General features: G+C 46.6%; 6 protein-coding genes across 10 annotated transcripts; 1 reads left to right on the forward strand and 5 right to left on the reverse strand.

Annotated features, from left to right (window-relative positions):
- Positions 1–8,587: 8,587 nt before the first annotated feature.
- LOC133477978 (neuronal membrane glycoprotein M6-b-like) lies at positions 8,588–27,181 on the forward strand. Its single transcript, XM_061773465.1, has 7 exons — positions 8,588–9,140; positions 20,361–20,547; positions 20,630–20,789; positions 21,711–21,879; positions 22,756–22,829; positions 22,904–22,969; positions 24,464–27,181. The coding sequence occupies exons 1-7, from the start codon at positions 9,071–9,073 to the stop codon at positions 24,614–24,616; spliced, it is 879 nt and encodes a 292-aa protein (XP_061629449.1). The 5' UTR covers positions 8,588–9,070; the 3' UTR covers positions 24,617–27,181.
- An 841-nt stretch (positions 27,182–28,022) lies between these two features.
- On the reverse strand, positions 28,023–33,065 carry LOC133478034 (ras-related protein Rab-9A-like). 2 transcript variants are annotated; one of them, XR_009788563.1, is made up of 3 exons: positions 32,561–33,065; positions 30,142–30,912; positions 28,023–30,065 (listed from the first exon to the last, which is right to left on the reverse strand). XR_009788563.1 is itself a non-coding variant. In XM_061773591.1 (2 exons), the coding sequence occupies exons 1-2, from the start codon at positions 32,658–32,660 to the stop codon at positions 30,269–30,271; spliced, it is 744 nt and encodes a 247-aa protein (XP_061629575.1). In that variant the 5' UTR covers positions 32,661–33,065; the 3' UTR covers positions 30,078–30,268. The 2 variants fall into 2 exon arrangements, 1 of the variants encoding a protein (XP_061629575.1); XM_061773591.1 differs by lacking the exon at positions 28,023–30,065 and having other exon boundaries at positions 30,078–30,912.
- A 1,557-nt stretch (positions 33,066–34,622) lies between these two features.
- LOC133478108 (transcription elongation factor A N-terminal and central domain-containing protein) lies at positions 34,623–42,647 on the reverse strand. 4 transcript variants are annotated; one of them, XM_061773762.1, is made up of 3 exons: positions 42,439–42,647; positions 39,982–40,151; positions 34,623–35,635 (listed from the first exon to the last, which is right to left on the reverse strand). In XM_061773762.1, exons 1-3 carry the CDS (start codon positions 42,440–42,442, stop codon positions 34,979–34,981), a joined length of 831 nt encoding a protein of 276 aa, XP_061629746.1. In that variant the 5' UTR covers positions 42,443–42,647; the 3' UTR covers positions 34,623–34,978. The 4 variants fall into 4 exon arrangements, with proteins under 4 accessions (XP_061629746.1, XP_061630004.1, XP_061629917.1 ...); XM_061774020.1 differs by lacking the exon at positions 42,439–42,647 and adding an exon at positions 42,338–42,354; XM_061773933.1 differs by lacking the exon at positions 42,439–42,647 and adding an exon at positions 40,366–40,705.
- A 16,035-nt stretch (positions 42,648–58,682) lies between these two features.
- On the reverse strand, positions 58,683–60,707 carry LOC133478368 (thymosin beta-12-like). The gene is made up of 3 exons (XM_061774405.1): positions 60,550–60,707; positions 59,612–59,721; positions 58,683–59,538 (listed from the first exon to the last, which is right to left on the reverse strand). Exons 1-3 carry the CDS (start codon positions 60,627–60,629, stop codon positions 59,504–59,506), a joined length of 225 nt encoding a protein of 74 aa, XP_061630389.1. The 5' UTR covers positions 60,630–60,707; the 3' UTR covers positions 58,683–59,503.
- A 704-nt stretch (positions 60,708–61,411) lies between these two features.
- Positions 61,412–74,142, reverse strand: LOC133478309 (ribose-phosphate pyrophosphokinase 2). Its single transcript, XM_061774274.1, has 7 exons — positions 73,868–74,142; positions 70,967–71,150; positions 70,288–70,386; positions 69,953–70,077; positions 67,072–67,245; positions 66,836–66,995; positions 61,412–62,031 (listed from the first exon to the last, which is right to left on the reverse strand). The coding sequence occupies exons 1-7, from the start codon at positions 73,987–73,989 to the stop codon at positions 61,939–61,941; spliced, it is 957 nt and encodes a 318-aa protein (XP_061630258.1). The 5' UTR covers positions 73,990–74,142; the 3' UTR covers positions 61,412–61,938.
- Positions 74,143–75,708: 1,566 nt separating this feature from the next.
- LOC133478258 (histone deacetylase 4-like) lies at positions 75,709–105,074 on the reverse strand. The gene is made up of 26 exons (XM_061774136.1): positions 104,745–105,074; positions 103,901–103,969; positions 95,301–95,557; positions 94,118–94,268; positions 93,193–93,316; positions 91,867–91,985; positions 90,702–90,830; positions 90,505–90,614; positions 88,151–88,279; positions 87,899–88,085; positions 87,008–87,237; positions 84,581–84,799; positions 83,626–83,827; positions 82,882–83,015; positions 82,707–82,809; positions 82,585–82,631; positions 82,385–82,492; positions 81,117–81,172; positions 80,836–80,923; positions 80,653–80,772; positions 80,447–80,544; positions 80,263–80,381; positions 79,595–79,728; positions 79,200–79,284; positions 78,491–78,635; positions 75,709–78,423 (listed from the first exon to the last, which is right to left on the reverse strand). The coding sequence occupies exons 1-26, from the start codon at positions 104,896–104,898 to the stop codon at positions 78,384–78,386; spliced, it is 3,357 nt and encodes a 1,118-aa protein (XP_061630120.1). The 5' UTR covers positions 104,899–105,074; the 3' UTR covers positions 75,709–78,383.
- Between the last annotated feature and the right edge of the window lie 7,264 nt (positions 105,075–112,338).

Raw genomic sequence — 112,338 nt, forward strand, 5'->3', positions numbered from 1 at the left:
AGTCGGAAAAGGGTGGCATGCCCTCTCCAGGTCGGGGATGAGATCCTGCCCCAAGTGGAGGAGTTCAAGTATCTTGGGGTCTTGTTCACGAGTGAGGGAAGAATGGAACGGGAGATCGACAGGCGGATCGGTGCAGCGTCTGCAGTGATGCGGACTTTGTATCGGTCCGTTGTGGTAAAGAAGGAGCTAAGCCGAAAGGCGAAGCTCTCAATTTCGATCTTCGTTCATACCCTCACCTATGGTCACGAGCTGTGGGTCGTGACCGAAAGAACAAGATCCCGGATACAAGCGGCCGAAATGAGTTTCCTCTGGAGGGTGTCCGGGCTCTCCCTTAGAGAAAGGGTGAGAAGCTCGGTCATCCGGGAGGAGCTCAGAGTAGAGCCGCTGCTCCTCCGCATTGAGAGGAGCCAGATGAGGTGGCTGGGGCATCTGATTAGGATGCCTCCCGGACGCCTCCCCGGTGAGGTGTTCCGGGCACGTCCCACCGGGAGGAGACCCCGGGGACGACCCAGGACACGCTGGAGAGACTACGTCCTTCGGCTGGCCTGGGAACGCCTCGGGATCCCCCTGGAAGAGCTGGATGAAGTGGCTGGGGAGAGGGAAGTCTGGGCGTCCCTGCTAAAGCTACTGCCCCCGCGACCCGACCCGGATAAGCGGTAGAAAATGGATGGATGGATGGACATTAAGATATAAAATAAGACATACAAAGCTTGAAATAGCAGGCTTTTTAGATCCAGTAGGTGTCAGTAATGAGCGACATCGGCCTCATTGAACTAATAAGTGCGATGGAGACACAAACCACGTGGGCCACAGGAACCTTTTGCTACCAGGAACTCAAAGTTCCCGGGCCGGTTGGTGGAAAACTGTCTATGCTACGAGAATGAGGCGCTCTAAAGCGGCCACGGCAGCAGAGCATCCATTTTGGGTGCAAGCATAGTTTTAGCTACGCCAGTTTTGACGGTCTATCTTTTCAACCGTTTTCAGCAATTATCTTCAAATGTATAATGTGTTTGTTAAACAAATCTGTGGATTCACTTCAGCAGCGTCTTCAACAACAAAGCCAATCAGAGCCATACGTTCCGTTTGTTGAATATTTGCGGTGTTCTTTACTTTTTTTTTTTTTTAAGCCACAAAGCACATCTCCGCTTTCCGCCGCGCAACCTGAAAACTCGCCGCGTTGCGTAGGCTGCTTGTCTTTTTCTGGTCTCGTGCGTGAGCAAATTTAAGCTCAGCCCGACGGCTAACTCTGACATGTCGGAATAGTGGTCGTCGAGAGGACTTGTTGCCATGGCGACTCAGCAACGCACTCATCTCAGATGGAGGCGGGCGTCATACCACACGCGGTCACATGCGAGGAGTTGTGGCTCGGAGTGCCCACGCAGGCAAAGAAATATGAATATGCATAACGCACATGCAGCAAGGCCGACCTTTGGCCAAGAGGAGGATGAGGATGATGAAGATGTTGCACCCGTCCTGTGCCACATTTCGCCTCATTGCGAGTGAGTGCCCGCTGATTATCAAGAATATCATAATCAGGATTACTTTGTTTGACATTGAAATCACGATGAATAAACACGATTATGCATGTTTCAAAACATTTATCCAATGACAACAACTCAACTTTAAATATAACTCTAAAGAACGACCGCGACATAAATTATTCACAAGGAAATTAATGTATGAAAATAATAGCAATGAAAACAATAAATAAAAAGGATTACCTGCTCTTCCAGCTACTGCGCGCCTTGGCCTCTGAGGGGCAGTGTGATGCATGCATGTAGATACACTTACACGAAGCTAAAAAGAGTAGATGAAGAAAGTTGGGATTGAACATTATTAATACAACTGGCTTTTCACAAATTAGCAAGAATATATACCTGTGAGTATTGTTATATCACCTGTCTGCATGCGCTAATACAACGTTTGCGTGTGAATGTTCGTTATTTGAAGGAAAATCTCTCCCGTAACTTCTAATGCTAATTTTTGTTTGCTGGTCAATAGGATTTTCCATTGCGTGCTAGCATTAAGCTGGCAATGTTTCCAAAACCAACTACGTGTGTAATTTAAATATACAGTGTGTGTGTTTTTGATGATTGTGTGTTGAGTTTTACCTGCAACTGCAACTGTGGCAGAATAACGAACGTCTCACGCTTGCTGCCAGCAATTTAGGTGCGTTCAGGGTGCTTTTATGATGCAGGAAATTGCATACACGCGCCGTGCCGTTCGCGGACGAACATTTTTCTTCCATTCTAATGTTTTAATGATCGCGACGAGCCAAAATCGGAATCACCGTCAACTTTCGATTCGTCGCCGGGCCCCTTTTTGCGAGTCCAACTTGCATGCACGGAAAAGCATGAGCACGTTTGTGCGGGAGGCGTAGCGGGTCACACTGGCGCAGATCCTGCGTCACACGCATCACATGACATAAAGAAGGGTACAAGCCTACTCTACGTGAACGCGTGAGTGTGTGCGGCATGGACGGATTGTGGGTGCGATGACGGTGGAACAACATGTGGAGCAGACTGAAGAGCAAATCTGGGCCAGCGGGATTAATGGCTCGTCAGATAAATTGCGAGATGGAGAGATTGGTCGGGCGAGGGGGGATGTGCGTGCGTGTGCGTGTGTGGTGCGCGTGTGTGTACGGGCGTGGGGGGAGTGAGTTTAACACATTCACTGCCATTGACGGCTTTAGAAGTCAAATCTCAATGTTAACTGGGAAGGCTGGCAGTGAATGAGTTAAGCCAGGAGTCAGGTATCGTAAATAAGGCAAGCGAGACGTTGTCATGGCTATTTACTCTGCCGACTTCACCGTCATGCAGCCGAGAGCGCAAATGATGACAATTCGTGACGAGGTGATGGACGAGTTTGCAAAAAGTGACGTGGCGCTCTTCGGCTGACCCGCTTCAATTGCGGGCCTCCATCTCAACGCCACCTTTGCAAATAAAAGATGACATCTTTCCAGTGTGTGTGTGTCTGTGTGTGCGTGTGTGAGTGTGAGTGTGTCAGGGATGGATTATCCTATTCAGGGATGCGAGCGAAACGTCTCCTTGGCGACTGAAAGCTGAGTGTGTGAGTGGGAGGGGGCGAAAGTGGGTCATCGGCACCACGGCGGATTAAAAGGCCTGACCGCCATGTACACGCGTACATACGCCGCTGAACACTCACACATACGCACACGTACTGTTAAGCCCAACATTATTGGCAACCGGGACGAATCTCGAGATGAAGTTAATTTTACGGCTGCAACTAACAATTCAATTTGATTCGTCGATTAATCGGAATAATCAAACGTTTTCAAGTGTCCATCCCTCGACTGATTGATTCGGATATTGTTTTGGTTCGTAACACGTCCGAAAAGAGGCAAAAGTCTCGATAATTGTTTTCCAAAGTAAAAGATGTTTGAAAATGTCTTATTTTGATGAGGCGCAAAGATAATCAGTCTGCTTCTGATTATAGTAAATATAATTATGAATATTTACTGCATCATTATAATTATGCAAATTTACGGTCGAAAGCACCATTTTACGTTAAAAAAAAAGGTCTGTCAACAATTATTCGACTATCAAAAATCATTATTGTTTAATTTGATCATCAATGCAGCCCTATGGGGGGCACAAGTCAGTGCAAACTGTAGGCCGGTCCCAAGCCCGGATAAATGCAGAGGGTTGCGTCAGGAAGGGCATCCGGCTTAAAACCTTGCCAAACAAATATGAGCGTTCATCCAAAGAATTCCATACCGGATCGGTCGTGGCCCGGGTTAACAACGTCCGCCACCGGCGCCGTCAACCTGCAGGGCGCTGTTGGAAATTCAGCTACTGTGGGTCGAAGTCGAAGTCAAAGAAGAAGAAGAAGAAGAAGAGGTGGAAAGCGGGTTCTTCGGCAGAAAGAGAAGAGGAAAACACAGAGCCTAGAACTGAATGTGGGGACTTTGAATGTTGGGACTATGACAGGAAAATCTCGGGAGTTGGTTGACATGATGATTAGGAGAAAGGTTGATATATTGTGTGTCCAGGAGACCAGGTGGAAAGGCAGTAAGGCTAGAAGTTTAGGGGCAGGGTTTAAATTATTTTACCATGGTGTAGATGGGAAGAGAAATGGAGTCGGGGTTATTTTAAAAGAAGAGTTGGCTAAGAATGTCTTGGAGGTGAAAAGAGTATCAGATCGAGTGATGAGGCTGAAATTTGAAATTGAAGGTGTTATGTGTAATGTGATTAGTGGCTATGCCCCACAGGTAGGATGTGACCTAGAGGTGAAAGAGAAATTCTGGAAGGAGCTAGATGATGTAGTTCTGAGCATCCCAGACAGAGAGAGAGTCGTAATTGGTGCAGATTGTAATGGACATGTTGGTGAAGGTAATAAGGGTGATGAAGAAGTGATGGGTAAGTACGGTATCCAGGAAAGGAACTTGGAGGGACAGATGGTGGTAGACTTTGCAACAAGGATGTAAATGGCTGTAGTGAACACTTTTTTCCAGAAGAGGCACGAACATAGGGTGACCTACAAGAGCGGAGGTAGAAGCACACAGGTGGATTACATCTTGTGCAGACGATGTAATCTGAAGGAGGTTACCAACTGTAAGGTAGTGGTAGGGGAGAGTGTGGCTAGACAGCATAGGATGGTGGTGTGTAAGATGACTCTGGTGGTGGGGAGGAAAATTAGGAAGACAAAGGCAGAGAAGAGAACCATGTGGTGGAAGCTGAGACAGGACGAGTGTTGTGCAGCTTTTCGGGAAGAGGTGAGACAGGCTCTCGGTGGACGGGAAGAGCTTCCAGAAGACTGGACCACTGTAGCCAAGGTGATCAGAGAAGCAGGCAGGAGAGTACTTGGTGTATCTTCTGGCAGGAAAGGAGAGAAGGAGACTTGGTGGTGGAACCTCACAGTACAGGAAATCATACAAGGAAAACGGTTAGCTAAGAAGAAGTGGGACACTGAGAGGACCGAGGAGAGGCGAAAGGAATACATTGAGATGCGACACAGGGCAACGGTAGAGGTGGCAAAGGCAAAACAAGAGGCATATGATGACATGTATGGCAGGTTGGACACTAAAGAAGGAGAAAAGGATCTATACAGGCTGGCCAGACAGAGGGATAGAGATGGGAAGGATGTACAGCAGGTTAGGGTGATTAAGGATAGAGATGGAAATATGTTGACTGGTGCCAGCAGTGTGCTAGGTAGATGGAAAGAATACTTCGAGGAGTTGATGAATGAGGAAAATGATAGAGAAGGGAGAGTAAAAGAGGCAAGTGTGGTGGACCAGGAAGTGGCAATGATTAGTAAGGGGGAAGTTAGAAAGGCATTAAAGAGAATGAAAAATGGAAAGGCAGTTGGTCCTGATGACATACCTGTGGAGGTATGGAAGCATCTAGGAGAGGTGGCTGTGGAGTTTTTGACCAGCTTGTTCAATAGAATTCTAGTGCGTGAGAAGATGCCTGAGGAATGGAGGAAAAGTGTACTGGTGCCCATTTTTAAGAACAAAGGTGATGTGCAGAGCTGTGGCAACTATAGAGGAATAAAGTTGATGAGCCACACAATGAAGTTATGGGAAAGAGTAGTGGAGGCTAGACTCAGGACAGAAGTGAGTATTTGCGAGCAACAGTATGGTTTCATGCCTAGAAAGAGTACCACAGATGCATTATTTGCCTTGAGGATGTTGATGGAAAAGAAGGTCAGAAGGAGCTACATTGTGTCTTTGTAGATCTAGAGAAAGCCTATGACAGAGTACCCAGAGAGGAACTGTGGTACTGCATGCGGAAGTCTGGAGTGGCAGAGAAGTATGTTAGAATAATACAGGACATGTACGAGGGCAGCAGAACAGCGGTGAGGTGTGCTGTCGGTGTAACAGAAGAATTTAAGGTGGACGTGGGACTGCATCAGGGATCAGCCCTGAGCCCCTTCCTTTTTGCAGTGGTGATGGATAGGCTGACAGATGAGGTTAGACTGGAATCCCCGTGGACCATGATGTTTGCAGATGACATTGTGATCTGCAGTGAAAGCAGGGAGCAGCTGGAGGAACAGTTAGAAAGATGGAGGCATGCACTGGAAAGAAGAGGAATGAAGATTAGCCGAAGTAAAACAGAATATATGTGCATGAATGAGAGGGGTGGTGGGGGAAGAGTGAGGCTACAGGGAGAAGAGATGGCAAGGGTAGAGGACTTTAAATACTTGGGGTCAACCGTCCAGAGCAATGGTGAGTGTGGTCAGGAAGTGAAGAAACGGGTCCAAGCAGGTTGGAACGGGTGGAGGAAGGTGTCAGGTGTGTTATGTGACAGAAGAGTCTCTGCTAGGATGAAGGGCAAAGTTTATAAAACAGTGGTGAGGCCAGCCATGATGTATGGATTAGAGACAGTGGCACTGAAGAGAAAACAGGAAGCAGAACTGGAGGTGGCGGAAATGAAGATGTTGAGGTTCGCTCTCGGAGTGACCAGGTTGGATAAAATTAGAAATGAGCTCATCAGAGGGACAGCCAAGGTTCGATGTTTTGGAGACAAAGTTAGAGAGAGCAGACTTCAATGGTTTGGACACGTCCAGAGGAGAGAGAGTGAGTATATTGGTAGAAGGATGATGAGGATGGAGCTGCCAGGCAAGAGAGCTAGAGGAAGACCAAAGAGAAGGTTGATGGATGTCGTGAGGGAAGACATGATGGCAGTTGGTGTTCGAGAGGAGGATGCAGGAGATAGGCTCTCATGGAAAAGGATGACGCGCTGTGGCGACCCCTAACGGGACAAGCCGAAAGGAAAAGAAGAAGAAGAAGTTTAATTTGATCATCAATTGCTTGTCGATGAATGGCTGCACCGCTAGCTAATTTGTATAATTGTATGTATTGTTTAGCCGGAAATTACAAAGGCCCACACATGAGATAGTGATGGGGTTCCCCCCCCCACCCTTCTCGAAGAGATGCAAAATGGCCTTCGCTGCAGTGTCAGGACAACAATTCCAAGGTCAACGCGACGCTTGAGGTGCTGGACACTACCGAGGGCGACGCCCACGACGTCTCCATTTCACGGTGGCCGACGTTCACATTGAGAGGAGACAAGACGACTGTCCCTGCGCAAAGCTCGTCAACGCACTCCGGCGGCCTCCCCGCCATGGTCTCCATCACGACGTCGAGGCAGAAGAAAGCGCCTCGCCGATAAGATTTCTTTCACTCGGAAAAGGCCCACGAACCGCAGCTTCGCCCCACCACCGGGTTGCCACGGCCTTCCGTTTGACTGTCTCTGGAGCAAGAGCTCACGGCGCTTCCGTCGTTTTGATGGTCCTTTGGAGTCGGCCGGAAGTGATGAGCCCGAGCCTCGCCCGTGGTTCCAAATCGCCAAGATTTGTCTTCGTCACGTGGCACCACAGCTGCTTCAGATCAGGTCCAAGGAGTTTTGGAAGCCATCAAGTTGACATCTTCGTCATTTCAAGACGGTTTGGATGATAGCGTGCAGTCGTAGCGTTCGGTCAAATGGAGTTTGTCGCTATTTCCTTGAGTGGCGACGGCGGCGAGGGTCATCTTGCAGGCTGCTCTCGCCCCGTTTGAAATCAGCTGCCCATTTTTGGAACCGTGCTGTATGAAGGAACATTCTCTTGTACAGTCGCCACCACGGCCCCCTCGTGAATTTCCTTTCCAGTTAAGCCCTTGACGTGGACGTACTAAATGAGCGAAAATATGCAGTATACGGTCTGCACTATTCCATCATATCGTGTAGGTCTTCATAAGCGCAGTGGTCTGACGCCTCGCCCAAGATTTGAGCGTCGCCGGGCGAGGCGAACCAAAGCCAGGGAGCGCCGTTTCTGATCTTCTGGGCACCTTCTTCATCTGAGCGTCCCGCTCGAGGAATATGGAGCTTCTGCGAGAAAAATAGGAAACGGAACGTATCGCTCCAGCTCAGGAGCCGGCAGCCACCGTATCATCTCACCTTGTTCTTGACCATATATTTTCATCTCGCGACCGTGCCATCGTTCCAAACGTGTTTGGATGAAATGGAATGAGTTCAGGCTAACGTCTGCTTGGAAGACCCTCGGCGAGGATGGGTAAACGCCGTTGTTCGTTTGCGCTCGCGGATCGGGTTTCGGGGCGGCTCGCTCGCCAGACGCTCCTTGTGAGCGATGACCCTCTTTGGCTGGGCCGCATATGGAGCACAGCGGGTGTTTTTCTGCAGCCCTGCGGCTAAATGCACCCGCGAAATGTCACGTTCAATGTGAGCTATTATAGTGTGGCTGATCCTTGTCAATGTTTGGAGGTATGGACAATTACTGGGGGGAGGTGTGTGTGTGTGTGTGTGGGGGGGCTAAGGGGGGCCCCCTGGACTTGTTTGCCTGAAACGGGGCCACCTGGGGGCCCAAACTAAAACTGTAAGCGGATTCGGGACAGATGGCGTCCCATTGTTTCAGGATATCTTCACGATCGGTGGAAAACGGGGCGAATTACGGATCGGGAGCATCCTCGCATCAGCATCCTTTGAGGTAAACAAAGTTGCTCCTCTTAAGTCAAGCGTTTACCGCCCCGCCATCTGATTGGTCAATCGTGACATCAGTTCACCACATCGCTTCAGCTCGAGCTGCAGTTTCTATGCCCCAATTTAGATTCTGAAGGCGCAAGATTTGCTCGTCTGTCTTCCCTCCCTCGTTTTCTGTCTCAACTCACCAGATGGAGAGGGGGAAGCGATGCGCACACGCGCACATGGCTGCGTTCACGCATGGCTACACGTCGCTTTGCATATTTACAGCTCTTGCACTTTTTGGCCGTCGCGCCGCGCGGAAACAAACCCAACAACAACAACAACAAAGGGGTCTGCATTGAATGAAAGGTGAGGAAACAGAACGGGGTCACAGTTTGACGTGATCAATCCTACCCGACAAGAGCATTTGGACGTGCAGACGACAGAGAAACAGAGAGAGAGAGAGAGAGAGAGAGAGAGAGAGAGAGAGAGAGAGGTTGTGCACAAGCGTTAAGGGGGGAGGGGAGAGAGAGAGAGAGAGAGAGAAAGAGAGAAGCATCAAGTCCCCGCGCTCCGATCCAGGCTGCAGGCTCGTCCGTCCTTCCGCCCAGCCGTGCACAGGCCCCCAGCCCCGCTGCCGCCGCATCGTCATGGATGGAACAAAGCCCGCCATGGACTCCAACGCGGAGGAGACGCAAGAGGAAGGACAGGAGAGCAAAGGTCGGGCTCCTCTTTCCTTTGTGCGTTTGTCTTTGCGCCGACCCGAGTCCCGTTAAACCGGCCACGCGGTGGCGAACAATAGCGGCGCTGTTATTCTGATGGACGGAAGCAACCGCGAGGACTTTTTTATTTTTTTTTAACCTCCAGCAGCTCGCGGTGCAGATTTGATGTCATGTGCGCCAGATTTCCAGACAATTCGATGCACGCGTTCTCGCTGTATTGGTGGCACCCGTGCGCGTGCATGCCAGCCTTTGATTGATTGTTTTTTTTGTTTTTGTACGAGACTTCTCCTCATCCTCCTCCTCCACTCGGGAAGTCTTCTTTTGGTGTGTGTTTTGCGCGCGTGCGTGCAAAGGAGGCTGCAGAAAGATGCGCGCACTTGACGCAGAGGCACGCACGCGCGCGTCACTACACGCTCCACGTAAAAGCTTCCGAAAAACGACGCAAGCCGAATCCCACTGCGTGCATTTATTTTTTTCGGTGTGTGCTTGTGTCTGAAGATTATTTGAACGTAGATGACGTCAAACTGTTGCTGCTTCTGGTGGCGCGTGTGCGTGCGTGCGCGCGCGGGCGCGTGTCTGCGGGCGAAGGTGTGTCATGCAGTGTGCGCGCTGATTGTTTTTTTGCTTGTTTCGAATTGGTGTTTGGCGAGGTTGGGAATGAAAATTCGCTTGGTTGCAAAGTCAAGACACATTTCGCATTGGAGCAATCTCAGCGCACCACCAAGCAAAAATGCTTCGACTTACACATTTAATTCGTTCCATGAGCAAGCTCGTAACTCAATATTCCCTTATATTAAATCCATTTCCATTCATTCATTACAGGCCCCCGGCAAAAATAAAATACCATCTTTTGTTGTTGTTGTTACATACGTTTTAATAAAGGAAAAATGAACTGTATTGTAAAACATAAATGAAAAAAAAACTTTAGATATGTAACGTAATAAATGAATAATAATACTACGAATTTTTTTATTCATAAAGTGCTTTACTAGACACGCAAAGACGCTTACCAGTACAGGGTCAAAACATAAAAACACACACACAGGGATACTGTGTTGATGATGTGATGTTGTGTTAACAAAATAGATACATACTGTAAATTAAATCCATCCATCCATCCATTTTCTGAGCCGCTTCTCCTCACTAGGGTCGCGGGCGTGCTGGAGCCTATCCCAGCTGTCATCGGGCAGGAGGCGGGGTACACCCTGAACTGGTTGCCAGCCAATCCCAGGGCACATAGAAACAAACAACCATTCGCACTCACAGTCATGCCTACGGGCAATTTAGAGTCTCCAATTAATGCATGTTTTTGGGATGTGGGAGGAAACCGGAGTGCCCGGAGAAAAGCCACGCAGGCACGGGGAGAACATGCAAACTCCACACAGGCGGGGCCGGGGATTGAACCCGGGTCCTCAGAACTGTGAGGCTGACGCTCTAACCAGTCAGCCACCGTGCCGCCTAAGTTAAATCCATACTACTGTTTTTCTTTTTTTTTGGGGGGGGCTAGAGCACCTGCCCCCCAATACGTCCGTGCGCGTGCCTGTCGCTGCAGCCTGCGTTCCGGTTTTCTCTTTCGTTCTGTTATCTTCAAAAGCGTCCATTGTAGTCGGAGGGCCCGGTCGAGCCAATCATAAGCCAGTGACTCCCCCAATTTGTGAACCGCGTGTCCCCTCACTTCGCTCCGATGCTTTCAAAAGCGATGACATCATTCCCTCCCGAGGCGCACGGGAGCCCATTGCGCAACGTCAGCTGGGCGAGCACTTTCAGAACGAGTAGCTAACCCCCTGAATTCTCAAATCGCCCGTTTACGCGCACCGTCCGCAGCTTCAGGTGTGCCGTTGCGCAACTGAGTCCACCCTCATAGATTGGAGGCCGGCTTATTTGCGTGCGCGCCCTTTGACATCTGGAATGTGACCATCAGCTTACAGCGTCCAATAAGACGCTGAAGATTTGCAGCGGGAGCCAAAAGACGAGAGTGCTCGCGTAAGAAGCTTGTGTTGCCGCTTTGGCTCCGAATCAGCGTTTAAGTTGCACGCCGTGACGTTGGGTTTCCACCTCGGGTCCAAATATTTATCCAACTAATATTACCGCATTTACCAAAGCCTGCTCACCTTTATTGAGTAACCACAACAATTGTACTTCATTGGTGCAAAAGTTCACATTTTGTAACTTTCAAGAATGTATCTTTGTTCATTTAGCTATAGCCGGCTTGACAATGGAGCGTTGTATTCCGATTCGAATCGGTTTAGAAGCCCAAACCAAACGAAAATGCTCAATCGGAATAAACAGGCCAAATCCGAATGGAATTTCATTTGATTTCACAGAGGCGAAATATTCCTTTTGCCCAACTCATCACAAGTCCATTTTCGTCATGCAAACGGTGAATCGGATTCGGGCTGCGCTCTGTCTGCGCACGCTCCTTCTTAGCGCAAATGCGCATCGTTTACACGCTCGACAACATGGCGGCTTGCTAGCGGAGCCGGTCTGCGACGGAGATCCTATTTTTAACTACTTGTAGCTTGTTCTTGCTTTAATAAAAATGTCAAAACGCTACTGTGCTCAATCGACAACTGACCTCCAGCTCGATAAAAGCCGCGATGTTTGCATCGATCTGCGCGTGTCACACGACACCTGTTCAGATTAAACGCGTGTGTGACACGTATACACCAGATCTGAACAGATCACCCCACGTGAACGGTTGACGGAGATCTTCCGTCGGAATGATTTCCATCGGAATGGCACGCGAGTCTGCGTGTAAATGTTAGTGATGAATCGTGACAGGCAGAACAATGAAATGCTCTTCCGCTAGATGGCAGGAGATTCAATTAACCTGTTGCCGTTCATACGACGCAATAAAAGCTTGATGCGCAGCTAAACAGGCCCCATTTCACAACGAGGACGTCCATTCATCAGTACGTTGAGACGAGATCGTCATTATTTCAGTTCGCGCCGCTACCTCGACTTACGATTGTTTCGGCGGTTGCTCGTTTTTTTTTGTTGTTTTTTTGCTTCGCGACCTTCAGATATGCCCAGCGCTCGAGTGGATGGGAAAAAAAAAGAACACAGACAGTTGCTGATGCACTCTCAGCCGTTTATTGAATCAAAAACAAATGCAAAATGAATCCACTCGCAAGGAGCATGGAGAAGATGCGCACACTCAACTAACCGTGTGGTAGAGCCACCAACGAATTGACTCACGAGTCAACTTAAGAAAAAACAAATCCCAAATTAGAATTGCTGTATTCGAATGAAAATAAATCAAGGAACAACATGCTACTTACTTTATTCTACAAAGAGCTGCAATGCTGCCACCCTGCATTTACTTCCGTTGTTTATTGCGCATGCGCGCAGTTGTACAGTTAGCTACTGTCGTCTGATCCTATGGATCACAGAGCCGTAGTTTCCCTCGAGACCAAAATCATCGCGCAACGAGACGCCCGATGGCCGCGCCCGAGAATCTGCACGGACATTTGTGGCAGACTTCGAGCGCCGAAGACGAATTGGAGAAAGTTACGCGAGATGCATCCAACACATCGTGGCCGACGATTGACGAGAGCAAGCCAGCTACTGCTAACTAGCAGCTAAAATACAGTAACTAGCTGGCTTAGTAGAAGCAGATGTCGCCATCCAGCCAGCATGGAATTACGGCCACGATATTACATATACACATATACATATATATACACCATCCAAAATGCGTCGGTGTACTCTCGTTCTGGTCTTGTGACAAAATCTGCGACCCCCCAAAAACTGCAACCAGGACGTAACCGGGGGCTGTAGATAGTTTGCAAATGTTCGAATGGGATTTGTCATTTGTCGGACAATGACATGTCTTTGCAGTCTTTTTTTTCGGAAGAGTACAAGGTGGAACGATTCGATTAACGACGAATAACGAATCGGCGCTTTAGAGGGCCAGTCCGAGCTCTACCGTGTGGTACACGGCCAACCGGAGCTGGAGTCTGAGCTCCACATGTCACTCGCAAGGCCACGCCCTTCAAAGGCCATCTTATTTCTTTGCATTCTCTTTTGTTATGTTTGATCAAGCTTCTATATTTATAATTTACAACGCAGTGCTATTTTTCTCTTATTAAAAATGGATCCCAAAAAATTGTCGGGGAGTTGGAACGGGCGAAGTGGCTGGGGAGAGGGAAGTCTGGGCTTCTCTGCTTAAGCTGCTGACCCCTGCAGAAGCCGAAAACAAATTGACTTGACATATGAGTGAATTGAGTTACGAGCTTGGTCACGGAACAGATTCGACTCGTACGTCAGTGTGGCACGGTATGTACAGTAATTCCTCGTTTATGACGGCGGTTAGGTTCCGGAATAGGCGAAATGGATTATTTTCAATATTATTATTGATTATTTGAAAGCAGTACAAACCTCCCCAGACTCATTCGTCTTACAAACATTTACTATACTCTGAAACACCTTTGAAACTCTTAAACATGCAGTAATGCACAGTAGTACTGCACACTATGTACATTTTGTTCCTTGTCATATGCATTTTATGAAGTTTTCTTTTGATTGTTTTGTTATTACAGGCTAGGAAGCGTTTATTTTACCACAAAAAAAACAACAAAAAAACAGCATACATTCAAAATCCCGTGATATGGCCAATTATGTGCAATATGAATATGAAAAAATATTCCCCCGTGCGGTACGTAAGCGGCGCAGTTTCGATGCGCCGATCCGAGATGACGTCATTGTCCGGAGGCCGTTGTTGTTGTTGTTGTTTTAACAGAGCTTCTGTAAAGAAAATGATCAGCAATCAGAGGCGAATGCAAGCAAATCACAAAGAAGATGAGATGAACTTTGTGATTGCCACAAGGGGCAAAAGGTCGGTGACAGAAAAGGTCAAGTTAGTTTGCCGTTTGTCCGTCAGGCGCCGGTGCTGACATTTGGTTTGTTTGCCGACAAGCACGTAAATACGGGAGCGTCTTCGTCCTTCGCGGATCATCGCCGTCGCGCTGACCTCCCAGAAATCCGACACGCATGCGCAGACGATGCATTTTTATTTCTCGCACTTACTTTGTGTCTAATAGCACCAAGTACAAATATGTCATTCCTGCACTCGGGTTGATTTTTCAGGATTGTGATGGATGGATCCATTGAGATGTTGGCGACTCGCAAGGCGCAGAAACACCGACACAGCGGCGACACGGAATGAACGGCCTTTCTCTGAGAGCTCGGCGCACGTTGTGATTCGTGGCGAATGTGTTATCTTGCGCAAGATCAAAAAAAAAACCGCCAGCTTCAAAAACTCTCCATCTAATCTAAACAAAAAACATGCAGTACAGGTATAAAATGCATGTTTTCAGTTGTTATCAGCTTTTTTTTTTGTTTGTTTTTTGTTTTTTTGTTAGTCGGCTGTGGGAACATCTTTGATTGCATAAAAACCCAAGATAATAAAAGAGGGAAACTATTTGGTGTGCACATATTTTCTTATTTAAACTGATGGTGAATATACTTGACAGTAAAAAAAAAAAAATATATATATATTTTTACCTTTGACTTTTGTCTTAAGTGCATGTCAGAATCTGTGCTTTTTACTTTTACTTAAGTAATTTTTTTTTTTTACAGCAGTATCTGAACCTTTTCTAGTTGATTCCTTTATTTGAGATGGACATGACAAAAACATTGTCCAAACCAGATGCATTGCTTTCAAGTGTTTGAATTCTCAACAATTCCGTTGTTTGGCTGCTAACTCCTGCTTAAAGCAAACACTGACGATTTTTTTTTCGAAAAGGCCTGATTCTTCCAGAGAATAAAATGCAAAATTGACAACGAATGAAAATAGATGCCGTGCGGCCCACGTGAAAAATGGCGAGCGTCCAAATCATCCGCAGCGTGGTTGAAAAAATGTTCGATTTCTCCACAGTTTCATCTGGATGGCTCGCACAAGCTTCGCCTCCTGTAGCCTCGCTGAGCCCGCAGCGCCGCGTGAGGTCACGGAAGCACGTGAAAGCCGTCGCACACGAGGGAGAGGCTCGCGGAGTCCTCATTTCAAGTCATTTGCCCAAAGCGTGCTGTCAGCCTCCATCTGGACGTGCGTGTGCGTGCGTGTGTTGCGCTTCCATTTGTTTACGTGCCAATGAGCAGGCGTGGGTGAAAAGCTCTATTTTTACATGCGTACAGTGCATTGTGTTCACGTTCGGCTTTCAACGAACATCGCTCGCTCAGGGTCCCTTTGTGGCCACAGAACGCGCGGCGGTAATGTTGGGCGCTGTTCGGTGCCAGTCTGCAGCGAGATATGAATAGCAGCGTGACAGGTTGGCACAGCACGCCTCGTCCTCGAATGACGCCAGCCCGCTCTCGGCCCTCCTCCATCACCCGCCGATTCTGAATCGGCGACCGATGGCGATTACTGCCACCTCCTAGGAAAATCCAATATTTGCCAAGATGTTCGGCAAAGTCAAATTCCCTGACGACTTCTTCAACATCTCGGGGAGAGCGACATTAGCCAAGTCGGTGGCGTAATTGCTGAGGCGCTCGCTCGCTGGGCACGACGCAATTTGTGGCCCGGGGGGCCATTTTGAATTCGGGCGGAAGAAAACTCAAGTGAATATCGTCCGTCCACTCTGCTCGAGCCTACCCGGCGGCGTGATTTCTAAATAAGAGATGCAGCGCTGCGCCCTATGAAGCCACATCAAAAAGCTCCTCGAATGCCTCATCGTAGACGACGTCACGAGCGTCGAGCTCATTTGGGTCACGGGTGACGTTGTAGTCAAGGTTTGCCCGTGTGACTGTGAAATCGTATCAATGGTTCATCGCCTCGTCGTACTCGTACATGCAGGCGTGCGCAACAAATTGACCTTTTGAAATCACAAGTCAACAATCATATCATATCATCACTATTGTTCAGTTTCCTCCCGCATCCCAAAAATATGCGGTAGTAGGTTGATTGAAGACTCTAAATTGCCCGTAGGTGTGAATGTGAGCGCGAATGGTTGTTCATTTCGTGTGCCCTGCGATTGGCTGCCGACCGGTTCGGTCCCGATACTCTAACGGTTTCAATGCAACTATTTTCACATTTTCATTTTGCTCAATTCAATTCCGTGATATTTTCTCGGGAGGGAGCTGAAAGTTCTTCGCCACGCCATCGCTTCAGTTACCTTCTTCCTTTGTTCTTATTGGCTCAAATCTTTGTGTTTGGATTTCGATCACTCATCGCATCGAGAAAAAGCAACAGCGGCTGCTCAGCTCAACGCTCGAAGTGGGTCGTGGGTGACAAGTTGCCATGGCAACTGATACTCGCCGGCCTGAGGCAAAGAACACGAAGAACACGTCGAATCTTTCGACTCGTCTGCGTGATCGCCACCCAAAATGGTGCCAAGGCACGTTTGCTGTTGGCTTGGCATCTCGTCACCTGACTAATTCCTTCGTCACCGTTAATGTTACTTTTAGGAGCTTGTCCTAAATCGCGTTGCTCATGTTTCTGTGCAAATAAAAGTCCAGTGTCGGGATTTTCGATGCCACTTTTTCTTCACTCTGATGCAGGGACGAGTATTCACTCTGGAGTACTCACCGATACCGAGTACCGATCCCACTACTTGATGTCAGATTTTTTTTTTTTGCGTTATCGGCAGTCTTCACGCGTACCCGATACCTTGAAATAAGGCCGATACCTGGTATCGGTACTGGCTCATCCCCGCTCGTGTGTCTGTCTGTGTTTTTTATTTGTATTTGAGCAAATACTGAGACGACACTGACAAACCAAAGAGAATCACTTGGGTCACTCACCATAACCGAAAACGACTTTTTGAATTTTCACGTTTGACATATTCCGTTGTCTTCCTTCGGCTTTCATTCCCTTTCCATGAACGGATCGTTCGCACCTCTCGCTCGCTTGCTCCTTTGCCCGCGGCCTCGTCGGTATGGCATCCCTCGCCATCCGTCCCGCTCGCTATCGTAGCATCTGGATTGTAATCTGGCGAAGCCTCTCCTGGCTGATTGCCGGCGCTCCCTCTCGCCGATGTTGCGACGGGTTATTATAAGAGCGCCGAGATGATACACGATGCGGCGGGAACAGATTGCGCCGGCCGGCGAGTGCGGCGCGGGCCGGCGGTCGTATTTCAGGCAGAGGCGGAATGCGTAGCGAGGTGGCAGGACGCAGCCGGCCGCGACACGGGAGCGACGGGCTGACCTCGGAGTGTCGCCTCGATTCACTTCTAATGAATAGCCCATTGATTTCCATTAGGCCCGAGCACTCCGGCCTGTCTGTTTCCGATTAGCGGCCTTTTAAAACCACTCCCACAGGGCGACCAGAGAGCGCCAGTGTGTTTAAAAGAAGCCTGCGAGGGACTCTATGCTTTCAAGCAGTGATTCTCTACTCGTGGGTGGGATTTATTTTTTTTTTGTTCCAAGTTCCTACACGGAACGCCCTGGGTAAGCGACAAGAAATGTGACTCACTTTACTCTGTAAACAAACACAGTGCAGCTCAGCCTCTGGCTAGCGCGGAACATGGCTAGCCGTATACTTTGGGCATTTCAAATGGCATTTGAAAATGGAGCGTGTTTTCAGAGGCTATTTTTAAACAAATAATGCTTCATTGTTCTTATCGTCTATAAAGTGGGTCGAGACTGTGCAACAATAAGAAAATGCGTGTCGCCGGGTGACGACAGTTGAGGACCGCTAGTTTAAAGCCTGATCAGCTCTCTGCACAACTCCAAAGTCGGGATTTCTTTTCAAGTCGTTTCTCCTATAAAGTCGTCTCTAATTGGTCTTGGAGATTAGCCCACCTCCAAGAAGGATTATCCCGGTGCGCTGTTCTATTTTCTTAATATTCTGTGGTATGGTATTAAACAAGCAGTTGAGGTTGGACCTTAAGAGCAGGATGGCGTGTCAGTGCGCAACCCCCGGTCGTGACCGCGTGGACCACCGAGGACCCGGCCTGTTTTCGGGCCAGCGTTTTTTAACCCGCCTCTTCATCAACATCGATGAGATTTGGATGCATTATGCAACGAAGCTCTCCCCCCGTTATGCAACGGGAGTCTTCATCGTGAGCAGCAAGCATACTTTGGAGGGGAGCGTCTTAACGCTATGACTTAATCTAGCGCCGAATCACACGATTTTTACCATGTGCTGGCCACAACCCCGAAATCCTGAGCGGCACGGCATCAGAGCGTGAACGCTCCTGGTAAAGTCAGAAAGACGAGCAGACGCCGGCCAATCACGGGCTACACACACGGAGGCTCATTAATTAATTACGCAATTAACATGCAACAAAAACGGCTTTTTTTCCCACTTTGACACCAGTGAGGAACAATAAAGAACATTTGCTCCGTAATGACACGCGCTTGCATGTTCGGAGCACCTTGCGGAGAAACTGAGGATGAAAATGATCAAGTTGGCTGTAACAATCGCACAAAATACGGCCCAAAAATTTCACTCCTCTTGACATTGTTCTCTTCTTTTTCAAAATAGTGTTATTTTGACTGAGTTCGGCCTTCCACTGCAAGGAAACCAATGTGAACTGATGGTGGCCGGATGTTGTGACGTTCGCCGACGGGGGGCCGAAAGCTCACTCGTATCTCGGATTTCAAAAAAGGGACCGGGCAAGGCTCGTTTAGCACTATATAAACCATACACTTGATTGTGTATCTGTATTATCCCTGTATATTATCTGCATGTAGTTATTGGGTCAAATGATTTTTTTATTGTTCAAGGTGGTTTAAAAAGATGAGATTCTTTTATCGGACTGCACTCAGACGATCTATTCCCACACGAAGCAAATATTAATTCATAAGGGTTGTTCTGTCGTCATTTGTACTACTCGGCTGTCTGGAACGCAGCGGAGGAAACACTCGCGAGGTGTGGCTTCAGGCCTTTCTGTCCCTGTGAATAATACATCCATCTTGTGCGTATGGCCAGAAAAGCTCCGGATGAACTTCCCGCCCCTCAGTGGAGGCAAAAATCAATTTGCTCTTTTAAAGTCATCGATAACGAGCGCGGTCCCGCGGGAAAAGTCAAATGGCTGTTCCGAGGGCTCGATAGAAAACTCTCACTTGGAAAGCAAACGGTGGCCTTCCAGCTGCGGTTTGGCCGGACGTCCGTTCATTTGGGCTGCACCGCAAACGATGCGGATTACCGATGACGTGGAAGAGCCGTCGTCGGCTGTCTGCATCCATTGACGGCGTTCGCCGTACAAGCTGACGAGGCGGGCTTGTAGCTCCGGCTCGTGCCGCGTGTGAAAGTGAGAACATGTCGTCGGTGCGAAGGTGCACGTGTTCGAAGACACCTAATGCCGCTTTCATAGGACGCTTCAATTCAACAAACTCTTTGACGTGCAAAACGCTAACGAGCCTTCGGGGTTGCCAAATAGAGCCGGTCGCCATGGAAACGCAGCACAAAAGACATTTCATTTCATCCTTTTTTTTTTTTTCCGCCTCCCTGACAAACTTCCTGCTTTGCTGGAGGATCTATTTTTAACAAGCCGTTATATAAGAGTCCCCTCCTCCTTGTTGCTCTTCATTTTCTTGACTGTTGATGTTCATCCGCAGAAGAAAGTGCGCGAGCGCATCCCAGAATTCAGACGGAAAAACACTCAAAGCGCTGCCCTAGAAAACATCTCCTCTGCTTTACGATCATTTATTTAGCGCCGCCGCATGACTTATTCATGTCATCTGGTCATATAAGCCGGGGGGGGGGGGGGGGGGGGGGGGAATTCTTTGGCGATGTTTCTTGCAAGACAAAAGGGAGGAGGCGAGTGTGGGCGCGCTCGCGTCGAACACAGACGGACGTTGCCTTCAGGTGCCACTTGAATTTCTCGGAATAGAAAACGCAAACATTCGCATCTCATATCATATCTCCCCGCTGAAATAAATTTGAAACACCCCCCCCCCAGATTTGGCTAGAAACGCCCATGTCAGCTATTCAGTCGCACCTTGGCTTGAATAGGATCACATGTACGTGACACAACTAACTTCTCTTTGCGCCAATTCAACCAGAGGACAGCGGGAATCGTTTCCTATAGCTAGAAAAAAAAAAAAACAAGTCGGCTAACTCCTACCTAGCAACATAAACGCTGACCTACGATGGAGCAAAGCGTTTTTTTTGTTTCAACCAAGCAGTGTAAGGTTTGAAGCTTTTCAAAGTTGTTTAGAAAGGAAATACTTTCTGAAATTGTACAGTTGCTGTGGTTGATTGTTAGAAATGGGCGAGAATCGGCCGCCCCCGTCGCGCGATGACGTTTGAAGTCTCGGCTGTGGCCTCCCGCAGGATGCTTCGAGTGCTGCATCAAGTGTCTGGGCGGGGTGCCCTACGCCTCCCTGGTGGCCACCATCCTCTGCTTCTCCGGTGTGGCCCTGTTCTGCGGCTGCGGCCACGTGGCGCTCACTGGCACCCTCACCCTGCTGGAGAACCACTTCTCCAGGATCTCCGGCGACCACGCCGCCCTCACCCTGGTGTAAGTTCTGGAAGCTTCGCCGGCGCAAAGGCCACGCGACCTTTGGCCGCTTTAACCCTTCCCGATGTTTCCGTGTGCTCAGCGTTCAGATCTTTCAGTACATCATCTACGGCATCGCGTCCTTCTTCTTCGTCTACGCCGTGGTCCTGCTGGCTGAGGGCTTCTACACCACCGGCGCCATCAAGAAGGAGCTGCAGAGTGACTTCAAGACCACCGTGTGCGGACGTTGCATCACCGCCTTCGTATGTCACGCCCGCACGCAAAGTGCAGATACGCTTGTGCGCACTTGAGCCCTTGGGGTGGTAACCCCGGCATGGTTTGTCCTTTCTGGCCCGATTCCTCCGATTGGCGCAGATGTTCAATTTGCGCTCGCGCCGTGGGCGTTTAACAGCGGCGAGCCGTCAAGGCCGGCGAGGACTGAACAAGTTGCGCTGACCTTCATTTACAACCCAATTGTATTCATTCATTCTAGCGCTGGGAAAATTCATGAAATAGCTAAGTCGACTTCAAAATAAAAACCGACATTTATTACGGAAGAACGCAGTGATGAGCCGATCATAACCTTTGGCAAAAACGGCACACAAGTGTCTTTAAGTGACTTTAGAAGTGTAATATTATGTATATTGCATTTGATATTTTGCTGTCACAAATTCTGTACACTAAATTTATCAAATACGCTCAATACCAAAATATGCAGTTTAAAGTTTGAAGTCCATCGCTCATAAATGAGAATGAAATGCACGTTCGTAGTTAAAAAGAAAACAAAAAAGCACACCATTTAAAAAACATTGCAATGAGGCAAGTATTATTCGATTATTTGATCAATAATCAATGGGAGAATGGATTCAAAAAAGATTCGATAGTGACAGCCCTAAAACAGCTGCCCTACAATAACGGTCGCAGTTTACGTCCTCTGATTGGTTGGTCAGTGCAAGCCAAATTCGACTGGCGCAATACCTTTATTAATCGGCATTTCTGATGATAAACGATGTATTTTGCAAGTGTTAAATATCGATTGTGAACGGACACGGCGCAGTCGTGTGCTGCTACATTTTATTGTGATTTTGGACAGCTAGTATTGATGGTTTCTATAACTGTGACGTCATAGCAGTGGTTGTAAACATGAGGGGCGTCATGAAGACGAATTTCTTTGCCCTTTTCAGTTCATGTTCCTGACTTACATCCTCGCCCTCGCCTTCCTCGCCGTCTTCGGCTTCACGGCCATCCCGGTCTTCCTCTTTTTCAACATGTGGAACACTTGCGCTGCCATGAGGTCCCCGGACTCCAACATCACCTCGCCCGACTCCATCTGCGTGGATGTCAGGCAGTATGGTAGGTGGCGCCGACACATTTGCGCGGGTGCCACGCACAGCTTTGGTCATTTAAGTACAACTGTGAAGCCAGAAATGATTGAAGTGAAGAAGAATGACATGTTTACAAGATGACGTAATTGAATTACAGAATGTACGTCATTGTAATCCATTACATTACAGGGTGAAAATGGAAATTCCCACGATTGTGATTTTAGTTAGATTTGAAAAATGCCGCTAAAGAGCAGATTTGTTTTCATGTCACTTGCTGCTTCTAAATCCAACTTGAGCTTGTGATTGGCTCTCTCTTGTCATGTGCCATTCTGCCGTAGTCTCAAACATGACTTTTTTTCTTTTTTTTTAAATATGACCTCGTAACACCACCTTTTGAGGCAATCTATCAGTTTGTCTCAGATTTTGAAGTCATAGTTAATTTAGGACTTTTTATGGAACATTCACTTATCCGGTTTTTCATATGAAGTGATTGTCGAAATTGTGCACATTTGTCAGTAGGTCACCATGGTATGGTATGATGTTGTAAACGCATAATGCAACAAGCTACATTTTTATTATGTACGATGCTTCATCAAGTTTTCATGTCAGTTTATTATTTGTGTGAGAAGAACAAATATGTGGATAATTCCAAAATAATGACGTATGCTTTTAATCCACTTTTTAGACGAGACATCCCTGGATCATTCCATCAAATATAATGATATTCCTTTGAGAAAGTAATTGAAATCGTTACACTACTGTGCCACTTTGAACAGGGTAACTTCATTGTAACCATTTCCAAAGTCATCTTCGCAATCAGTTTCATTCCTTCATTCGATCTCGATTTGACCGAGCACAAACTCCCTCTCTTATTTCTCCGTGACTCAAGGCTTTGATCCCACAGGTATCATTCCCTGGAACGCGACGCCGGGAAAAGCTTGCGGTGCCGCTCTGGGAGACATTTGCAACACCAGTGAAGTAAGACGCTGCTGAGCAGGACTTTTTCTACGTTTACTTTCCTCCACTAAGCCGAAATCCGTTTTGGATTGCAGTTCTACCTGTCCTACCACCTCTACATCGTGGCGTTAGCCGGCGCTGGAGCGACCGTCATAGCACTGGTGAGCCCGTCTCGGTCTCTTAATATGCACGTTGCCATGGCGCGATTATCTGTTTCCATAGCAACTCTGGCTCTCTCTCGCTCAGCGCAAAATTCTCCCCAGTTGCTCACCTCTGCGTCCGTCGATGCGCAGAGGGTCACTGTTTGTTTTTTGTGGCCCACCGTCCACAAAAATCCGATTTGACGTGGCCCTCCGAGGCTATTGGGTGTAGGTGTTGATAACGCGGGGGGGTTGTGACACCCGCATCTGCCGACATGACGACTACTACGAGGACCATTACTACGAATAACAAGTTGGTTTTATACCGAGCTTTTTTTTTTTTTTTACTTGCGCAAAGAAACTATTTACAACCATCCATCCATCCATTTTCTGAGCCGCTTCTCCTCACTAGGGTCGCGGGCATGCTATCCCAGCTATCATCGGGCAGGAGGCGGGCTACACCCTGAACTGGTTGCCAGCCAATCGCAGGGCACATACAAACAAACAACCATTCACACTCACATTCACACCAACGGGCAATTTAGAGTCTTCAATTAACATGCATGTTTTTGGGATGTGGGAGGAAACCGGAGTGCCCGGAGAAAACCCACGCAGGCACGGGGAGAACATGCAAACTCCACACAGGCGGGGCCGGGGATTGAACCCCGCTCCTCAGAACTGTGAGGCTGACGGTCTAACCAGTCGGCCACCGTGCCGCCTCTATTTACAACCAAAGAGCAAAAAACGTTTTCCTCCACTTTCGCCTCTGTGTCAAAGATGAATAATTCACTAAGATCCTCAAGCAAACGCTGCTTTGAAGATTGTCGGTTATTACAGGTTGTTTTTTGTTGTTGTTGTGAATATGGAGATTTGCTGTGGGCAGGGGTGGATCTACTCTGGAGGGAAACAGGGCTGCGGGCCACCCCAAAAATCATGGCAAACCCAAAACTATTTGCCTTCTCATCCTTGAGAAAGCTGTGATGTAGCAGTTTCGCAAAATAACTGAAATATATAATTGCCTGGCCGGCACGGTGGGCGACTGGTTAGCGCATCCGCCTCACAGTTCTGGGGACCTGGGTTCAAATCCCGGCCCCGCCTGTGTGGAGTTTGCATGTTCCCCCGGTGCCTGCGTGGCTTTTCTCCGGGCACTCCGGTTTCCTCCCACATCCCAAAAACTATGCACGGTCGGTTCATTGAACACTCTAAATTGCCCGTAGGTGTGAATGTGAGTGCGGATGGTTGTTTGTTTCTATGTGCCCTGCGATTGGCTGGCGACCGATTCAGGGCGTACCCCGCCTCCCGCCCGAAGTTAGCTGGGATAGGCTCCAGCGCGCCCGCGACCCGCGGGAGGAGAAGCGGTAAAGAAATATTAATAATTGCCTGATGGATTGCTGTTAGCATGTTTGATGAAGTCAAACAATGTCAAAGTTGCTTTTGCATCCTTCAATGTTGCCTTCGGAGGAGAAAGTTTGGACACAAAGAGTCCTCGACAAGAATTTTGTGGTCTTTCTCCAGATTCACTATCTGATGATCTTGTCAGCCAACTGGGCCTACCTGAAGAGCGTCGTCTCCACGCACGACTACCACGACATCAAGACGAAGGACGACCAGGACCTGGAGGCGGAGGCGCGCTCCAAGGAGGGCCAGAACTCGTCCTCCTACTCATAAGGACGCCCGTCCCCCCCGCACACCTTCAGCCGTCACCCGCCACACCTTAGCACCCACCGGCTTCCTTCATGAAAACGACGCCCCCGGTTATATTCAGTAGTCCCGCCAGCTCCTGAGTCTCTCTGCTCTTCCCTTCCGCCATGTTGGGTGGAGTGGGCGTGGTCTCCCACCAGAAGGGAGCAGGATTGAGGGTCAGGAGGAACAGCGACACCCCCCCACCCCAAAGAGGCTCGCGAACGGGAGCGCTCACACGCGCTCCGCCGGTTTACCGAGCGTCTCCTGGCTGTCGGGGTTCGGGGTGCGGCCGGTCCGAGCGGGCCGGCCCAAGTCCTCGCCCCCCTCACCCCCCACCGGCCACCGCGGCCAAAATCAACTTTGTTTACTGTCAGCGCCCGCCACGGGGAAGCCAGACGGTGACCGACTTCCTCTCTTTTTTTGATGTTTTATATGCATATATACAGTATATATGAATATGAATATATTGTGTGAATGTGTGCGAATGTTGTTGTTTTTTTAATACTCTCTGAAACTACCAGGTACTCTTAAGATGTTTCTTCTTATGTTTTTGGCGTTCATTTTTTCCCCCCCACTTCTTTACACTTTTGACTGATTTATTGTTGATGCTTAAAACATTGTTACTGTACAAACGGACAAAAAAACTAAACAAGTTGAGCAATTGCAAGGCTGTATAGCATACAGTACATCATTTGGCATTTTGGTAAACGCTTACCTGCACTTCAATCTACTAAGTAAGGATTTCTTTTTTTTTTTTAGCAAAAAAAGCCAAACGTTGAAGTCTCTAAAAAAGTTGATTTTGTAGCTTGTGCATTCAAAATCCAAACAATCAAATCAATCAACCATTTACATACTGTACCTGCTCATTAATCAAGCCATCATTTAAGATAATCAATGAAACAACGACGGGTAGTTTGAATAGTAATTACAAGTACAATTCCGAGCACTGGGAAAACGCGCGTCTCCAAAATGATCTCAAAATGGTGTCGTGACTTAAGAATGAGTCTTGTGCTTGCAGGTGAACTTGATTTTGTCTAATGTAAAATGTCTCGCGCAACGAACTAACCTCTCGATAGGTCATTGCTGCGAGGGAACGTTTCCCAAAATTGATGAGACCTTGACCCCTCAGCTTGGAAAATCATTTGGATTCCTTTCTTGGAAAAAAACAACAACTCTATTGAGCCGACATTAGAAAAAAATCTCACAGCACACCACTAAAGAAAGAGTTTGCAAAAAGTAATTAGTAATTAATTTTGTACCTTCTTTCATCCTGTGGAAGAGCGTTTAGTTGTTCTGCCTGTCACTATACATCACCTGCATAGATAGATGAACAAAGATACATGACTTGATCTCTTACGCCAATTTGGTTGGGAATCACTTATCCGAAGCGCTTACCCAAACGACAACCATTAAATCTCATTTGAAAATGACCCAACTGTAAATAGTTTCATCACTCCTTAAAAAATGGAATCGACTCAGAGAGAGCAGTCCGTGTTTGTCCATGATATTTAATGTATTCTTTCTTTCCGAACATGTTCATGTTCCCCTCGTGTGTTTAGCCGTCAGATGCTAGCTCTGCATTTGATGTCACAATTGTAACGTGACATCGTCACTGAAATGTCGCGAGATGGACGCAGTGCGGCCGTGACACGATGGATCGACGTTCTTGTGATATAAATAGTTCAAATGCGAAAGAATTGATTTCATCAGTTTTGAGTTTTAGGCAGCTGAGTTCTTCTTGTGATTCTATATTGATTATATATATATATATATATATATATATATATATATATATAATGGAGATATATATATATCCATTTTTTGAATGGCCAGCCAAAAGAGTGACTTGTTCGTGCAATTTCTTTTTTTTCTTTAAGCCTCCCAGATGAGCCACAGACTGTTTTTGGATGTTTACACTCGAACTAAACAAGTCAGGAATTTTCATACATTCATTTTATAATCCGATATTGTTTCATAATCATAAACTATACTATATAATTGATGACCACTGCTAAGTCAACCTTAAAAAAAAAATGTAAAAAAATTTGCTGAGATGAAGCATGTCAGTATCGTCCATGTGTGCAGCTGTCTATTCTGTATTTCAAAAAAAGGATTTTATTGCCAGGGGCGCTATGTTTGCTAATTCTCCGTCCTCTGCCGCCAGGTAGATGTTAAGGCAAACTTCAATTTCCTACCCGACGATTCATGTCAGGGTGTTGTTGTTTCCTTGTTCTTTGCATGAAGGAGACATGACCGTGTCTTTGCAGTTTTTCAGGTGATGTGTAGTCAATTGTATGACAACTTTGGTAGGCGGTGTTTTCCCCCACTTCTTCTGCACCCCTACCCCATTCCCCTTTTCTAAAAAAAAAATTATATATATATATATATATATATATATATATATATATATCCATTGTACTTTGATGGCAATGTAGTCTATGTAGGTGTTTCCTTATGCTGTTTATTTTAAGTTGGAACTAGTTTTATGACTGCTATATAGTGATGATTTTTGTAACCTTCTCTAGTAAAACCGGTATTTTTATTATCGTGTCACTGTTGTCTCCTGCCTCTTTCTTGACTTGGCTCGCCATCGATGTTCTTGCAAGATGGCGGGAATGAACTGATGTGTTTTCAGTTAACAGTGTCGTGTGAATCGGAAATTTACACGCGTGCGTTAAATCAATTCATGGCTTTTACACAAAACGGTACTCCAAATGGCAGGACTTCTTTGTTAGGTTTTCAAGAACAACGGGTAACAAAGCATCCTATAATTTGAAAATGGCACTTTACTTGTCATCATATACTTTGCTGTGTTTGGCGCAAGCTTTTTCCAAATACTTGGGCACCTGAAAAACATTGTTCAAAAATATTGCAGAATAAATCATTTACAATTAAATAAAGTTACATTTTATTTGAAAATTACAGAAATTGAAAATTTTAGTATCAATTTAATTTCAGTAACAGAACTCAATGCTAATGTTTTTGCTTAAGAGTAGCTGCTAGCTGTGTTAGCTGGTATGCTAATTGCTCAGTAACAAACTCAGCTATATAATAGAAAATAAAAACTTTTGATATTGTCTTTTTATGATAAGTAACAGGATTGCGTTTATTTGAATTTTTTTTTTAATATATAAAATAATAGAAGTAAGGACTTGCCTAGGGTCTATCCATATATAGACTAATTAGCTTGATGTTGTCATTTCTGCTGAGTCATGTAGCTCACCTTTTTTCTCCTCCTCTAGATAGCTAAAAAGGTTTTAGTAACAGAGTTGCGTTGAAAGACAACTTAAAAGCATAAATACTCCTGTGTGTGTCCATGCTACAACAAAATGTTTCAACATGGAAACAGAAACAAAATGACACCCAAAAAGTTGATTTAAAACATTTTTTATCTGTTACATTTGATGTGTAAGTTGGTCGGTCAAGAGGGAGCGAAAAGCTACTTTGGGGTGCTCAAGCGCTATTGAGTATATTAAAACAATATTTAGGTATCACTTTTGCTGTATAATTTACACAACAACTATATGTTGTTGTTTTTTTATTTTGTACATAGTTGACATGTCATGAGTGGGGGATGGAAACTGTCCTCGAATACTGAAATGAGACATATAGTCATACACAAACATAAAAAATAAACATAACATACAGTTATAGGGGAGTCCGGACAGAGTGAATGAAGCAGCTGAGCGCAACCGAGCCCAATTAGCCCACATCACGTTCAGCAGTTCCACAGGCGCCACTTGTCACTCGAGCGCCCACTGGTGGACAATTCCAAGTATTACTCTTTACTTTTTCCGATGCAAAAATCGAAACACAGTGCAGGAGCTTCGCCATTTATTGAACTCATTGTGGCCGAGAGGTGGCAAAAGTATATCACACTTCAAAAGAGCCGATCTAATCCTCCGAATCACGGAACTTATTCCATCCATCAAAAAAATCCCCCCTAAATAGAATAAGTAGTCATTTTAGGCTGGTTTTCGGATGAAATAAATGATTTAGTCCCGCCCACATTCCGGGCACGTCAGCCTGTGACAGCCTGACACGTCACGAGCAGAAGCCGATGACTTTTCCTCACTGAACCTCTGAGCTTTCATTTTATGGATTTTTTTTAATTTTTATTTTTATTTTTTTTAGACAAGTTGAAATGCTGCCTTGAGGAAAGAAGTCATCCTAGGAGGTAACTCTTGCACATTCATTTCTGCACCTGCAAACGGTTTTCGTCAGTTCAATTTTGCATTGCTCAAAGATGTTTCAAAAGACGCTCACGCTTTACGTCCATCAAATCCAAAATATCGGGGCGATCCCTCTGATATTTTCCGAGGGTGAAGTGGGCATTCGCAGTCGAGTCAAGTTGATTTGTTTTTGCCCTTCGTCACAAAAGAGTCTCAAAGGGCTTCACAGGCCCACAGCTGACAAAGATCGACGACATCCCCTGAGAAACGTAAAGATGTCCGCATCCGTTTTGGTGACAAGCGCGGGCCTGGAAAGAAAAAGAACTGAGAAAGAAGGGGAACCAGCCGGCGTCTTTGGAGAGTAGGGAGCGCGCAACCGTATATGACAGCAAAATAAGATTGGACAAAGTGCGATTTGGAAACTCGAGCAAGCTGTCTGCTTTTTGTTTTTGGTTTCTGAAAAGTTCAGAGGTGACGTCACAACGAGATGAGGGGGGCGTGTCCATTTAGGCGTTCCAAAGCCAATCAATTGCTCCAAAATGGATTGATATGATCGGAAATGACTGCCAGTTTCTTTTTTTCAGCAAAAATAAAACAAACTTGTGAGGGAAATATGGACCATTAAGACCCATACCTCCTTTAAGTAAAAAAAAAAAAAAAAAAAAAAAAAGTACTTATATTTGACTACCAAGTAGTGATATTTAATAAAGTCTTGCAACTGTGACAAAAATGTGTTTTAGTTGAATCCAATTTTGTTCGGAAACACAAAACACAAACTTGTCTTGAACGTGGCAAACGTTTTCTAACAGTCTTGCCACACAGCTCACTCAAATATTATGTGCTCTCTTAGTCTCAACACAAAGGGGCACTATACACGAAGAGTACATAGAAACAAAAAGAAATAAGAGACGAAGAAGAACGTACAGTCAGACATTACAAGTCGTAATGCAGATGCCAGTTACCTCAGAGTCTTAACGACACTATGAAGTGTGCAAACACAAGTCGTAAAAGAAAAGCGCGACAGGGCGAGTGAAGTGATGCGTTATCACACCGTCGCTTGCGTGACGTGAGGGGGCGGAGAACATCGGCGCTCGCCGTTGGGCCCGTGCCGCCGCAACTCGCGAGGAGCCGAGCGGACTTGGTGGTCGGTTTTGCAGAGCGTGAATTACAAGTCGCCTAACCGAGTGTTGCATACGTGTTTACCTTTAGCGTAAGACTCTCCACACGCCCGAGCTGGAAGTATCCGGAAGGTATATGTCAGGCTGGAAAAGTGGTATCGGTGTCTGAGTATCGGAGTTTATTATGGAGTACAGACGTACGATATTGGTGCGTTTCTACCTCAAATTAAAATGTGCTTCAGGCCCTAAGGAGCCGTGGGCCAGTTCTGACCGTACCGACGTCTGATAGTTCATAGCTCGCCGCAGCCACGATGGGCACTTCTGGAGAGGCGCGTTCCAACTCGACTTCAGCAGCAGCCGGAATCCGAGCCGCTCTTCCTGCTCAGGTCCACCGTGTCGGCGTGGACCAGGTGGTCGTCGCGCTCGTCCAGCGCGAGCATCCGACGAGCCGCCTCCTCGAAGGCCGACGCCACGTTGGTAGCCTCCTTGGCGCTGGTCTCAAAGTAGGCGAGTCCGCCGTTGTCGCGGCACCACCGCCGCGCGTCCTCCGCCGACACCTGCCGTTCGTCCACGTCCACTTTGTTGCCCAGCACCACGAAGGGGAACGCGTGGGGCTCCTTGAGGTCGGCGTAGTAGGCGAACTCTTTCTTCCAGTTGGCCAGGTTGCGGAAGCTCTGCGCGTCGTCCACGCCGAAGGTGAGCAAGCAGCCGTCGGAGCCGCGGTAGAAGGGCGTGCGCAGGCTGCGGAAGCGCTCCTGGCCCGCCGTGTCCCAGATCTGCAGCGTGACACTTTGGTCGTCCACCTCCAGCTCCTTGTTGAGGAACTCCACGCCGATGGTGTGGAAGAGCTTGCAGTCAAACTTCTCGCTAACGTAGCGGTTCATGAGGGACGACTTGCCGACGCCGCCGTCGCCCAAGAGAATGACCTTGAGCAGAGGTGACTTGGAGGTCATGGCTTCAGGCGGGCGACAGCGGCACGGGCTTACAGCCGCTGTGGATGCAAAAGATCACAAAGTTAAGTGCCGTTAAGTATTACGAGTGACCTAAGCCAAAGGTCAACACAGCGCCACCTTACGAGTTTAGATCCGTCCCTCAACAAGTTTCTAACTCAATTCTTTCGTAAATCTTACTCAATGACTCAAATTGATTTCCCCCACTGAAATGAATTGAAATGCCATTAATCTAATCCAGCCCCCCCCCCAAAAAAAACATTTCTTTCATCACGTGTTGTTAATAATGAGAGGCAATGTAAAGAAATAAAGCGTTTTTATGAAATGTAGTACTCATAATCAGAATTGGGATGAACTTTATTGTCCCAGAGGAAAATTTGTTTTGACCGCTACAACATCGCTGCATAATATCTTTATTATTAACAATGACTTTATTTGTTTAGCACCTTTAAAAAAACAGTACACCGCAATATCAGCATCGTATAACATAAAAAAAAAAAACACACACAAAACAAAACAAGGAAGCCCAAGTTAGGAACCCAACTGAGACCAAAGGGATTGCGATAAATACATCTAAAAACACGTCAAAACAACAAGAGCATATTGAATCCATTCATAAATCAATACAAATAAATAGACACAATAAAAATACATTTTAAGATATGGACAAATTTAAACACTCGTCCCACTGCCGCATCATCGTCGCAGCTTACAGCTGATCAAAATGCACTCAAGTTTTCGCTAAAGCTGAAAATACATTTCCTGGTTTGAAGCGAGAAAGACAGAACGGCCGCTGCGCTGCCCCAAGCCAAATAATTGGAGTATATAAAGCGTAAAATATGGTTTTATATCAATACTTAACTATATTTACAATGTCTAATGTGCCTGTGGATGAAAAAGCCAAATGTACGTGAACGGCACGCACCCAGCGAGGCACCTTTCAAATAGCCTCACTTTGGCTTTTATTCTCACGTGTCCTGCTTCTTCCTTAACTACAAATGTATTTTTCACGCTTTCATAAATGTGATGAAGTACAATATGCTGTATATACGTACAGCATCAAACGTGGATACTATGGGTGCAGGGTATCCATGTGTCCGATCGCGCCACGTGCGGGGGGGGGGGGAGTCGGCAACTCTGATTTTTATGCACTGGCGGGGCCCGATCGGGTTCGAGCGTATTGCGCAATGTGGGGCACGCTAATAGTGTTTTGGGGCCTCATAAAATCTCGTTTAGGGCCACCAAAATCCTGAATTACGTCAACTTTTTATGGTGCCTTTCCACATTGTACCAACAAACACATTTGTATTATCGATTTACATTACATCCTGTTTTGTTATCAGTTTATTATTTGTAGACAGAAAATTTTCTGCCACTCCTCCATGTCAACGTGGATATTTGAATTCAACAGCCGTCAATGGCAGTGAGTGAGTTTTAATCCGCTACAGGAATCATTCGTTCCAAATTAAGAAAAGTCCTCAAATGTAATCAGTTACATTACTTTGAGAGAGTGAAAAACTATTTCACACTACTTTTAGATTTTCAACAGGGTAAGATTGCCAACACAGGTGACGTACTTCCCATCAACGCACATTCAAATATTCAAATTGCATTCATCTTTTGCCAGTCAAATGTAAGGGAGAAAATGCATATACATGATGCGGTTTGACCGTAACATTGGAAAGCTACCTTGCACGTTGACTTGCTGCGCCGTGTCCTGCCTGGAAGTGCACTCCGCTCGAGTGTGCCGCCGCTGACCGGACCCGGGACGCTCATAAGAGCCCTGCATGTGGATTCAAAAGGACGGCAACAAAAAAAGAGCCCCGCCCGGGTTTGGGTCATGCCTCCACTCGTCATGTGCAAGCTGCCACACTTTTTTGTTATACCCCTTGGAAAAAAAAATTATAAATAAAATAGAGCCTTTGTGTGCATCTCACATGCACATTTACTGTGGAGAACAGTTCGCCGTGGAAGCTGTGAGAGATGGAATAAGTCATGCATGTCTGACTTGAATGTGACTTTTCTCTGGTTTGCACTTTTCTGTAGCGCTGAAATGTATCCTGTACATTTTCAAAATGCAAGTTTTCAAGCCTTTTATAGGCCAAGAGGCAAGTCGACTTGCATGGCGCCATCATCCATCCGTTTTCTGTCGCCGGCGTGCTGGAGCCCATCCCATCTATCTTCGGGCGAGAGGCGGGGCACGCCCCGAACCGGTCGCCAGCCAATCGCAGGGCACATAGAAACAAAGTGCCCGGAGAAAAGCCACGCAGGCACGGGGAGAACATGCAAACGCCACACAGGCGGGGCCGGGGATCGAATCACGCTCCTCAGAACTGGGAGACACATGTGCCAACCAGTCGGGCGCCCAGCACCATCCATCATACACCGAGCGAAATCAATAATGAATAAAAACAAGATTCCATTCATTTTTGATCAAATTGAATCAATTAAAACTGGATTTTAAAATCTATTCTTGAACTCACAGGAATCCAGTGTAAATATTGGCGATTTCATGCATTTATCCGTGCGGCACTGATGGCTCGCCATCATGACTGAAAGGGTGAAATCCTTTTTTTTTTTTTTTTTTTTTTCCACACAAATAGCAAAAGGACAAGCCAGATGCTGTCGGCTCACAATCTTGAGAGGAAAGACTTTTTCGTTTTAAAGGCTGCATCCTGTAAATTCCTTCTGAAAATACTTGAGTTGAAAGGCCAGAGACAAAAAAAAAAAGATTTAGGAGTACAGTAATGCTGGCTAATACATCACAGCAATTGCCAGATACACGCAAAGACGAAAGCGAAAACGACTTCTGAACTGTTCAATTCCGGCTAGTCACGTGCAAGCGTTTTGTCACTTGGACATATTTGCCCCGACAAATCGTGTAGCTTCCACTGCGTAAGGGAAACATTCAATTGAAGCACTGTCTCAATACATTTGTCTTCTTGAACAAACGCAAATCGAAAACTCACAATGACAGCTGAATTCCACATCACACAAAAGTCACTAAGAATGAACAAGATGCAAAATAACATTTAGCAGCTTTCAGCAAAGATGAGGATACTTAGTAATGCTGGCACAACCCTAAAAAAAAGGATAAACAAGGACAGTAATAGTTAATACTAGTCATTGATTGGTGTGTGTGCGTGTACCACGTTGTCGGAAGGACCTCAGGCTGTTTCGCTTTGAAAGATTCACATTCTGCTCGTTTTCGTTGAGGGTCCCATGCCTGATCACATGACGCATCTCGAGTTGGATTTATTCATTCGCAGCCTCACAGTTGCGAGGTTCCGAGTTCTGCTCATGTGGTCTTGGGAGGGCTTTTGTGCGACACGCCACGCGTCATTCAGGGGTGTGTCAACTTTTGTGCTAAAGGCCATATTTGAGTTTTAAACTGGACAAATGGGCCAAATGGTTCATCGATAAGGTACATTTCAAAAAGAAGAAAAGTTCAAATGTACTATATGTAACACAAATAATTCATTTTCATTTTTTAAAATCATGTATAATTCATTAAATGACAGCGGAGACAGCAATAGTTAAAATACAAAATAAATAACAGAATAGCAAAAGTCCACTGATAATTGCCCCAGAGGGATTTGTAATTTCCCTATTAAAACCACAAGATGGCAGCAAAGCGATTTAAACGAAGAGGATAACAAAAAACAAACCCCCCAAAAAAGTGGGGTCTGTATGACATCTCCAGGACTTCAAATGTTCAAGAGTGACAAGTTAAAGAAGACTAATATTCTGCTTGGATTCATTTTTTTTAATTATTATTATTAGTGTGCTCTGTAACAACACAAAGAATCGTCACCAAAACTTTTGACACCATGCTTCTAGCTCGGACACAATCATAAACCCATGTCACATAAATGCCTGTATTCAATAGTTTCATTATTCATCACAAACAAACAAACTTCATGAGGCTCTTCAATAGTATTAGCAAAAGAAATATATTAAAACCCTATATGTATATATATATATATTTATATATGTTTGTGTGTGTGTACGCAAACACAAATGAATTGAAAACAATGCAATCGGGCTTACAGCCGTAACAAGAGTTGAGAACCACTCGTCTAAGAAAAGCTGGATCCGTAAAAAAAGTCAGAGGCAGAGCCAGCCGCTGTGGTACCACCGCTGCCCACAACGGCTGCAGGTCACAAAGGTCACGGCCGGGTCATCGGGGCCTCCCTGCCGCGCCCACGCCGGCAGGAACAGCACCCCTCTGTTCAGCCGCGTCACCGTGCAGTCGAAGCCGCCGCAGCGCCGGCATCGGAGCCGCCGCGTCGCCGTCCCCTCTGGCCCGCGAGGAAGCTGCCGCTCGCTCACGCCGCGAGACGAGTACTCCTCCCTCAGTTGCCGGAGCTCGGCGCAGGCCATCTCCTCCGCCGTCATGCGGGCGAAGGCCTCCGGAGTCAGGGAGCCGCTCGCCAGGCCCTGGCGGAGGTGGCCGTTTTTTGGATTCCTCAAGTTGGCCACTTTGCTCCTCACGCAGGCTTTGTATTTGACCCGATCGGACGCGTGGATGCGGCGGACGTGCCGCTCGACCTGCGCGGCCAGCTCCGTGGCCTTGTCGCCGTCGGGCGCCTCGAGGTGGAGGGCGGAGGCGAGCAGCCCAACGCATTTGGACCTCAAGGAGGCCGCGGCGCCTTCTGCGTGATCGACCTCAGCCACGGAAGACGACGACGAGGAGCACGACGACGAGGAGCACGACGACGAGGCCTCTTGCTCTGTTTCTGCCATTCCAGACTTTGAATTCCACTGGTGGGAAGTAAAGTACAAATATTTTGTCACTGTATCTTTGATATTCTGGTATCTACTTCACTCAAGTGTTATTTTTTCCTGACATTTTACTTTCCGAACACTTGCAAACAGATTGATTTGTACTTTTTACACTCGTGTACCTTTCAGAGTACGTGAGTCAAATACTGAAAAATACTATGTAAAAATTTCCACTTATATATTCGCACTACTGTTCATTCATATGATCGCAATTAAGCAAACACTGGAAATCTTATTGTGAACTGCATTCCTGTACACACGTATATTCTTCTGTAGGACTTTGCAACAATAGGAAAATGTGGCTCCCAGTGTGACAACTGTTGAGAACCACTATTGTGTTATGCGAGTCAAACTTGGCATGCTCTGACCAACCAATCAGAGGAAGGAAAACGATGACGTTATTGCGGGCCGGCTAGCTGGCCTCAAGACGCCAATTAAGAGACCCGTTCAAGATGGCGGCGTTCAGCACCAAAGTTCTTTTTTCAACCATACTTTTGTATTAAAAGGCCTTATATAAGTCATCTGTGACCAATTCTAGTTATCTTAGTACAATACAGCTTGTAATTCATTTAGAATGTCTAAGAAATCGGGACAAAACCGCCAGAGCATGACGACCAGCATGGTTGATGATGATTTCCCACCCTTACCGCTAACTCCAAGCAAGCCCCCACTCTCGAAGAAACCAACACTGTCCCAAATTGACCGAGAATGCGCTCTCTGCCCGACCGATGCCGTTCGATCTTTGGCTGATCTCATCAACAGTAGAAACGACACCCTCGAGAAAATATTGGATGAGGTACGAAGTGAAATCAAAGCATTAAATGAAAAGGTCAATCATATGGGGAAAAGAATGGAAATAAATGAAAATTCCGTGTTGAGGACGGTGAGCCGGGTTTCCGAATTGGAGCGCGAGAGTCGGAGATGGAATTTGAGGCTCCTCGGCGTGCCAATTTGCGGGAGATTGTTTACTTGGGTATCGCAGTTACCAAAGATCAACAAAGATGAACGTCCCTTAATTTCAATCCTATCTTACAAAGAACTGAAAAAAAAGTTAAACCAGTGGCTTCTACGTGATCTGTAAAAAATCCGTCAGGCCTTCCCCTCATGGACCCTCATCTTCAAACACAACTATTCCCCTCGTACATATTATATACGGAACAACAAAGACATTTTGTTTCAACACAAATTCCTTTTCATTGAGGAGTGGTTTAATAACAACATTGTACATGTGGCTCAACTATTCAACAGGGATGGTCTTCTGTATTCTTATGAATACATATATCGTTGAAGTTACATCGGCCAACACTACTGGTTGTGACGGCCCGGGGCAGATTAGATTGACGTGGCAACACATAGGGGCTCGAATCTGATTGGATAAAACAATATAACTAACACAGCCGCTTTAAACTCTGCAGCCAAGAGAAATGTTATAAAATGAAGACAATAGATTGTTGAGAAAAAATTAAAACACCTTCATCAGATAGAATTTAGGTTGTTAATGTAATCTGCATTTGGTTTCCTTTTACTGGACTTGTGACATGTGTCACGACAATGAAATACAAGTACAACGAGCATTTTGTGAAGATATGGGCATCTAAAACTAATGTGTGAGTGTTGCGAGTACCTGAACTTTGTCACTTCCATAGCTAAAATCCCCAAACTGAATTGTTGTCCGCACCGCAGCGGCCATGTTCGTTTCAAAGGAGGGCACTGCGTAAATCAGCCGCCAGGTGGTGCTGCTGTCGCATGAAAGCCGCTCCGGGAAACGGAAGTCCATCTGCGATATTCTTCTTCGGTCTTAATAGTGGTTGGCAAAATGGCGCTGAAGTACATTAGCGCCACTCACTGGTATTGAGCGTAATTCAAGTATGACTAGCAAAACAAGTACTCTGGTGAGTATGATGTATTTTATTTAAATGGGTTATGTTTTTTTTGTCAGGCGGCACGGTGGACAACTGGTTAGCACATCTGCCTCACAGTTCTGAGGACCGGGGTTCAAATCCCGGCCCCGCCTATGTGGAGTTTGCATGTTTTTCCCCATGCCTGAGTGGCTTTTCTCCGGGTACGGCGGTTTCCTCCCACATCCCAAAAACATGCGATGTGGGTTGACTGAAGACTCTAAATTGCCCGTAGGTGTGACTGTGAGTGCCAATGATTGTTTGTTTGGATGTGCCCTGCGATCGGCTGGCGACCGGTTCAGGGTGTACCCCGCCTCTCGCCCGGAGATCGCTGCGATAGGCCCTATTGAGGAGAAGCGGAACGGATGATGAATGAATGACTGAATGTTGAATATCCCAATGCGTCTATTTTGGTCTTTGTTTAAATGAAGCAAAATACACTCTCAGGTCAGTAGACTTCCCAAATGTTTTCAGAACATATGTCATGAAGCCCGCGAGGGCGATTACGTAACCTGGGGTATGACATCACCGTCCACGTATTATTTTGGAAGTAAGCTCCTCGGATATATATGCAGCGAAGGCTCCTGGGAGGAAGCCGGCGGGCGGCTTCTAAAAGCTTTCGGTGCCAGTAATGGCGAACTGCTCGCTTTAATATATTCGGGAATGTCTCCCGGTCGATGTGGAGGAGGGTCACTTAGGAAAGGGGGGGTCAGCGTCGACAACAAATGGCCGCCTCCCTATTGTTGACGGCACAAGACCGCTATTCTTTTGGATCTCGTCAAATAATTTCACTGCGGCCCTCGCGGGTTCCTGCTCTGTGGGAATGGAATTTTACTAGCATGCGGCCTGCCATGATGTCCCTGCTCCAAGAGGTGGCGCTCTCTGCACTCTGCTGACTGCTTGGGGGTCTGCTGTATCAGTTCCTGCTTGTGATGGCCCCGCCCCTGGCGCTGAACACGCAGCACAAACACACAAAAGAGAGCGAGAGACTGACATCATAGCACGTGGTGGTGAATAAAAGGTTACAAACAGGCTAAAAACAGGTGCAGCACGTATGTACAGTATTCTTCCCTCACTTTTTAAATGATGATATGAGGAGGAATGAGGTGAGTTTTGTTATTTGTGGCACGGTGTTCCAGTCGTTTGGGGCAGAAAATGGAAAAGAAGCTCCACCGAACGTCGTGCGGACTTAGGGAGCGAAGACGTTAATAAAACAGCTGGAACAACGGAGAGTGCGGGTGGTGGTATGCATGGTGAGCAGTGAGCAAAGATAGAATGGGGGTTCGCTAAAGTACACTTATGTTTTCAAATGTAGGGAGTCAAAGTAAAAAGTCGTCAGAAAATAAATACCCAACCAAAGTACAGATACCGGAAAAATCGACTTCATTACAGTAATGTCAGTATTTACCACCAATACATACACAAAACCTAATACACGTTCCCAGCACACGTGAACAAAATGAATCTCAGGATGCTGGTCAACAGTGTTCGCAGTGAGTGCAAGATGGAGGTTGACGTTGAAGTTGTGTTAATGTAATTTGACAAGCGTGTGTGTGCGTGTCGTCGCTCGCCCACGCATCACAAAGACACGCGCCGTGACCTTGAGTGTGATCCCACATGACGGAGGGAACTTTTTTTTTTTCCGTCGTTCGGCCCTGAAGGTTGATCTGTTGTGACTGACGCTCCCGCCACGTTTGGTGGGCTCCCACTTCGGGGGTGTGATCGGCCAGACGTCACCATGGTTACGCCGCGTCGCCGCGGGCATGAAACAACTTGCCGCGCGCAGCGGTGGCCGTGAAAGGCTGAGATGGAGCGATCCGAACGCTAGCTGATGGCGCAGGATGTGAAAATGTCGTAAGGGCGACTGATCATATTCCTGAAACAACCATTGGACGATAGAGCAGAAAACAGTCCTAGGCCAAAAGAAATACAGGAAAATTCTGGCTCCAGTTGCACCAAATCCTGCAAATTGCCACAAATGCGTCATGACAAGGGGCCATATTTATTTCCGTAAACACACTGCGCCACGTGACGTCGTGTTTTGTGCGCATGCGTGTCACTTCACGGACGCATTCCGTTCAAATTACACGTCGCCTTTGTGTTTGCAATATCGACGACAAAAAGATCAGCTCTAACAAAAAATACAAATTGGGCGTCAAGAATGTTAAGTTCAACACGCAGAGCTGGCTAGCCCATTAGGCAATATAGGCATAGCCACCAGGGGGTGCCACAAAATTGGGAAAAATATATTTTCGCTACAATTACAGTATATTAAAACGAATAATTACTATTAAGTTTTAAGATCGTCTCCTAGGGCTCCACATTTGTTGGGCTGGCTCGGCAAACGCGGAAATGTCGTTTGTTATGGTTGACCTCGTACAAAGGTGTAAACTACAGTGAGCACACATACTGTAGTTAAGCATTTACCTCGCTGATAAGCAATCGCGGTGCCGCACCCGATTTCCAAGTGAACATGTCGCTCGGCGCTTTGACGTCCTTCAAGTTTCCTCCTGTGTCCTCTTCTCCTCCGCTCGCGTCGTTTCCGCTGTGCGAGGAAGTTTGAATTCCACACGTCCTGGAATTCTCATTCTTTGGGCCTGTAGTATGAGACGACACTTTTAACACAAAAGTACTCACGCGCTGTACTTAATTAGAAGTATGGCTACTAATGGATAGAAGTATGGATACAAAAAAATAAAATAGTCTGAAGAATTGCAGATTCAACTCCTTTACGCAAGTAAAAAAGCTACTAAAGTAAAGCACTTCCCACAGCTGTTTAACACTTTCGGCCTCCTCATTATCAGCACCCACCTTTGTGACCCCTGCGACCCTTGGTCCCCGTTTGGACGGCAAGTCAGATAGCTGCAGGAATTATGTGAGGAGAAATAAAAGAACGACACGACAGGATGTGGCGTGTTAATGTGAGCGCTCGCATGCTCCAGATGCTGACGCACACCCTTGCAAATTCCTTGTTGCTCATGTGGTGAAACGGCAGGAGCAGACTGAAAGCAGGTCAGCACCTCTCGCTTGCAATGTCGGCCTAATCAATAATAAACACGCACACACACACACACTTGCCTGCACTTGCTTCTCTTCTGTTGCATTGTGTTGGCTCATTTTGGTGAAATCTCCGATATGCTTAAGTCAAGGCGACATACTGTACAACTCCAATTCCAATGAAGTTGGGACGTTGTGTTAAACATAAATTAAAATAGAATACAATGATTTGCAAATCACGTTCAACCTATATTTAATTGAATACACGATAAAGACAAGATATTTCATGTTCAAACTGATCAACTTTATTGTTTTTAGCAAATAATCATTAACTTGGAATTTTATGGCTGCAACACGTTGCAAAAAAGCTGGTGGCAAAAAAGACAGAAAGTTGAGGAATGCTCATCAAACACGTGTTTGGAACATCCCACAGGTGAACAGGCTCATTGGGAAGAGGTGGGTGCCATGATTGCGTAGAAAAGGAGCTTACCTGAATTGCTCGGTCATTCATAAGCAAAGATGGGGTGAGGTTCACCTCTTTGGGAACAAGTGCGGGAGAAAATAGTCCAACGGTTTAAGGACAATGTTCCTTAACGTACAATTGCAAGATGCAAAGTGGAAAAGTGTTCTGTGGTCCGACGAGTCCACATTTCAAATTGTTTTTGGAAATTGTGGACGTCGTGTCCTCTGGGACAAAGAAGAAAAGAACCATCCAGACTGTTATGGACACAAAGTTCAAAAGCCAGCATCTGTGATGGTATGGGGCTGTGTTAGTGCCAATAGCATGTGTAACTTACACATCTGTGAAGGCACCATTAATGCTGAAAGGTACATACAGGTTTTGGAGAAACATGCTGCCATCCAAGCGACGTCTTTTTCATGTACGCCCCTGCTTATTTCAGCAAGACAATGCCAAACCACATTCTGCACGTGTTACAACAGCGTGGCTTCGTAGTAAAAGAGTGCGGGTACTAGACTGGCCTGCCTGCAGTCCAGACCCGTCTGCCATTGAAAATGTGTGGCGCATTATGAAGCGTAAAATACGACAACGGAGACCCCGGACTGTTGAGGGGCTGAAGCTGTACATCGGGCAAGAATGGGAAAGAATTCCACCTACAAAGCTTCAACAATTAGTGTCCCCAGTTCCCAAATGTTGTTAAAAGAAAAGGTGATGTAACACATGACCCTGTCCCAGCCTTTTTGGAACGTGTTGCAGCCATAAAAGTCTAAGGTCACGATTATTTGCTAAAAACAATCAAGTTTATTGAAAGTTCATTAACTATCTTGTCTTTGTAGTGTATTCAATTAAATATAGGTTGAACATGATTTGCAAATCATTGTATTCTGTTTTTATTTTTGTTTAACGCAATGTCCCAACTTCATTGGAATTGGGGTTGTACATTCATGGTCACAATTTAGGTGCAGCGGGACCGTGAGGCCTCCCGCCAATAGCAGAAACCGTGACAATTTGACGCCATCCGAAAAATGGTTATAATTGCCTATCATAAAAGCCGTAAACATACCACAAACTACGAAACCAAACGAGTTTAATACTCTTTTAAACACATCTTAAAACATTAATCTTGGTTAAATAATGGATTTGATTTCGAAAATGAACCCTCCCTCCCAAAAAAAAACAAAAAAAAAAACAGGCTAAAGTTGTAGAAATTGTAGAAATGTACTGCATCAAATTGAGAGCTGTGTGTCATTTTTGGATTGTGTTACTGTAAAACACAGCGCTCTAAGCTACAGCCAAACATTCCGTCGTGTTGTGCTAATGGGTTACCTCGCTAACGTGTCCGTCAATACTGAGCATTATCAACCGGAAAGACATCAGCTGTTATACAGCCGAGTCATGCCGCGTCACATTTGTTTATGTGCACTCACACATCGGGCGTAATACAGAGCAGACTCTGTTTTAAAACGAGGAAGTCACAGAACCGTTTGAGGCGTCTCCGCGGAGGATCAAAATGTCGATGGGATCAAACACGAGCCCAAGTGGGAAGATCAGAAGACGGCACGCAGTTCACGTTCGCTTCGTTCTCCCTTTTGGCAGCACGCGATGGAAGTCAGTTAGGCGCTTGATTCCAAGCGGACATCGTTTTCTCACAAGACACACAGCAAGATTGTTCCGCATCCTGAAGTCGAGAGGAAGCACCTGGCAGGAGGGCGACGACCTGCTACTCGCAATGTTCTAAGCCAGCTTCAAAATTGCCATTTTTCGGGCATTTATTGCCGTTCTCCACAGGAAGACGAACGCAAGCCGCTCTCACGCTCGATTGTGCGGAGGCTGACAACGAGCGCGTCTGCGGCCAAAGGCCCAAAGCAGCAAGGAGGTTCACAATCGCTCTGCCGGTCTCGTTGGGGAACTGCACCGGTGTGGAAGAAAAGGCAGGACGAGGATGAGTCTGCATGTCAAACATGATTTTTGTCTCTGTAATTCTTAAACAGCGTCGCACCAAAAAGTTCAGACTGACAAAAGCGGAAGGAAGGAAGATGGCAGAGAGGGCCAAAACTCCACATGAGGTTTTTACCAGAACAAACATGACGCACAATCTGGTGCCTTTAAAGCTTGCGCTTTGAAAGTGGAGGTCAGAGGTCGTCCATCTTGAGGTCTCGAGTCTTCCTTCAAGTAAATAAGCACCACTTCTGCCTTGTGCCTGGATCAGACAAAGACAAGACAAATTTGGACTTTCACGAACGTCAGGATACAAGCTTAATTCACTCGGTGACCACGCTTGTGACTCAAAACACTCGCATCTCATTGAAATGAATGGAAATGCCGTTAATCCGTTCCATGCTCCCCCAAAAACATTTTTTGTCGTCTTTTTTTCAAGGAAAATAGCCCTCTAGCACTTTATAAAAAACATAGTAATAACATATTTTGATAGAATAGAATAGAAAGAATTCAACCATTTGTGCGTCATGATTAATTCTTTGCGGTTCCTTTTGGGTTCCATGACTTGGCCACTGGGGGGCAGTTAACTAGAGTCATGCAGACACAAACGAAGAAGAGTTTCACAACGACTGTAAGTGACTCAGTAAGCTGCAATAATAATATATTAAATACCTGTGAGTATTGTTATATTGTCCATCTATGTCTGTTGCTGCATTGTTTATATTCAAATATCTGTTATTCAAAGCATTACAAGACTCACACAGTTGCTATTTGTGAGCCCGTCTATGGCATTCCACATTGTGTTAGCAGTAAGCTAGCGCACATTAAGGCAATGCGATGTGGTTGTTTTAAATACAGAACAATGTAATTCTGTTTATTTGTAAACTTCAGGTGGGCGTGGCATTAAAAAGCTTGACGCCACTTATTTTTCAAGAATTGTTACATTTTTGCCAAACTCCTGCTTGTTGTGAAGTAAATCGAGTTGCGTTCCCTGACACCATACAGCGCGCGTATCTAAAATTTTTGCTCACAGGTCGAGGCAAAAAAAATTGTCCGACCGACGGCTCGTATCTCGAAAAAATGAGAAAAGGCGGGTCACGTCTCAAGGCACCGCTGGACTACGTTACTGTACTTCAGTCGATTTTTCAGGTATGTTGACTTGCGAACTTCACACAGGAAGGCCGTAGTCAAGATCCGAAACCCAAAAGCTCAAAAGTGCGAGGCGGACGTGCCAACCGCCCGCCCGCTCGCCCGCCGCGCTGCCTTCTGACCAAACAAGCAACAGGAAACGCGACAGAAACGTCGCAAATAGCCACCCGCGCTGTCATCGTGCTCGGGTCACGCTTCCTGTCGTTCTGCCGCTTCAGCTCGTACCGGGGAATTCTGGGTGACGGCGAGTACCGCCTCCCAGACTCCGGCTGCGTCGCTCAGGAAGGTCACGTCCTCGTTGGCGAGGGCGATTGCAGAAGTGGAAATGCAGGATGTCGGTTCTCCATTTTGGCTCAGTAAGATCTTTGATACTAAAGTATCTATACTATACAGTGGAGCCCCACAATTTGTAGGGGATGAAAAGCGAGTATGCGAGGGCGCACTTTATTTGTATGTCTTGGCGGCGGCCCGGAACCCAGAAATGTGTTTTGGGCGTGTCTAAAATCTAATGTGCATTTTGATTGGCTGCGACGTTGCTTCATCGTGCAACAAAAATCTGAATTTTGAATCGCTGCAAAATCAGTGGGCGAGCGATCGGCCACTCAACTAAAAACTAGTCGCCGACCACGCACATTCCGCGACACTTCGGTCAGGTTCGGCCACATCGCCTTCAAGGCACATGTACACAAACAAAACAATACACGCAGTATTTCCTGTACATTTCATGATTGAAATTGTTTTGGGGTTTTTGTTTTGGGCTTCAAATACGTTTGAAATGTGTTTGAAAACTTTGTTTTAATCAGTTTAAATGTGCTTAAAGCATGTAGTATGGGTAAAACGAAAAGGAGAAGAAATGTTTCTACCCTCTATGGTCGTACGGTCTGGAACGTGGTAAAGAGGTTTCACGATCAAATCAGCAAATGTATGTGCGAGTAGCAAACATATTTGACTTCCTCAGTAACTGCAAGGATGTCGTGAGGCTGGCTGCAAAGCAAATGAAAAGAAAAAAGCAGATTGTTGATTGGCTACCCGCGAACAGCTCGGAAAGTACTGCATCAGCAGCAAAAAAACACCTGCATTCTTAACAAGCCCTGAACACGGAGGGAAAGTATGTCCAATAAACTTCTTTTACGATGTGTTGTGCTCTGAATCGCTTGCTAACGCATTGACATGACGCCGCGGAAGGTTCAAAGAAGCAGACGGTCGGATCCGTCCTCGCCTCGGCAGACGAGGAACAACTCTCCCGCATTCCTGAAACAACGATGACTCTCTGCAGCAACAAAAGAGCGATTCGTAAACTCGGGGCCAAACGGCAGGGGAAAAAAAACAAACAAAAACTTGCCACTCAATGTGATAACACGCTGTCCTTGTAACGGGGAGCTTATCTGGCTGCAACGGCGGAAGGGCCGGCCCACATTCTTTTGTGCTGACCTCACGCAGGAACACCATTATGCCTTCTCCAAAACCCAAAAAGGCATCATGGAAATTCGAGCAGCAAACAAATATCGTAGATTGCGGCCGCCTATGGGGCCTTTCGCGTTGATGTCGAGGAAAACGCTTGTGCGTCTTCTTCACTTGCCACCTTTCATTCATCACATCAGCACGCGACCACGCAGAAGAAGCAACGAAGGCTTCTAATGAGCAGGAATGCCCACAGATCAGTTGGACAGCTGCCACGGCTTTTGCCGCCCCCAGAAAGACGACACTCTGACTTTCTCCAGGAAGCAACAAAGTACAAATACTTTTTCAGGACCTTTCTGTACTTAACTTGGGTATTTGCGTTTCTGATCATTTTTTATTTTTACCTTCCTACATTTGAAAAGATTTATCTGCACTTTTCACTCCTTACTTGGCCAAAATAGTTGACAAGAAAAAAAAGATGTAAACAGAGGGAGTTAAAGTCAACTGCAGTCAAGAGTTTGATTGATTGCCAAATTAAAATTTGGTTGCTTGGTGAAGATAAGCGGTACAGAAAATGGATGGATGGATGGATGAAATGGAATCAAGATGGAGGAAGGTGAACTAGGGAGCACTAATGACAACGTAGCAGAAGAAGCAAGAAATGTCCTTTCCATTGAAGAGAATTGTTTGATGTTGGAGGCTCTGTGAAAAGTCAAAATTGTATCATGTGCCTAAAAAAAAAAAAAAGGTAAATTTTGTCAGTGCTAATCATAATAATTGAGCATTTTTCTGTTGACAATGTTTGCAAAACCATGCAAACGTGTTTTAAAAACATAATGACCTGAGCTAACACTAGCTAGCTTGATTTTCTTCTCAGCGCGATCTTGATGTGCATTGCAAATGTTATCAAAATGGGTATTCTCGACAGTTGAAAAAAAATATTTTTTTTTACTTTTGTACTTTTGCTGTAACCAGCCTTTTTTTGATTTCTTTGTTTTGGACACTTGTACAAGTGCAGATACGTGTGAGCGCTTGTTGCCCAGCGAGTCCGACCTCGAAAGCTTTTTGAGGAATGCACAACGGCAGCCGGTGACTCGTGCGAGGAATGTTCACGATCATATCTCGGTCCGACTCCGCTGTGTGTTTGCGCGTGTGCGTGTGTACTATTGGTGAAAAAAAAAAAAAAAAAGTGTGTGTCTGTCTCTGGATGGATGCAAGGATTACATAAGGCTGCGCCTGATTGGCTCCCTCCAAGCATGACAACTGGCACATTCTGGTGGATTATGGTTAATAATATTGGGAGGCAGCAGTGTCTGTTTTCAGTCTCTGCAGGCTTTATCGATAATAATACTCCCACTAAATACCATGGCTCAGCTTTTGAAGGGAAACCGAGCCGTGTTTGTGCAGCCGACTTCAAGACAAAAGTCCTTGAGTGTTTCGGGGCAAATGAGCTTTCTTGTTATTTACACGAGAACGCTCGTTTATGTGATGAGCGCAGCCGTGACACGGCTGGTTGCGGTTCGCCCATCGAAGGCAAAACACAACAAATCCGTGAACCCCATGGCAGCGGACGGCCTTGTTTCGTTGTTGTTGTTGTTGTTTTGTATTTTTTCTGCAGTTGTCTTAAATGATGTCAGCTATCACCGCCGCATGCCTGGTGAAAAACAAGCTGAGAGCGAGGCCAAACTATCTCCCAGGGTCTGAAACGCGGACGCGGATCGGACCGTTTGAGTCACAGCCGTCGGTTCCGACGGCCATCTGCTGCGTTCTGGCAGTGGCGGAAAAAATGTCTGCGATCTGTTCCCGTGTGTGTCGCATCTCGTCATTCTCACTATTTAGCTGCCCGCAGTCTCATTTAGTCGCAGCTTTGACGAACAGTTCTCCAGTTCCCACGAAAGCTGCAAGAAGATCCGTTTTCCTCGTGACCTTTTCGCTCAAGCTTGAACCGCAATTGGTCCGGCGAATCTTGCTTTATTTACTGTATATATCACTTTATTCATACCCGTAACAAAGCAAAGTGCAAGAGTCATGCATAGATAGTGACAAAAAGTGCATTTGTCAAGTATATATCGTATACTTGCATAAAGTGCATTTGAAACATTTTGCATTTTCTGCAAATAAATGCTCTAAATGACAATATTTGTATTTGAAATGTATGAGTTATGTTGTCAGCGGTTTGCAGAATAAAACAAAATTGTGTCGTTTAGTCAAACGTAGCGCTACGGATAGCCAAATCAGAGTAAATGCTTATTTACTCTGCAGAGCTGGTTATTCCAAGTCCACCAGTCGCACACAAAGTGCACGTTTGAATTGCATTTTTAGCAGTGACGCATTCGCCGATGCTTGAGAACCCTTCCCACTAATGAACTCCATATTACACTTATGAAACGGGTACGCCGACAGAGCAGCGCGTATCGCTGTCATGAATTATTAGCACGGAAGCACCGAGCGAAACAAAACAAAGTCTTTGCGGTCGTCGTCCCGTTTTTGGGCCTCCAGCCCGGTCTTGCACTCCAACTGTTTTTACTCCTGCTGCGGGCGGAGCTCGACCATGACATCGATTTTGAAATCCATTTTGCAGCGTCGTCCTGTCAACATGCGATTCGATTCTCTGGGGCGACTGAGCGTTTGCTTGTCCGGCGGACGTAGGAATGCGTTGTTCCGCTATCAGATGCTGCTGGAGACGAAAATGTAGGGAAAGGTCATCGGCCTGCTCGTCTGACGGAATGCGAGCGGCGTCGGGCGTGTTTTGACACGTTCGCAGCATATCCACATCGGAACCTCGATTTTCATGAAAAGTACTCACAACTTCGGTTTGGGATCATAGACGCATTAACATTTCAGGATCGACCGAAGATGCGTGTTGCCTGCATATTTGCTATTCACAAAAAAATTTTTTTTTTTAATTCAACCTGTTATTTGCTGAAAAACTCACCTATTTCCTGTTTTTGTGGTCAGGCCAACACCCTGTCTAATATAAAGGTATTGCTTTGACGCCGATGATGTCACTGATGGTGTGGTGGTACACTTTGGTGCGGGCAGCGTGGGTTCAGTTCCCACTCAATGTGAGTGCGAACGGTCGTCCGTGTCTATATGTGCCCTGCGACTGACCGGCGACCAGTTCAGGGTGGAGTCCGCCGTTCGCCCGAAGTCAGCTGGGATAGGCTCCGGCGCCCCGTGACCCTAACCAGGATAAGCGCTGTTGAAAATGGATGGATGGATGCTTTGACGCCATCTTGGGGTAACTTGGTGCCAGGGAGCCATGTTAAAGTGAGAGGAGGAGCTTCATTGAGTTGGGCCATGGCCCTGTCTAACAGAAAAATTGTGCTTTGCTGCCATCTTGTGGCATCCCTAGGCAATAATACATCTTTTTAGGAGTGGGGTGTCGCAAATAGCGATTGGACCGCTATGTAATCTTTACGGTTAACTAAATTTGACCTCTAAACTTTTCTCCAACTGTTCAATGTGTCGCCACCTTCTGCATAGCTGTTAACATAACATAACTGATCTCTGATGGCCAATTTCCCCATCATGAAAATTTCCACCGACTGTATGTCCACTTGCAGTATGCCTCTCTGTGACTCTTCCAGTCTCTCTGCATCGCTGCGGCAACGTGCCGGCGACACCGTGGGACGCTCTGAGCTTCCCAGGTGACGGCGAGCTGCCGTTGAGCAATCGCCAGGTGTCGTCTTGTTCTGGTGATTTCCAAACGTCAGCGGCATGATGAAAGGGACGCTTTCAATTTGAATTATGTTTGAGCCAGGAAATGTTTTGGTTCATTCACGGATGAAACACGTGTAGTATATGTTGCCCGCGGCGACGCCATCCTGCGGTTTCCTCGGGGCGGGCAACCGGGGGACTCCGCACAATGCGGGGAGTCCATCCGGGTCTACCGGGTCGGGTCGCGATGACCTCTGCGGTGGCGCCCTCTGTGGCCGCGGCACGGTGCCTGACCGGTTAGCACATCTGCCGCACAGTTCTGAGGACCCGGGTTCAAATCCCGGCCTGATCGGTGTGGAGTTTGCGTGTTCACCCCGCGCCTGCGTGGCTTTTCTCCGGGTGCTCCGGTTTCCTCCCACCTCCCAAAAACATGCGTCCTAGGTTGATTGAAGACTCTAAATTGCCCGTAGGTGCGAATGGTTGTTTATTTATGTGCTTGAAATGCAAGAATGCTTTATTATCATGAAAGAATCAAGAAGTCCATCTTGAGGATCACAACCGCGTCACCGTCAGAAGTCCGCAAAAACAGAAGTAGAGCCGCAGATCAAAATGGAGAAAGCTACATGCAGTATGCCCAGCGAGCTGAAAATCTGCATATCGATCAAATTCCTAAAGACCAACAAACCGCCGAGGAGACCATTTGCAGGATGGATGACTGGAATGAAAGGAAACGTGAAGAATTAAAAGCAAAATGTATAAAGCAGATCAGGACCACCCACAGAAACAGAAACGGGAGCAATTGTTTCTGGGAACTTGCCCTGCTGACCTTTGAAACAGAGAAGTAGGCGGAGGGAGGGAGCGAGGATTCTTTTTGGGGGTTCGTCACAGCCGTACTTTGTTTACCAACCTGCTCCCTCGTCTTTCTCCTCTGCTTTATCTCCCACGTGAGGCTCACAACTTTTGTAGGGTGGGCAAATGCTACCCGTCCATTCCTTTTTCCACCGCTAATCATCTGCCTAATAATTGACCTGGAAATATCCGGAGCCTCATTTTATTTGTTTTATTCCTTAGGGCTCATTCAGCTGGTTTCACAGTGTTAAGTCGTCTTTTTTTTCGGAAAGGTCCAGGGACATTTTGCATTGTGCTCACCTGCTCTGACCTGCGCCTCAGCCACCGCTATTGTTCGCAAGTTGTGCGCAGCGGGCATTCCCTCCCCTCCCACATCAGATATCCCGCCTACGTACGGCAAAGTCCGGATGCTGATGTGTTGCGTAAGAAGCGGGATGAAATGTTGCCAATGTACACCGCCGAGGCTTGTCTCACTCCTCCACATCGCCATCAAAATGACTGCAGTGCAAAAAGTCAGGATATTTAATTGACATTTAGTTGAATGGCAAAAAAAATTTTTAAAAATAAAAAATCTGGGATTTCTGTTATGAGTTTTTTCGTGACCTGGCTCGCTGTGATTGTGGGATTTTATTTTTTTCCCCCTTTTTTCCCGTCATGAACTCAACTCATTGGTTGCTTACCGGCTGGCTGGCTTACAATTTATGATGTACTGCAATTTACGTACAGTGTTTCGTGTTTGTTCATATGTATGCATTTTGGTCCTTTGACTGTGAGCTGCATAAAACGCGGTTAATCAAATTTTGAATGTATCGATCGAAGGGACCCGTTTGAAAGACACGGACGACATCAAGACGGCCGTGACGACGGAGCTGTGGAGGATCCAGGAAGAATCCTTGTACGAATGTATGAAGTCGCGGCAGAGACGGCCGGCGACGTGCGTAGGGCTCCGGGAGGATTGCGTCCAGAGAAAAAAATGCTGGTTTGTTGTTCGGATTTGAAATATATCGTTTGTGACACCAGTCCTGGGACTTTGCTGACATACCTCGTACATGGGGCAGAGGCTCCCAACAGTCGTGCCACATCCGGATGCCGAAATTGATCCAATTTCACTTTCATCGGAACAAAAGTTATTATTTTGTGTGTCTTTCTTCCATTCCTGCAAGTATATCATTTTTGTGTTCAACTAATGTCACACTAAGGACATTTGTAAGTAAACGGAGACAAGATCATCATTATTTCAGTATACATCCTGTATGTATATTCTATCTGTACACACATGCATTTTTGGTGACATTTATGTTTGCCGGCGTGTCATGAGAATTTTCTAAATTAATAAAGCTGCCCAGCGTCGGTTCCACTCGTATGCTATCAAAACAACGTGTTCCCGTAGCTTTGTTATTGTTGTGAATTGAATAACGCAAAATGCTAAATTAGCTAATGGTAATAAGTGAAAAACGAAACCTTACGTTGTTTCATTTTTGAATGTCATTTTGGAGTCGGTTGTCGTCAAATGAGCTTCGACTGCGTCACGGAGAAGTGAGTTGTTACTACTCTTAATTCCGCCATGCTGTGATGGCGACACGATGCCCAAGCGAGCCCTCTGCGCACTCGTTACGTCCGTTCTTGTTGCAGCAGCGCCTGTCCTGGCGCTGTGCCTACGCTGGAGCACAAAATGGCGCGCGGGGACAATTGTGGCATTGTGTGTGTGTGAGGGGGGGGAGCTCGCCAGATTTCCAGACAAAGATGCCGTGTTGATGCCCAACCGCTACTTGAGTCCAATTTGAACTGGGATGCCGCAGATGGAGGGGCGGCGAGGGAACGTGGGCACACGTCTGCCCGAAGCCTTTATATAAGGCGGGGGCGGCGGCGGCGGGGGGCCTCAGCATGCAAAAAGACACAGAGACCGCGGGGCATTCGGGCATCTGGGACTCTACTCACCAAGTGAGCGTTGAAATCTTTTACCATCTGCACAAAGAAGCGTCCGTGCATCCGGCCGCCACATCGTTGTGTAACCGCTTCACCTTTTGCCGCTTTTCCACACCGCCATAATTCTTCAATCCAAAGTTCAGGACAACATGACATCGGCTTCACCTTTGATACGTCCGTGTAGGAAACTTGGCAGTAAGGAGGCAAAACTTTGAAAACAAAACAAAAAAAAAAAAACAGGAAGCGCCTTCATTTCCTAGCCCGGCAGGTTTTGTTCCAGTGGTGGGAAGTTTTTGACTTTTACCTCCCTTTATTTTAAAAAAAAATACTCAATACAAAATAGGGCTTATTTTTTTCAACCTCGGCAGATGACGACACAAGGGGAACAAATGGAAACAGAGAAAGACAAAGTCAACAGTAGCTGCAATCTTGATTGATTGGTCGATTGGTTGATTGATCAATCGATGGATTAAGACAGGAAAAATAAAAACCACCGGGAGCATTACGGACAGTGACGCAAGGATTCGGAGATTGGCAAAATATTCCCCAAACTCCCAAACGCATGTTGGGAAAATGTGAAGCATTTTTGTGTCTAATTCCAAAAGGAATGTTTGTTGCGGACACAACACTGCTCCTCACCAACACAACACAACACAACACAACACCACTGTGACAGTTTTGCACGGTGGCGGCAGCATCCTGCTTTGGGGCTGCTTTTCGTCAGATGGAAATGAGGCCAAGACGGGTGGAGGAATTGTGGACAGTTCCAAACTGCAGTCAGTGTTTGGCAGCCAAGGCCAGGCTTTTAAAGACAGTCATTCCGGGTGTTGACTGACAACGATCCTCTTTTCTTTACTGCCCAAAAAACAATAAGCTCACTTTTGTCGTGATGAAGTTTGACTTCATCCAAAATATGTCTTTGTTTGTGGAGACAGTGACACGACACCTCAATTGAATTCCAGTCATCTGGGGACGATGCTCGATATAGCCGTGTCATCTGTCATGTCAACATTAAAGTTAGCGCAAAACCTTCTGCTAGAAAGCAAAACAGATCTCAAGAAACGCCTACTCGACCATCTGAACTTTATTTGGAGCGAATCGCAGCCACTTTAAGTGGTGACATGAATTTGAATGCGACGGTTGATTCTGAAAACAGCCACATCCCCATTATAAGAGGGTGTGCGCACTTGTGCAACCACATCCTTTCACTTGAGTATTTTTACTTCTGCCCTGGAAAAGATGATTCTTTTTTTGTTTTTTCGTCAATTGAGTTGTACATGTTATAGGTCACATTTAATAGTGGCAAACGTTTTGAAATGAGTGATCTATCTCTCCTTTTTTGATATCACAAAACCTTGGGATTTTCACAGGGGTGTGTAGACTTCTGGACAAAGTTCAAGTCCGTGTCCCGCTTCTATTTTGGTCCCGTTATCTTGACTATTTGGGTGCTGTTTGTAGTAGATTGCCGTGAGTCAATCTGAGACTGAGAAGTGTCGTAACAGCCGCGCATTCGAATGAATAAAGAAGTTGACTTGTAACTTGCGTGGTTAGCGAGTTTCCACATTTGCTTGGCATTTTGTGACGCGCTCCGAATGCTGCGCATCGTTGCAGCCGGAGTGAGCTGGCCCCTTTGTTGCCATGGAGACAGCACACGGACAGTGACGGTAGCTCTGCCCTCCACGTGCACACTTAGATCAAGAATGACTTTTTATGATTATGGCCTCAACGATTTGAAAAAAATCATTATGTGACTCAATTGTCGACTTTCAGCTTGAATGTGAGACAAAATTGTGGCATTTACCATTTGAGAATTACACCCTACATGGTAAGAAACGCAATTTGTATTTTTTTATTTTATTTTTTAACCAATGAAGCTCAATTAAACTGAAAGTAATGTTGACCTTTTCTTTCAGCTGTGCTCATTCCCGAAGAAGTGAAACATATTTTGTTTTCTTTGCTACCGTGTGACATTTGAAAATGTACAACGGCTGCTGAAACGTTGTTCAGCGTGTGCGGCGCTTTTGTAGTGTGAGAGGAAGTCCGTCCAGACTTCTCCTTTGGCAAGCCCAATTCTAATGAATAATGTTGGTGGCCAATGCGAGCTAACATGGCGCCTAAGAAGGAGCAAGGGCAGCATGTTTGGACCAATCATTTGCTTTTCAGCCAATGGTTGCTCAAATATTTGGGTTGTACAGAAAATATTGCGAAGGGTAAATGGGCAATTGGTGGGGGGGGGGTCACTGTACACATCCTGTTCAGTAGAATAACATTTGTGTTTTGACAGAGTGGGAAAAGGGAGGGCTGTCAACAGAAATATTGCGTCCCCCCCCCCAGACAAAACAAGGATCCGGGTCCAGGATTCAGTCTGTTGTGATGTCCTTGACTGTCGAGCCAAAGGCAGGCCACAAAAAAACAAACCAAAAAAAAAAAATCCCCATAATCCTGTAAGTGTAACCGATCAACACATGACTCGTTTTACTGGCGGCTATGTCCGATGTCTGCATTTGGCATCCCAGCGGCGCGTTGCGCAATGACGACTTTGAGCAACCCTGCAAATCTCGCGCCATAAACTTCATACACGTAAACAGATTAGACGAGGGGCAGCGTGGGGTTCGGCGATGGTGGCGGGCACGTAAGTCGCAGCATTCCCCGAACCTTCGGGCCCAAAAACATGAACTGATGGAAAAAAGGGGTTCGGCCCTTTTAGGCCATCGATCGGAGCTCCGTCGGGGATCACACCAACACAGCACATCTGGCGATAATCAACTGCTCGCTCTTTATGTCCTGCCGTCCATTCTACAGACATTTTGGAATTCAAAGTTTGAAAAATGTTACTTTAGTGCTTTTTTTTCTTTTTTCGTAGAAGCAATTATGACCGTTTGATGGCGAACAACTGCGAATTATTCAAATACCGATATCAGTCAAATTGGTTTTCAAAATAAAATTCAGTGGGCTATGTATTTACTCTTATCCATCAAATGATATGCAAAAGGAATCCACAGAGATGCTTATGGTTTTTCCGTTATGTTGTTGTTGTTTGTTTGTTTGTTTGTTACTTTCCCTGCGGTTCCTGCTGGAAGTGACGCGCGGCGTCAACATTCACTCGTAATTCGGACTCTTCTGCATTCCGTCAACTGGTGTATATTGGCACACGCAAGCGGAGGAGTACACTTTACAAGTTGGCAGCGTGTTGCGCCATCAGTGTGAGTCTGCAACGAGCGGCAGGATTTTGCCTTTTGACGTCATTTTCAATCTCGCAGAAACAGAGCGGCCGAGGGAGATTGACGCACGTCTCTCCAGGAAAAGGCTATCAAAGTCGACATGGGCTCAGCAGCTCTGGTTCAGTGTTCACACCTGAGGGCTTTGATGACTCTCATGCATCCTCGACAGAAAATTCCCCACTCGTCATTTTATCTGACCTAACGTGTGCACGAAACGTCCATCGTGACACAAACGTGATCATTTCTGCAGCTGTACGGTATATTTTGCTACGTAACACCGTTCGGTGGGTAGCATACTGATTCATTCGCTGCGACTGGGGGGGTCGCCATGGAAACGCACAGCAGAATCCGTGTGTGTCTCGCGCCGCAAGTGATGGAGACATAACAGACCAAATCATTGCATGACGTTCTAATGCTCATTCAAGAGTCTGTTGTCATGCTTGGGCGGCTCTTAGCATAACAATGCAGTTTGAACACGATTGCCACGTCCAGTTTGCGCAAGGAACGCACGCCAACAGATGGCCGCATTACAATCTGTTATCAATACCGAGCTGCATGTGGCGCCGTCGCGATCTCCAGAGCATTCCGAGCACGACGGCAGCCGCCGGAACGCCTTGCCGGGGAGACAGAGATGACTCGGCAACAGCTGTTGCCATGGGTTACCAGGCAGCGCTACCCCCGCGAGGCTCGACGCCGACATGTGAGACCCCGCTGCCGCATCGCAGTTATAGTTTCCCTAAGAGGAAAAGCGGATAAATGGATTGGTAGGTCGGTAGCTAAGTAGTTCACGAATGTAACGTAACAAAGCGGAAGGTGACGTCTGACGCTGTGCGTGCACCTATAAGGTATAAGTATTTTCTTTTTCTGTTGTTGACTCGCTTCTGTGTTTTGGATCATTCTCCTGTTGTCCTCTTTTGTGCTTCAACTGTTGGACAGATGGCCGCAAGTTCTTCTGCAAAATATCTCGTTGATGAAACTTGTCAATTCATTTTTCCCTTGGTGATAGAAAGCTGTCCAGGCCCTGAGGCACCAAAGCATGCCAATACCATGAGACTCCCTCCACCATGCTTCACAGTTAGGATAAGGTTTTGATGTTGCTGTGCTGTGCCCTGTATGTTCAATTCAACTTTGGTTTCATCTGTCCAGAGAATTATTTTGCCAATAGTGGTGTTGAACATCCAAGCGCTCTTTAGCAAAATTCAAACGTGTTTTTTTTTTAGACACCAAAGCCTTCCTCCTCTGTCTCCTTCCATTAAACCCCATTCTTGTTTCATGTTTCACGTTTCACGTAGGGTTAGATTTGTCAACCGAGAGGTTGGCACGTGCCAATGATTTAAAAAAAAAATTTTTTTTTACAGCTGACACTCTAAAGTTCTTTTTGACCTCATTGAGCATTCTGCGCTGTGCAGGACGGCCCCTCCTTGGAAGAGAAGCAACAGTGCTTAACTTTCTCCATTCATAGACAATTCGTCTAATTGTGGACTGATGAATATCGAGACTGACGAACAGTCGGCCGGGCGGTCGAATTGTCAATCGGATGGGCGACGGACGGATTCCGTCAATATCACTTGAACTTAAAAAATAATAAATGGCATCTTTATAAAAAAAACTTAAAAGAAGACTTTTTTTGTTTACACTCATTAAAACTACTCTGACAAGTAAAATATTATTATTAATATCCAAAATATTACTTGAGTATCCACTTCTGGTGCGCAGCGACCAAGTACGAGTTTGCTTACGAGTGCAGGGCAGCTGACTGGCACCTCGTGGGTCACACCTTCTGTCTGCGATAGGCTCTTCTTCTACGGGCGTGGTGGTTTCTAAAAAAAAAATAATAATCGATAAAAGACCAACTCCCCCAGTCCCCCTTTAAAATAAGATAACAAGCAGTACTGTAATTGGTTTGTTTGTTTTAGCAGCGCCCCCTATGTATGCATTTTAAAAAAAAAATGCTACTGCAATAATTTATTGCAAATGATTTCACGGACCCTCAAGCGACCGAGCTAGCTAAGTGACCTTGGGCCTCTCCGGAGCCAGAGAGCGAGATGAGAGGTGTTAATCTGGCCAAGCCTTTGCCTGGCAGCCCCCCCCCCCACCCCATCCCCCTCCCGAATGCAGATTAATACCTTATTAAGAGAAACTGACTTAACACCAATCCACTTACACCAACATGGAAGACAACACCGGATGAGGGAAACCGGCATGCTCAACAGTGACGGGGCCGACCGAACCTAACGAAGGTTTCCCCGCGTAATGCGTCCCGAACGGCGGGCGCGGCGATGAGCAAGTTCAGCTATTGAACGTTGTCGGCTGCCAATTCCGCGCTAATGCCATTAAGGCTTTGTCGGCGGCGGCTAATTTAGGGCGAAGGCAGTTGAGGAGGCGGAGCAAACCTCCCGCTGAGGCTACACGTTGCACTGCGGGTCACGCCGTCCCATAAGCCACTGCAGCAATTTAGCTGAGCTGGACGCATGATTTTAGAACGTAATACCCAGAGAAAACCCACACGAGCACAAGTGTGTGTCTTCATGTTTCTTGCTCAAAATGGAGCCACCGAGAACTAGAGTGGGCGCACTTCCTGGTTATTTTGCAGGAGAGCGAATTCAAGTTTGATGCTTACGATAAAATCTGGACGATTTATGTCTTGGTCATTTATATTGCAATAATTGCCCCTCGATACGCGTGTTCGTAGAAATGATGGGATGCCTGCTGTTTTGGCATTTTGTCAGCTATAATGACTCGGATTGACATTTTTAATCTGGTTTCATTGGTCGGATCCGGTCATGTTCGTCTCGGTAGCCACCTGAAAGAAAGGAAAGCAACTGGCATTAGAAAGAAAGCTTGAGTGCAATAGTGGCCTCAGGTCAAACATTTGTCCAATTTCTATTTCGTGCCAGATGATAAACAAAATTCACGTAGGCTAACGCGTAGGTGTCCGAAACTCAGATCAATCTCTGAACCTCACCCTTCTGAGATGTTGGCCCAGTGTTGAACTGATGATGATGATGCTTTTGTTTAACTTCACCAACGCCCCGATTGCCTCCCGTAAAAGGATTTGAAAATCATTGCATTGTTTATATAGACATTTTCAACAATGTCCGAATTCACTGGAATTGGGGTTTGCAGTTATCCATGCTTTTTGTGTGCGCATGTGATGATATGATGAGGTAACTACGTGGCCCGCTGGCGAAAGCCCAAACTGCTTTGGTGCCTGTGATGAAAATGAGCAAATGATTGCCATTTAAATGGCCGCAACATAATGTAAATCTCTCAGATTGTTATTGTTATTATTAACGATCAAACTTGAAATCACTCTTGTAAAGAGTTAAACACGGGCTGGACGCACAGCGTTTGCTTCAAATTGCCCATCTGTGGGAATGCTTCTTTTTCTATTCAGTAGCGCCTCGACCTTTGACTTTTGGGCTCCAGGCGGCGTCGCCGAAGGCTGCCGAGGAGAGCGCGAAAAAACAAGAAAAAGTGCAGCTCGTGTTATGCGGTGCAGCTTGCAAACACTTGTCAACCAAACCTCTTGGTAGCAAATCTTTTTTTATTTTTTTTATTACAACATTTCATGTTTTTCCATTCCTTGCAATGGATTGCGGCGGAGTAATGTGACTGCTGGGACTTTCAAAACAAAAAACAAAAAAAAAACAACTTCCAAGGATTGACTTAAGAGCGCATCGACTCAAGTGACACATTTTGTTTTCCCTTGCGCGTCAGATTGTGACACAAAATCGTGAATCACTCAAACAAAAGGAGCCAAAGTACATTTTAACCACAAAACAAGGTCCGTTTGGTTCCAGAACTACTTGAAATCCTTTTTTTTTTTTAAAGAAATAAAAACATACATACAACCGTCAAATTTGTAGGGGCGTTCATGAACATTTTGACAAGCGTACAGACAAAGTTGTGCATTTCCGAGAATTAGAAAGACGACATAAGAGCAGAAAGCCGGACGCCTTTTTGTTTGGCGCGAAAGCAGACACGCAGGAAGTCGGGCGGCGGCGACGTGCTTCCGTCCGGCGCCTCCTCAACCTCTCTGCGGCGGAGACCCGCACCTCCGGGAGACTCGACCTCCTCCTCCGCTTCTTCATCCCTCGGGACCCAAAAAAAAATAAAAAATACCAAGATGGCGGCGTGGCTGTGTCGACCTGCGGCGGCGTCTGTCTGCGTGAGCGGGTGGCATCGTTGCGGGTTTCATCGTTTTCGGTTACAAAGTTATACAGCTAGGAGAAGTGACTGATGAAAACAAGGCCATGCGGAAGGGAGGGAGTAAGGAAGGAAAAGGAAGCAAGGATGGAAGGAGAGGTGGGGACGGGAGGGGGCACGCGGCGCATGGCGAGGGGCTTCACGACGTCGCTGCGGCCTTCTCCTGTTCGATGGCTGTGGAAGGGAACAGACGACACTGGTTGAGAGCGAGCGAGAGAGAGAGAGAGAGAGAGAGAGGCTTCCTTACTTTCTTTTGTGGGCAGGACGTTCTTCTCCTGAGTTTGCGTCTTCTTCAGCTTGTTCTTGTCGAAGCTGGTCACCTCCGAGATGTCGGGTTTGTCGCTCATTTTTGCAGCTCTGCGGGATCAGAAAACAAAATGCCCCGAGTCCACAAAAAAAAGGAAAAAGCAGTCGCAGGAAGCACTTGTGAAAAGTGTCCTTTGAATCTTTGCTCGGAGTCCGGATGTGCAAATCAGCACGGGAGCATGTGGACCCCCTCCCGACTATGAAATCAGGGCGTTGGCCAGATCTCATTCCGCAGATGACTTTTCTCTCTCGTGGGCACGTACGCAAGCCCCCCCACCCCCACCCAACTTTGGTCCTCCCTGCGGCTGTGCCCGCCGTGATTTGTCTGGCATCCACTGGGATTTTACGATGAAGTCCACGTATTTACATAACAATGGCGCTCCACCATGCAGACTCCCAGAAGGAACACAAAGAGGCACATGCGGAGGAGAAAAAAATGAATACCTATTTTAATTATTATTATTCATTTGTAGTCATGGCCAAATCCCCCCACCCCCACCCCGGCTCAATGTAAAGGAACCACCGCCCATGTCCATTCCATCAAATCGATCGTCGTGCGCGACACATTTGTGGCCAGTGGATTTCCCCCGTGGACGCCTGGGCGGGTAGTAAACGGGAGGGGGAGAGTGTGGGGGGGGGGGGGGCGGGGGGGACCGGGGTCACGCACTTTGCCAACACAGGCTTGTAACAAAGGGAAACGCGCACCGGTCGGACAAAGAGCGCGCATGCATCCTCTCGGCGCAAATCAAACGACGCCTTTCGTGTGAACGGGTCCAATAGGTTTTCATTTGCCGAACGCCGTCGTAGCGCGAGAAAGGGGAAAACGCGAGCGGTGGCGAGGAGGAAAGGCCGGAGAGTGGTGACGCGAACGCGGCTTACCGAGGAGTTGTTCTGAGGGTGAGCTCGACGTCGTGGCAACAGCAGCACAAGGCAAGACGCGGCCCCGCGCGAGCGCACATATACCAGCAGATATGCTAATGACGTCTGACGTCAGCCACATCACTGCCGGCGTGCCCCCCCTGCCGGCGAGACCCCGAAACAGCACCTTGGAATTATGCGGAGGGGATCCGCCTCCAAATATTTGCTTTGTTTTGGGAACACGTTGACGTGGTTCTGTCGCCCGCGCGCTGCATTTGAGTGGACGAGGCGCCCCCTGCTGGTGTGAGCCACACAAAACGCGGAACCACATTTTGCCGGCCATCCATTTTCCTAGATAACGCTAATAATCATAACATCTGACCAATAAACACACACACAAAAAAGTATGCACCCACAGATGCAAAAGGTACACAAGTCTTGAAAATACCAACATTTAGAACAAAAGTGCTTGGAAATGAGTATTGTAGTGAAATGTGTGAGGGTAGGGAGCAAGTTTAAGACAAGAGTCGAGCATTAAATATTGACAAGATCTCGGTAAGGGTATGACATAATTACGTGATGGCCAATGAAGGCAATGGTCTGCGAAATGGCTTCAAAATAATGCAGGCGACTTCGGTGATCTGTATACAGAACTGCGGCTAAAAGGGCAAGTCGATTGTGAAACGCAAATATTTTCCCGCAAAAAAGGGGCAGAAACCAGCAGCGTCGCCAGGCCTACTTTAGGGGGCTTCGGCCGACTACAACCTGGATTGGGCACCGCGGTGACAACCACTCACACAGGACTTGTTGCGCCATTTTATTGCCGCGGCGTCAGAATGAAAATAGACCCAAGCGCACAAAGCGCGTAAAAAGGCGCACAAGAAAGTGTCAAAGCTTTATTGTCAAAAGAAGCTGCTTGACTTGCGTTACAAAAAAACAACGAGACCCTTTGCAGGTACAAAATTCCTCAGCGTCAGTCACGACTTGAATCTTTTATCAATTAATAACACGAAAACAAATCTCCGGATTCGATCCGTTCGCATGACCTTTTTGGAGCACTTTAATAGACTCGGTGGGTTGTTCCTGACCGCAACTGCGCGACTTCCAGCGACAGCGGATGAGAATACTTGATGGCTAAAGGTGCAAGTTACCAAAACATTCTTGGAAGTCAAATGTGGAGTGGAAGTGGAACGCTTCATTTAAAGTTTAGTACGGGACACGACAGGTACGTAACGGACGCTTTGGTCAGCGTGAGGGCGGGGGCGGGGTCCGTCACATCTCCCGGATGGAAACTCTCGGAGACGAGCCGCGGGCGAGGCCTCGTTCGCCAAAACCACCTTAACGCCGTTCAGGGAGGGGTGCGGTCACGCAGCCGATGGATCCGACGGGGGGCCCCTCCCCTGCTCGCCTTTACAAGGGGACGTGGCTGAAGAGGTAGGACACGGATTCACCGTTGTGGGTTCTCCTGATGGCCTCTGCCAGGATCATGGAAATGTCGATGACCTGCAACATCGGACGCACGGATCGTCAGGACAGGCAATACTAGAAGACCAAGAGTTGGAATTTAATTACCACACGAAGATGAGTGCGTCTTAAATGATGACTGCTTTGAACATTGGCACTTATTCCATAGTTGTGGACTTGAAAACACAGAAAAACGTTCCCGACAAACGCTTGTTTTGTGAGGACATCGATTTTTAGCCGCAATTTGGGAAGGCGGCGGCTGCAGATTCATTTGTCAGCTCCTTGTTGTACTGATGGCGTCGCTCACCTCTGAAAACGGTTTGGAAAGATGAGGTTACAAGTCCCTTGCTTTTGTGACGTTAAAGGCTTCCAGTTCGGTGGTGGCGTCGCGTGACCGCAGATTTGGACGGGCACGGGAAGCCGGCGCAGTGTTCGTACCATTTTATTCAATGGCACCGTAATAAACGTAGTTAAGAATTTGCAGCATATTAAATTAGCAATTGAACTTCATTTTGGGGTGCTGTCGTGTGGCTATGCAACGATGTATAACAGACGGCATAACAACAACTCAGGCAAGATATCGTTTTTGTGTTGTTGTGGGGTACACACGTCAGATGGTGAATATCCACAATGGACCACATGAAACAACTTTGGCTATTTCTAGTGTTACCCCACCCACACACTTTAACCACATTTCAACACACACGAAGAGTTGCAAGCATGAAATGTATAGAAAATGATGCACAGCTTGGAGTATCTGTGAGTTAGCCTTAAAGAGGCGGGGCCCTGGCGGGGGTGGGGCTTGTGACATCAGTGAGTCTGTGCGCGAGTGCCTGAGCGAGAGCAGTGTGGTCATTGGGGTTAGTTAGGCTTACGCAAGTCCCGATACAACTTTTTCCGTTCCGATACGATACCGATATTGCAGCCTTGATTATTGGCCGATAGAAATTGTGATCCGATACGATATTTATTCATATTTACTTATTTTGTAGTATGGCACATCAGAAATGGCTCCAAAAATGTGATATTACTGAAACAGAACGATATATAACAACAGTAGGCAAAATAAAAACTGACCCGTTGATTATTAACCAATGGGTTACATATAAAGTTAAAAACCTTAAAGCATATAATATCCATCCATCCATCCATTCTCTACCGCTTATCCGGGTTGGGTTGCGGGGGCAGTAGCTTCAGCAGGGACGCCCAGACTTCCTTCTCCCCAGCCACTTCATCCAGCTCTTCCGGGGGGATCCCGAGGCGTTCCCAGGCCAGGCGAAGGATGTAGTCTCTCCAGCGTGTCCTGGGTCATCCCCGGGGTCTCCTCCCGGTGGGACATGCCCAGAACACCTCACCAGGGAGTCGTCCGGGAGGCATCCGAATCAGATGCCCCAGCCACCTCATCTGGCTCCTCTCAATGCGGAGGAGCAGCGGCTCTACTCTGAGAACCTCCCGGATGACCGAGCTTCTCACCCTATCTCTAAGGGAAAGCCCGGACACCCTGCGGAGGAAACTCATTTCGGCCGCTTGTATCCGGGATCTTGTTCTTTCGGTCATGACCTACAGCTCGTGACCATAGGTGAGGGTAGGAACGAAGATCGACCGGTAAATTGAGAGCTTCGCCTTTCGGCTTAGCTCTTTCTTTACCACAACGGACCGATACAAAGTCCGCATCACTGCAGACGCTGCACCGATCCGCCTTTCGATCTCACGTTCCATTCTTCCCACACTCGTGAACAAGACCCCAAGATACTTGAATTCCTCCACTTGGGGCAGGATCTCATCCCCGACCTGGAGAAGGCATGCCACTTTTTTCCGACTGAGGACCATGGTCTCAGATTTGGAGGTGCTGATTCTCATCCCAGCCGCTTCACACTCGGCTGCGAACTGCTCCAATGAGAGTTGGAGGTCACGGCTTGATGAAGCCAACAGAACCACATCATCTGCAAAAAGCAGAGATGCAATACTGAGGCCACCAAACCGGACCCCCTCTACGCCTCGGCTCCGCCTACAAATTCTGTCCATAAAAGTTATGAACAGAATCGGCGACAAAGGGCAGCCTTGGCGGAGTCCAACCCTCACCGGGAACGAGTCCGACTTACTGCCGGATATGCGGACCAAACTCTGACTCCGGCCGTACAGGGACCCAACAGCCCGTATCAGGGGGTTCGGTACCCCATACTCTCGAAGCACTCTCCACAGGACTCCCTGAGGGACACGGTCGAACGCCTTCTCCAAGTCCACAAAACACATGTAGACTGGTTGGGCGAACTCCCATGCACCCTCGAGGACCCTGCCGAGGGTGTAGAGCTGGTCCACTGTTCCACGGCCAGGACGAAAACCACACTGCTCCTCCTGAATCTGAGATTCGACTTCCCGACGGACCCTCCTCTCCAGCACCCCTGAATAGACCTTACCAGGGTTGCTGAGCAGTGTGATCCCCCTGTAGTTGGAACACACCCTCCTGTCCCCCTTCTTAAAAAGGGGGACCACCACCCCAGTCTGCCAATCCAGAGGCACTGTCCCCGATGTCCACGCGATGTTGCAGAGGCGTGTCAACCAGGACAGCCCCACAACATCCAGAGCCTTTAGGAACTCCGGGCGAATCTCATCCACCCCCGGGGTCCTGCCACCGAGGAGCTTTTTAACTACCTCGGTGACCTCAAACCCAGAGATAGGAGAGCCCGCCTCAGAGAACCCACACTCTGCTTCCCCATGGGAAGGCGTGTCGGTGGAATTGAGGAGGTCTTCGAAGTATTCTCCCCACCGACTCACAACGTCCCGAGTCGAGGTCAGCAGCACCCCATCCCCACTATACACAGTGTTGGTGGTGCACTGCTTTCCTCTCCTGAGACGTCGGATGGTGGACCAGAATTTCCTCGAAGCCGTCCGGAAGTCTTTCTCCATGGCCTCACCGAACTCCTCCCATGCCCAGGTTTTTACTTCAGCGACCACCAGAGCTGCATTCCGCTTGGCCAGCCGGTACCCATCAGCTGCCTCAGGAGTCCCACAGGCCAAAAAGGCCCGATAGGACTCCTTCTGCAGCTTGACGGCATCCCTCACCGTTGGTGTCCACCAACGGGTTCGGGGATTGCCGCCACGACAGGCACCGACCACCTTACGGCCACAGCTCCGGTCGGCCGCCTCAGCAATGGAGGCGCGGAACATGGTCCACTCGGACTCGATCTCCCCCGGAACATGAGCAAAGTTCTGTCGGAGGTGGGAGTTGAAACTCCTTCTGACAGGGGATTCTGCCAGACGTTCCCAGCAGACCCTCACAATACGTTTGGGCCTGCCACGTCGGACCGGCATCTTCCCCCACCATCGGAGCCAACTCACCACCAGGTGGTGATCAGTTGACAGCTCCGCCCCTCTCTTCACCCGAGTGTCCAAGACATGTGGCCGCAAGTCCGATGACACGACCACAAAGTCGATCATCGAACTGCGACCTAGGGTGTCCTGGTGCCAAGTGCACGTGTGGACACCCTTATGCTTGAACATGGTGTTCGTTATGGTGTCCAATAACAGAACACCGCTCGGGTTCTGATCGGGGGGGCCGTTCCTCCCAATCACGCCCTTCCAGGTCTCACTGTCATTGCCCACGTGAGCATTGAAGTCCCCCAACAGAAGAATGGAGTCCCCAGCGGGAGCGCTCTCCAGCACCCCCTCCAAGGACTCCAAAAAGAGTGGGTACTCTGAACTGCTGTTTGGTGCATAGGCACAAACAACAGTCAGGACCCGTCCCCCCACCCGAAGGCGGAGGGAGGCTACCCTCTCGTCCACCGGGGTGAACCCCAACGTACAGGCGCCGAGCCGGGGGTCAATAAGTATACCCACACCTGCTCGACGCCTCTCACCATGGGCAACTCCAGAGTGGAAAAGAGTCCAACCCCTCTCGAGAGGACTGGTACCAGAGCCCAAGGTGTGTGTGGAGGCGAGTCCGACTATATCGAGTCGGAACTTCTCGACCTCACACACCAGATCGGGCTCCTTCCCTGCCAGAGGTGACATTCCACGTCCCTAGAGCCAGCTTCTGTAGCCAGCGATCGGCTCGCCAAGGTCCCCGCCTTCGGCCACCGCCCAGCTCACACTGCACCCGACCCCTATGGCCCCTCCCACAGGTGGTGAGCCCATGGGAAGGGGGACCCACGTTACCCTTTCCGGCTGTGCCCGGCCGGGCCCGATGGGTGCAGGCCCGGCCACCAGGCGCTCGCCTTCGAGCCCCACCACCAGGCCTAGCTCCAGTGGGGGGCCCCGGTGGCCCGCGTCCGGGCAAGGGAAAACGAAGTCCATTGTTTGTCGTCATCATTAGGGGTCTTTGAGCCGTGCTTTGTCTGGTCCCTCACCTAGGACCTGTTTGTCATGGGTGACCCTGCCAGGGGCATAAAGCCCCAGACAACTTAGCTCCTAGGATCACTGGGACACACAAACCCCTCCACCACGACAAGGTGACGGCTCAAGGAGGAGAGCATATACTACGATTGAATTAATCAATTAGAAAATACAGGGGAAAATATTAAAACAAATATTTTAATTGCATTGTTTAACTTAAACATTAGCATATTCTATAATTGGATAGACTGTGAAAAATAACCTCAATAAATACAAATGACACTTTTAGGAGGCAAAATAATTCAAGTTCACTTCAGTTACGGTATTTTAGATATTTTAGATCCAGTCTAATATAATCTGTTACTCGCTTTTATTTATTTTATTGTTTTTGCTGATATGGGATCGATATCGGACATCCGGATTAGAAAAAAAAAAAAAAAAAAAACGCAAAAAGTGGTCCTTTTTGCAGAGTGAGGTGAGTGTGTGTTAGTGTATTCTCGTTGCTATGCACCTGTATTTTTGGGCAGGCCTTCATCTTCTCTTCCTGCGGGATCGTGTTGGTCACCACCACCGCCTCAAACGGCGCGTTGTTAATACGAGAGATGGCGGGACCCGAGAAGATGCCGTGCGTGAGGATGGCGTAGACTTTAACGGCGCCGGCGTCGATCAACCTGAAGCGCGAGTAAGGGGAATGTCAAAATACCCGAATTGGAAAGAGTCCAAGCACGCACGCACGCGGCGACTGACTTGTCGGCAGCATGGCAGATGGTGCCGCAGGTGTCGGCCATGTCGTCCACCAGGATGGCCACGCGGTCCTTGACGTCGCCCACCAGCACCATGCGGTCCACTTCGTTAGCCTTCTTCCTCTCCTTGTGGATGAGGGCGAAGTCCACGTTCAGGCGGTCGGCGATGGACGTCACGCTGCACGGGCGGCGGGAGAGTCACGTCTCGCGTCGCGTAGCAAAACCGAAACCGGCGCCCGCCGCGACACTTTAGTGTGCCGCCACACGGCCATTACACAACTGGAAATTATTTGTTATTTATTGTACATAATGTATCATTGTTTATCATTCTATGCCAGCGACTTATAGAGACAATTCGATCAAGTGTGTCCAAACTACGGTCCGAGAGCCATTTACTGCCCACGACATCTGCAGTAGGACTGCCTAGAGATAAGACTTGAATTGGTTCTGTGAAAACACGTCAAAACACTAATTTTTGAAATTTGTTAGCCCATCTATGGTATTTTGCATTGTTGGCTAGCATGAAGCTAAGCAGACATTCCGACGTGTACCGTAATTTCTCGTGTATAATGCGCACCCCCCCCCAAAAATTGTCAAAAGTCAATAGTGCGCATTATACATAGGTATAGGGGCAAATGGAAAAAACCTTCACATTTTATAAATGTATGCCACCATCTAGTGTTTATGAAAAAGATGTACACTTTCATTCCAAAATACCACCGCCACCTCGTGGTTATAAAAAAAAAAAAAAAGTGTAGCCTACACTTTCATTCCAATATGACAGGGGACCTATGACTGCGTATATGTACGGTTGTGCTCATAAGTTTACATACACTGGCAGAATTTGTGAAATATTTTTTTTTTTTTTAAATATGACTGAATGAACAACAACTATCAATTTCTTTACGGTTACGTTTTGTTTAATGATAACGCTTTTCTGAAATGCTTGACCGTTTAAATTGAATCCCATCAAAATTAAATCAAATGTGTTTCACCTGGTCCATGTTTTCTTTAAAGAATTGTACACATCTTAAAAATTCTGCCTGGGTAATCAAACATATCAGCAAAACTGCGTATTCTAATTTACTAAATAAAAGTAGAGCTGTTAATTTCAAAACAAGAGCAAGTAAATAAAAAAAAAAAGGAAAAAAGTGTTCAAATAAAGCGCTTAACTTCAGAATTTTTTTGGGGAAAAAAACCTAACAAAATATAGATCAAAATGCAATTACAATCCAAAATCATGCATTGTAAAAATGCATTATACATAGGTAGAAGGGTTTTCCAGAATTTTGAGGTCAACTTTGGGGGTGTGTATTATACACGGGAAATTATGGTAATTCTCTTTGTTTGATGTTTAGGTTGACAGTGAACTTCAAGACGGAATTAAAAGCTGGAAACCTCTTTTGGGAGAATAATTGTTCACTATCTGCCAAACTGCTGCTTGCAACATCAAGTGAGTTGGCTGCCATCATCAAGCGCTCATATCTACATTTTTGCTCTCACAATCGTCAACAATCGTCCAGCTAAGTACAGACTGTTCTCGTTTTGAGATCGCATTCTGTCGCTCTGTGCAGGGGCGCATCTAATTTTTTTGCGGGGCACTGGGCTGCTGGTCAGCCCAAATATGAACCATAGGGATCTTACTCACTTAGCTGATTTTTACAATATAAATAAAGTGTTCTCCCGCCAGTTCGTGCTTCACGTTTTGCGGCTTCAGTGCTTCGCTGGTTATTCCAAAATATAAAAAAAAAATATATATATATATATATATAATATAAAAAATAATAATAATAAAAAATACAGCCATATCAGCAGCCATATTGCTGAAAGACGCGTTGTTTCATGTTGATGCGCGCGAGAGAAGGTTTCCCTCCCTGCATGCCAACCAAAGAGATGAGTTGACTCAGAGGCTTTGTACATGCCTGTACTGTACGGGCACTCATACAAGGCGCGTGATTGGTTCCCGGCGCATGATCGACCAGTGAGAGCACGAGTGGATTTATCCCGTGAGCCGATTGGCTGCGCATCATCGCAGCCTCACCCGGCATCTTCCCTTGTTGTGTCTCGCCAGTCTCGTCCACGCTGTTGTTTTCGCAATAACTTTTTTAGTTTAAATGATCACTTTTTGGATTAGTTAAGCAAGCCCTTACAATGCCGCCGAAGCGCTGTACCCCTGCGAAAGCTTCCTCCGGGGCGCCCAAGAGGAAGATGATGTTGATGACCATCAGCGAAAAAGTGAAACTTTTAGATTTGATCAAAGAGGGCAGAAGTTATGCATCTGTGGCATGCCATTACGGCGTGAATGAATCTACAGTGTGGTACATCAAGAAAGAGGAAGCAAACATCAGCAAAACTGCTTCAATAAGGAAGCCAAACGTGTGGTAACTCTGCGTAATAAGAGAATTGTGAAAATGGAAGCTGCATTGGCATTGTGGATTGCTGATTGCAGGGAAAAGACAGTGAGTTTGGACACTAATATTATCAAGACAAATCCTACTTCACGGTTTTTCACCTTTGGCGGGGGGTTCTGCTCCGAATTAACCGCGAAAAACGAGGGAACACTGTATTGACGAAACCAATCCAAGATTTCCTAGCATATCTTATCTCTCAGTCAATTCTCGGTAGCGCTCATTCTCACTTGGGACGCGGGCGTGCTCGGGCCTACGCCAGCTGACTTTGGGCGAGAGGCGGGCAAAAAAAAAAAAAAAAAAGACAACATTTGCGAGACGAGATCATTATTTCAACACATACGCCTTCTGTGTCATTTGTGTTTGGTGGTGTGCCATGAGATTTGTCGAATGTAAAATAATGCTCGGCTGAATAAAAACTGCTGGGGATGATTGGACCTCAGAAGCTTTTCTTCTCTTCGCTGTGGAGCGTCTTACCGCTTTGCGCCGCCAGCGTCGGGAGACACAATGATGCAATTTTTCCACTCAGGGATATTTTCTCGTATCCACTGCAGGACGGCCGGCTCTGCGTACAGATTGTCCACAGCAATGTCGAAAAATCCCTTTAAGGTAAAAAAAATATTGTCTGCATTGTCATTTGCGAGCTGCCAATTTGTTAAGAAATTTCATCTTTCGTTGGAGCACATTGGCCCGACTAGACTAGACTAGACTAGCTAAAGTAATTTTCTTGGTTAAAACGTGACATCAGCCGGCGAGCTCAGTTAAAAACTGACAACAACAATATGCTCCCGTAAACACGTGGGCACGCTCACCTGTATTTGCGAGGCGTGGAGATCCATGGTGATGATGTGGTCGGCGCCGGCCACAGACAACATGTTCGCCACCAGCTTGGCCGATATGGGCGCTCGGCTCTGCACAAGCATGCAACACGGTCGCAGTCGGGAGTGGCAAATTCACATTTCAACGAAAACAATCGCAGAAAGTTTGTCTTGCTGAAGGATCCATCGATGTGGAGCAAATTATTTCCAGATTCTTACTTTAGCATACACGTACGCTGTGCATTTCATTTGCATTCCGCTCTAAACTGGAATTGTGGGCGTTGTTGCCAAAACACGACGGCGGGTGCTGGGGATGCTGAGCGTCAGCTCGCACAGGCTCACGCTCGAGTCTCCAGGTTTATATCGGGAGCAATACATTAAGATTAAGCAGAAACATAACATTAAACTTGTGATTCTAAACCACTGTACCGTGACAAAGTGCGTCTTGACACATGAGAGCTCACTAGATGTGCGTCGGGAAATCATCCAATATCACATCATTGATCCCAAACTGTATATTTATGTCTTTGTTTCACCATCGATGCCAGTAACGTATGGTGACGGGCAAAATAATTAATTACTAAACAAAGGCTGGGAAACACTGTTTGGAACTGTGCATTTTGAGTTAAAAAAAAAAAACCTACAAATAACCTTGAATGAAAAGTTGGTGTACCTTGTCCTTCTTGTCCTGGCGGGCGTAAGGGAAGCAGGGGATGACGGCGGTGACGCGGGACGACGAGGCAATTTTGCAGGCGTTGATCATAATGAGCAGCTCCATCAGGTTGTCATTAATCTCGCCGCAGCCGCTCTGCACGATGTACACGTCCTCGCCGCGCACGCTCTCCCCAATCTCCACGCTGTTGGTTCAACGGCAGACGACAGAATCAAGTCCAGTGGAACTTTGACGCTGTACAATTAAGATGAATCCGCATCGTGGGGAAAATATGCTTCTTCACAATCCGAATCAACTTTATTGGCCAACTTTGAGCCACTGTCACAGCTGACTGCCCACTAAGCTGCCTCATGTTTTCTTGTAATATTGTGACTATTCTCATAAAATGTCAACTTTTTTAGTGATATTCAGATTCCGCAAAAGTTATTGATGGATGGCTGGTGAATGTTTTTAGAACCAAGTATTCTACCGATTATCCCATCGAGAAAAAATAGATTTCGGCATTTTTTTTTTTACAAAAATATCAACACAATGCAATAACCGAATGCATGTGCGGTGCATATATGATTTTTGTCCACTTGGGGTCGCCATCTTCTTGTTCTCCACTGCGGTATCTGTGACTTTGAGAGTGTGTAGCTTTAAAAGGCGGGGCTTGGCCTGCTGAGTGACGTGTGCGCCAGCGAATGAGAGCGTAGTTGTCTGTTGTTGAATCAGGTTAGCGGCCGCCTGTTTACTGGTTAACTGTTAGCCAGTCTGCAAGTTGGGCTCATAGCAGTTAGTGTATAAATACGCTTATTCTTACATGTTTTTTTTTTGTTCTTACTTTTGTTCAATAAAGCGACTGAACGTGCACTGGCGGCTGTGTCAACCCTTGACCACTTGCCGAGGCGTCGCAATACGTTCTAACTCGTGGTGGAGGTGGTAGGCCAATATTGAATTAGCTAACGTAAACCGCCGTCGTCGTTACCTTGCGTCAGCTATCATAAATGTGTTGTTGTGTCAGCTAATTCTGCTTTGCACGTTCTTAGGTGTAAAATTAACTATTCAAACTGTGTATTAAAGTTAAATCTGGGGGAAATCCTGTTTGGTACATTTGTTACATCAGTTGTATTTATTTATTTATTTTTTAAGTACGATACATTTTAAAACCGTTTGTTTTCAGACATTTATTTAGGTACAATTTTTCAACTTTTATGTGAAATACATTTTAATGAAATCATTTTACAGCAGCTTACAAAATGGTAATATTCATTGTACTTTTTGGAGTAAAATCTATGCCTGGTTTTTCCATGAGCCTACTGCGCTACCGTATTTTAATGTTGGGCATTGTGGTGGTACTTGCAGTATTTTTTGACTTTGTACTTGGTGTAAAAAGTCTCGGATTGAACGAGACAAAACCTGCGAGACGGATACTCGCCGAACAAGTCTGGGCCGAGTCTGTGTGCAGCGCGAGATGGTAGCGAAAGCAGAAGCGCCAGCAAGCGTGTGTGAAACATTCCTGTTGGGGACATGGCGCTCTGGTCATACGCCAACTTGGCCTCAGTCATGTGATCACTGAGCCTGGATAACTTGAAAACTAGCAGTTTCCACAGAAGCCATCCTCAAATGATTCGTTTTGCTCGAGCTGTCTGACTTTGGTGCAATGAAGCCTCTGTGCGAGTGGGAAACTGCTGCAAAGGTCCAACGGTGTTGTGGAAGCCAGCAATGGCTGCTGTGCAGACCTTGAGCGGCAAAGGTCAGCTGGCAAAAGCTTGTGTGGGAGCTGCGATCGGAAGTCTAAACTTCTCACCTCCTTTCAGTTTGGTGGTGAGAAAACTCAATTGTTTTTAAATGAGTGTCCCCCAAACAGCCGAGTTCCCAAGCTGAAAACTGCGGAAACGCAAGGTGACAACACGTTACCTGATTCTTAACGTTATTATCCCTCGTGTGTCTATGAACCCGTTCCCCTTAAGTAGAGTGTGTCAATACCTTTGCCACCTTGAGTTGTTGTTTTAAGAAACCGACTCAGCAATCAACTGAGACAACTGTGAGCGTGCTGGATGCGATTAATGGCCAATGCTGGGAAAAAGCGTAGAAATCACGTGCATGTGATTTAAACACTTAGTGCTGCACATTATGCATTCAACACAGCTCTAAAACAGAACACTTCCTACTTAAGCGTCGAAGGTTTTTATTCCCCCCGCCCCCCAATCGAGATGCCGCTGGCGGACACTTCAAGTCACGTTATTATCCCTATTGTTTCTATTAACTCGATATTACCCACGCCACCATGTTGTTGTTATCGATGGAAAAATATTTAATGGAATTAGTCACTAATTTGGTTATTTCAGCTCGAGACAACGACGAGCTCGCATGTGTTTGGCGTTCACTCGACGTCGGCAAACACAATTGTGGAGTTTCAAAAGGGGAAAAAAATCATCATCATCAAACGATTGTATGAAAGGATATTTAAATCTCCGTTTAAGTGTTCTATAATTCCTAAATCGGTTTGCTATTTGGCAGAATTGTGTCGCCGGTCAATTCGATTTGGCGAACGCGGACATTTGTGACAACATTTTCTAACGGGAAACAGTTAGCTAGCAATATTAGCAGCACGGACACACGCGCTTACATTTGACTGTTCCAACCACGGCATTCATGTAAGGCGTAATATGCAACTTTAATTTAGAAACGATGTTGTTTTTGTATTTTATTGTAGCGAGCGACGAGGGAAAAGCCGTGTCCGATCATGGACGCACTAGCGTTAGCCTGCTAGCTAACTGTGTTTACATGAGGCTAGCTAGTCACGTGTGGACGCTGCAGTAAACGATTGTTAGCTTGGAGCTAACGGTCAAACGCGAGCTATCGAGACCCTATCGTAAATCGCATCAACTTGTCAAAAAAGATCGCGCAAATACTCGCCATGTCTCCTGGTTGCTGAACTTCTTGGTTATCACTTTGCCCAGCTCCAGTCCCAGCCGGTCGGCTACTTTCTGGGACAGGTCGTGGTGAGAGCTCCCGCTGAAGAGGACGATGTTCGGCATGTCGAAACAAAGTGCTGGGACCCCCCCCACTCCCCCCCCCAAAAAAATAAAAAATTAAAAAATTAAAAAATAAGGGAAGGAAAAAGTTGCAGGAGGTCGCCCACCACCAAAATGGTCGCGATAATGGGAGCTTCTGGTACTGTTGCAGCGCCGACGGTCGAGAGAGAGGTCGAGAGAGAGAGCGAGAGAGAGAGAGAAAGAGAGAGAGAGCGAGAGAGAGAGAGAAGAGAGGAGAAGTGGCCTCCTCCTCCCACTGGACGCCACGGGGCGTCAACGCACACTTTTGAACGCCCATAAATCGAATGCACACTCGGCGCAAAAAAAGTACTCGCACGCTGGAGAAGGAAAGATACTTCAACGTACAAAAATGGACGCTGCTAAAAGTGGTGATAGCCATTTATCTCCGTTACTTAACCCTTTGGCAAACAATTAAAATAAAACAATAATTAATCAAATGTGTGTTTTTTTTTTAAACATGAGCCTCCACCCAATTAATGGTTGAGATGTCAAAAAACAAGAGAGTGAGTGACAAGAGACAATGTAAGACGAGAATTTGTAAGACTGGCATCGCCCATCCCTCCATTTTCTGTCGATTGAAATGAACCAAGATTTCAAGCAGATCTCTCTCAAGCGTTTGTTCCGCAGTTGAGGAGCATCAAAAGCAAACAGCGCTTCACCTTTTTTGTTCGGGCAATGGAAACCCTCAATAAGCCTGCGAACGATGACCTCTGGCACAGGTGTCAAACTCAAGGCCCGGGGGGCCAGGCGCGGCCGGCGAAAGCAAATCATGCTCGTAAACTTCCGTGATTTTTGGTCAAATCTGTACCCAAATTCCAAATTGTCATAATAATAAACAATAACGTTGAGATATTGCATTTTTTCGGTGATCAAACCCTTCTTCTACAGTAACTTAAACAGTACTTGAGCAAACTATTATCCTTGTCTTCTGATTTCAAAAGTAGTGATCCCTCAATTTGTTGTGTAATGGTAATAATATGATTTGGTGATTCGACATTGATATGGTTTCACTGTTCTAACGGCCCTCTGAGGGAAATCATAACTCCAATGCGGCCCGAGACACGAACGAGTTTGACAGCCCTGAGGTCCTAAAGGCGTCTGGAAGTCGAGGCCATGCACGGAAGACGTCCAAGAGCCTTCAGTGCTTTGTACTCACAGAAAGATCTTGAAATGGATTTGATTCGCAGGAAGCCAGAGTAGAGATTTCAGGACCGATGTGATGTGGTCCAGTTTGCTGGATTCTGGAGCAGTCGCAGCATTCCGATGGATTTTCCTGCTGTGATCGGAGGGGGTCACCCGATTGCCGCTTCTTGCGTCATAATTGGATTTTCCACTCAGCGATCGGTCAGGTGACTTTTTATGCGTCTCGTGCGTCGCATCATCGCAATCATGCGCATGCCGGCAAATCAGCGGTTTCGTATCCGGATGAAGGATTCCTTAAAATGCCAAATCTTCATAGGAGAACATTTAAATAAATGCCTGCCACGACCAGCTCTATTGATCTTAAGTTGGAATGAGCAAACGTGGACTTTGCAAAATTGCGCCAGACAGATAATCTGATTCCGCGACACAGCGGAGATCACCCAATTCGAATGTTAAAAAAGAAAATCAATTCTTGCTCATCGATGTCAAAACGTTCCCCGATTGTGAGCTCGCTGCTGACGACTTTCACATTGCAGAACAAACCACCAAAGACGCTGATATTTTTCAGAAATATATTTTTTTAGATGTCAGAGATGAAACGTCCAAAGCGTAGGTCCCCAAGAAATAACTTCTTTCTTAGTTTTTTTTTTTCCATTGTTAAGAGACATAGACTGCAAACAAAAAATAACGTCTTCTTTGCCATTTACATGTAAACCAAGAATTGCTCTTGAGCCACAGTGGTTAGTTGCAGGACTGGCCGATGCGGGCGTGACAATCAAATGTCCTCCTCCAAACTGCTTCCCCAATTAAAAGCGCAGCATTACTCCAGCGTCCACCGCGCCGGTCGAAACATCTTTGAAAAAGGAACATTCTTTGGGAGAGTCTTTCATGAACGTGGCAGAGCAAACGCAGTCCGTCGAGATCCATTTGAAGTGCTCAAATCACTCGTCAGAAACAAGAAGAACCGCGGTGGAGTCATTGGGACCAAAGTCTTTTCAAATGTTTTGTTTGCACAGCGGATAGGAAGAAAACTCTTGGTTTTTTGTTTGTTCTTCCTCTATTCCTCAAATAATTTTTTTTGTTACACAGACAAGCAGGCATGCTGACTCACAAATCATGCAAAGAGTTAAAGTTGGTGCGAGCAGGAAGCAAAAAGAAGATGTAAAAGCGTGTCTAAAAGGCAACAACAACAAAAATCACATGAATTCATCCAATGGAATGCTTTTGTTAGACCATCAAGTAAAAAGTCACATTTTACAAGTTTATAAAATGAATCAAAACTTGAAATAAGTGTCATGGTCGTCACGGCCGGGCGTTAATAGACAAATGAAGAGAAAACATGATAAGGAGGGTCGCTGGAAAATATAAGCAAAATATAACACTACGCTGATGACACATTGGCACCAGATATACCTATTTCAACTAGTCACGCTTTAGTCTAAGTTGCACCGCTGCTAAAATGATTAGAATTAAAGAAGAGGTCTTCGTCTTGGGACGCAGGTAGTGACACAAATTGTCTCGCAACGGATTGATCATCGCACGGTGATGCCGACCCAAAGTCACAGACACGAACGATGAGAAGGTTGGATCCGTTCCGCATCTCGTGCGCCGGCCTTTTTCTTTCCAAATAACAAATAATGCGTGCGCGAGAGAAAAGGCCGACACTTAGGCAACAAAGTGATTTGACTCTACGAGGAAAAGTCCAAAGCAGCGCCGTGTGATGACTTCATATCGCAGCAGCGCCGCGCACGAGTAGCTAAATACGCCGCTGCTTGTTTCGCTTTGTTTTCTGCGTCCGTGGAGTACCGCCGCAATGTGTTCCGCTCACAATATCATAGCTGTCATTAGAGTACGTTTAGAAATTTTCCATATACAAATCTTCTATAAACAGTACATTATAAATACACAATCGATGAAAAACGCAGTGGCCTGAACAGCCATACAAAGAAAGAAAGTCGCTCTTTACAAAAAGGAACAAATTCTGTGACACTCCTTTTGCGAATGGCAGCCCGATAACTATCCAGAAATGGATAAAAAAAAAGCAAGTCAAAAATAAACAAAAAATAAAGTGGTGGAAATGGACGGTGCGGAAAAATCAAACATGTCGATATGACGAGGCCGTCGCACAAAATCTAGGCGATTTCATCTACAAGACTGGAGTCGCACGAGTAACTGCTGTAGGTAGTTGCCAGCGCAGCACAGGATCAACAATCAAATTCAGTGACCTGGGAAGAAGGCTTTTCCTAATGTGTTTGCTCGATGCAGATTGGTGCTTTGGCTTTCTTCGCTTTGCAAAAATGTCCGGCCTCTCCTCTCACGCTTCTTCTATCTTTCAAAGGGAAGCCACGGAAGAGTCAAAGCAGTCCATTTCGCGACGTGCGTTTGCACTCAAGCTGGCAAATACCCTTCCACAGCATGTCCCTTCCCACAGAAAAATAGATCCATCCACCCAAAATTGTAAAATAACTCTTTAAGAGGCGCATTGCCACGTTCCAAGTAAACATGCTGAAAAATTTTTGCTATATTGTTCCAATTCTCGTCCCTCCCTGGCGCTGATTTCCCACAAGGAAATCTTAAGGCAAACTTTTCCTGAACAATCATGAAATGCAGCGGACCCTCACCAAGGCACTCCTCTCAGAACCTCTGATGAAAACACATTTGTAAGAGCCGACGTCCACGGTGAACGCATGTTGTAGATGACATTCCCTTTGCGGAAAATGGAACAATAGTGGAGAAAAACGGAAAATCCAGAGCTGCGACTGGCAGCCGTCGGGACGTCCTGTGTCCGCGGTGTTGATTCGGTGTTGCGTCACACGGACACCGTTTCGTTTCCGCAAAGAATCTCACCTTTGCGTGGTGAGACCTGAACTCGAGCCCCCTCCCTTGAAAAACATCTGCCACTGCTTCCTTGCTCACTGGTCCTTGGAGGGTGCGAAGACTGACAGAAAAACAGCTCCAAACAAGCACCAAAAAACAACTCGTGTTTTGATTTTTTGCGATTCCAGTCCTCTGTCTCCTGATTGGCTCCCTACTCTGAGGCTGAGCCCGCCCCCTGTCACTCCACCAATCAAGGTGCTGGGTCGTGTCGGGGGAGGGGGGCCGGTGGGTGGGGGACTAAATGACGGGATCGGTCGAGACTCCTTGCCGCTCAGAGAGGCCGTGGCCTCCGGAGAGGTCAATGCTAACAGCGCTAACAGCGTGACACCGTGGCGTATTGCCCCCCCCCCGCCATGTTACAGTGGTTCTTCCTCTTCCATCGGTTCCTCCTCAGGTCTGATGTAGAGAAAAAACACACCGATGAAAATGCTCCCCTCGTATTTGACGGTGATGTAGCGTTTACCTGTGATCCACAGCGCTCGTGTTGGCCACCGACAGAGAGGCCATGGCGCTGACGGCCTCGGCCTCCTCCGAGTCGCCGCGCTTGCTCTCCGAAAGAGAGAGGCCCGGCTGTGGCGGGAGGCGGCACACCGAGTGCCAGTACTTGCCTGAGACGGGGACAGTCGAGGTCACACGACAACGTAGATGCAAAGAATGAACGACCGTGCGGGCGGGGAAGTGTACAGTAACTCTGTGGTTCTCCTTTCTTGTCATACAGAAAATCATGTAAAAAAGGATTCCCCTCACATTGTCCGTTTCTTAGCGGTAATGAAACTATTTAATGAATAAAATACTTGCTATTTTATCGTCGATAAAGTCTAGAAATACAGCGACCAAACCGCTAAGTTGGCAACGTTACTGTGCTTTTGTAAACTAGCTTCTCTCTATTCGCAGCCCTGTTATTAGTGGAAGCAGTGCATGTCAGCTAGCATTGATGAATAAATATTGAATTTATTTCAGTTGGATTTGGTTCAGTTAATTTCTTCTAAACAGGTAATGAATACTGAGGTTGAAACATTGCAAAAACAAAATCATTCCCACGGCATTTAGGAGTGCGCACGGTCGTAATGTATATTTGGCGCGAGGATTACGACGCGGCCCTTGAAAAAAAAAAATTCACCCTGTAAGGGGTCCCTGCACCCAAAAGGTTAGAGAACGCTGGTGTAACTTACAGTGAGTCTCGAGAACCTTCTCCAGCGAGCGAACAGCGTTGGGGTTGGGCCTCTCCTCCAGGACAGCCTTGGGCAGCGGCACCAGCTGCACGCGCGTGACAAAAACATTTCAGCACGCGCGTGACAAAAACATTTCAAAACCTTCCACAAGGGGGCGTGCCATATCATTCGGCCTCCTCTTTTACAATTTCTATCTGTCACTTTTCGGAACAGAAAATGAATGGATGGATGGATGGATGGATGTACACCTCTCGCAAAACTTATGTGCAGGGAACGGCTTGTAAAAATCAAAAGTGCCAACCAGAATGGCAACCACAACAAGCATGCCCACTTATACTATTACTATGCACTCAATGGAAGGAGTATCAATGATGACGGAAAAGCGGCCTGCTCACCTCCTGTCCGAGCAGCGCAGCGACGCAAGTCTCTGAGGCGTCACAGATGGCGGTTAGGTCATGACCCCCCTCCAGAGCCAAGACCAACCTACCTCCGGCGAGACTCATCAGCTGGCGCGTCAGATAGCCGAAACCTTGGCGACAGCGTGGAAACGGTGAGTACAGTCAACCTTCACCTATTTGCATTTTGCTCTTCACAAATTCACCAAATTTTTTTCCCTGGAGAAAATATCCTCAGCTATTTGCAGAAAAACACACCTATTTGTGTTTTTGTGATTTTTCTGTAACATTGGAAAGTAGTACAGTAATTGGTGTGAAGGAACTATGTTGAAGGGCTACATCTCAACTGAGAGAAAAGATCTTTTTGTATGTTAGCTGAGGAGTTAAGTTTAGCCGGGGTTGTTACCCAAAGTTCCAAGAGTCTTCACCGGGTGTGTATGTTTTTGCTGTACTGAGTGGCTTTTAAAAAGCCAAAGCATCTGTTTCATTTTTAAGGGTAAAGTTCTAAGACAGACTTGAAATTTGTGATTGGGGTATAATTACAATTTCAACGAATAATGATTTAGGCAATTCTAAACTTTTTTTGGGGTGGGTTCTATTACTTGCGCTATTATCGGCAGGGCTCGGTCCCTATACTGTGAATCATTCAACCGTGACGGTGTGCCTACATTTGGATGTCAGAGCGTAGCCCCCAAGTGGCGGAGGGTGTCCTTCCACTGCGTCGAAGCCGGAGGACACGAGCACCATGTCTGGAGCAAACTCATTGGCGATGGGCATCACCACGGATCTACGAGGCAAGATTTCAAACATTGTCCGACATCATCCGTGTGTCTCGGAGGGTCCGTCCTGTACCTGAAGGCAGCCAGGTACTCCACATCTCCGATGGGCGGGTCGAGCCCTCCAGTAAAGGCAACATTGACGTTGAAGCCGACTCCAGGGCCGCTTCCGACCTGCGGGTGAAAGGTCAGCAATCGGTGTTTTAGCCAAAAAAAAGAAAAAGAAAATACCAGACAAACTCTTACTTCCCATAAAGCACTGGCCCGAACACATTTTCTCACCTCCTCAGGCGCGCCACTACCGGGGAAGAAATTGCCGTCGTCATAGCGATGAATAGACAGGTAGAGAACATTGGGGTCATCGTAGAAGGCTTGCTGGGTGCCGTTGCCGTGGTGAACATCCTAAATGACAGCTTGTGAGCAATGTCCTTCCGACAAAATAATGGAAGCGCTCTTCCGAGTTACCCAGTCCACGATGAGGATCCTGTTGACGCTGAGTCGCTGCTGCAGCAGTTTGGCAGCGATGGCCACAGAGTTGAAGTAGCAGAAGCCCCTGGAATGTCAACAGACAGCCAGACGTTCACTAATACAAAGTCTCCGCTCGGTTTTCATTACTGTTTTGAATGAATAAAGGAATACGAAATATACCGTGGGGCAGTGTACTAATAAACGCAAAGTGCATCCTTTCTGTCCTACAGTTGGGATTTGTAGTGTTCTACTGAGTGTGGTGACAGCTGTGGCCTTACATGGGAGTGCTTTCCTCTGCGTGGTGTCCAGGAGGTCGCACCACAGCAAAACCGTTCTGGGGGGGGGGGAAGACGAGCGAGCGAGACAACAAGTCGTCAGCCACAGCAATACCGTTGGAAATGTGCTTCATGGGAGGCGCTAAACACATTTGGTGAAAGATACAGTCAACCGCCGCTATTCGTCGGGAATCGAGAGCGAGCCCTGCCGTGAATGGCAAAACACGTAACTGATGCCCTCCCCAAAATGTTCACGATTCCTGTTCTAATATTTCAAACTGATACCACTTACTTACTTAAGTACTTACATTTGTATCATGTTTACTGGGTATGATAATGCCATTAGATCTTGCAATTCTCATGAAAATTTGTTTTTTGTTTTTTTATAAAAGTCAAAAGTTGTTCAAAAATGCAGAACACGAGCATTTCTTGAAGATGGCACCTCCAGGGGGCAGTGCTGCATATGCATGCAGATCACATGAAGACTGATGAAAAGACACAAAGAAGACTGTCGCACCTACCGAATAATATGCAGTAGTAACCCGGTTTTCGTTGCTTAGAAAGAATATATGTCTGTGAGTATTATTATATCATTTTGCTGTCTGTGTTTCTGCACCGTTTGTGTTCCAATATTTATTATTGAAAGGTTTGTACTGCAAAATCGATGCTTATATGTTAGCCCCGTCGATGGCGTTTCGTATCATTTGTTAGCATTAAGCCAGTGGACTTATTTAAGACGATGCTATGTGTCTGAGTAAATATATAACTCTTTATTTTATTTATTTTTAGTTTTACAGTAAACCTCAACTGGGAATGACAATAAACTGTAGCAAATAGCATCTGCTAAATTGCACACGGCACGCTCAGGATGAGGTATCAGTGTTACAGCATATCGGAGCATTTTCACAAGGGTACAGATGTGCAACATTTGCGACGATACCATACACCGTAGATATGGCTCAAACTATGATCCCAAAACACTCCAATATCATTTCAAACTAATCTTGCATTGCATTGATTTGAAAACACGGTGGTCAAGACTCTCCGTAATGTCCACCAACAAACCAGTGTAAACTTAGCTCCAAAATCTTGTTCTGTCAATTGAGCTGAATACTTCCTTGACACCAATTACTACTTTCTTATTGGCCAGGGCTTTGGCGCCATCTTGTGATGGAAAATCAAACGTTGCATTATCCACTCAGACGTTTTGCACTCGCAGAGTAATAATTGTAGCCAAAGCGAAGACTAATATTTGCCGATGATGACGATACCTTTAGCTCTCCGGTGGCCACTTTGAAGACGAGCTCCACAACCGAGCCGACAGCGAGGCGAGCGGCGCTGGAGGAGTGGACTTCATTCCAGATTGTGTCGCTGTCCACCTAGCATACACGCACACGGTTACCGGCTTTGAGTTGGCTCGACTCTATTCCGTTTGGTCTGTGTTTTACATATCTTGCATTATGCCACTTACGCCCACCCCGCCGCACGGTAGCCGCACAAACATGGGAGTGATTGAACCTGGTCAACGGGAAAAACCGAGTCAGGTCATGTCAATGGAGATCCTCGTGACCCGGCGCGTGCGAGCGGGCTTACAATCGAGTTTCTGTCTGAGAGGGTTGGTTCCGTACAGCAGGACGTGGGCTTCTGAGTGAACCGTCTGCAGCTCCTCCAGAGTGGCCTTTCTCCCACGGATGCACTACACGCACACACAAATCAAACGTCGCGTATCTGCGCAACGCGCTCCAATGAAGAAATGCAGGGCCGCTACCTCGCACTGCGACCTGAGTCCGGTTTCCTGCAAGCGGGACCAAATGCTCTGGATCCGGCCCGCATGCTCCGGGTGACTGTTGGTGTTGCCGCACATGCACTGGTGCTTCTGCATTAGAGAATCGTACACCAGACCTGGAGACAAACACGTATTCATATATTCATATTCATGGGTTGGGATTTGAGAAAGGCAAGGCACCGCTGCTGTACTTAAGTCGACGTAAAGATAAATGTACAATTCAACTCCTGTACTTGCACATTCTGAAATGTAAAAATGAATGTTTCATGTCAAATATACGTACAATACTTATTTTATTAACCTAAACAGCGCTCTTAATGGGAAGAGGGGAAAATACACACGACATGTCGAGTTTTGTCGCTAGCTAGCGTTGGCTTGACTTTTATGCTAGCAATGTTCCCAAAGCTTTGCTCATGGGATCTGACTAACCAAAATTAAATTGAAAAAAAAAAAAAACTAAAAGGAGATAATAATGAGTGAAAAAGTGAAAGATCAATGTCGAGCTCGACCGGAGTTGACTTTACTTCTCTATTTACGTCGTGTCGTCATCTGGGGAGTTTGAAAAAAGTAACGAGCCTATTTAGCCAAAGTAAGGAGTAGAAAGTACATTCTATCTGTTTTAAAATGTAGGACGTAAAAGTGAGACGTAACACCGTCCTCGCAAAGTATTTGCACTTGGTTACTTGCCACCACAGCTTCACGTGAAAACAGAGAGGCGGTGCTGACCCGTGGTGAAGCGAGGCTTGACGGGCGGGTCCGAGGGGGCCGCCGGGGCGCTGATGGAGAAGGACGAGGCCGAAGCCGGAGACGACTGCGCCCGCGACAGAGGCCGATGTCCCGGGAAGGAGACGGACTGGCCGGCGGCTTCCATGGAAGCCTGATAGTTGCGAAGCTGGTGAATGCGCTGCTGCTCCAACAACAAGGCCTGCTGCTCGCGCACGCAAACACACACACACACACACACACACGCAAATCAATCACAGTTGTCATCGTCGGAGCAGAAAGTATTTCTTATTGTTACGATCTCCCTGCGGGGCTCTGTGCGACATCTGCAAGGCTTTTCGCTCGGCCCGAACCACCTTTCAGTGTTGGGAAGAGGACTTTGGAAATGTACTTGGCTACAATGTTAAAAATGTAACAGTGGTGTAACTATTGCACTGACTTTTTCAAAGTAATATAAGTGAATTTTGAATAAATGCATCAACAGGACCCTTGGATGTTTCCTCGAAAAACGCAAAGCATAGCAAGCATAGATGATTATTTTGTATTTCTTCTTGACACAAAAATAATGTCAATTGGAATACATATTTTTTTGTTGCATCGTACACAATTTAGAGAATATCGCTTCATATAAAAATAAGATAAGTGAATGCCACATAAAAAAGTCCCAAATTATAAAGATCAAACTGTTCAAAAGTTTTGTTTCTGTGTTCAAAAGAGTAACTATGAGTCGAACCTTTTCAAACTCTAACTAACTAACTAATAAATTGCACCACAAGGTGGCATTTTAAGGTCATATTTGGAAAAATATGTCATGTTTGAGACTACGACAGAATGGCACATGACCAGAGTGAGCTAATCACAGGCGTCAAATTTAAAAGGAGGAAGTGATCTGAACTTTTTTCCCCCAAAAGTAATGTAATGGATTAGGATCAAATGACGTAATCAGGTTCCTCCCCACCTGTCTGAAGAGAAGCTCCTGCTCGGCCTGCCTCTCCCGCTCCCGGTGCTGCTGCAGCGCTTCGTCCTGGAGCTCCTGCGGGTCGGGGGGCTCCTGCTTGACGGTGACCCCTAGCGGTAGCGCGCCAACATCTTGGTGCTCTCGCAGCTCCTCCTCCGTTTCCTCCGGGTGGCTCTGGTGCTGGCGCCCCACGGGCGACTCGCCAGGCTTGGCTATCAACTGCGGGGATGCGGAGGCGGGAGGGCAACGGTGTGAGGAAACAGCGGGATCCGACGGGCCCGCTTGAACGTGTGAGGCTCAGTTCCGAAACGCTGCAGACAAACTGGCTGACGGAAATGTCTTTTTTCAAAGGCAGTCTTTTCTCGGAAATCTTCTTGTTTGAACGAGTTCAATCAATTTTACGCACGCAGACTTTGTGTCCATCTCTTCTCAAATGTCTCTTTTCTAATTGAATGCAAGTGCAGCTCGGCTAACTGTAAAATGTACAGAACAGCAGTGCCTTGCGATACAAGTTTCACCGAGGTGAAGACTATTCTTCCCGGGGTCCACAAGAAGAGCGCGTGACCCAACGTTTTCGAGATACGAGCTGTCGTTCGGCCGATTTTGTGCTAAACCTTGTGTATTTCAAACAACAACACGACTAGGTCTTAAAGGCAAAGTAGCTTAATGCTAACCACCATAGATCTGCTAACAAATAGCATCTATGTAGCAGTGTTAAAACGCTTCAAGCAACGGATATTTGAACACAGAAGGCGCAGCAACATATGTCGACAGACATTACGAAAAGGCTACGACACTGCAGAGTAATTTGCTAGCCACTAGCCAATAACCCACTGTTATTTGATCATCAGAAATTGTGTTTTCACATCATTTCTTTATTGCACAGTATTCATTTTTAACCACACAAGAATCCAAATACGGTAAGGTAAATATGACGTTGAATTAGTTGCATTTCCTTTGATTTAAATGGAATCATTACCTCAGTTTGCGAACGTTTCGGTTTGAGAGCGGGATCACGGAACAAATTAAATTCGTAACCCGAGGTTCCACGATATATTCTTTCTTCTTTGCCATAAACAATTAAAATTACAGCAGCTTACTGAGTCAGTTACCAAAGTGTCGAAACGCTTCTTGGTTTGTGTCTGCGCGACTCTCGTTAACGGCCCCCCAGTGGCCGAGTCGTGCACAGCAGAAGGAGCCGCAATGAATTAATCATGATGCACAAACTGCTTAAATCTTTCCATTCCAGTTAGTTATCCCTGCATCCGTTCTCGTATCCTCACAAGGGTCGTGCGCATCCCAGCTGACTTTGGGCGAGAGGCCAAACGTTCGATACGCTTTTTACAAAGTGCAATATTAGGGAGTGCAATTTTCCTGATCAAAAAACACATCCCAAAAGATTTCCAATGCGTACGGTTATCATAGCGACAAGGCATGAGCGTTTGCGCTGTTACCATGGCAACCGACAATTACCTCGCAGCTCATGAAACTTGGCCATAGTCATATGGACGCGGACCACACACACACACACACACACACACACACATAACACGTTCTCTGTGTCTTAGCCCAAATCTGCTTCCACCTACTCATCAACAAAAAAGAAGGCAAAGGGAGAACTTGGACAAGAAATGTGTAAATCAAGAACACACCAAAAAGCACTGTTGCTTCTCTTCCAAAGAGTGGCCATCGTGTAACGACGACTGCAGGAGCAAAGCACAGAACGCTCAATGAGGTAAAGAAGAACCCTCGAGTGTCAACTGAATGCCGAGAGAAATTGCAGAATTTGGCGGCCATTCTGAAATCCCTGAGAGGAACCTCATTCAATCTTCTGCTTATCGTCGCTGTCAGGCGGAATCCTTGCATCTCTAAGGCACACATCAAGACGATCGATCTGTTTTGGGGCCGATTTTGCCAGTTCCCGACCAAGCACGTCAAACGCCAGACCATCTGATGCCTTATAAGATTATCTTATAAGGATATCCTAAAGTCGGATGTGTGTTAAGATTGGATTCATCCCAATTTTATTGTCCATAAAATTGAACATAAAACAAAACAAAAAAAATGTGTATAAAAGACAACAATGTTCCCGCCTCGGGTCCCCTCGGAAACATTCTAGTAACATCGGCGCATACCCAGAAATGTCTGCTCGTCTTCGTTTTGAGAGATCTCGCGCGATCACTCGCAATTTCTGCCTTGCAGGACTTGTTTCAAGTCTTTGTGTGCGCGGTGTCCCGTATCGAGATATTTACGAGGTTTCCGCCTGACAGCGACGTTATGTAGCATCTCGTTACATTTTGGTCCCTTTGACAAGAAGAAATTATTCATTTCCTTGTCGCTATTAAGATCCTATATTTCCGCCATTCACGCATTGCGTTCACAGGAGGCAAAGACAAAAACCTTGGTGGAGGTCTGCTCTTCTCTTACTTTGTTGAACTGGAGCTGCTGCTGCTGCTGCTGGAACTGCTGCTTGTGCTTCTCCAGGAACTGTTGGTGCTGCTGCTGGAGCACCAGCTGTTGTAGAGCCAGCGCCTGGGCGTGGGCTTGGGCGGTGCTCCCCTGCGGCAGCGGCGCCGACTGGGTGCGGCCCAGAGGCCGGTGCTGGCGCTGCAGCTTGGCCATGGAGGCTGCCGGGGACATGGACAAGCCACTTAAACCTGGGGTGCGGCCAGAGATGAAGGGTGCATTGGTGATGCGGCCATAAAATACAACAACGCATGTACTTTATCTTACAAAAGTCGGATTTAATATGGGTTAGCAGATGTAATAAAATTCTGCCATCTGGGCTGCCAGACTGCAGCACTTTTACGGAGATGACATAATGAGAAAAATGAACAGCCGAGTTCCATTCTGAGAGATTTGTCAGCAAGCTAAAACATAGCAGTGACGCACATATTATTTGTTTTCCTTTGTTTTCATGAACAACGTTCCCAAATGGCATTGTGCGACGGAACTGAAAACTAATCATCTCACTCGCCCCGCAAAAAGTCACTCCCCCTCGCCAGCCCATGTGCGCCCGTGTGCTCGTCCGCTTCAAACTTCCTCTCCCAGCACATCCACAGGTGTGTCTTTGTGTGCATTACTGGCTGTTCACTGCTAATGCCTGCAAACAGCAGTCATGTGCTAATGCACCCACGGCCGCCCTCTCCCACCGCACACGCTGACAAAAAAGGGAGGTCGTGAGTTCAGGGTCACGAATGGACTTATGTGAGCGCAAATGGGCACACAAGGGACCTCCACGCACTTCGAACAGTGGATCACTGCACTCGTGTTACTATTTTGAATCTACATTCACTGGCCTCGGCTGACTGTTCCTACCTGTCACCAGCGGGCTCTGCGCAGGAGTCTGCTCCATTAAAACCATGTGCTGGAGCAGCGGACTGTGCCCGCCTGTCCCCGCTGCCGCTTCAGCCAGGTAGGGTGTCAAGCGGCCACCTGAGAGGAAAGGAGGGCTGAGGGAGAGCGCCGGCTGCAGACCGCCGCCATCTTGCTGAGCAGACGTCACCTGGAGAAGACCAAGAGTTGTTAGCACACATCGACAGCCTGCCGGTGGCGACGCCGGGTTCTCACATTGGATGCGGTGGTGGCGGTGGCAGGCAAGCCCAGGGTGATGTTCGGTAAGGACGGTGAAGTGTAGAGGGATACCTGGCTCACAGAGCCCCCCTCGGCACCACTGCAAATCCTCTGACTTATGGATGCCTGGAAGCACATTTCAACAAACACTCAGAGAGGGTCAGACCGATTGCCAACCTGCCAAAACTATGCGCTCGAAGATCTCTATAGGTTCAAGCGGGAAACAGATGGGATGAAATTACCGTAATTTCTCGAGTATAATGTGCGCACCCCCAAAGTTGACCTCAAAATTCTGGAAAACCCTTCTACCTATGTATAATGCATTGTTACAATGCATGATTTTGCTTCTACCCATATGATCAAAACATGAAGTATTATCTGTATTTTTTTTTAGCTTTTTCCAAAGAATTATTCTGAAGTTAAGGACTTTATTTGAACACGTAATCCTTTTTTTAATTTACTTGCTCTTATTTTGAAATTCACAGCCCTACTTTTATTTCGCAAATGAGAAAACACACAGTTGTGCTCATATGTTTGATTACCCAGGCAGAATTTGTAAGATGGGTACAATTCTTTAACGAAAACACGGAGGACCAGGCGAAACATTTCATTTTATTTTAATGGGATTCAAATTAAACGGTCAAGCATTTCGGAAAATAATTATCATTAAACAAAACATAACCATAAAGAAATTAATGATAGTTGTTGTTCAGTCATCAGTCATATTAAAAAAATAAATAAATGAATAAATAAATTTCACAAATTCTGCCAGGGTATGTAAACTTATGAGCACAACTGTACATATATGCAGTCATACTTACCCCCTGTCATATTTTAATGAAAGTGTAGGCTACACTTTTTTTATAACCACTGGGTGGCGGTGGCATTTTGGAATGAAAGTGTACAGCTTTTTCATAACTACTAGATGGCGACATACAAAATGTGAAAGTTTTTTTCCATTTGCCCCTATACCTATGTATAATGCGTACTATTGACTTTTGGCAGTTTTTGTTTGCGGGGGGGGATGCGCATTATACACGAGAAATTATGGTAATATTGCTGGCAAATACTCGAGATCAGATCCGGCTTAAACTTGGTTTGGCATGACAGCTTGTGACCCAACATACACGTCAAATTGTGTTTCCTTTTGTCGAAAGCCGTAGAAAAAAAATCTGGACTGTGGGCCATATGGTCACCCAGCTCGACTTGACGTCACCATGCAATGCAACGCAACGCAACCGAGGAGTCCCAAAATTTAACCTAAGGGATATGTTCCACACAAACCTCACCATATTTATTTTATGTTAATATGAAATTATCTCTATAGCTAGGTGGTGAAGTATAAAAGAAAAAGGCCACAATTATTAAGACGACATACAGTATGTTTTTTTTTTTGTTTTTTTGTTTTTTTTTAACCAAGGCCGTCAAAAGGGGACGGCGATTGCGTTTGCGATCGCAACCTCGTTTTCAAAAATGATCGCTTTTGACACAAAATACATTCATTACTCATCTGGTTAAAGTAATAATGCTATATTTTGTGAAATGAATATCTGTTTAATATAAAAGTTTAACTCCCACAGGCGTCGTCTTTCTGGGTTTTTCGGGAAACGATGAATCCGCACGCCTTGTTCGGGATGAGTGGAACAGCCTACAGCCCCACAAAAAAACAATTTTGAGAAAAAAAAGAAAAATAATCTGCAAAAAATCCACTTTAAAAAGGCCCAAAACTACCCAAGGCTAACAGAAGGCAATGCCGGCTGACGACATGGCGTGACGTGGAGTGAACCAACGATGTTCAGAGAGTGTCGGGACAGTTTTGCTTTTGACTTTGGGGAAAATTGGAGATGATGTTGTCACTTAATTAAAAACATACAACAAATTCTAACCCAATCCCTTGGAAGAATAACTACCTAACATAAAAAAAAAATCCAGGCGGATGTATCCCAACTGTTGACAAGAGCACACTCACAATCAAAAGAAAGCTATTGAAAAAAAAAAGAATTTTGGCAAAGGCTGTGATTTAAGGGGCACGTGTGCAAGTCTCGACTTGAAGACAGACAAAGTGACTGCAACAGAGCTGCCGTGTTCACCCGCCTCGTCCACACGGCACGAGTAGGAGCCGAGCGCCTCCTCTGCTGACTCGACATTCGGAAGAGCCTTCGCTCTTTGCCGTCACTCACACGCTACGCCGGCTTTAAAGGCCAATAACGAGCACCTGCAGATCAGCGCTGGCGCAATAGTGCCAAGCTAACCTGGCAGAAAGTGGGGCTGACTGAAGGTTTTATGTCGAACTTGGATGTGCTGAGCGTGCCCATCCCATCGCCTCCATGTTCAATTTGAGTGTACGTTACCTCTTTGCTGTTGGAGACTGACACAGCGATGCCGTTTTCACTGGGGATGTTGTTGGAACTGTTGTTCGGGGAGCTTGGGCCCGAGCCCGGGGCACTGCTACATGCAGAATCTGCATCCAGCACAAACATTTACAAAGAACAGCGATTGTATCCAGTCCACTTTTAAACGTCATTGAAGTTGAAGTTCACGCTGCTACCTGCCATGTCGAGGGAGCGCTTTTTTGCAGAGGCGACGGGGCTATCTCGGCGGCGGAGGAGCGGACTGCTCCTCCGCTCGCTGACCTTCTGCTTCAGCCTGGAGCGCAGCTTCAAGTTGGGTTCCGAGGCTGAAAGGAGGAATTTTAGGGACCCGGGAAGTGTCGCGTGCTACCGGTCGCTGTCTTCAAGCGCTTCACGTCGGTCCGCAGCATCAAATGAGCCGTGGAGGCCCTTTATTATGAAACCCGTTCGGTAACAGCGCCCACATGCCACTACTCATTGTTGTACAATTCCTCCTATTTCGATGCTTTTTTTCTACAAGGCAAATTGGGATCCAATTTACAATGCAGCTGAGAGGCAATTAGCTCAAATTTGGGAAGCGCTTTCTCTCTCTTTTGTATGTGCTGGCGCAGACTTGTGAATGGAGACAGAGAGGAGAGAACGGCATGCAACTAATGCCCTGTTTACTATGCCCCCCGACCTTCCAAAACACCACCATTTGATGCATTTGATTGTTTTTAGTCATCAAGGGGCAGCTAAACACAAAGACATTCAATCAAAAACTGATTAGCACACAATTGGGTTAGTTTCCTCGGACATTTCTTACTTTCAAACACAATACTTCATCTGACACATTTTCAAAGTGCGGGATGGAAAATAACGTGCAGAAAACACTGAGGAGTGAACGATGAGATGTCGACGCATTAATGTGTGTAATTTATGGCTGCCTTCCGATAAATTCCGAATGTAGAGAAATGCAAAATCACAGCTTTCTCATAATCACGCAGCAGAGGCAAAAAGCAGGCTGAACTGTTGGTGAAAATTTGGCACCTGACAAACTAGCAACTTGCAACTTGATGCTTTGCCACACAGCACGTTTATATTCTGGTCATAATTCATTAATTAATGAACCCCAGCACCCCTAAACTTCTGATCCTGAGTGGCCCGGTGAAGTTCTCGGCCTTCTGACTCAGACAGTCACTCTCCAGTGAAAAAAAATGCACAGAGACGTCTGTTTCCGCCGGGTTTATCCGTAACATGCTCGCGCATAGTGGACTTTTCAAAGCTGCCGTACATATTGTCTCCGGTTGTATTGTTGCCAATTCAATTGTGCCCCAAATGTTTCTTCCAGTGTGTGTGTGTGTGTGTGTGTGTGAGACACACCTGTTTTCCGAAGTGGGAAGTCATCCCGTGGATTGTAGACGCCCAGCACAGGGTGATTATAGGTGGACATGACGGACTGCGGAGGGGAGCTCTGGTCTAGAGAGCTGTGCTGAGTTTTTCTATGTCAGGGGAAAAGAAAAAGCAAAGTCAGAAGCATCTAGCACAAAGGTTCGTCGTGTTGTGGTGAATTGGAGCTGATGAGGGTCACGTCATGCGTGCGATGACGGATGGCGCAGAGGACACAGCAAAGTGTGCACACCTGCAAACACCTTGAGAGATGCTAAAATAAGGACTCGGGGACGACCGGCATCAAAGTGAAGCGCCCCTATCATCAAGGTTGCAAAAAGCTGCCCTCACGTGTGTACGAACGCATCTTTGTTTTCTAGCCCGCCGCCATCCATCTCTCAGCGTCGCACACTGAGGCAGAGGTTGGCGCCAAAACAAGTGCCGCTGGTTAGCCACGGCAGCACCTGTCAAAATGTTGAACACCCTTTCTCGAGCTGTGCGTGACGGCCGGGTATCGTATGCAGTGGGTATAGAAAGTCTACACACCCCTGTTCAAATGCCAGGTTTTTGTGATATAAAAAAAAATGTGACCGAGATAAATCATTTCCTAACTTTTTCCACCATGAATGGGACTTGTCAGTTGTGTACAACTCAATTGAAAAAAATCAACAACAAAAAATCAGTCAAAACAAACAATCGAGATCAAAAAAGTGTAGCAGGAGATGTGACTGTGTTTAGAATTGAACAAGTCCCATTCATTCTTTCACCATTGTTTTTCTTTCTAGCAGAAGCCTGACGGTTTTGTGCTAACACTCCCTCCTATTTCCGACCGTTCATAATTCCTAAGGCCTCAGTTCCAGTTGAGGAGGAACAGCCCCCACCATCATGCTGCTCTTCTGGTGATGAACACCTTTGTGTTTGCGCCAAACATACCTTTTACAATTAAGGCCAAAAACTTTTACCTTGGATTGAACATTTTGCAAAAAGACATTTGAAAGCTCCCAAAGTCATTTGGGAAAATGTGTTGTGGTCCGATGAAACCAAGGTTGAACCTTTCGGTCATAATTCCGAAAGTGTGTATGTTTGCGGCAAATAGCAAAAGAACAGCACACCTCCTTTGAGGTTGTTTCACGGCAACGGGAATTGGGGCCACAGTCAACGCGGAGGGAATTACGAACAGTTATGAACGAATTATGAATGTTTCCGAAATGATTTGTGTTGGTTTCATTTTTTGATATCACAAAAGCCTGGCATTTGAACAGCGCCGTGTAGACTTTGAATATCCACCGTATATTCATTCGATCAGTGACGTGTCCTCACCTGTACCAGTACGGCGCATCGTTCGGGGGGCCGCCCTGGTTGAGGCTCCGCTGGGCCAGGGCCTTTTTTTTGTTGAGGACAAACTCCTGGAGTCGCATTTTCACCTCGGTACTTGCCACGGCACCTGCGGGGAGACGACCATATAAAGCAAACATGAGGTATGAAATCTGCATTACATCTGCTAAAAACCCAGAGGAAACCGCCAAGTTGAACACAACACACAGCGGTCTCAAACATAAGCGACGCACACAAATAAAGTCGCCGCAGGCTTTCCAGTCAACCCAAGTGCAAAACGGCGCTCAAGGACGTCTGTCCACTTACAGCAGCCGGAATTAATAGGCGAACTTACCTCGCGCCGAGGCCGTGGGCTCAGGCGACTCCGCAAACACGTTCAGGAGGCAACAAAATGGAAACAGACTGACTTCCACGGGAATGGAAACATGCACGCACCCACGCATATCCAGCACTTGCACTTGCACTTTTCTATCCGCTATTTGTTGCATTTCCTCACTTCAAACATCCTTTACTGTATATTCTGCATCCATACATTTACTCAATGTATGACTTCTTAGTGCATTTACTGTAGCCAGTTTCTCCTTGATAAAACAAGTATTGCTAGCTCTGTCCATCTCTTTTCCACCGTTTATCACGTTGAGGCTCACGGGTGAGTCGCAGGCCGTCCCGGTTGACTTTGGGCACCCTCGCCAGATGGCCGTGCCATCTCCAATTCGCAATTTAGTCTTAAATGAACCTGAAATTACATTGGAACGTGGGAGGAAACCGGAGTCAGAAGAGTACCCGTGCGAGCCACGCCGACGAGGAGAGCATCCAAACTCTCTACAGAAACATCCAAGCCGAGAATCTAACCCAGAACCTTTGAGTGGGAGGCGGGCACGGCAGCTGGCTCGTGGTCAGGACAACTTACTCTCCTGCCCTCTTTCCTTGTTCTTCAGCAGCTGCAGCTTCTGTTCGCGCTGCTGCTTCTCCAGCTCTTGCTCCAGACGATGGTTTTCCATTTTCCTCTGGTGCTCCAACAGCTCCTGTTGGTGTTTGATTGCCAGCAGCTCCTGTTGTTGCTGTAGGGAAGGAGAAAAAAAAATGCAACATTCAAATGAGCAAAGCCCCAACGCGGGAAGGTCTCAGTCCAGTTTCAAAACTTTCAAACAAGTTTTGTTGCATCACAAGTCAAATCTTTTCTCCAAAAGCACAGTAGTGTTTAAGTGATTTCTTGACTGAACAGATCTGGAGGTAATCAGGCTTGGTCGGTGAAAATGAACCAAAAATTGTGATTAGCCACAATCAATTCATGATTTAACAAGGGGGGTAATTACTTTTTCACATGTGGCCAGGTAACTTTGAATAGTTCAAGCTTTAAAAACAGCATTTTAAGTTCACTTGAGTTATATTTGACTGATATTTGCATACGTTTGATGATCTTAAACATTAAAGTGGGGAAACTATGCAAACATATAAGAATTTATAAGAATATAATGTGTATTTTATTAATATTATTACAAGAAAAAAGTGGAAGGAAGGGATGAAAGGAAACAGAGGAAAAGGGACTTGGGGGAAATTAAGACAGAAGGGAGGTCAGAAAAGGGAAATGGGAGAAGAAACCCAGAAGACAGGCTGGCAAAGCGGGGAAAAAAAGAAATAGAAAGTAGGAACGAAGGGAGGAAATGAAAAAAGGATAGGAGAAATGAAGAAATGTAAGAAAGAAAATCAAACAGTTAGGGAGGAAGGCAAGAGGACCAAGGGGAAAGGAAATAAAGGCGAGGAGGAGAGTGAGGGAAGCGAGGGAAAGACTCCGGCAAAGTGGCGGCAATCTGATCTCCTGCCTCCCAATCATTTTCGGCAAGTGTGCTGTTCCTGATACGTTTCAGACATCTCAGCCCACAGGAGTGCGGCTGTGCCCGGCTCGATTCACGCCTGCCGTGCGGAGTTCTCATACGGAGTCTCTCCTCCAATTGTCAGGAATATATTTTGCTATAACGCGCCGCCAACACTTTGCACACATTTTCCATCGCCGTTCGAGTCAATGGAGCTAAAATGACTCGCTGTCTTCTACCGAAAGGGCGTTAAAGAGGCAATTTGCGATGATGATTTACCTTGATGTGTTCCTGGAGCTGGGCCTCGTGCTGGCGGGAAAGCTGCTCGTGCTGCCTCTGGAACTCGGCGATGAGGATCTGCCGTTGGATCTGCTGCTTCTGCTTCAGGCTCAGCAACTCCTGCTGCAGCTGCTGCTCGCGCGCGGGAGCGGCGGCCCGCTGCTGGGGCGGTGACGCCTGGCGCTGCTGGTCCACGCGCAGATCCATGGGGATGGCGGCAGGTGGGAGGCGCAGGGGCAGCGCTGAATTGATGTCCACTGTCGACACACACACCGAGAGAGGCCAGGCCAAATGGGCCACGCGTCCACATTTACGGCCCGACGGACTAAAAAAATGCAAGCGCTATCAGCCGCAACATTATGAGCACGTGCACAATATAGAGCGGAACCCCGCACGGCCACGGATTCAACTGTCTGCGGATTTATATAAATATTTGTCCTTTTCCTTTTTGTTTTTCTTTTTGGCTGGGGAGGGACAACCTCCCAAACCGTTTTTCGGTGACTCATCCCCGCTTATTGAAGATGATTTGTTTTGTTTTTTTTTAATCGGCCAATTTTCATATTTCCCTGTCCCTACCCCGAGCGAACAGCGAGGGTCCACTGTAACGATATCCAAATACAACTGCGATATCGACAAATTTGACCCTTGCAAAAGTTATAATGCCAAATAGTTCAGTGTTCAAATATGAACAACAGCTCTCAGTATGTTGCAGTACAGTTCTAGGTGCCTTGAGATATGAGTGATACAACTTTCAAGTTTTTTGAGACACAAGACGACATTCGGCCGTTTTTGAGATCTGAGCGCTATATGATGGCAGTGAACTCAACTCACTTGACAACAAGCGGCAGTCTGGCAAAAGATGCTGAACAATTGTTGAAGAAGGGGCTTCAAGCTGTTGATTGCCACGCCCCGCTGAAGTTTAGTGTCAAACTAAACATCAAACCAAGAGAATTACACATTGTATTTCAAACAACCACAATGTGTTGCCTTAATAAAGTCTGTAAAGCTTAATGCTAACAAACAATGGACAACGCCATTGACAGGCTAACAAATAGCATCAGTGTCGCAGTGTTATAATCCCTTATGAAATGGATATTTGAATACAAACAGTGGAGCTACACATGTAGACAGACAACATCATTTATCCTTGGCGGAAAATGATTTTACAGCATATATTACAGCAGCTTTATGTGAGATAGTTGGGGAAACTCTTCTTTGTGTGTGTCTGTCTGTATTATAGTGCCCCCAGGTGGCACTACTTTACTTTACTTTACAGACTCCAAAAAACAACAGCTTTAACATGCAGCGGAGTTTTGTCACTGGCCAAACTTGAATTTTTCAGCCCACTTCTAACTTGAGCAAACACCTTGCGGTGAGTTGCAGTTGTTTCTATTGTGGTTTTGGCAGTGGATGTGGCCACATTAGCACTATTCCTATGGTGTCCCACACGCACACACAGCAAACAGCTTCTTCATCAAGTCATTTTCGGGATAATACAGCAAATAATGTTTGCGTCGGGCCCAATGTATGTGTTGTTGGTTTCTGGGCACTTACAAATTCAGATGGTGGCAGGTGTGTGTCAACTCCCGTATATTTTGTTTTTTTTTCATGCTCTGATTTAAAAAAAATATCTATATAGCTGAAGTCACTCACAAGTTACTCTTTACTTGAGTTGTTTTTTCATCGAGTACTTTCTTAGTCTTACTCAAGTAAATAGTTGGATGACTACTTTTTACTTTTACTTGAGTCATATTGTTCTGTACATGAGTACAATATTGAGCTACTCTACAGACCGCTGCTAGTGAGATATCTTCGAATGCATGTGATTCTCTAACTAAATTAGATCCTATTGCATCAATCGGCACGTGGCAGTGATCCGACGAGGCGCCGTCGCGTTTGGCCGGCGAGTGACGAGCGCATCTGAGCCAGATGAAATGTGAGCTTATTGATCGGGATGGATCACAGAAATAACTTGAAACTGACAAGAATAATAATGAATAAAGATGTACTGAAAATGAACCAATATAAATCACACATTGCTTTTTTTTCATGCTCCAACCACAGATTTGTTTTTATGAACATGAAAGTTGTCTGGACGAAAATTGAATTTAATTATTGTGGTGAACCAATTTGAAGGGTGCCTTCTCTCCTCTTTTCTCGTATGCTCAACAGGATTGAGATCAGCGCTCTTCCCAATTGCCCTCCGTTCTGTTCTCAGCCATTCTTGGATGTTTTTCGCTGTGCGTTTTGGGCGGTTACGATGTCACCTGCTGCTGAGTCGAGCTTTCTGACACCGGGCTCCAACGTTTTTGCTGCACAATGCCTCGACACGCTTGAAAGTCATCATCGTCATATTTGTCCTGCCCACTTTGATGAGTTTTTTTTTAAATAATACTGTCGGACCCCCCAAAAAAGCAACTGCCTGGTTTTCTTTGCTTTTTTTTTTATTTTTTTTTTTTTTACTTGAGTAAATGTGTTTTTATTTGTACTTTCATCAGTTATTTCTGTGACCGTTGGGGTTTTTCTTTAACTGGCAACGTGACAACGTTTGTGGTATTTTCAAAAACAAACAAACAAACAAACAAATGAACATAGAATGAGCACTTCAAACGCCTCTAAAATCCATCCATAACAAATTCATTCAGGAAAAGAAAATATTGATGACTAAAGTACAAGACATCTTCTACTGCTTGTTCCGTTCGCGCTATTCAAGTCGGGTTTTTAGGGCAAGTGAGGCCGTTTGAAACGTCACGGCAATTTTGAGGCATCAACTTGGACAACCCCCCCGTTCGGAATTTTGGCCCATCAAGCTTATTGGTGGAAATTTTGAACGGAAACTGAAATAAATCCGCCAAGAGGTTGCTCCCCCGACGTCAGACGAAGTGAAAGGGCCGAGGAGATATATTGAGAAATAAAAACTCCTACTGTTTTATTCCAATATCAAGGCGTTTTCTGGCCAGATTTTCTCAAGGTGATATCATACAAAAACTTTCCCCAAAAAGGCCTTTTTTTTTTTTTCCCCTCCGGAACCCGTTTTGCGAATTTTCAAAGTTCTCGGTGGCTTGTTCTCTGGTTTCAGTGGCCGTTCACGTCAGACTCGGCATTTTGTCACTTGGGGCAAATCTTGACATGTTGCTACTTCACCAGAAAGGGAACAACTTCTGAAATCAAGCTGCTTGGGATGCAGAATTGAAAGCTACACAAGAGCTGTGTAACTGCGCTGCATTACAGGGTTCCTTTCGAGATTTACATCTTGTACTTTCATTCCCGGCAGTCCTGGGACATTTTTTAACGACGAGTCGTCGTCAACAGCCTGAACCTGATTTTGTGTTCTGTGTTTTCCACCCAATCGTCTCGAAGGGGTCAAAACACAGACCGTGACAAAAAGCTCCAGAGCGAGAGCGGGGCAAAAGCGCGAGAGGATCAGGTTCTCGAGGCAAACCAACGTTCAGTAAATAATTTGTTGTGTTTTGATGCAACAGGTGAGGACGATCACGAGAGAACGATGGCAGCGTCGATTACTCGAGAGTAGCTGATGAAGGGTCTGAGAACAACATGCAAGCGCTCCAAATGGCTAAGATCTTGGCTTATTTCAGCGGTCCTTCTTCGTCATTTGTCACTCTGACTATTCAATCCAAAGCGGCAACGTGGAGGGCGATGCGGCAACTTCCCTCTCAATATCTTCGTCAAGACTGAACGCGAAGATGATGACGTTCATGGACAAAGTCTTCAATGAACTTTCTTTCAATGTCTTTCTTGTTCCCTCTCATCTCTAAAATAGTTGAAAGAAGCGGAGCAAGAAGCCAATTAACGTCAGTCCGATCTTGCCGAACGCAACGCCGTCAATAACACAACACAAAAAACCCGACTCGAACGCAAACGACACGCATGACAAAAGCTCACAAGATCAGCCCAAAACACGGGGATGCCGTTTTCCCTTTTGCCCGCCTCGCCTCTGCGAGGGAACTCCCTTTCCCGCTCATCGGATCTCCGTCATGGCGGCGCCCGGCTGGAGGTTTTCGCTGCGAGTTCATCATCTCCCCATCTTTAACCTGCAAGGCCACTCTCGCTCTCTTCTCCCTTCTTTCCTCAGCGGTGACATCATCGAGCGTGCACTTGGTTTATTACGCAGCCAACATCTCTCAAACACACACACACACGCTATATTCTCTCCGTGTGGCCATTGATGCAAAAGACAACGCTCACTTCACAAGGAAAATCAAATGTATCCGAGCCGGCCTCTTGTTCGCAGTCATCACCCTGCTGTTAACAAAATTGTGCCCCTCGTTGCCCCGCTCGCTCTTTCCTGACTGGTTTCAAATTGCTGCCATGGAATTTGTCATGCATTTCCCTAATAAATAGACCCACAAAATGGACTTCCAATCCGAGATACAGTGGAGCCTCGCTCGCTTCGAGCCGCGAATTGAGAAAATCCACGGAAAATTCATGCCCATTATAACAGCATTGAAAAAAAAAATATATATATATATATATATATATATATATATATATATTTTATTTTATTTTTAACCCCAAGAAATCTTGAATAAGGGAAGATAAACCCCAATAAGCATTTTCAGGATTTGTCCCCTCCAAGAAAAAAATAAAAAACTAAAATAGAAATGTAAAAAAAAAAAATGTAAATGTGAAAAAAAAGAAAGAAAATTGAAAAAAAATAGAACTTTTTTTTTTTTTTTTTTTTTAAACCATCCGCAAATTGGTGAATCGCCAGGTGCCAAACTGCAAGTATGCGGGGTCCACTGTGTATATGAATGCAAAAAGTGACTATTATTCTTTCTGGACGTTTTCGACCTTCAAACGCTTCCAGCATCTCCCCATCCTCGCGTTCTGTTCCGCCATTTCCCTGCAACAAATCACATGTTTACGACCCCGCAGGGGGTCACACTCCAGAACTCTTCTGGCTCCACTTGCTGATCTGTTTATAGCAGACAACGCCAGAAGGCAGCCATCTTTTATTTGAGATTCTTAGGGCCTGATTTACGAAAGGTTTTTGCGTGCAAAAACTGGCGCGAACTTGAAGACAGCTTAAAACATTTAGAAACAAAGACAATATATGTGAAAATCAAGACTAAATAAAACGTACAGTGCAAAAAAAAAAGATAAAAGAAGTTTTTAACCTGGACTTAAAAAGATTCCCACGTGAGGCTGACTGATGTCTGAAAGGCAGCCGCAAAGCAAACCAGGCATAAAACGATGTGAGCGTAGTGAAGGGCAAAATGACAGGCGGCACAAACAACTTTTCAGCTCGTGTAAAATGTTTGAAATGCCAACAATAATTATAGTGACATATTGCCTGTTCAACAGTGCAATTTTGGAGCTTCTGAATGACTAAACTGCTTTCAACTCTGCGACTTCGTGCGTCTGTGTCACTTCAGCACGATGAAAATGAGTGCTGGCCTCTTCCACAGCAGTTTTTTGGCCGAGTTGTCCCGAGTTTTAAACGCAGGATGTTACGCAGGATGGACACACACTCCTACATCCGATTGCCACCCACTCGTGGCAAGTTCAATCAATAAAACAACAACATGGCTTTCCTGTGGTTGCCGCCTTCCCCAACATTATCGTTACAATCGTTTTAGTAATATGTTTGTTTGCCTTTTCCACTAACCCTTCCAATTCCATCACTTTAAACTTCATTTTGTGACGCTCTCCCAAATGTTCCGTGGTGACCGAAGCCCTTTTTTGAAATAGCGGATACAAGCTGTCGGGATGTTTTGTGCACCAGCGCCACAAAGATGACAAGCGGGGCTGCGGTCCTCCTTGCCTGCTACAATTCCCTAATGAAGTGGCCTTACAGATGCAAAGGGCTCGGCCGTCCCAGGGGAACTTGTTGCAATTGAACTCGCCACGAAAAAAATACTGAGAATGGTGAGCTGGGAAGATTTGAACTAACTCTTGTGTCATATTCAGCGTTTAGTTTTTCAACCCTTCTTACGCCTGTTGCGACAGCGCGTCCAATCCGTTTCGGTCAGCGAGCACGCAATTTATCGGCCGATATTTGGGATCTTAGTAAAAGATGGCAATCTTCGTCCAGCAACAGTTGCGCGCAATCCGTTAGCGCCAACACACAATTTAGTGCCCGCTAGTCGGGATCTTATCAAATCAGGCCCAAAGTGTGTCTCCGCAGTCTGACCGCCGGAGCTTCACGCTCATTCAGCGTAATAGATGCCATGCTGAGCCGGGCAGAGCTGTTCAGTAAAACGTGGCAGACATCGTTTCCTTTAACCAATCCGAGACACGGTGAGGAGAGCGGAGGAAAAGATGTTTTGAAAAAAAAAAAAGCAGCAGGGGAGACTAAATAGTTGCACATTTGTGTTTCATGGAGAAGAAAGGCGGCAGTCAGCTTGCTTCTCGGCCTCCGAGGGTGAGCTGGCTCAGCGCTGCAGGTGAAATGGCAACAAATTTGAACAACACGTTTATAGTGACCGAGGCTATTGATATACAGTAGAAAATCGGCAATCATACGCAATTTTTAAACGTTACAAATTGTAAGCAGCTGCAACCAAAATAAATGTTCATGCATGTAAGATCCCAAAAGTGGCCCAACAATCCATGCGACATGAATCCCTTCTTGGTCGCGAGAATATAAAACGGGGAGAAGATCTGCTCAACGAACTCCTAACAAGTGACACTCAAATGAAGTAGCGCAAATAAACTTCAAGTGTAAGAATAACCGAGTGCACTTTAAAATCGCAACTCGGGTACATTAGCATCGTTCGCGCGGAGGAAAAAAAAAAAAAACACTTCGCGGGAGCCGTACCTGTTAAGCAACAAGTCTACTTTGTTTACATGTCGCCTGTGTTTTGCTCACTTTCAGCATTTTTGAGCAAAGTGGGAACAAAACTATAAGACGCTCACTAATAACCCGCTGCCTCAAAGTGTACAAAGAAAAAAGGATAGGATTTTTTCAGAATTATTTTTTTGATTACTGTAGCTATTGCAATCTTCCAGCAAGCCTTTGAAATCCTGGAGAGAAAAAAAACCCAAATCATTTCTTGACTTCCATTCCGAGAACCATTACGAAAAATAAAAGAGTCACAGAATACAAATATCTGGGCATCTGCTTGGAACAAAAGATATATTTAAAACTCCTCAATACACTCAAGTACAGTAGACTAATGCAAAAAAAATATCAAAAATAAATCAATAAATACGACCTTTAAACTGAAGCAAAACAGATTTCCCCCAGTTGTGGGGGAGACGGCAGATCGAAGCAACTTTCTTTCCCCTTTTTGGTTATGGCGGCTAGCCAAACACTTTTACAACAGACACTCAAACGCAACACAATTCTATGTCTATATTTCAACAATATGTCAAAGAAATATTTTTCTTTTCAATGCAACTGTTTTTAAATTTGTTTGCTCTGTTTTTGTTTTGTTTCTGTCCTCTCAGCATCATTAGAAATGAGTGCTTGCTCTCCCTTGAGATTTCAATAAAAGTCGGAATTGAACTGAATTGAAAACGGTAATACTTACCGTTAGAAATGCAAGCACGGTTTATTGGTAAACTGTAGATTGTTTCATCCCTAGAGAACTTATGGTTCCGCTGTCTTGGAGATGGCAAAAGCTCACGCCGGTCCCAAGCAGGGAGCAAAGTCCGATTGTAATCGCGAAACCCTCGCCGAGGCTTCGTCATGAAAAAGCATTCTGACAAAAGCGAGTTCCAACTTGCCACTGCTCGATACAACCATCTACGCCCCCGCATTTCACAGAAATGCATTTCAAAGTACGGCCTGCGGGTCAGATTGTTCGTTGCCACAAAACTCACCCGAATTTGTGTTCAACCAAAGTGGTGTTTGCTTACCTTGCGACTTCAGATGTCGCTGCTTTGTAATTCAAAACAACAAAGATTGATTGACCCTCAATTTGCATCCACATGGAAACTACCTTCGACTCGGACAGACGGCAGCGAGTCGACGACACGACGCGCGGGGCCGAGCTCGACGTTGCATCCGAGGCGACGGAATTTGCAAAGAGGCGACTCCAGTGAATCTCAACATTTAATCATCTTAACTGGCGGCAGGCGGAAAGTTGAGAAAGCTTCTGCGAGGTTCGGGACAAGATGGACATGAGCAACAAGCTAACTGACCACTGAATGCTTGACGCTTAGCTGCAGTAAGCTAAAAAGTAGCAATGGGAGAAAGGAAAAGATTATAAAGATAGCAAAATAAACAGAAAAGTACAACTGTCCTCTTCTTCGCTGTGCAGCAGCAGAAAAGACAGCGGGATGATGGACGATCTCGTGTTTGTTTTGCTGTCTTTGGACACATTTCCTTTTCCCAAATCCAAGAGCAGTTTCCCAGTTCTCCCAAAACAAGTGCACCCTTCCATTCAAAAAAAAAAAAAAAAAACACGACAGAGGAGCAACAGTGCAAATTCCCATTTGATATTTTTGTTGTTGTTTTTTCACAAAATGCCAAGAATGTGCTTAAATCCATAAATGAAATGCAGACAAACTGAATGAAGGCAAAGCTGCACAGGATGTGGTTTATAGTGCAATCACACACACACACACACGCACGCACGCACGCACGCACGCAAAGCTGGTGCAGGAAAACAAGCACGCCCGGGTTGTCCAACCTGTTGGGATGTGGTTGAGCGGCGACGTCTTGAGAACCTCCAGCGGCTGTTCCTTTCCCAGGATCCCCTCTGTGGGAGAGAGAGAACACTCCGCTTCAAATATGGTCCGCAACATCGGGATGCGCGACGCCGCTAATCAGGCGCTGCGGTCGGAGCGGGCGGGCTTCAAGCGATCTGCTCGGCGGCAGGCGTGCGTCCCGCCGCCGCATCTGGCTGCGACATGGAGAATTGTCAGAGGTGCCCGAAAACGCGCTTGGATGCGAGCGACGGCCGAGGCGAGAGCGGCCCGCATCGCCGTGAGATCGGCGTGCGAACGGGGGGACGTTGGGGCTCGACTGATACCGCCTGTGCTCAGCATAGCAAACGTGGCTGGCAGCAGCAAAGAGGGACGGGGGGCGAGGGGGGCGAGGGGGCGGCGGGGGAGGAAGGGGGGTGCGTCGGAGGTAAAAATAGCTCAGCCTTTTGTGTATAACAGCACATGCGGAGCACGCGCGCACATGCACACACAAAGACACGCCGCTGTTAGTGCACTCCTCGGTGTGTGCTTGTGTGTTTAGATAGATGTGTGTATATGTGTGGGGAGGCTGTAATTATAGTGGCGACATGAAAAGGCTTTTGTAGCTGCCGAGCCCTGGGAAGACATGGCTATAAAAAGCAGAGTGACAGAGAGGAAGAGGTAAGGCGGCGAAGAGGGGAGGCTGAGGCGAGGGGGAATGGAGGCAAACACCAAAGGCTGCAAAACGGGAGGAGAGAACCCAACACACACACACACACACACACACACTGAGCATGGACTCTGCATCTACATTGAACATTTCATACTCATATTTTTAGCTTTAATCACCTGATCCACATGGAGACATCTGAGGCAAAAACATGCAATTATTCGTTGCATGGGAGACGAAACCCGTGTCAAATCCCCTTGGAGCACTAAAAGAGAGGAAAACAGGCGAGCCTCTCGCTATTTCTGGAACTCTCTCTGGACCGGGCTGGCACATTCGCTTAATTAGCCGCGAAGCTGCACCCGTTTGTCTTGCGGCGCCTCGGCTGCGCCAATCCCCCTTTGGTCCCAATCCGTGCCGCCGTTTGCGTGACCTCCAAACGGGTCGAGCGCGGCGTTTGCAGACGCGGGGTCAGGTGAGGGAAGACAGCGGGAACGAACAGGCGGTCGCAACGTCTCGCCCCCGACGCCCCCTTTGAGGACGTCTGCTGACGAGCGTATGCAAATCACGCTCGCGCCGCCGGCATTTGCAATCCAAATGACGGCATGTTGGGACACCTGCGGCTTGCTAAGTCATTTGAAGCCACTTTTGCGCAAATTACGAGAGCGCCTTTACATCTCGGACGTTAATGAAGGAAAATGAGGGGCCCCGGGAGGGCAGCGTGCTCAGGTGTCTTGTCTGCGGCGAGATGAACAAAACCAAAGCGCATTTGAAACCTGAGACGCGCACGTGGCGCGCAGGTGCGCCGCAGGGCCCGACGTCTCCACGCAAGGCTCATTATGCGGCGCTCCCTTCCTCCTCACCCTCCGCTCACTCGCATCCCCGACGGGAGAGCTCGCAAAGTCACGGGCGGCTATAAATATCCTCGGGCACAGGCGAGCGAATGCGGCTCGCGCTCGCCGAGGGTCGAGCGAGCGACGTGACGGACGCTGCCGTAAACGAGGCGACGGGACACTTTTTGTTCGGCGCGTAGCTGAATGTCGCTCGGGTCAATTACGGTTTCTTTGCTCCGCTGCCGGCGAGCTGACAGGAGCCACGCGAGGAGGGAAACGGGATCGTTTCCATCTGAGTCGCAAATGGACTTGGCGGCGGCATTGGCTGGCATCATGGCACGTTGGTGAACGCGAGGCAGAAAATTACGATTTCATCCTTTTACAAAACGTTTGTTGTCTGGCGATTTGGTTAGCAACCGTCGATATTTCGTTTTCTGAAGGTTCCCGTGTTGAAGCTTCCAACATTTCACGGCCGAGGTTTTTCCCTTCAATTCGGTCCGGACGATTACCAGAACGTCCGCGAAGAGATCTTCCGCCGTTTGCTTCGCCGAGTGCCCGAGAGTTGCGGCGGGACGACTCGTGGCTGCTTCACGGTTACCGTGACAACACGCCCGCTCACAACGCCCTGAGCATCTGACGCTTCCCGGCCGAGAAGAGCGACGCCGCACTGGACGCACCGGCTCCGTGTGATTTTCTTCCTCCTTCCTAACCTCAAGGGGATCGTCAAGGAGACACGTCGTGAAGACGAGGACGACGGCGAATCCTTCCAGAAGGCCCTGAAGGCGTGGCACAGAATGTTGGCAAAGGGCCTCAGACTCCAGGGGGATTGGGTCAAAGGGGAAAACTAGTCAAGTCCTTTGTAGTTTGAATTGCATATTTCGTTCCACCAGTTCCGGAACTTTTCTGACACTCCTCCTAGACTGCCCGAAAAACGAAGGGGACACATATTCGTCGATCACGCTTGGAAAATCAATATAAACAATTGTGATTGGGAATCGATGAATGCGGTTGCGCAATTCCGAATGATTCTTGCTCATCTTTTCTGGCGGATTCGTGGCTAGTTTGGCATTTGCCGGCACTTTCGCCAATCACGGTAGCGTCAGGGGGCATGCGAAGCCGGCGGGCAAGGCGGCAACCCAGCAGCAGGGTAACGAGCTGCTCGTTTGTGCGAGGAAGAACAGGTGGCGCCTGACAAATTGCCCTCCAGCAGGCCACTTGTGTGCATGTTGCTGCTCACGCTGTCAGGAACAGACTCCATATGGGTGGCACGAGCACCCGACCTCCACAAGCGGGGCCTTCGCGAGGCAGCGTGCGAGCCAAGTGGCCATTTGGTGCAGAATTGTCCCGACTGCGTTTGCTCGCGCCGCAGTCGGCACTACCCGCCTCTGCGCGGGGTGGTCAACGCTCCGCTACGAATATGTGAATAAGTGAATATGCATCAAACGCATGGGTCGGCGAACGATGCGCTTGCTTGTAACAACAAGTGAGGGCAATGAGGGCTTTACTTCATACATACAGTACACATTTAGACGTCAAGTCACAACTTACCTCAAGTCAAGTCCCGTTATTCACGCAGTATCTGGTCTTCATAAAGACGCGTCAACAAAGAATATTTGGGCCAAGTTATCGAACACCTCTCCCGATAAGCCAACCCAATTCAACAGCTTTCATAAGGCAACTTCAACAACGATCGTGTAGTTTAATATCCGAGCGTCAAACAAAACTTTACATTCGTCTCGTGACTTTCAAACAGATGACAGCGAACGACACACTTGCTCTTTTTTTGTGGTTTGCGAGGCAAACATATCGTTGACCGCATACGAGGCCTTGGCGGGCTTTGGCGGTGGTCACGTGACCGCCAAACGTCGCCCGTGGTTACGTCGGATTGCTGAAACCCGAGGCGGAAAAGAAATACGTTGCATATTACATCGATAGCGCGAGGAATGTTGCAGAGTAAATGTAACGCGTTATTACACACCTTTGGGTCATATGGGTACAAAATTATTTTGTAAGATTCAATATCACGAGCTCAGTGTGAAATGTCCTCGCTAAGGTCTGTTTCCGTGGATTCACATCTCTACTTAAATTAGTGTACTAAAACGACTTTAAGGTTTCTGCAGAAGTGTGTTGGCCACAAGAAGGAGACGCTTTTTATTCACGCGAAGGCTCACGGCATCACCTCACAACGCTTTGCTGTAAAGCGGAGACTGATTATAACAAAGGAGCGCCTGAAGAGGCGCACCGAACACACTCAGCTAACGTTAGCATGCCTGGTGCCAGCATTGGCGAGTGAAGGTCTCGGAGGGCGTATCCTCGCGTATCCACGCAAACCTCCTCGCGCTAGCCAGAGGTAACATGAATGTCAATAAACAGAGTTGCACAACTCCGCGACTCAGAAAGCTGCAGTAACATTAGTCCATTTTTGCAGAGGATAAAGAATATTTGCCCGTGAGTATTGTTATGTCGCCTGTCTACGTGTGTTTCGGCACCATTTGTGTTCACATATCTGTTGCTGAAGGGGTTTGTTTCACGTTAAGCTCGTGGACTTTCCTAGGTTAAGTGCTTTGGTCAAATACAAAACATTTCATTGTCTTTGTTTTATGTTTCAACTTGTTTGGAGCAAGCATTTGGCCTCTGTGCACTATCTGCCACCTTTTTGCTCACAACTCAAGACGAAAAAAATGGTTCTCATCTTGAAACGGCAGTCGGGCCGGTGAAGCACTCCAACGCCGTTGACTGCATCAGGAGCCAAATCCGGAGATGTCTTTTTTCCATCAGTCCCAAGAAAGGAGCCCGCAGGCCGTCACGTCGAAGGCCGCTCGGAACGGGGGTCCGTGGCCGGAGCGGAAACCTTCGTCGCGGCGGGCAGCTCATTGGCAGGACACGGCGTATCCCGTTTCTCGGCGACGAAAGGGACAGGGACAAAAGATGGACACGGCTCCTTTCATTAGCTCAAGCTCGCAAGCCGTCCCAAAAATCAATTAGAGTTCGTGACCGGTGTGGCTGATGTGCTCCAGTTAGGGTCAAAGCACGCACGCACAAGAAGACCAGACCGCCACAGAATCAGGAGCCTGCAAGGAACCTGACAGCAAGGGGAGGGAGGGCGTGGCACTGTATCTGCACGCCGCCAACGTTTTGCAATCTGCCACAAAACGTTTTGCAATCTGCCACAATTGCCTCATTTGTAACACAGGCCGTCCAGAAAAGAAAGAAACGTGTTAGCACAAGTGGACGGCGGCGAGATTATGAAAAGAAGGTTTGAAATTAGCCTGCACGCTCGCATCACAATGGTCGCTGCACTAAAGAGGCGCTGCTTGTGTCATGTGTGCGCATGTTGTGCTTTTTTTAGCGACTCGGCATTCGGCAAAACAAACAAGCGAACCAAAAAAAAACCAACAACAAAAAAAACGATATAAAATCGCTCAATCGTGAAAAGGGAATCAACACAGGAGGCCCAAAATAATGATTGTTTGTTTGCCACGCATGCATGTGGCGCATATCTCGCGTGTGTGTGTGCGTGTGTGATTCTAAAAATAGATTCAGGGATAAGCCCTCTTTATTGCAGCAAGCGCTTTTAACCCCTTCAACCTCGGGATTTAATCGCAGTGTTGAGCCTTTGCGTGTGCTTGGAGAAGAGGATGAAAAGCGGTGACTAATCCAAAATGTAACGCAGTAACCTTCGACCTTTCACGCATATCCCTCTGGACGATCGCTACAGATGAGCTGGTTGACAATTGAAACCGTGTGACAAATACGAAAGCAAATCCAACACGGCCGCATCGACGCGTCGCATTTGTTTGCTCTTACGTCGACTCGACACCCGCTTTGAAGTCGCTCACAGAAATGTTTGTTTTGGTTTCCCGCAGCGGCCCGGGAACATCGCGGGCATCCGCGTGCGTGTCGTCTGTGGTAGCGTTTTCGTCAGCGGCGGGCCCTCGCCGACGTCGCAAAGCTCCCCGCGGACCACGACAGCGATGCAAAAGCGTACAATGACTTACCCGAGATATTGAGAGCCAAAGATAGACGGACGGCGGCATGGTCTCATACCACAGATCACGTTATCTGGCCTTTGACTGTTTTGTTACGCCTTCATTTCTTTACACGAGTGCGAAGTGGAGTTCTTGTAAGCTGAAATCTCGACCCTTTTCGACGCCGATGACAGCCCGACACCGAGTCAGTAGATTGTTTTGCGCCTCATCTGACTGAGAGGAATCAGTCAGTAACGTCCTCCTTCTTCTTCCTCTTCGAAATGTCATGGTGTCAAAGTTGTGTTTCTTCTTAACAAAAACACTCGAGTCAAAGTCAAAAGTATGTCGTGGTCAAATTACATTGTTTTTGAAGCTTCTTTTATAGCTACAGTATTTAAATATGCTAAAAAGTTTTTTAAAAAACAGTGCCACATGTTGGCGGAATGCATGTGAGGAGCATTTTGGAGAACTAAAGGTCGTGTTAGAAGATCAAATCTAGAGAATGTTTTTTTTTTCAAATTTCAATTTATTGCAATCTTGAGCCTTCAAAATAAAAGGTCAAGCACAACTTCTGCTGCTTTTCAAGCCGAGCTTGTCAACGTAAATCCAGGCTTTGAAAACCTTGGAACTTGGAACTTGTGCTGTAAGCAGGCCACCAAGGGGGGGAAAAAAGTCTTTGCGCCCACACGGACCTTTGCAAAAAGACACTTTAACTTAACACAGAACCCTTTATAATTCTGCTTATATGTTACTTTGCAAAAAGTCAATCATTCTAAATCTTCAGCGTTTACTCTGTTGCACGCGTGCGTGGACACGAAGCCGCCGGTGCGCAGAGACAGTCGCTCCTACTTCATTGTCGGCAAACGGTGCAGACGATCCTGGAAAGCTGACCGGCGTGAAATAAAAACTAATCGCTGTCAGCTTGCGGCAACACCATCGCTCACGGATGTCAACTTGTGACACGCGCAACGGTGGCTCCTCTTTGCGAGCACGTTTCCTTGCGCATGAGGCTACTTTTTTAGCTTTGATTAGCGATCGTGATGGCACATTATAACTTCGTTACAAATGGCGGTTACGTCAGCGCCCGAGCAACGGAAAGCGAGGACCCCTTTTTAAAGTGCAAACTAAGTTCCCGAATTAAATCCGTTCTGTGGCTCGTTCGAGGAAATGTTTCTCATCGAAATGAATGAAAACGCAACGTAAAAAGAAATAAAGGCCAACGTAGAAATAAGGGAAAACTCTTTTTTTTAATGAGGAAATAACACGGTTTGTTCATCAGCAAATCACAGTCCAACGTCTTCTTCGACTTTTACTATTTCATAGGGCTGCAACTAACAATTATTTTAATCGATTATTTTTTTTTACATGAATTGATGAATGAGGGAATATAAAACATTTTCAAACAAAAAGCAGATGTTTGTAAATGTCTTATTTTGAAAAAACAAAAAGATAATCAGTCTGCTCTCATGAAGAACAACAAAAATCTGACAATATTTACTTAATTCCCAGGATTTGGGCAATTTTAAGTTAAACAATGTCACAAAACGATTCATCACTGAACAAAAGTCGATTAATAATTGATCATCGTTGAGTTGTGGATGAATCAATTCATACTTGCAGCTCTGGTATTCAGTACTGTATGCTTTGGGAAGCGCCTTGCATTGTGGGATGTTTTTGGGTTGGCGGCATACACGGCGAACAGAAACAAGGCTGCGTCGTCGTGCAGTGAAAGACGGAATGTAAAAATGCAAGAAAGGGAAAGGAATTGAAATTGAAACATTCAACCGCGAAGCCTCGCAAGCACTTTCCCCGAGGGAGGAAGGCGGTAGAGGGCTGCACACTTCTTGTGGACGCTCCACCGAGGATCGAGGTTTGTTTGGGTTTTGTTTTTGTCTCTTTGTTTGCGTGAAACTATATTTCAGCGTCTTTAGGTGTTGAGGAAAACGCGTTACAAAATTGATTAATTAGCATGATCATTACAAAAGCAGCGATGGTAGATTTCACCAAACCAAACTGTGCAGCTCGACCGCAAACACGAACATCATTCTCATTTTGTACTATTATTTCCATGCTTTTTTTTTTCAACAGTAGTACAATTAGGCTTTAGCGGTTTTCACTTGCCACACTGAGAGCTAATTTAGAGCAAAAAAACAAAAAACAAGATACGTGCAATGTGACGTACGCAGCTAATCATTTTTATGAGGTGCGAGAAAAAGTATAACTGAGTCTTCTGCGTGAACTGCTCGTGAACCAAAAATAGTTCCCGAACCCAAGCAATATTTCTTAGATAATTTTATTCAGGAAATGAATTTTCGGGAACCGAGGTTCTCCCACTGTACTGTTTCGCGTTGTTTTGCAATAAAAAGCATGTACAGCGAGCGGGTGCGAAACGTAAAAATTCACAATTGACGGCAGCCCACCACAAAGGTTTACAATTGCATACAGATGCCACACGGTGGCGGCAAAGCACCTCCATGAACTTGCTACTCACTTCAACATAGTTCAAAGACACCAAGGTGCCACAAAATGGCGGCAAAGCAATACTTTTATTGCTTTGGCCTAATAACGGAGGGTAGAATCCACACAAACAAATATGTGAATTCTCAAAGCGCTAACATCCCGGCGGTTCACTTTTTTCTTTTCAAAATTGAAACTTTTTTTGTTGTTGTTTTGGGATAAAAACAAGAAATAAAAATAAAAAAAAGATTTCTGTGTTTTTCATCTGACAATAATATCGACTAAGATATCTAATATTTTATGTAATCTAATCTTCTGAATATGAAAACATCAATCTGCATCTTTGTTTTTTCATGATTATTGAGAAATATGCATATTTTCAGCGAAAATCACCATGAAAACAGTTTATTTACAGACATTTCTGGATTTAGCCCATCTATTTCCCCTTCATTATTTGATGTTTAACAAAATCTGTCTAATGTATGTTGTTGCTGAGTTACCACAATTATACACCATTC

Source organism: Phyllopteryx taeniolatus, chromosome 1, assembly GCF_024500385.1.
Source record: "Phyllopteryx taeniolatus isolate TA_2022b chromosome 1, UOR_Ptae_1.2, whole genome shotgun sequence".
Taxonomy (NCBI): domain Eukaryota; kingdom Metazoa; phylum Chordata; class Actinopteri; order Syngnathiformes; family Syngnathidae; genus Phyllopteryx; species Phyllopteryx taeniolatus.

Excerpts from the sequence above, each read along its gene's own strand:
- LOC133477978 (XM_061773465.1), top strand. The coding sequence starts at position 9,071 with ATGGATGGAACAAAGCCCGCCATGGACTCCAACGCGGAGGAGACGCAA. Across the intron at positions 20,790-21,710 it reads GACGTTGCATCACCGCCTTC|TTCATGTTCCTGACTTACAT; the intron begins GTATGTCACGCC and ends TGCCCTTTTCAG. Across the intron at positions 22,830-22,903 it reads ACATTTGCAACACCAGTGAA|TTCTACCTGTCCTACCACCT; the intron begins GTAAGACGCTGC and ends TTTGGATTGCAG.
- LOC133478034 (XM_061773591.1), bottom strand. The coding sequence starts at position 32,660 with ATGCAGGGCTCTTATGAGCGTCCCGGGTCCGGTCAGCGGCGGCACACT. Across the intron at positions 30,913-32,560 it reads GCAGCAAGTCAACGTGCAAG|CGGCTGTAAGCCCGTGCCGC; the intron begins GTAGCTTTCCAA and ends TTGCATCCACAG.
- LOC133478108 (XM_061773762.1), bottom strand. Across the intron at positions 35,636-39,981 it reads CGCGATTGCTTATCAGCGAG|TGGAATTCAAAGTCTGGAAT; the intron begins GTAAATGCTTAA and ends ACTTCCCACCAG.
- LOC133478368 (XM_061774405.1), bottom strand. The coding sequence starts at position 60,629 with ATGTGCGCTCGCGCGGGGCCGCGTCTTGCCTTGTGCTGCTGTTGCCAC. Across the intron at positions 59,722-60,549 it reads ACCCTCAGAACAACTCCTCG|AGCTGCAAAAATGAGCGACA; the intron begins GTAAGCCGCGTT and ends CTGATCCCGCAG. Across the intron at positions 59,539-59,611 it reads CGTCCTGCCCACAAAAGAAA|CCATCGAACAGGAGAAGGCC; the intron begins GTAAGGAAGCCT and ends TCCCTTCCACAG.
- LOC133478309 (XM_061774274.1), bottom strand. The coding sequence starts at position 73,989 with ATGCCGAACATCGTCCTCTTCAGCGGGAGCTCTCACCACGACCTGTCC. Across the intron at positions 70,387-70,966 it reads GCCAGGACAAGAAGGACAAG|AGCCGAGCGCCCATATCGGC; the intron begins GTACACCAACTT and ends ATGCTTGTGCAG. Across the intron at positions 70,078-70,287 it reads TCCACGCCTCGCAAATACAG|GGATTTTTCGACATTGCTGT; the intron begins GTGAGCGTGCCC and ends TTTACCTTAAAG.
- LOC133478258 (XM_061774136.1), bottom strand. The coding sequence starts at position 104,898 with ATGTGCCAGCCCGGTCCAGAGAGAGTTCCAGAAATAGCGAGAGGCTCG. Across the intron at positions 83,016-83,625 it reads CAAGCCTCGCTTCACCACGG|GTCTGGTGTACGATTCTCTA; the intron begins GTCAGCACCGCC and ends GTTTGTCTCCAG. Across the intron at positions 80,773-80,835 it reads GGATCCTCATCGTGGACTGG|GATGTTCACCACGGCAACGG; the intron begins GTAACTCGGAAG and ends GCTGTCATTTAG.